Source organism: Anomaloglossus baeobatrachus, chromosome 9, assembly GCF_048569485.1.
Source record: "Anomaloglossus baeobatrachus isolate aAnoBae1 chromosome 9, aAnoBae1.hap1, whole genome shotgun sequence".
Classification (NCBI taxonomy): domain Eukaryota; kingdom Metazoa; phylum Chordata; class Amphibia; order Anura; family Aromobatidae; genus Anomaloglossus; species Anomaloglossus baeobatrachus.
The window spans coordinates 138,857,561-139,001,739 of NC_134361.1; the positions used below are offsets into that span (position 1 = coordinate 138,857,561).

Below are 144,179 nucleotides of genomic sequence, written 5' to 3' on the forward strand. Positions count from 1 at the left end.
ATGAGGGAGGCAGGTCTCTCAGATAAGACCCGTCAGTGACTGGAGGCCAGAGGCAGGCAGGGAAAGAGGCCGGCAGCAGGCAGGGAAAGAGGGAGAGGGGCCGGCAGCAGGCAGGGAAAGAGGGAGAGACGCCAGCAGCAGGCAGGGAAAGAGGCCGGCAGCAGGCAGAGAGAGAGGTCGGCAGTAAGCAGAGAGAGAGGCCGGTAGCAGGCAGGGAAAGAGGGAGAGAGGCCGGCAGCAGGCAGTGAAAGAGGGAGAGAGGCCGTCAGCAGGCAAGGAAAGAGGGAGAGACGCCGGCAGCAGGCAGGGAAAGAGGGAGAGAGGCCCAGCAGGAGGCAGGGAAAGAGGGAGAAAGGCCGGCAGCAGGCAGGAAAAGAGGGAGAGAGGCCAGCAGCAGGGAAAGAAGGAGAGAGGCCGGCAGCAGGCAGGGAGAGAGGGATAGAGGCCTGCAGCAGGCAGGGAAAGAGGGAGAGAGGCCAGCAGCAGGCAGGGAAAAAGGGAGAGAGGCCGGCAGTAAGCAGGGAAAGAGGGAAGCCGGCCAGCAGCAGACAGGGAAAGAGGGAAGCCTGCCAGCAGCAGGCAGGGAAAGAGGGAGAGAGGCCGGCAGCAGGCAGGGAGAGAGGGAGAGAGGGCGGCAGCAGGCAGGGAAAGAGGGAGAGAGGCCGGCAGCAGGCAGGGAAAGAGGGAGAGAGGCCGGCAGCAGGCAGGGAAAAAGAGAGAGAGGCCAGCAGCAGGCAGGTAAAGAGGGAGAGAGGCTGGCAGCAGGCAGGGAAAGAGGGAGAGAGGCCGGAGAGCTATAAGAACAGAATCATCAAATTAATTAAGAGGTGTGTGCATCCTAATAAACGGATGCATCGTTCAGTGGCTGTGTGCCATAACAATAAACATACATCAGTCATAATTTACATCACTTTTGTGGAGTAACCAGTGATGATCCCTGTTTTCGCACTATGCTACTCCCCCTCCCGGCCAAGCACAGGACACTGTCATACAGTTTGCAGGTATTGGCGCAAAATTCAGAAAATTCACAAGATTTTTGTGTAGCTACAAGTTGTGCAAAAAGAAGATTTCAAGCAGTTTTCATCAGAAGAAGGGTGTAATCAGCTCGAGGAGCCGGCCTGTGAGGACATAGGGATATATTCCGATCTATTAAGCCATATTCCTATAGCCGCCATCTTGTCAAGGTACGACCATATCTCGTTGTGTGTGACTGGGCCTTAAGGCCTAAGAAGGCTTCAATCAGTATGCTAATTAACTTGAGGAAATTGTCTGTTAGCAGTGGTGTGACCCAAGGCAAACTCCTATGATATGGAAATTAGATGAGCTGGTTAGTCCTTGAGAACAGTAAAAGGAAGGCAGACCCCCCTCTGTGACGCTGCAGAAGAAGTGACAAACTAATTAGAGGCATCCTGTACACCTGAGACAGACAGGCACCAGGAATAAATGTTTAATATCTCATGAGCCGTGCTTCATATAAACATGTCAAGCAGAAATATCGCATGCAGACATCCCGGCGATTCTAGCACATATTTTATATAGGTGTGGGACCTCAGTAGGTATCCCAAACTTGATATTGGCCAGTGGGGTACCAGCAGACTAATCATGTGTCCTATCTTTGTGAAGATAAAATCATAACTGTAAATATGAAAGCATTGTCGTCCGCCTACGACATTCCCAGGCCAAGTTATGGCCAATAATCACTTTGGGATATTGTTTCAGACCCAGGACAGGGGTGGGGCATTACTTCCCTGTGAGGTCACTAGGTAGGAGGGGGACATGGATTGTAGCCAGTTTGACAAAGGCAATGTGGCCATTTTTTGGCTTGTCTTTACTCAGGGGTCATGTGTCCGATACACAAGTGAGGAAGTCCATGAAATCCAGGTCGAACGGCGCCCCCCTGTAGCCAGATGCATAAGGTAACTGCCTGATCTGCATGCCTGCTTGTGATCCATAACTTACCTGTAAATGTACTCTGACCTATATATATATATATATATATATATATATACACTGTAAATTCCATATTTTATATATTGTAGTATCTAGTGCGCTCTTATGGCGATTAAAAATATATAATTTAATCTTGGGCTGTTCTGTTATCTCGATCCTGAATCCCACGTCTGAGGGCTCGGCTTAATAGTTATCGTAATCGATTGGTGGCAGCGAATTTATGCCAAGGATCATTGTGGGGCAACCAGTGAGATCTGGTAGGATTAGATATATTTCGCCCGCGGGAGTCGGGGGAATATATACTTTACTCTCACCGGGGACCCTTCAATCATCGGCATAGTAGAATAGCGGCCTCCTTGCTTATTGTCAGGCAATTCCATAATTGGCCTGACTATAAGAGGGGCACTAGAGAACGAGTCATGTGCTCGGTTTGTCAGGATGTGGAAAGGGTCGCTAATTCTTCCGCTTCCTACCCCCCTTTTCGTGACATATTGGTGGCAGCGGTGGGATCGAGATAATAGTGTGTGTGAGTGTGAGACCCATACTCCCAGACACTAAAGACTGCCAGTAGCAGCTGTGGCTGCTGGGGTCTTAAGACCAGCTCAACACTAGAGTGTCTGAGTGCAGAAACTGTAAGGTTTGTGGGTGCATTAGGTGGCAGTTGTGTGTCAGTGACCAAAGTCTGCAAGAATGGCTGAGAGCACCAGGAGCAAAGCTAAAGAACAGGCCAATGCTATGGCCGGACCCGAAGAGGTGGAGGACGGTGCTGTGGGCAGCGGTGATGAGGTTGTCCACAAGTCCTCCAGGAGCCCGATGCCTGATAACAGCGCTGCAGAGGACATCGCACAATCTGGCAATTATGGACAAGGCGAGGAGGTACCCACCCAAGGGTCCTCAAGGAGCCAGATTCCAGTCCTCCACCCTGCAGTGGACAGTGAATCACCAGACTCTGCAGCGGTTCGCTCATCCCCTGGCTCTGTAGCGTGCCGCAGATCACCACTTGCCAACCCACCGAGCCTGGCAGGCTCAGATGCCCTTCTACAAATGGCTATTGCCCTACTTCAGGCTGGAGACCGGGAGGGATACCAGGACTTCATGGCAAAGCGCAAGGCAGAGCGTGAGGCTGCGGAGCACAAGGCTGAATGTGAGGCTGCGGAGCGAGATCGACGGGCAGAGCGTGAGACTGCGGAGTGACAGGCAGAGCGTGACCACCAGCTGCAGCTAGCTCAGCTCCAGCCCTCATCATCCACCCGTGACCATCGAGACACCAAGCTTCCAAAGGTCCGTGTTGAGGACTTCCCAGTGCTGGAGAAGGCTGGAGACTTGGACTCTTTTCTGACGGCCTTGAACGGACTTGCCTGCAGCACCATCTGGACAAGGACCAGTGGGCCAAGAACCTGACCCCCCTTTAAGGGGTAAGGCCCTGGATATCCTTGGGGACTTGCCTGCTGAGGCAGATCAGGGCAATGACACCATCAAGTGGGCCCTGATCCAACAGTACAGTTCTGGAGCCTGAAGAAGGGACCAAAGGACACCTAGGCTGACCACCGGTGGGTCCTTTGCTAGAGCTGCCGACCACTGGACCCAAGGCCTGCAGCTTACCACCGGACCAGAGATCCTGGATTTGATCATAACAGAACAACTTTTGTGGAACTGCCCTGAGGATCTCCGCCAGTTCATCCGAGACCAGAAGCCAAAGGGGTCCACTGCTACGGCTGCCCTGGTAGATGACTACACCAACAATCGGGCCCCTGAGGCCAAGAGAGTGGCCGCCAGCAGCACCTGGAGAGGGGGTAAGATGAATCCTGCGACTGCTGCACCTGCCCCTAGACTGCAGGGGGTAACCCCCTCGACTCCCCTCTCCAGGCCAGTAGCAGAGCCAAGACGGTGCCACGAGTGCAACCAAACTGGACACTTCAAGGCCATGTGCCCTCAGCGCCCCAAGGCCCCGGCCCCGTCACAAAGGCCGCCCACGGTAATGTGTGTAATGGTAGGTCCCTGGACAACTTCCAACCCGTCACCGTCGGCCGGTCTATGACCATGGGACTGCGAGACACCGCCGCTGAGATGACTCTGGTACGGCCTGAGATGGTGTCCCCCCAAGACTTGGTACCCAGAAAAACTCTCGCTATCTCCGGGGTTGGAGGCATTGAACCAGCGCTGTCCGTCGCCAAGGTTTATTTGGATTGGGGCTCAGGACGAGGGGTGAAAGAAGTGGGAATAACTGATAGGATTTCCGCAAAAGTGCTACTTGGGACAGATTTGGGGGGGATAACCTTCCAGTTTCAGGCCCCCGAATCCCCAAGCGCTGATCTTTCAGCCAGTACTGACATACCCACTGGCGATGTTGATGTGTTATCTGTACATGATGTAAGGGAGGAGGGCGTGAGCTCTGCGTCTTCTGCTTACACTGACACCCCAGACACACACACAGCTGCAGCTGTGACAGGAGGGGAGGGGGTCGGAGAAAGGTGTGACAATGCCTTTACAAGTGATCAGCCAGTGAGCTGGGATCTGTTGCCCTCTGGAGGGATAAGCAGAGAGCAGGATACTGCAGGGAGAGAGCCAGTGCGTGAGGTGGGGGCTACCACAGCAAATTCGGGGTCCCCAGAGATTTCACAGTGGGGTTCTGTTGCTGCAGGGGGGAACAGGCAGGTGATATTGGGGCTGGCCCAGGAGCGGAAGTGCTCCCAGGTAAGATCTCGGTGCAGGGTTTCCCCCCAACCGGGGTGTCAGGAAGCCAGGTAGGTCTGCCTGAAGCGGCGACTTGGTCAGGAACGAATTAGAAGCAGGCACGACCCACTGTAACAGCGGCTGTGGCTACTGTCACCTGCAGTGGGAGTGCCAGAGCCCAAGGGGCCTCCCGGAGGTCCGATAGCTCTTCCCCTTCTGACCAAGTGGCAGCCGAGTCAGGCGGAGGCCAGGACACAGGTCCCGGGGTACTGACCGAAGATGTGACAGTCTCGTCGATTCTGGCCACATCTAGTCAGGGGTTTCAGGCAGCGTTAGAAGCTGACGACAGCCTGAAAGCTCTTAAGGTGCAGGCGGCACAGCCTCCCTTGGACTCGGACCCGGAGCGAGTGGTCTGGGACCAAGGACGGCTGTACCAAGTCACAGTCCAACAGGGTTCACCAGAGGCGTGGCCCAGGGACCGACAGTTGGTGGTACCCTATCCATTCCGGACGGAGTTGTTGCGGATTGCACATGAGATTCCGATAGCCGGACACCTAGGGATCGCTAAGACCAAGGCCAGGTTAACCCAGCATTTCCACTGGCCAAAGATTGGGACCGATGTGGTTGCCTACTGCTGTTCGTGTGACACCTGTCAGAGAGTGGGGAAGGTGGGGCCACGCCCCAAAGCCCCACTGGTATCTTTGTCCATCATTGATGAGCCTTTCAAGAGGGTGGCTGTGGATCTGGTAGGCCCGCTAGCCATCCCCAGCAGCTCCGGGAAACGCTTCATACTGACGGTAGTAGATTATGCCACCTGGTCCCCTGAAGCGGTAGCCTTGTCGTCCATTCGGGCCGACAAGGTGGCCACCGCATTGCTGGAGATTTTCTCCCGAGTTGGTTTTCCCCTGGAAATGCTCACTGACCGGGGGACCCAATTCATATCACAGCTGATGGAGTCCCTCTGTAAGCAAATCCAGGTGCAACATCTAGTGGCCAGTCCGTACCATCCACAGACTAATGGCCTGTGCGAGCAGTTCAATGGCACCTTAAAGTAGATGCTTAAGATGTTGGTCGACTCTCACAGGCGTGACTGGGAGCGGTATCTCCCACACCTGTTATTTGCTTATCGGGAGGTTCCACAGGCCTCAACGGGATTCTCACCTTTTGAGCTCCTGTATGAGCGACGTGTGCGGGGCCCCCTGGCTCTGGTGAAAGAGGTTTGGGAAGGGGATTTGGCCACCCCTGGAGTGTCGGTCATCGAGTATGTCGTGCACTTCTGGGACAAAATGCAGGCCTTGACGCAGCTGGTGCATGACAATATGGCTCAAACCCAGGCTGATCAGAAGCGTTGGTACTACCAGAATGCTTGTGAGAGGACCTATCAAGTGGGTCAAAAGGTGTGGGTACTGGTCACCGTACCACAGGATAGGCTTCAGGCAGCCTGGGAAGGCCCATACCTCGTGTACCAACAGCTCAACCCTGTAACGTACCTGGCCACCCTGCACCCTGCCCGTGGAAGGCAGAAGGCCTTCCATGTGAACATGATGAAGGCACATCATGAGCGGGAGGCATGTGCACTCCCCGTGTGCAAGCTGCCCGAAGAGGGAGAGGTGGAAACCCTCTTGGATATGCTCGCCCAGGTTAGGGCAGTTGGATCCATTGAGAATGTGGAGGTTGGCCACCAGCTTTTGGAGGACCGACGGTCCCAGCTGTGGGCCACCCTACACCCCTTCCAGGAGTTGTTTACCAACTGGCCCGGAAGGACTGAGTTGGCCGTCTATCACGTGAACACAGGGAATCATCCCCTGATCCGGCGTTCAGCATATCGGGTCTCCCTGGAGGTGCAGCAACACCTGCGCCAGGAGATTGACGAGATGCTGAAGCTGGGGGTGATCCACGCATCCAACAGCGCTTGGGCCTCGCCTGTAGTCCTCGTCCCAAAGAAGGACCGAACCACTCAGTTCTGCGTGGACTACAGGGGGCTCAATACTGTCATGGTCACCGATGCGTACCCAATGCCAAGCATCGATGACCTGCTCGATCAGTTGGCCGGGGCTTAGTACCTGACCATCATGGATCTGAGTCGGGGATATTGGCAGATCCCCCTGAGTTGCGAGGCTAGGGAACGCTCTGCCTTTATTACCCCATTTGGACTGTACGAGTCCACGGTGATGCCCTTCGGAATGAAGAATGCCCCTGCCACTTTCCAGTGGATGGTCAACACCCTGCTCAAGGGAGTTGAAGGGTACGCGGCCGCGTACCTGGATGACATCGCCATCTTCAGCACCACCTGGGAGGATCACCTAAAGCATCTAGTCCAGGTGCTCAGGCGGATCCACCAGCCAGGTTTGACCCTCAAGCCGGGGAAGTGTCAGCTGGCCATGAGTGAGGTCCTCTACCTGGGTCACCGGGTAGGCGGGGGAGCTCTGAAGCCAGAGCCTGGGAAAGTGGAGGCCATCACGTCCTGGCCCACCCCTAGGACCAAGAAGCAGGTGATGTCCTTCTTGGGGACCGCCGGGTACTATAGGAGGTTTGTTCCACACTATAGTAGCCTGGCGAAACCCCTGACGGACCTCACCAAGAAGAAGCTGCCCTCCGCAGTCAATTGGACAGTGGACTGCGAGACAGCCTTCCGGGCCCTCAAGACTGCCCTGTCCAGCTCACCAGTACTACAGGCAGCCGACTCCACGCAGTTGTTTGTAGTACAAACCGACGCCAGTGACTTCGGCCTCGGTGCGGTGCTCAGCCAGGTGGACTCTGCGAGCAAAGATCACCCAGTCTTGTACCTGAGCAGGAAGCTGTTGCCGAGGGAAGTGGCCTACTCCCCGATGGAAAAGGAATGCCTAGCCATAGTGTGGGCTCTGCAGCATCTGCAAACCTACCTATACGGGCGCCGCTTCATCGTGGAGACGGACCACAATACTCTCAGCTGGTTACACACAGTGTCCGGGATGAATGGGAGGTTGTTGCGATGGAGCCTTGCACTCCAGCAATACAACTTTACCATTCACCACAAAAAGGTCCGTGACCACGGTAATGCCGACGGGCTGTCCCGACAGGGAGAGGTCGCGGACGGGCGTGCAGGGGAACACAGGAATGTGCTGCCCCCTAGTGCCCTCCAAAGAAGGGAGGTGTGAGGACATAGGGTTATCAATATATTCCGATCTATTAAGCCATATTCCTATTGCCGCCATCTTGTCAAGGTACGACCATATCTCGTTGTGTGTGACTGGGCCTTAAGGCCTAAGAAGGCTTCAATCAGTATGCTAATTAACTTGAGGAAATTGTCTGTTAGCAGTGGTGTGACCCAAGGCAAACTCCTATGATATGGAAATTAGATGATCTGGTTAGTCCTTGAGAACAGTAAAGGGAAGGCAGACCCCCCTCTGTTACGCTGCAGAAGAAGTGACAAACTAATTAGAGGCATCCTGCACACCTGAGACAGACAGGCACCAGGAATAAATGTTTAATATCTCATGAGCTGTGCTTCCTATAAACATGTCAAGCAGAAATATCGCATCCAGACATCCCGGCGATTCTAGCACATATTTTATATAGGTGTGGGACCTCAGTAGGTATCCCAAACTTGATATTGGCCAGTGGGGTACCAGCAGACTAATCATGTGTCCTATCATTGTGAAGATAAAATCATAACTGTAAATATGAAAGCATTGTCATCCGCCTACGACATTCCCAGGCCAAGTTATGGCCAATAATCACTTTGGGATATTGTTTCAGACCCAGGACAGGGGTGGGGCAGTACTCCCCTGTGAGGTCACTAGGTAGGAGGGGACATGGATTGTAGCCAGTTTGATAAAGGCAATGTGGCCATTTTTTGGCTTGTCTTTACTCGGGAGTCATGTGTCCGATACAAATGTGAGGAAGTCCATGAAACCCTGGTCGAACGGCGCTTCCCTGAAGCCAGATGCATAAGGTAACTGACTGATCTGCATGCCTGCTTGTGATCCATAACTTACCTATAAATGTACTCTGACCTATATATATATATATATATATATATATTCGGTAAACTCCATATTGTATATATTGTAGTATCTAGTGCGCTCTTATTGCGATTAAAAATATATAATTTAATCTTGGGCTGTTCTGTTATCTCGATCCTGAATCCCACGTCTGTGGGCTCGGCTTGTTATTGTAATCGATTAGTGGCAGCGAGTTTATGCCAAGGATCATTGTGGTGCAACCAGTGAGATCTGGTAGGATTAGATATATTCCGCCCGCAGGAGTCGGGGGAATAAATACCTTACTCTCACCATGGACCCTTCAATCACCGGCATAGTAGAATAGCGGCCTCCTTGCTTATTGTTGGGCAATTCCATAATTGGCCTGACTATAAGAGGGGCGTTAGAGAGCGAGTCACGTGCTCAGTCTGTCAGGAGGTGGAAAGGCGGGCTGTTCCTTCCGCTTCCTACCCCCCCCCGTTTCGTGACACGGCCCTTAAGATTTTACACAAATGTAAAATACAAATAACAGAGAAAGGGGTAAATCCTCTAGACTGTGAGCCTTCGCGGGCAGGGTCCTCTCTCCTCCTATACCAGTCTGTTATGTACTTTTAATAATTGTTGTACGTATACCCTCTTTCACTTGTAAAACAAGAAAGCTTGCGGAGACACCATCACATGTTTCTCATTGCTGGCAGGAAACTAGCCAAGTCTTTCACTGGGAAGGAACAACAACGGGAAGGGCAGTCTCCAGTCAAGGAGACCATCTATGCCAAACATAGTATCCATCCACAGACAGCTGATTCGGGGTATTTACCCCTCATCAGTGTGGAGTAGGAAATTGGCTAGTGGGAGCAATGCCTAGTAGAAGGCTACATAAGCAAGGATGGTTGACCTTAGGGAGATCAACATCCAACACCGCGGAGACAGCATCACGTGTTTCTCAACACAGTGATTCTAGAGCAATGCCCCCTGGGAAATATTCAAAAAAAGAAAGCCTGCGGAGACACCATCACATGTTTCTCAACGCTGGCAGGAAACTAGCCAGGTCTTTCACCGGGAAGAAACAACCACAGGAGGTGCAGTCTCCAGTCAAGGAGAACACCTATGCCAAACATGGTATCCATCCACAGACAGCTGTTTCGGGGTATTTGCCCCTCATCAGTGTGGAGTAGGAGACTGGCTAGTGGGAGCAATGCCTAGTAGAAGACTACATAAGCAAGGATGGTTGACCTTAGGGAGATCAACATCCAACACCGCGGAGACACCATCACGTGTTTCTCAACGCAGTGATTCTAGAACAATGCCCCCTGGGAAATATTCAAAACAAGAAAGCCTGCGGAGACACCATCACATGTTTCTCAATGCTGGCAGGAAACTAGCCAAGTCTTTCACTGGGAAGGAACAACAACGGGAAGGGCAGTCTCCAGTCAAGGAGACCACCTATGCCAAACATGGTATTTATCCACAGACAACTGTTTCGGTGTATTTGCCCCTCATCAGTGTGGAGTAAGAAACTGGCTAGTGGGAGCAATGCCTAGTAGAAGACTACATAAGCAAGGATGGTTGACCTTAGGGAGATCAACATCCAACACCGCGGAGACACCATTACGTTTTTCTCAACGCAGTGATTCTAGAGCAAAGCCCCTTGGGAAATATTCAAAACAAGAAAACCTGCGGAGGCACCATCACATGTTTCTCAACGCTGGCAGGAAACTAGCCAGGTCTTTCACCGGGAAGGAGCAACGACGGGAAGGGCAGTTTCCAGTCAAGGAGACCACCTATGCCAAACATGATATCCATCCACAAACAGCTGTTTCGGGGTATTTGCCCCTCATCAGTGTGGAGTAGGAAACTAGCTAGTGGGAGCAATACCTAGTAGAAGACTACATAATCAAGGATGGTAGACCTTAGGGAGATCAACATCCAACACCGCGGAAACACCATTACGTGTTTCTCAACGCAGTGATTCTATAGCAATGCCCCCTGGGAAATATTCAAAACAAGAAAGCCTGCTGAGACACCATCACATGTTTCTTAACGCTGGCAGGAAACTAGCCAGGTCTTTCACCGGGAAGGAACAACCACGGGAAGGCAAATCTCCAGTCCAGGAGACCACCTATGCCAAACATGGTATCCATCCACAGACAGCTATTTCGGGGAATTTGCCCCTCATCAGTGTGGAGTTGGAAACCGGCTAGTGGGAGCAATGCCTAGTAGAAGACTACATAAGCAAGGATGGTTGACCTTAGGGAGATCAACATCCAACACCGCGGAGATACCATCAAGTGTTTCTCAACACAGTGATTCTAGAGCAATGCCCCCTGGGAAATATTCAAAACAAGAAAGCCTGCGGAGACACCATCACATGTTTCTCAACGCTGGCAGGAAAATAGCCAGGTCTTTCACCTGGAAGGAACAACCACAGGAAGGGCAGTCTCCAGTCAAGGAGACCACCTATGCCAAACATGGTATCCATACACAGTCAGCTGTTTCAGGGTATTTGCCCCTCATCAGTGTGGAGAAGGAAACTGGCTAGTTGCATTGCTCCCACTAGCCAGTTTCCTACTCCACACTGATGAGGGGCAAATTCCCCGAAACAGCTGTCTGTGGATGGATACCATGTTTGGCATAGGTGGTCTCCTCGACTGGAGACTGCCCTTCCCGTGGTGGTTTCTTCCCGGTGAAAGACCTGGCTAGTTTCCTGCCAGCGTTGAGAAACATGTGATGGTGTCTCCGCAGGCTTTCTTGTTTTGTATATTTCCGAGGGGGCATTGCTCTAGAATGACTGCGTTGAGAAACACGTGATGGTGTCTCCGCGGTGTTGGATGTTGATCTCCATAAGGTCAACTATACTTGCTTATGTAGTCTTCTACTAGGTATTGCTCCCACTAGCCAGTTTCCTACTCCACAATGATGAGGGGTAAATACCCTGAAACAGTTGTCTATGGATGGATACCATGTTTGGCATAGGTGGTCTCCTTGACTGGAGACTGCCCTTCCCGTGGTTGTTTCTTCCCGGTGAAAGACCTGGCTAGTTTCCTGCCAGCGTTGAGAAACATGTGATGGTGTCTCCGCAGGCTTTCTTGTTTTAAATATTTCCCAGGGGGCATTGTTCTAGAATCACTGCGTTGAGAAAGACGTGATGGTGTCTCCGTGGTGTTGGATGTTGATCTCCATAAGGTCAACCATCGTTGCTTATGTAGTCTTCTACTAGGCATTGTTCCCACTAGCCAGTTTCCTACTCCACACTGATGAGGGGTAAATACCCCGAAACAGTTGTCTGTGGATGGATACCATGTTTGGCATAGGTGTTATCCTTGACTGGAGACTGCCCTTCCCGTGGTTGTTTCTTCCTGGTGAAAGACCTGGCTAGGTTCCTGTCAGCGTTGAGAAACATGTGATGGTGTCTCCGCAGGCTTTCTTGTTTTGAATATTTCCCAGGGGGCATTGTTCTAGAATCACTGCGTTGAGAAACACGTGATGGTGTCTCCGCGGTGTTGGATGTTGATCTCCCTAAGGTCAACCATCCTTGCTTATGTAGTCTTCTACTAGGCATTTCTCCCACTAGCCAGTCTCCTACTCCACACTGATGAGGGGCAAATACCTCGAAACAGCTGTCTGTGGATGGATACCATGTTTGGCATAGGTGTTCTCCTTGACTGGAGACTGCACCTCCTGTGGTTGTTTCTTCCCGGTGAAAGACCTGGCTATTTTCCTGCCAGCGTTGAGAAACATGTGATGGTGTCTCCGCAGGCTTTCTTGTTTTGAATATTTCCCAGGGGGCATTGCTCTAGAATCACTGCGTTGAGAAACACGTGATTGAGTCTCCGCAGTGTTGGATGTTGATCTCCCTAAGGTCAACCATCCTTGCTTATGTACTCTTTCACGTGTAAAGCGCCATGGAATAAATGGCGCTATAATAAATAATAATCAGAACGCTGTAAGAGGAGACGCCTAAACTGAAATATATGGCCAAGCGCCTCACAGCGTCTACCCATGTTAGAACCTAGCAGTGTAGCATTGCCATATGCTTTACTGAAATTAAACAGACATTCAGTTTATTTTCACTTTCATGGTACTTAAAAGATTTGACCCGCTCTGGTCTCCCCTGTAATCAAGCCATGCCTCATCTCTTCCCTGCTAAATGGACCCAATCTGAAAACATACAATGGTTCTACTCAAAGCTGTGCTCGCTTTATAGCAGAGGTAACAGATTGCAGCACCATCACTGATAAACTTCTGAGGCTCAGAAACTGAATTTTATGGTGATGTTTTCATGCCTCAATATAGAAAAGCAGGGAAAGGCATGACTGGCTGTGAGCACATAGCAGTTTTATTGCTCTGAAAAGATTTCTAAGTGTTCCTAAATCAGGAAGAAACACATGTATGTTAGCAGAATAGTCAAACGTCACTAGCCCAGCTGTTCCTACATTTAACCCACAACTGAGACTACCATTAAGTCCGAGAGGGGAGAACAAAAGCCAGCAGAAGATTCTCCATAAGCCCAGCACCTAGCCAGTGTCGGGTGAATACGCTAAACGCCTGTAAACTAGATATTAAATAGTAACTGTACTTTTAGGTAACATTCAGAATAAGTTGCGTATATACATGAGGAAAGACCCTGTATCTGGCCATTGTTACCAATTTTCCTCTTTGCGGGATCTGTCTCTATTTGCAGTTGACTCTGAGCTCTTGGGAGGAGACAAGCTGCTATGGTGTCGTTCATACTCCGCACAGCACAGAGCAGGATTTCTGCTCTTCTATTCTTTAGATATAACACAATCAGAAAAGATAAAAAAAAAATGTTTAAAAGAACTGAAGTCCTCAGTGGTTGATCCCTTTTAATGGCTAACTGAAAAGATGGTAATAGCAAGTCCCAGAGAGACCGAATAGTCTGGGAGTACCAACTTATGATGACCTTTTACACATTCAGAGCAGGAATGAATGTGTCACATGGATTTATGTCTTTTTACATCAATTAGGAAATGTTCTCCTCAGACCATCTGGGGGCATCCTAGGCTCTGGACCAGACCCAAATCAGAGGACAATAAAACTTATTTACTGCCCCATTCTATGTCCTGTTGTGTATAAATATGTGACTCTTCAGATTTTGTGTTATACCATGCCTGATGAAGAGACTTGAGTAGTCTCGAAAGCTTGCAATTATTACCATCTTTTCAGTTAGCCATTAAAAGGTATCAACCACTGAGGACTCTCAGTTCTTTTAAATAATTTTTTTTAATCTCTACTGGCTAACACGGTACAAAGATATATTTTACCTGAATCAGAAAAGAAAAACCTATACAGCACAACTGAGCAGGATAGATGTGACTCCAAGCTCCACAGACAGACTTGTAAGAAAACTCTATGATCTGTCAGCCTCACTTCTTCACCTCTCTCCATATATAATATGAGATGTATCCTAAGGCTATGTGCCCAAGGGACTCTGTACCAGTGGATTCTGCAGCGGAAAAACTGCAGATTTATCTGGATTTTCTAGATAAATCTGCAGGTTTTCGCAAGTACGGACACTCCCCATGTTATCCTATGTGACATGGGGAGTGCTGTGTCCATGCTGCGGTATGTGTGGCTGCGGAATATGCTGCGCATGTCCCACAGCCGCATGTAACTGCATGTCAATTACTCCTGTTGAAATACTTGTGGAAATCCCGCCTCTCCACTATGGAGATAGAGGCCGGGAATTCTGCAGGTAAGTCGCACGAATGTCCGCAGGTTTACCGCAGATATTTCGCAGTAATGGATAGCTGCGGATTCCGGGGAGCAGCTGCAGGAAACCTGCGGACGTACCCACATTAATAGAACAGCTCTTCTTCTGAGCTGCTGTTGACAGGGCACGACTGCTGGCGTCAAGTATAAACGTGCCCCAGTCACAGAGTGCATCTCTTACACTGGTACACGGGAGTTGAAAGGGGTACGACCATTAATATATTCAGCACATCCCATGCCAGAATTTTTGCACACCAGTCTTCAGGAATGGGTTAGTATACAAATATATGCATATATACAGTGCTGGCCAAAAGTATTGGCACGCTTGCAGTTCTGTCAGATAATACGCAGTTTCTTCTTGAAAATGATTGCAATCACAAATTCTTTGGTATTATCTTCATTTAGTTTGTCTTCAATGAAGATAAAAAATAAAAACAAATTGTTATTAAGCCAAATTGGATATAATTCCACACCAAACAAAAAAGGGGGTGAACAAAAGTATTGGCACAGTTTGAAAAATCATGTGATGCTTCTTTAATTTGTGTAATTAATAGCACCTGTAACTTACCTGTGGCACCTAACAGGTGTTGGGAATAACTAAATCACACTTGCAGCCAGTTGACATGGATTAAAGTTGACTCAACCTCTGTCCTGTGTCCTTGTGTGCACCACATTGAGCATGGAGAAAAGAAAGAAGACCAAAGAACTGTCTCAGGACTTGAGAATCCAAATTGTGAGGAAGCATGAGCAATCTCAAGGTTACAAGTCCATCTCATCTCCAAAGACCTGAAAGTTCCTGTGTCTACGGTGCGCAGTGTCATCAAGAAGTTTAAAGCCCATGGCACTGTGGCTAACCTCCCTAGATGTGAAAGGAAAAGAAAAATTGACGAGAGATTTCAAAGCAAGATTGTGCGGATGGTGGATAAAGAACCTCGACTAACATCCAAACAAGTTCAAGCTGCCCTGCAGTGCGAGGGTACAACAGTGTCAACCCGTACTATCCGTCGGCGTCTGAATGAAAAGGGACTGTATGGTAAGAAACCCAGGAAGACTCCACTTCTTATCCCGAGACATAAAAAAGCCAGGCTGGAGTTTGCCAAAACTTACCTGAGAAAGCCTAAAATGTTTTGGAAGAATGTTCTCTGTTCCGATGAGAAAAGTAGAGCTTTTTGGGAAAAGCCATTAACAGAGTTTACAGGAAAAAAAAAAAAAAAAAAAAAAAAAAAAAGGAGGCATTCAAAGAAAAGAACACCGTCCCTACAGTCAAACATGGCGGAGGTTCCCTGATGTTTTGGGGTTGCTTTGCTGCCTCTGGCACTGGACTGCTTGACCGTGTGCATGGCATTATAAAGTCTGCAGACTACCAACAAATTTTGCAGCATAATGTAGGGCCCAGTGTGAGAAAGCTGGGTCTTATTCAGAAGTCATGGGTCTTCCAGCAGGACAATGACCCAAAACACACTTCAAAAAGCACTAGAAAATGGTTTTATAGAAAGCACTGGAGACTTCTAAAGTGGCCAGCAATGAGTCCAGACCTGAACCCATAGAACACCTGTGGAGAGATCTCAAAATGGCAGTTTGGAGAAGGCAGCCTTCAAATCTTAGAGACCTGGAGCAGTTTGCCAAAGAAGAATGGTCTAAAATTCCAGCAGAGCATTGTAAGAAACTCATTGATGGTTACCGGAAGCGGTTGTTCGCCGTTATTTTGGCTAAAAGTTGTGCAACCAAGTATTAGGCTGAGGGTGCCAATACTTTTGTCTGGCCCATTTTTGGAGTTGTGTGTGAAATGATCAATGATTTTTTTTTTGTTTCATTCTCTTTTGCGTTCATTGCAAGCAAAATAAATGAAGATAATACCAAAGAATTTGTGATTGCAATTATTTAAGAAACTGATTATCTGACAGAATTGCAGGGGTGCCAATACTTTTGGCCAGCACTGATATATATTACACAAAAGTAAAAGCCCTTAATCTGTGTGACCATAATGCTCTTATATAGGGGATATCCCAATATGTGATGGATGCAGGCATGCAGGTTTTATCTTTACTGGATACCTTTGTATAGATAAAGAACTCATACACTGCCCTGTATCAGTCTAAGGCTGTGCGCATGTGTGCGCTCTGCACCGCACCTAAAAGGTGCGCTTCAGAGCGCAGCTGAAAAGCTCCGTTCTGAAGCGCATGGTGCCAGCAGAGAATGTGCGCTCTGCATGCAGCTCCTGCCATAGACAGAGCAGGGGCTGCCGGCAAAGCGCACGGAAGAAGTGACATGTCACTTCTTAGAACGCGCGCTTCGGGCAGCAGCTGAAGCGCTGCGCTCTGAGACGTCTCGTGTGCACGGCCCCTGCACAATCTCCATAGATTATGCAGCGTAACTGCATGTAATTACGGAACGTGCGCACATAGCCTAAGGGAAGCCAATGACTGCCTTTGGATTCGGGGCCTTATAGTTGGGTTTTATATGCTCAAAGTAGCCTAATGTAGGTCTCACCCATTCAGCACCTTGTTAAAAAGGTAATGACTGATTTTTAGAAAATTGCAGAACATTATCCATGGTGTGTCTGTAACCTCTCATCTTGAAACAGATGAGCTGCATCTGCAATACCACACAGACATGAGGGGAGAAAAAAAAAACAAACAAAAAAAACCACCCACAAACTTCTTAACAAGTTTATTCCATTAATACAATTGACTGTCATGGAAGAGCTCGCCTACATTTCACATCACCATTATACCGCACTGCTAAAACAAGATTATGGCTCATTGCTGTCCGCAGAGTTACAATTTTTCTTTTTGCTCTTTAAAATGAACCAGTCGGGTCCCCAGTGCGCCTAGAGCCACGAGCAGTTCTGGGGGCACATCTAGAATCCCTCTCAAACACTCCCAGCATATAGTAGCATACAGCAACAGATCTGTAGAAAAGTATTTTAAAGGATCCTTTATGATATGCTAATGAGGCCAGGGACTAGGTGCATTAGTTCCCCGGCACGTTGACCCACCTAGCATGTTAGTGCGCCCCTGTGGGCATGATTACCTGCTTTAGAATGTCCAGTGTGATGGCAACACGATACAAATGCCACGATCCATGCTCGTGGCTTTGTACTCGTCAGCATTGAGCTCCTTTGACGTTGGGTGTTTGCGTCCTAGGTTCAAAGGCGCTCACAGCCCATGATTGGAAATGTGGACGACTTAGTCATGCGCACTACTCCTCTCTGAAGTCAGGACACATACACCCGGCTTCTGAGTAGTGCACATGACCGGAAATGAGGATGAATTCAGAGTGTCTTTGAAGCCATGACACTGGGCATTGTAAAGCAGGTCATCATGTCCACAGGGTCATGCCAACATGCTAAAGGGGCCTACTAGCAAGGGAAATGTCCCTGCGACTAGTCACAGCCCTCATTATCATCTCAGACCTTTTAGAAAGTATTTCTAAACATCATGTGTTTGTGTGCTGCTATATGTTGGGACGGTTAGGCAGGCATTCTAGATATGTCCCCAGAACTGCTCATGGTTCTGGGTGCACTGGGGACCTGACCAGTTCCCTTTAAGTAAAACCTCAGAATCTTCCAGAATTCCTTTCCATTGGTCTGCATGTGATCGTAATCTGCTGACTTGGCGGGAAGTTGCAAGGACCAGTTCAGGTTGGGCACTGGCGTCGTCACATCATGACTGCTTTTGTTTGGTGAAATTGACTTGTAGAAACATCCTATGTTATGGTACATTGCAAGGTGTGATCCTCAGGTCAGTGCAGTGATTAATGTCATGAAAACCTGAGGCCACGTCATTCAAAAGAGAAATAAGCAGCAGCACACGTCTATTTCCATAGGAAAAAAACTTTATTTAACAATATATCAGGATTCCAACATAGCTCCAGGGATCTGGAGTTCCAGGCATTAACCGTGGACATGGGGTGAAGTTTAAACAGCAGGGCAAATGTATTCAACAGGAAACAGAAAATTATTCAATCCCATGTGAAGCATGAAAATATAAAAATTGAGTGCCTGAGGAATGACAAGCAAAACAGAAGTGTTATCGGAGTACGTAGATTAGTGAGCGCTCTCCTAAGTGTGATGGATTGGGACCCTGCCTCCCACACCAGGCGATATGAGTCAAGCGTTCCTGACGGAGAGGCCTCGGACATGAAATGGCGTGCATAGCAAGGTGGAGCCACGAGCTCCGTCCGAGATCCAGGGTTTACAAGGCACAGTCCAAAAAGTAAAACAAAATAAAATATATATATTTATAAAAGTGTTTATCCTACCATTGTTTAGCTGTGTCCTATTCTGTGGTACTAGTGACGCTGCAAAGCTAAAGAGGGGTACAGAGGAGACAGATGGCAAGGATAATAAAAGATGCCGGGAAGCTGCCCGCCTTCCATTGCCTGAGACGCAGCGAACATACGGTGGATACATTACTAGAGTCTTGCCCTGGACCCTTATCTGAACACACGCACATACACACGGGAAAGGACCAGATTGGGGACAGGGAAGTGATTGTGCACAGTCCATGTTACTCCAGAGGAATAAGATTACATATTAATCCCTTGCAGACTTCAGAAAAGAGGCCGTGGCTTAACTGTATTACATGATTAAAACCTTTGGAAGTTTAGATTATGTATGGTTTCAGATTTATTGCCGAGGAATTTTTTTTATTAACCCCTCCCAATGATTTTAACATTACTGTAACCCTGTACAAACATAACCAATCATAATGACATTTCACATCTATTCAAAAGCCTACAGCACATTCAGAAGGCCTCTGCAGACCTGGCGTTAAGTCTGTTGGACTGAAGCCCTACACAACAATAAAGTGTAAAGGGGCGACGATGGCACAACGACTGCAGGATATCCGCCAGTGCGAGATCCGACGCAATGGCCGGTGCCAACAGTCAGCTGGCTCTACTGCAGGATATCCGCCAGTGCGAGATCCGAAGCAATGACCAGGGCCAACAGTCAGCTGGCTCTACTGCAGGATATCCGCCAGTGCGAGATCCGAAGCAATGACCAGGGCCAACTACAGTCAGCTGGCTCTACTGCAGGATATCCGCCAGTGCGAGATCCGAAGCAATGACCAGGGCCAACAACAGTCAGCTGGCTCTACTGCAGGATATCCACCAGTGCGAGATCTGAAGCAATGGCTGGGGCCAACTACAGTCAGCTGGCTCTACTGCAGGATATCCGCCAGTGCGAGATCCGAAGCAATGACCAGGGCCAACTACAGTCAGCTGGTTCTACTGCAGGATATCCAACAGTGCAAGATGTGAAACAATGGTCGGGGCCAAGAACAATCGGATGGCTCTACTGTCCAGCAAGAGTCCTGAAGTAGCATCACCCTTACCATGCAGAATAAAAAGGTACTAAAGAAAATTTGAACAGACATGGGAGTCATTTACCAAAAGATAAGACCTTACATTTTATTACAGTCAGCTATCAGATTAGCAACCAACCAGACATGCTAATGTAATAGCCAATACTATCACAAAAGGTGCAAAAAAGCGCAACAGTCAAATGAAAGCCTTCGGGCCTATTCACACAGCAGTATAGTGGCTGTATTTTCCAGGCTGAACGGACAGCATCATATATGTCTCAGATGTTAATGCATCCCAACAGATGACCTGCAGAACTTGTGGTAAACATGGACCAGGCAATATACAGTTAAGTTGTGTGAATTTGCCCTCAGGTTCTTCATTGTTGATCATTTGTCAATGATCCCCAATGTCCAGCAAATTTTGGATAAGTCATTCTCAAAATGTCAAGAATGTGATGGAGGCGCAAATCCAGGCCCAGGTTTTAGCCTTCAGTAGGGCGGTAAGCCAGCATTACACGCTGCCTCATGTAAGGGTTGAAGAAACCACGTTTTAGTGAATTTCCTCTATTACTACTACAAAGCCACTGCTTATCCTGTGAATACATTGCGGAGTGACTTACAGTTGCTTTGATGATCTGAATAGATATGCATTGGATTTATGCTTTTAAAAAAAAATTGTTTTACTAAGACAAGAATTGAAAATAAATTTGGAGTTTATATAAAAAACAGCTATACAGTATTCTTTCCAAAAACACATTATTTACAAAAAATAGCAAAGTTACTCTCTTAAGGTACAGAAGGAAAAATAAAATTGGAAAATTGAAAAAATTAAAAAAAAGGTGCTAATAAATTTGTCACCTTTTATCTTCACATATGTACATGGTGCGTAGGGCAGGAGGAACATGAACAGGCTCATGATGAGAAACGATATCAAAGAACACATTGCTGCAAGTATGAGAAGTTAAAAAAGCCAGCCACCAAACTAGAGGTTTGTAAAAAGGCGACTGGGGGACATTTATATATTAATTATATATAGCCAAAGAGTTATTTAGCATCTGCCCTGCTCCGAACCTAGGTAATGTACAGGAGCAGTCTGCAAAACCGTATAAAACAGGAATAATGACAAATGTCTGATTTAGATTGTAAGTGAATACGTATGTACAAAGACCGGAACAAAGTGGATGAATGCTGAACGCTATAGAAGTACTTATGTCATGTGCTTAAAAACATTTTGCACCCTTGGCCTGCCCAGCAAAACCCAGCAAGTTCCACGCAGGAAACAATGTAAATCTAAAAATCAGCATGGAACAGTGCGAGGTGCAAACATGAGGTGGCGGGCGAGTGTGCGGAGACTATTTTTAAGGCGTTTTCCTTGTCCCGAGAGACAGTGTCTCATAGCCCCTCTTCAGCAGACAGCTGCTGCATTACAGCACACAAGCCCTTAATCTGCCGCAATACAAAAAGGGCACCAGATCCAACTCTGCATAGACTAACACAGGGCACAGGAGCTGCCCGGGGAAGCATAGGGAGATGTGCTGGAGGCGCCACTGGAGAGGCAGCTAGTTATGGGGAGAAATACGCAGCAGACCCGCACAATCCCAGTATTCAGCTCTAGACCGTCCACATGGGAGTGAAGATCAGAATTAGAAGTAAAGATATGGCAGACGTGGATGTCCTGACGTTCCTGGAGTATATGGAATCACGTACAAGCTCCAGTGTGAGCCTACATGCCATAATATAGCCGGGTGAAGTTAGACATGCCGCACATGTCCGGACTCGGAGGCCGCGCTCAGCTAAGCATGTAGGAAACCACTTCCACAACAGGATTTACAACAGGGTGTGTTAGGTGCGGAGGAGTGAACAAGTATATGCATGTGTCAGCATACAAAGGGTGTATAATGTCTGCAAATAGTTAGAACCACTAATACATAAAAGGACTAAGGCAGTGGTTTCATATTAGCCAAATATACAAAATCGTAGTACATATCCAAAAAGTGTAGAGTCTACTAGGAAAGGAGCGTGGTGCAGGAACAAGGGTGGGGGGACGAACAAGAAAAAGGTGGGAATGGTGAGTGGCGATAGACTAATGGTAGATCCAGGAGCTGAAGAAATGCAGACAGGCATTAGGGAAACGATGAGGTGGGAAAGAGTAAGTCTAGTGTAGAGCGCACGGACCGGACGAACGTGAAGGGTGTGCGCCGTGTGAATGGGGTTTTGCATAACATTTCTAAATGGTGGTCCTTGTAATGTCTGTATTTTCCATACTGCAGGACCTTTCAACATGTGCTCCCTCCGAGGGGTCAATAAATAGAACAGGACGACCACCGGAAGATAGCAAGCCCCCTTACTTGCTTCTAGTTAGTGGTTCTAGTGGTGGAATAGTACTAAAAGGATGCACTGCAAAGTCCGACGTCTGATCCGAACTTCGACAGACACAAAATTGATCACTGAATGGTGGTGGCATTACCATCAGCACCATGGAGCACCTTAACCAGAAGATATAAGTAGGAGAAAGCTGGTGCGCTGCCCAACACAGGAAGGGAGTCACATACCAAGTAAAGAGAGATACCTTAATACGTCTTCAAAGCACAAACTAGTTTTCAGATCTGGACCATAGTCTTCGTCAGGTGAGATAATCCAGAGGAGAAAACAGGTTTGTGCTTTGAAGTACTAAGATACCCTTTACTTGGTATGCAACTTTCGGTCTCGCATCGCACCAGCTTTCTCCTATCCTGCTCAGCATCCTGATCCGATAACTGGTGCTGCCTCCCGCACTCCAGGCGAGTGCGTATACTAACTCACCACAGTTACGTCTACAAGGTAGAAAAAGAAACATGTATCCCAGACTCTGCAGCTCCAAATCTTTAAGGTTTATAGACTCTAATACCAACCGGGCTTTTCCCCCTATGGTAAAGGTGGTTTTGTTGATGCAAGTACTGTGTATGTGGACATCAGTACCAACCAGCAGTACTAATTTAGGTGAAAAACTGCAGAAATGCCATGTATGAGAGTACTGAAGAAACTCTGGGTCAACACAATTAGCATCAACATCCTCAAAGTAGCAGCAACATGCCAGCTCCTGAGTCAACGTAACGCCAGCGCTCTAAGAGTGTGGTAAGTATTCTTGCCGATAAAAAAAGGCAATCAGAATCAGGTAGCACAATTAGTGTTGAGCAAGAAGTTAACTACTCGTACTCCCTATGCTGTTAGCGAGTACTGTCCTCTTGCGCATATTTGTTACGAGTAGCAGGCACAATGTAAGTCAATGGGAATACTCGCTGAGTAGCGACTAACCCGAAAGCCGTACTATTCGCTACTCACACGAAAAAAACGGCTTTCGGGTTACTCGCTACTCAGTATTCTCAATGACTTGCATTGCGCCCCGCTACTCCTAACAAATATACGAGTAGCGGACAATACTCGCTAACAGCATAGCAAGTACGAATAGTTAACTACTCGCTCAACACTAAGTACAACGCCAACTGATGTCGGGGGTATTAATGTGGCAACTCGGAACAGAAGCCTCCCCAGCCACGACACTTTAGTACGGGTCATTATGTAGGTCATAAAACTTACTCATTCTACAGTCTCCAGAAAATATTTTGGACTACAGTCAGTCAATTAAAAAATTAAAAATAAAATTGAGATTACCTAGCCTAATCGGATGTCACAAGTCACTGCATTGGGTATAGTGCTCTAGGAGAGGTCGGTCACTATCCAGGATATTTTCTGTGCATCATTAGGCAATTGCAGCAAAACTGGATCCAGCACATACAAGCTGTGACATCCATGGCATCCCAATTTCATTATACATGATGCCCACATTTCACCATTTTCACTGTTTCAAACCAGTGGGCAGCACTGAAGCTGCGGCCTATGGAAAGGAGTGTGCAATTAAGTGCATATGTGTACACAGGTAGCTGGCGCAGTGTGGTCCTGCGCACAGGCAGCGTGTGCCCGCGTGGGTACAGCTCACCCAGGAAGTACTACAGCTGAGCAAGCCATGGTGTGTTCAGACTGGACAAGAGCAAGACACACAATTATACCACTCAGAAACCAGACAGACCCCAAGATCCATGCATGTGGCAGCCCTGGTCGGGCGTCACACCACTGTGCTCTATACCACCAGAACATACATGCCAGATTTGTCATTCATAGCCGGGCACAGTACATGTAGCATCAGCACAATGTAGGATACGTCATCCCCTCTACCACCAGGAAATAAGACATTGCTTTTGTGAATACTGAAATCACAGCCATCAAAACTACCTGCTTCATTGTACCTCCACAACAAGAACCGTGGAAAACAGTTCAGACTGCCCTTGCATGTCAAGTAAAGGCTGACCACTGCAGATGTGCAAAGTGCAGACAGGAGCATATCCAAACCACCCTCCCCTGGACAGGAAAGGGAGCAGAACAATGGGGCAAACTATATAAAAATACCTAACGTAGGGAAAGTTAGTCTTATTGCTCCGTCTCCCAGAGTCCTGTAATGCAGAGTGACCTTTGGCCTGTGCTGCTGGCGCTTTATCGGCCATCCCACTAATGGGGAGCAGGAGGAGTTGTCCCAGTTCATCTCAGACCTTGTAGTAAATGTTTGCAGGGCTTTGAGGCGGCATCTCTTGTACAATGTACACGGGGTGTCCATAATCCCCGCTCACCTTCTCATAGTGAGGGCAGTAATTGTTCTCTGTAGTCCGCAGCGGGATGATGATGTCACTTGGCTCAGTGCCAGCATTTCCGCTGCATTTAGGGCTAGCCAATGTGCTAAGGGATAGGGCAGCTGCCCGCTGCTGTGTATGTTTGCGATGCCGTTTTCGAATCTTGATAAGTAAAACTACTAGGAAGATGATGATTAGGATAAAGATGACACATCCGGCACCGATGGCGGCAAACACAGCCACTTTTGAGCTGAAGAAGTTGTCAACGGAGCCTCCGGAGGGAGGTTTATTGTCCTGGTTCACAGTATCTGCAATATAAACCAAAGGTCGGGGTGAGTAGGGCAGAAAGGAACCAAATATTACTTTGTGTTAACCTTCACAAGACATCTAATACAGACTAGCAAAAGAAAGATGGCCCAATTACACCCAAGGACAATGTTGGGCTCCTGCATAGGATTAGTTACATTCTTAACTCTTTAGAGGCCCAAGATACTGGCAGTAAATCCTGAATCCAGTTATGCATTTCTACAATTTGCTTATTACAAGTAATATAAAGTGATCTGACTGAGGCCAGCTGGGATGGTAGGGAAGGAAGGCCAGCCATCCCATGGCCACCTGTTCATCAAAGCTTCAAAGTCAGGATGCTGGGGTCAGGCATGAAACCATCAACAGGCGGCCACTTCCACCTTACAGATTTATGGCAGGGATGGGGAACAGTACTTTCACTATGCACTTGCCAATTTAAAGAGCACCTTTCACTTGTGTTTTAATCTAAACTGATTACCTTCTCCATTTGCAATTATTTCACCAACATTTTTTTTCTATGCCCCTCCATTGCAAAGTTATGTCTTCTGGTAATAAATATGAAAATGTTCCCTTCAACCAAGCAGGCATATACTACAAGAGAAAGCAAAAGCCTGCAAGACTTCTGTGCTATATGCCCAGGTCAGAGAAGGACAAAATTTAAAAAAAAGAGAAACAACACCAATTGGAGTAGAGAAATCAAGTCCAAATAAAGAATTAGAAAGTGAAACGTCCTCATAGAAGGCAGTCTCTCTCACCTGGCTTTCCATGGTCTTCTCCTTCAAACCCTTTATTATTTGGCCCAGGTGTTGCAATCTTTCCAGTATTATCCGCTTCTTTGCCGGGCCGGCTAGTGGTCACCTGTTCTGGTAATACTGCATTGGGGTCTGTAAAGATTGTGGAAAATCAAAACTTTTTGCCAATAACACTCAAAGTAGAAATTTACATCCACAAGCTGTCATTAGTGCTAAAGAACAATAAATTATCTTTTATTTCTAGAGCGCCAAGATATTCTGCAGATTTATTTTTGTAGATGTCCTCTCTGAATTAGAGAGACTTTACAGAGTAAGGCCTCATTCACATCAGTACATTGCATCAGTGTTTAGAGGACAAAGCCAGGAGTGGAACTAGAATGGAAAGACTGACACCTGCTTGGTGTTGTGGATAAAAAAAAATTGTTTTAGGCCCTGTGCGCACTGGAAAATGGAATTTTCTCAAGAAAATTCTGCAGGTATTCAAAGATTACCGCACCCGCAGTAAAAAACCGTGGCAAACCGCACCCGAAAACCGCATGCGGTTTGCAGCAGTTTTACCGCGGTATTGTTCGCAGTATTGCCGCGGTTTTGCCGCGTGCAGGTTGGTATGTGCTTTATTGCATTCAATGCAATAAAGCACATTGAAAAAAAAAAAAAAAGTCATTTCATTCTGAGATAGAGAAATAGAAGAATAGATAGACAGACAGAGGGATAGATAGAAGGATAGATAGATAGAGTCCCTGTGAGCGCACACTGCATTTCTCACGGTCGGCAGTGAGTTCACATTACCGGCCGTGGGAAATGCCCTGTGGTTACCTCTGCTGTCTCGCTGCGAGGCATTCAGCGCTGTGACAGTGTCAGTCGCGGCTGGATGTAAGCAGCGCAGGACCTGTGGATTACGCCGGAGCGGTGTTTCGGGAGGGGTTAATAAAAGGGTGAACGAGGCTTATTTGTGTTTTATTTAAAATAAAGGATTTTTCGGTGTCTGTTTTTTCACTTTACTTACGGGTTGATCATGTCAGCTGTCACAGACGATGCCATGATCAAGCCTGGAGTTAATGGCGGTGATCCGCCACCATGTGGGTCTGTGTGTGTCTGTGATGTGTGTGTTTACTCTCTGCTCTGCTTCCTCTTCCTGTAATGACATCACTTCCCTGCAAAACCGCAGGCAGTGATGTACATTACCGGAGGTAAACCGCAAAATACCGGAGGGAATAACGCAGGAAAATAGTGTTCAGTTGGCAGATGGGGGAGGGGGACACCGGATGGCCGATTGAACACAGCAGGTGTATGGGGTATACAGCTGATGGCCAACTGAACACTTACTGCAGGTGTATGGGGGGGGGAGGGGGGAAGGAGGGGGAAGGGGAGTTGAACAGCGAGGGGATGGCTGACTGTATGGGAAAACAGTGGTCTGCTGACTGAGCACTAATTGAAGGTGGGCACCTTAAGCAGTGTTTAGTACTAGCAGGGGTGACAACCACAATATTGTTATATTGTAAATCCACTACTAAAAGTTGTAAATCGTTCTTTCATAAGAATATTGATAATTTGCTTTGTATACCTTGTCCGACCTTCATGATGATCTTCATAGACCGCGATTGGCATACCCCTCCTTCCCGATTCTCGAGACCCTGTAGAGTGCCATTGGATGTAGCTGCAGTGTAAAGAGATTATGTTAAAACAATGATCGTGACTTGCTGAAAGTAAATGATAATGACCAACACCTCTGTTTCTAATCAGTTTTAAAGCTGGGTTCACACAGACAACGACGTCGCTGTTACGTCACCATTTTCTGTGACGCAACAGCGACCTTGTAAGTCGCTGTTATGATTGCTGCTTAGCTGTCAAACACAGCAGAAGCAGCAGCGATCATAACGACACGCGTCGCTGTGCTACATGTGCAAGAGAGCAGGGAGCCGCGCTTAGCGCTGGCTCCCAGCACTCCTAGGTACCGTACACATAGGGTTAATTACCCGATGTGTACTGCAGCTACATGTGCAGAGAGCAGGGAGCCGGCGCTGGCAGCGAGAGCGGCGGATGCTGGTAACGACGGTAAATATCGGGTAACCAGGGAAAGGTCTTCCCTTGGTTACCCGATGTTTACGCTGGTTACAGCTTACCGCAGCTGCCAGTGCCGGCTCCTGCTCCCTGCTAGCTTCATTTCGTCGCTCTCTCGCTGTCACACACCGCGATCTGTGCGTCACAGCGGGAGAGCAACGACCAAAAAATTAAGCTGGACATTCAGAAACGACCGGCGACCTCACAGCAGGGGCCAGCTCATTGCTGGATGTCACACACAGCGACGTCGCTGCAACGTCACAGAAAATGGTGACGTAGCAGCGACGCCGTTGTGTGTGACACCACCCTTAGTCTGTCAGACATGGGATGAAGGGGAGGGGGGTACAAGACAACTTTAAACTTTTGGTTCTACAGCAGTATTGCAGGCCCCAAGTTAAAGTTTTTACAAGAAGCAAAGTAGACAAAATAGAGTGTCGTGCTTTATGTACCCCCTACTAATCATCTATATCCACCCCGACTGACTATTACTAACAGATCAGACTGCTCTGCAATATAAGAGTGCATTACCAGAAACAGCCAACAGTGAAATGGCTTCATTACCACATTAACAATTACTAAGATTTATGAACTCATATCTCTCGGTGTTGGAGCTTGTTAGTGGATTAGAAAGCAAAGTCATCTCAGCAGAATTGGACCCTCCCTCTAAGTGCCTGCAGGCCTTGGAAGAGCAGACGTATCCAATACTGGAAAGAGTCTGCTCATTCACATCAAAAGGGATATTAAAGCAAGCGTCTGAACGGCTTGTACAATAAAGCCAACCATTTATCCGCCAGAAGATTTCATTGTGGCATTTTATTCATAAAATGCTCAAGCAATGTAATGCTTAACTAGTTGCCCCTTTAGGCCCTGTGAGCACTGGAAAACGGAATTTTAAGAAAATTCCGCAGGGTCTGAAAGATTACCGCACCCGCTGTAAAAAAACGCGGCAAACCGCACCCGAAAACCGCATGTGGTTTGCCGCGGTTTTACCGCCGTATTGTTCACGGTATTGCCGCAGTTTTGCCGCGTGCGGGTTGGTACATGTGTTTTAATGCATTCAATGCAATAAAGCACATTGAAGAAAAGAAAAAAAAAATCATTTCCTTCTGAGATAAATAGACAGATAGAAGGATAGATAGCTAGACAGAGTCCCTGTGAGCACACGCTGCATTTCTCCCGAGCGGTAATGTGTTCACATTACCGGCCGTGGGAAATTCCCTGTGGTTACCTCTCTGCAGTCTGTCTCGTTGCGAGGCTGAATTCATTCAGCACTGTCAGATGCGGCTGGATGCAAGCATCGCAGGACGTGGATTACGCCGCAGCTGTGTGTTTCAGGGGGGGGGTTAATAAAGTGGTGACAGAGGGGCTTTTTTGTGTTTTATTTAAAATAAAGGATTTTTCGGTGTGCGTTTGTTTTCACTTTACTTACGGGTTGATCATGTCAGCTGTCTCAGACGCTGCCATGATCATGCCTGGACTTAGTGGCGGCGATCCGCCGCCATTAACTCCTTATATTACCCTGATTGCTACCGCATCACTGCAACAGGAAGAGCCGGGGACACTCCGGTACTGCCACATAAGGGATACGACAGTCACGGGGCAGCTGCGGATGATATTCCCGGCTGTGGGGGGGGTACATTAACCCTAGCCCTCCCCAGCCTGAGAACACCCGGCGCCGGTGTGTGCTTACCGCGGCTGGAAAGTAAAAATACGGCAGAGCCCACGTGTATGACATCACTTCCCTGCAAAACAGCGATGAACATTATGTCCCGAAAACCTGAAATACCGCAGGGATTAACGCAGGTAAACGCAATGAACTGCACAGAATTTGCTGCCTGCGTTATTCCCTGCGGGATTTCACAATTACATTACTGTCAATGGAGTGAAATCCCGCAGCGACGTGCGGAAAAGAAGTGACATGCAATTGTTTTTGCTGCGGGAATCCCGCAGCAAAACATGCAGCTGTCAAAATCCGCCTAGTGCGCACAGCATTTTTTTTCCCCATAAGTTTTGCTGGTGAATCACTGCAGAGATGTTATGAACATAACATGCAATGAAACATGCAGCAAAAACCGGCAAGTGCACCTTAGAAGTCTTCTAGGGCCAGGAATGCTATAAAAGCAGTTATATGGCCACACCTGCAAGCAATGGCAGATCTGTACAAACACGAATTGCTCCTTTGCTACGAACACTTCATGTCAAGGGTCCCAAAATGCACATTTTTATAAGAACAGCTCAATGGAGAATATATATATATATATATATATATATACACATACATACATACATACATACATACACACATATATACACACACATTATATATATAAAAATCACATAATATTATATAAATATATAATTTATATAATATCTTATAATGTGTGTTATATATATAAAAATGTGTAATATATTACACACTTTTTTATATATATATATATATATATATATATATATATATATATATATATATATATATATATATATATATATATATATATATATATATATATATATATATAAAACACATTATAATATATTATATAAATTATATATTTATATAATATTATATATAACATTATATTATATAAATATATAATTTATATAATATATTATAATGTGTGTTATATAAAAAATGTGTGTGTAATATATATTACACACTTTTTTTATATATATAACACACATTATAATATATTATATAAATTATATATTTATATAATATTATAATGTTATATATAATATTATATAAATATATAATTTATATAATATATTATAATGTGTTTATATATATATATATATATATATAAAAAAGTGTGTAATATATTACACACACATTTTTATATATAACACACATAAGATATTATATATATTTATATAATATTCTAATGTGATACACAATTTTTATATATATATATATATATATATATATATATATATATATATATATATATATATATATATATATATATATATATATATATATATATATATATATATATATATATATATATATATATATATATATATATATATATATATATATATATATATATATATATATATATATATATATATATATATATATATATATATATATATATATATATATATATATATATATATATATATATATATATATATATACACACACACACACACACACACACACACACACACCGTATTTTTCGGACTATAAGACGCACCGGACTATAAGACGCACCCTGGTTTTAGAGGAGGAAAATGGGAAAATAAGACTTTAAGCAAAAAATGTGGTCATGACACACTTATGGGGCGAGGATCTGCTGCTGACACTGTTATGGGGGTAATGTCCCCAAATTCTCTACTAAGGTACCCCATCCTGGTAATGATCCTCCTGCCTTGTAAATGATCCAGCTATAAACCCCCATCCTGCCTGTTCACACCCTCCCCCCCCCCCCCCATCCAGCCTGTTCACATACACCCCCCCCCCCCCCATCCAGCCTGTTCACATACCCCCCCATCCAGCCTGCTCATATACTCCCCATCCTGCTATATGCCCCCATCGTGCTCATATACCATCCTGGTATATGGCCTGTATCCTATAGCACAGATAAAAAAAAAATAAACGACGTTTATACTCACCTTTTCCTCACTCCCTGCAGCCGATCATCTTCCTCTGTGCGCCACTGACGTGTGTGTATATGTGTGTGTATATAGCCGTTCCCCTGCTGCATCGCGATGTCTTCCTGTCTGTGCCGATCAGCTGACCAGCTCAGCACAGATCAGCTGACCGGCACAGACAGGAAGACATCGCGTGCAGCAGGGGGACGGCTCCACACACGGGGACGGGTGAGTGTACTGATTCACTGCACCCCGCGCGGGGGGCAGTGAATACAGCCGCACATGATCACTCCAGGCTGTAATTGCCAGGGGTGATCATGCGGCCGGCTCTTTGCTATGTGCGCGTCCCCGCTCATCCTTCCGCCCACCTGTCAGTGCCGGCTTCAGCGCTGAGAGATGGGCGGGAGGATGGGCGTGCATATGTAATGAGCGGGCCCACGTGGTCACAGCAGGCGCTGCTGCTGCCTGCTCGTGCCCCCGATGACCTGCAGCACCCTCATTCCCAGCCGCAGCCCTATAGTCAGACCATAAGACGCACCCCCAACTTTCCCCCAACATTTGGGGGGAAAAAAGTGCGTCTTATGGTCCGAAAAATACGGTACATATACATATATACATATATATTCACATTATAATATATATTATATAACATTATATACATATAACAAATATATATATATATAAACACACATACACACACATACATACATATGTTAGTGTGAACAGGGACGTGCGTCCATCTGAAGAACAGCGATGAAAGGCAATTTCCAGGAGTTCAGGATAAATATCAATGCCAAATCACCTTTACTGATCAGATGATTGAAAGGGCTGAGAACAGAAGTGGCCCCGCTCTGTACATGGGGTAGTGGCCGCCTGCTACCATTCCCGGTCACTATACAGCACGTGGAGAGGGGCCAGATTAGGAACATTGCAGCACCCACAATTATTTGTTTGGTGGGGATCTGGGTAAAGGAACTCTACCGATATTGAGGACCTTCCCTAAGGATAGTTAATATTCTAGTCTGGGATAGCACCATTAAAAGTGAACCTGTCAGGTCCCTTCCATCCCAGCAGCAGTCACATCTGTATGACTGAATTCTGTGTAACCAGCCCTGTATGATGCTAGTCACTTAACTCAATGTTATAAAAACAAAAATAAAAAAACTATACAAAGAAAAAAGGATTAACTGCGCTGTTCCTATCCTAACTAGGGCCTTGACCAGTTGATGGGGCGCATGCGCGTGGCTCATTTCGGCAGCAGTGTGCTTCAGAGAGGCTTTTCTGGACTCCATACTTCCTGACAAGCTTCGTTATCCACTGCAGCAGGATTACGAATACCAGTACACAGCTGATCATATCAGATCCACCAATCACAGCAGATGTCACAGCTCCCCTGCGCCCCCTCCCTTCACAATCTTTGTATTTAAGCATCTGAGTGTGTGCAAAATATAGGGTTTGGGCTCTGACCACTGTGGCCTCATACATTTGTCTCCTGAAACAAAAAGGAAGTCAGTAAAAAAAGCCCCAGTTGCCACTATGAAAATGATTTCCATTTTTAATTTTTTATAGAGCTGATATGCAAGAAGAAAAAAAAATGTCAAAAAATATAGGTGATTTTCTGACGATTGGTTCCCTTTAAGCTTGTTCAGATGACGTGTCCAGTAACCATGTGTTAGTCACATATAACTCCTGTGATGGCGGTAGCTGCTCTCTGGATGGAGGAACCAGGAGACAACCATGGATTATATCTGCACTACTGTAGATAAAGGAAGGTCCACATCGCTGGTGCATCTCCTGATGAAGACGTGAGGTTATCACTTCAAAATGCGTTGAATAAAGCCCCCTCACCTACAATCCGGACATGTATACCTTTTATCTACAGCAGCGCGGCAGATAACCGTAGATCCAGTTTTCTCCTGGTTCTCCCTACATACTGTTTCACCCTCTGGGCTCGTGGATCTTGCAGCAGCTGTTTTGTTACCTTTACTACTGGTTGCGGGTGCCACAACCTCACAAGGTGAGCAAATTACCAACACGGTATTTCCCTTTATACGGAGACCCTTGCACTTGTTTGTCCATAGCATTCCAGTTGCTCTTTCTGGATGGCACATACGATGAATGACATGTGTGAACATCAAATCCATACAGCCCAGAGGAGCACAGCGCTACCGCAATACACACTAATAAGGGTATGTGCCCACGATCAAGGTTCACTGTTTTGGACGCAGCATGTTTTCACCACAGTGAAGCGGCCAATACGCTTGTGTTGTACAGTAGAAGCACAGCAAATGGGATTTCATGAAATCTCACACCCACTGAGCTTGTTTTTCCCGCAGAGAAAAATGACCTGAGATGTGGCTTCCCGAGACGCGGCATGTCCATTCTTTGCTGCGGAGATGCAAGCGTTCTCTGCAGGGAGAGCACAAGAGACCGCAATCGCCTGAGCCCAGATTGTGGCTACGAGCAGCTGTGGCCTCCTGTGGAGGATACCCGTGGCACCGTCCAGGACGCAGCAGGTCCTGATGGTGGGCAAGTGCGCTAACAGTACTGAGAAATCAGATTAACGGGTAAAAAACAAAATGCTCCATAACCCACAGAAAAACAACTGGCCTTGTGCTTATAGCAACCACAGAGAATTCTTCCACCGCAGCTCAAAAAACGAAAGCTGAGCCCGTGACTAGTTACAAGGGGCCAAAGGCTTTTCCTTAGGCCCCATTCACACTTTGTGCAGCCCGTCAAGGTCAGTCTGAACGCCTTGAGGTGCTGCAGAAACAGTGTGAACAGCGTCTTATGTGTGATTATGTAGCCAGAAAAAGTTAGCTTTTAATAATCTTAAAAGACTGCCTTGAGCTTTACAGCAGGAATAACGCAGTGAATAGTCCTCCTATACCAGCTGTCATGCCCCAGAGGGACTACTGAGGACTACTCGCCAGGACCACAATTTACCAATTACTTCTTTCCATGCAGAAGCCCATGCGTCACTTTATAATGAGCCAGACTAGAGACATGCAAGCCTGCAGAGGGTTAACGGGAGCGTCTCCTCCCAATCTCTGCTGGATTCCCCCACACAGGAAATTAAACCTCTGTCCCAGTCTGGGAAGCGGGATCATGGGGTCTGGAGAAAGAAAGAAATAAAGCATTGGAAGGCTCCAGGCAAAACCAGCCAGGCCATGGAAGGGGGATTATTAGCAGCGGGAGCAGAGTAAGCAGCGGACCTCCCTAAACTCCAACGCTTCTGTTTTTGTTCTTCCGAGAGCAAATGGAAGTCAGTCTCATATGTGAGAAGTCACAAAAAAACGGAGGGATGAAAAACAATTCCAAGAACGTTCATCCGGTTCTTTCAGCAGGTACACCACGGCACTCGCTCTGCCGGGGCGCGGAGGCCAACGCTGCATTTACACGCACTGCAGATACTCAAGTGGACTCCCATTTTAATACAAATATTGTGGCTGTAGCCGCTGTAATGTCCTTAAAAGTCATAGTTTTGTAGTGTAGGAATTCCAAAGCCTGTGATCCATATCTGATGCGTAATCAAGCCTTAAGGCCCTGTGCGCACTAGGCGTTTTTACCCGCGGTTTTGCTGCGGAAATTTCTTGAGAAAGGTTTGTAATCTTTCTACAGACATTTCCCAGCAAAACCTATGGGGGAAAAAAAATAGCTGTGCGCACACTGCGTTTTTTTCCCCTCAAGAAAATTCTTTCTGAAGATTGAGAAAATTTCTTGAGAAAATGTGCATGTCACTTCTTTTCTGCAGGTAGCTGCGGTATACCCCCGGTATTTCACTCCATTCACTGTAATGTGATCGCGAAATACCGGGGGTATACCGCAGGTAGCAGATGATGTGCGGTATACCCCCGGTACAGCCGCGATTTACCTGCGGTAATGTACATCGCTGCCTGCGGTTTTGCAGGGAGCGATGTCATTATGACAGAAGAGGAAGCGGAGCAGAGTAAACACACACGTCACACTCCCTGGACGCCGCACAGAAGCGCTTCAGTGTGACCTCCAGGTGCCCGTGCAGTCTGTGTCCCGCTCCAGCCCTGCCGCTGCCAGCACAGCTGTGTGTCAGTGTCTGCCCGCAGTGTCAGCAGCTTGTCACGCGGCAGAGCAGGCAGACACTGACACAGCACCGCGTGCAGCCGAGCGCTGCTGTCAGGAGGTGAGATGAGATCATTACCTGCTGTGACGATCTTCTGACGTCACCGCGGTCACTGCTGTCTATGCCAGTCTCGCGAGCGGCCCAAGACTGTCACTAGCGGTGACGTCACGGGCTCTCGCCATACTGCTGAGAACGCGGCGGGCATAGAAGGCAGTGACAGCGCTGACGTCAGCAGTACAGGAGATTATCACAGCAGGTAATGATCTCATCTATCCTCCTGACAGCAGCGCTAGTCATCCCCTGCAGTGACATGGGCTATTGATGTTAGCTCAGATCACTGCATTGCTCTCCCAGCCAATGGGGAACATTCTGTTCTTCATTGACTGGGACAGTGACTATGGTATGGATCGCCGTGGGACCATACACCCCCCCATCCTTTATTGGATTACACCGGACGTGGAATTTATTGTTCTTTTCAATAAATTGGTGAAAGAGGGAATGTTTTGGGGAGAGTTTTTTTTCAAATAAAACGGTCTATTTTTTATTTCTTACTGACTGGGTTGGTGATGTCGGGTATCAGACGCGTGACATCACGAACCCCAGGGCTTGATGCCAGGTGACATTACACATCTGGCATCAAGCCCATATATTACCTCGTTTGCCACTGCACCAGGGCAACGGGATGAGTTGAGGCGAAGCGCCAGGATAGGCACGTCTAATGGATGCACCACTTCTGGGGCGGCTGCAGCCTGCTATTTTTAGGCTGGGGAGTGTCCAATAACAGTGGACCTCCCTAGTCTGAGAATATCAGACCCCAGCTGTCCGCTTTACCTTGGCTGGTGAGCCAATTTGGGGGGGGGGACCCCACGTTTTTTTGTTTTAAATTATTTAATGTAAAATAACAGCGTGGGGTGCCCTATGTTTTGGATTACCAGCCAAGGTAAAGCTGCCAGCTGTGGTTTTCAGGCTGCAGCCATCTGCTTTACCCTAGCTGGCTACAAAAGATGGGGGGACCCCACGTCTTTTTTTTAAAATTATTTATTTTATGACTAAATACAAGGCTAGGCACCCTTTAGTGCCACATGAAAGTCACTAAAGGGTGCCAGCTTAGAAAATGCAGAGGGGTGGGACATTATATATGTCTTTCTCATCTATCTCTCTCTCTATCTTTATCTCTTCATCTATCCATCTTTCCCTCTATCCATTATCTGTGTATTGATTACCTATTATCTATATTTATTGCAGTTACAGCATAAAAAAACTGCAGAGACCAACCTGCGGAAAAACCGCGGCAAAACCGCGGGAGAAACGCATGCGTTTTCCCCGCGGTTTTGTTGCGGTTTTTTACCGCAGGTGCGGTAATCTTCAACACCCAGAAGTTTCTCAAGAAATTTTCTTGAGAAAAATCACTTTTCTAGTGTGCACAGCCTAAAAGGGAATCAGCACCAGGTTTTGCTCTCCCAAAGAGCAGCATAATGTGGAGGCAGAGATCCTGATTCTAGTGATGTGTCACTTTGAGCTGTTTGCTGCCATTTTAATAAAATCAGTGTTTTCTCTGCCGCAGATCTAGCAGTTATACAGAGCTCATGAATGTGCTGGACTACCTGGCAGCACACCAAGTAGCCCTGTAATGATAATCTACTGCTGATTAAACAGTGATTTTATGAAAGCTACACTAAGCAGCCCAGTAAGTGACATTTCTGGAATTGGGGTCTTTTTTCCTTCATCATTCTGCTCTCAGATTAGGTGGGAAAACCTGGTGCCAGAATCCCTTTAAAGGGTTTGTCAGCTCTCCAGACACATTTAACTAAATGATTCTATTTCCCATACAATATATCTGGGGCATGCTGTATGTTCTGTAGATCCTCAATATCCTTCTAGAAATTTCTAAAAAAAAAATAAATAAATTGATAGATGTCAAGGGAATTAATAATTTACACTAAATATATCCAACAGCTTCTCTTTATGAGGACCGGTCAGCATTTTTTGTGATAAAGTGAGTACCTGATAAAAAGGGCTGAAGAGCTACACAAATTGTAGCTTTCAGACTTACAATTGCAGAATTGATGGTTGGGGTCCACTGCACTCTCAGACATGTGCCACCTCCCACGTGAACCTGACCATATTCTTGGTGAAGCCCTGGTCTGGACATTTATGTGGAGGTTACTTTGCCACAAGCCATCTACTTAACCTGTTTCACACCAAGCCCAGCCCTCCATGACGCCTATATGCCATAGCTACGGTACATTGACCGCTTTCTGTTGGAAAAGTCCTGCAAACTGAAAGTACTGTGCAGGAATAAATGGCGACTGTCCAAACTAATCAAGCCTCTGCAAAAGGTGCTGGAAAAACAAGTCCTATCCATTGCACCCCCAAATTGCAACATGAAGCATCAGCTAATGTTAAGAATACTAGACTTCATCAGGGTTCTTGCAGAATGAAGACCACGCCTTGATGGATCCAAGCCATTTTCTCAATCTGAATAGTACCTACACAATAATAGATGGGTGGCTTTAATGTTATGGCTGATCGATGTAATAATTACTGTGAATTGCTGCAACTGGACAGACAGGAACTAAAGAAATAACCTATTAAAATTGAATTGCCAGAAGTAGTCATGAGAGACTCATGTTTGTGGAAATGTTGCTCAGGTCTCTTACAAGAGTTCTCAACTTCCCAAAGACAATATTCTGCAGCACATAACTCCACACTAAACGGTCCCCAAGAGTCGAGGTTGTTGGCATTTCGAGGGCAGTGTTAAGATTCATCACCTAACAAGCACCACCGCACCTCAGCAACTGGCTGCCAAGATCTCACTGAGCCATGGGATGCTCTGCTGCCGGCATGAAGCATGGGCAGGTTGTACAGACCTTCGGTACTATATAGTTACCAAATAAGCTATATTATGGCATCTTACAGTTTCCTTCCTTTAAAAAGGGGGCATTCTCAAGTTGTCTCCTGAGCAGTGCAGAGCAACACAGTCTCCTTACTTCCTGATTTCTATGCGGGTGGGGTCACCACCTTAAATGACAGCTCTGGCGACGAGAATTGTAGAATAAGGCTGGAGTCACTTGCGTATAACTCGCGCAAAGTTCGCATTGCCCGGACCAGCCGCCACTGACAGGAGCGTGTGAGCTTCATGCATTTCTATACAGCTGACACACGCTTGTCAGCAGAGCCGCCAGCCGGTCCATGGATTACCATGCGATCCTCACACGAGTCACACACACTGCGTAACTCCAGTCTTAGTAGAACTATAAAGCTCAGCACTGGTTCTGCTATAACATATAGCTATCAATGGTTTATTCTTGAGTCTACACAGATATCACTATTTACAAAGATTGTGGGGCATTTACACAAGCACATAGCTCCAGACAGTGAGCAGAGATGTGGTAAGAGACCTACTGTGAAAGCTGCAGTGCTGGCGATTTATAAGTGCAACTCTTCAGAAGATCCGAGTAGGGAGAGGGAGGAAGGTGACCAGATAACTGCTGCATATAGATCAATGGACTGGAGAGCGCTGATTAGGGTGTCAAGAGTTAACCGCTCTCCTGGCCTATAGCTACTGAGCACTCTCGCAGGCACTGGAAAGGAGCTGTACACTATGAAAGCAGATAGAAATGACAGCAAATACAAAAAGCAAGTCAACTGCAAACTTCCTTATATTCATGCTGCCTAATTAAAGCAATGTAGGAACTTGAGACTAGCGTATTTTTTGCTTTATAAGACGGACTTTTCCTCCCAAAAATTTGGGAGGAAAATGGGGGGTGCGTCTTATAATCCGAATATAGCGGTACCTGGGGGTCCTGTGTGCGGCGATCGGGCGGCCGGGTACCCGTGGCTGCGTGCGGGTGGCAGTCGGGTGCGGCCGGCGGTCGTGTGCTGTCTGCGGCCAGCGGTCGGCAGAAGGCTGCCACCCGAACGCAAGCACAGGTACCCGGCAGCTTGCATGCAGGGTGGGCGGGCAGCCTGCTGGCTGCCACTCTGTGCGTGCAGGGCAGGCGGCTGTGCAGGAAGTTAACCCAGTTTGTCCGCGGTCCCAGTCTCAAATGATGGCGCCGGGAGCGGGCGCGTGCGCAGATGGAGCTCTTGGATGAGAGCTCCATCTTCTCATGCGCCGCTCCAGGCGCCATCATTTGAACCGGGACTGCGGAAACTCACTGCACCGGCCTGCTGCATGACTCACCCGCCGCCGCTACTGCTGCCGCCACCAGAGGCCCCGCGGCTCCTGCCACCCCGGACGCCACGGCACCAGCCACCACGGACCCCGCTGCCACTGACCCGCCGTGCCTGCCAGCACAACCTCTGCCTCTTGTGACCCTGCTTCACCCCCACTGCTGCCCCCCTCCGGTAAGAGAACACCGGAGTATAAGAGTGACCCCATTTTTATTTTTTTTACCTTTCTCTGTCTAAGTTTGGGGTGCGTCTTATAATCCGGTGAGTCTTAAAAAGCGAAAAATACGGTACTGCTTTAATCCTTAGGCCTTTGAGAAAAACACATTCACATATGAAGGTTTATAAACATCCAAGTCATTGCAAACACTTTTCACTTGCATAAAACACTTCTACTGTACAGATGGCATACAGTCCCCACCAGTCTGACCAGTATTGCCCTCAGAGGTCTACAGCCACACATTGCAGTTCTCACCGTATCGTTTCAACCCAAGCCCCAAATAAGGAAAAGCAAACCCCGATGGAATGAAAGTTATTTTTCACCCTCCTTTCCACAGAAACACAATGTGAGGTCTGCGGAGGGAGAGGGGGTCATACAACACAAGAATGACTGGAGGCACTATGAATAGAAGCAATTCTGCACTCAGCTACTGGAAAGTGGAAAAGACGACGATGCCTGGACCACTGGAAGTCAGGGAGACAGAAAATGCATTTAAAGGGCTCCAATCTGCAAATGTGCTAAATTATGCCTAAACTGACCTTTGTCCATCTGTACGTCTGGATTACAGTGGTGGGATCAGGGTGCTGCTGACCATGCAGAGTCCTGACCACTTCCTCAGGCACATAAATGCCATTTTGCAGGTCAAGGCTTCATTTCACAGAACCCTACAACGCTCGCCTATGAGTTGCTGAACACTGCATTGTGTTCTCATAGAAAGGCTGGAGAGATAAGTGTATGGAATCCAGAAAGGCGATATGCTGGAGAAAGGCAGCCATTCCAGAGGAACAAAAAGCACTCAAGATAATGCAGATCCTCCGAGGAAATCAGACAGAAAAAGGAGAACAGTTTAAAGTACTTTGATAAACCTGATGCTGCTGATAAACCATCACAGATACAACTGAGCTGTACATATCACTCATCCAAGATCAACGATCTACAGGGCAGCATAGCCTTATCTAGAATATTTCATTCATAATTGCTGCCAACGACCTGAGCCAACCATACCCAGTGGAAAGAATTGTACTCCTATGCTGTACTCCTCATGTCCTCCAGACAACAGAGGCCGTACATAAGGCAGATCACATCCAATATGGGGACGTATGCTGGAGCGGGATCGAGCAGGACACCACATGGACATAGCACGGGAGCTCAGAAGAGATATTCTGCTCTCGCAGTATTTCCAGTATCTACAGGGCAGAACACTTTTACATGAGGACCCGTGAAAGATCTCTCCCATACACTTCACAAGGGGCTACAGCTGGAGAATGGAAAACCACAAGGGAATATAAGAAAAAAAAAAAAAGATGGATTAGTGGGGTCTGGAAATATAGTAATCTTCTAGAGAAATGCTAGAAGTGACTGAAATCTGAAAGACCGCTGCTGACAAATAGCCATTGGCCTTCAGTCTCCACCCATGGAGTGGAAATGCTCAGACCTGCTCCCCATGGCCCTGCCGGGGCAAGCACCATATACACATGTCTGCATAGCCATGCTCGGCCATTTCATGCTCCGTGAGCTCTGAATCCCAGCGGTAAGACTGGCATGACTGGGTCACTGAACATGCTTCCTTCAGAAGCAGAGCTGCGTTATTCGCTCCATCTGACCCAAATCAAGTATTGACTATTTCAAGAAATAGGACACATTGTGTCACATGCATGGAATGAGTCCTTAAGGGTCTTTCCATTCCTCAGTCAAGCAGTAAAAGAAATAAATACACAGTGAATGTTCATGCGTACAACGCAGTGCTTGCCTGGCAACATGAGGATCACTCTGCACATAGAATTAAAAGCAATAGCTGCCTATTAATAGCCACACAAGGGCAGCGTGCCTTCAGTCTATGCTTCGGGACCTCTCCCATGGAAAAACGTTATGTGGAAAGAAGAAGATTTGGGTAAGCGTTTTAAAAAGGGGTTGTCCACCCCTAAATACATGTTTGAAGATCAGTACATCTTGCTAAATCCTACCAATGAGTAACACACACACAGAGTTAGGATTCCGCTCCACTTGATGGTTCCAGTGGTACTCATCACATGACCACAAGTGTATGATTTGCTTACCTATGGGTAGGTACCAACAGGTAAGCAAATCATACTTTGTCATGTGACAACTACCACTGGAACCAGCAAGTGGAGCCGAATCCTAATAGTGTATACATTATACACAAGATTTCATAAAATGCAAGATTAACCCCGTTAAAACGAACAGATAAAAACAGACATGAAAACTGATTGTTTGGTTTTAACAATCCTGATCAATTTGAAAGTTACGGAAACTTGTATAACCTGACAACGCCATCAAGAGAAGTTTCACCATGGTGTGAAAAATCACGTTCTTAATGGCTGGCTGGCTGGCTCACACACACACACACACACACACACACACACACACACACGAGTGGGGGATTTTGTTAGATTTGGGTGTATAATCCACTGCATATTACAATGCTGCCAATTACATCTCCATGCTGCAAAGAAAAAATTAAATCAGCAGCAGAAAGCCATCTGCATTGTAAACTTGAACACTGCAATGTGTCAATTTACTCAGATTTTAACCATGTCTTTCATCCCCTGGAAAGAAAGTTTTTACAAACCTGCAACATTTTTGTAAAAAAGTATGCAACTACTGATGCTGAATTTACCACAGCATGACGTTCATATGTGGACACAACTTTTATATCAAGACACCATATAAAAGACTAAGCACCACTTAAAAAAGGGGCAATTATTTATTGGCAGGTAGTTGTGAACTACCTACCTGTGCTGCCATGTACCAATCTCTCCCGATTCAGAGCGGTCACAGACTTCCTGAGAAGTCACGTGGCGTCACTGCCGACGTCATGTTGGACAGTTATCTCCCCATCGTATTAGGCCAAGGCCAGCTGTCAATCAACAATGTCAGCAGTGATGCGCCATAAGCAGTAAAGCAGAAAAGAACCGCTCCGCTGGCATGATGGCACAGGAACCAGGAGCGGACCACCACCGATAGAGCCAGGAGCGACCGATGCAGGGCAGTACCGGTAGGTAGCTGACAAGTAGCCGTTGATAAGTGCTCAGCACAGTAGGGTGAAAAAAAAAAAAAGTTAAATAAAAGTCTCACAAACCTTTTAAGAAAAAAAGAATATAGATAATGTGGGTGTAGGCCGAGGCTATAACAGCTGCAAACTTCAACCCCAGTGATAATTGTGTATGTAAAAAAAAAAACAATCAGAATACAAGAGATTTAACACAATTCCCCATGAATTACACAAGAAAAAAAAAAAAACCCACTCAAAACCGCTTGAGATAGTAAAAAGTAGTTACACTAAAAGAAAAAATAATAAAATTTTGCCTTTCATTCAGTTCCCACAGTGTAAGGAATACAATTACTACTGCACGGGCGGGGGAAGAGTGTACAATTATTGGAGTGCCCTGGGCTGCAATAAACCTTACTATGACCCTAAACTCCAGAAAGCCTTCTACTTAACAGGCCACAAGCCCCACTATCGGGAATGCCTGCGATGCGCTCGTACTGCTGTGCACGCACATTTTACACAAAATGCGCTTTAATGGTCTGGAAACTAAAGAGTGCAAGCCTCAAACTTTTCTTGGCTGTTTTGTAGCTGACATTGTCACCTATGGACCTGCTATGGCCACTGCGCTCCTAACATCTTGAGTGCGTCACATACACATGTTCAGATTTACAAACCATTTCACAATAAATGCTGATAAAACACGATGGCTGGTACAGGGCTGGCGGCATCCTGCTGGGGACACGGACTTACATGTAATATAATAGTCCTGGTATTTCTTGAACTCTAGGCCCATATAGTTTGGACTAAATTCCTGGAACTTGATGGTGAAACGAAATTCCTTCTCAGGTACGTTGCAGGTGACTAAGACGTTGGGGTCCATAACTGTGCTACACAAGTCCGCCTGGTCTCTGCGCACCATGTACAACTTGTAATACTCATAAGGCTGCGATGGCTCCCCCTTGGGGCAAATAATGTCCAAACGGTCTCCAATCTCTGGATATATAACCAAGCCTTTTCCAGGTAGAAATCTGCAAAAAAACAAGATCTATTAGAATTGAACATTTATGGCGGTTTCTTTAGCAGCCACCCTAGAAGCAACATCTGCTACAATACAACCACACCTTCAGACATTTCCCCCATTCATCACACCTTTCATTGCTCATTTCCATTAAATATCTCACCACCCAAACTGCAGCATCCTCAATCTTGTCTCTTTATGACAACACAAATGTAGAGAAGGTGCAAAATGAAGAAACATCCAAGATGAGATCAAATATGTAATCATAACATCAAGAGCCTGCAGCAAGGAAGCAGCAGCCGGGAGCCCAGAAGCCAAGCCACTGCTGGAGGTTAAAACAGGGCTTGGCATTTGGACATCACCCAACATTAACAAAACATGTGAGGAGCCTGGGAGTGTGCGTGCTGCCGGCTTACAGGCAGCTGGCATCACACACAGTATATTAGTGAGACACCTCGCTGCTGCTCCAAGTAGGTCAGGTGGGATTGGAAATGTGACACTGGCGTACAAGACCAGGTAGCAGCCTCCCCTTTCTGCACAGACTTTATAAAGCCCAAGGAGAAAGTCACCATCCGATCTGAGACATGGCAGATGGGGCCTTTTAGGAAGGGATGAGGAAAGGGTGTCTGCTCTCCAGTGGCCAAGCCTGTAGGTGTAGATGTGTACGTGTGTGACTCATCCGAGTGTCTGAACCCCCAGGCGGCTTCTCACAGGAGATAACAGCCCAATCCAGCAATTTGTACACCTGTAAGGAACTTCCAAGAATTTACTTATCTACCTAGGGAGGAAACAATCCAAAAAACCTCAGAAAAGCACATGCATTATAAAACCGATGGCTGAGTAATCCTCCAGGGGCAGTGCCAACGTGTCAGTGATCCATGGGACATTTACAGAAGAGAAAACCTGCTTTCTACTAGTCAATAAGGGATTACAGCACTAATAGAAACCTATGGCAAGCTCCACCAGGCAGGGAGGGACCGAAAGATATATCATTACACTGTCTGGAGAGCGTCGTTACCCGGTCACCAGCGCGTTTGTTGGCCTAATGGCTGCAATCTTATTTATAGTACAGTAAAGACAGGTTTACCATGAAAACGAGTCTCGTTAAATATTTAACCATACGCTTGCCACAGTCAGCCATATCCGATTACTCGTCTCAGTAGCAGCCTCGGAATGAAGGTTTCCAGTCTGACCTGTGGAAGGAGGGAGCAGCGACACGCACTTCACACTCGGATGCACATTTCAGACACGGAAATTCCCTTGTTCACTTTAATAACCTAACAACTTTCATTGCAAACACAATCGCTTGGAAGAGAATGTTAAAGGATATTCACATGGAAGTCTTCACTCAATAAAATACCATGTGCCTCAACCAAAGAAGAGGTCGGGGCACCAGAGCATGGGGCAGACCACTAACACCCAACATCAGAGAGGATTAAGCATGACGTGTCTGTAGAAGAGCGGTAGCACCCAGAATCAGGGACCCCCAACCTTCAACTGTGTGGGTAAAAAAACATTAATGCCAATAGTCTGGACTGTCAATAGGCCTGAAAAATCAGAGCCAATCTCCAGTGGCCATCATTCTCCTTACAAAACTGAAGTGTCACCTAACTAGTGGTCACGACTTGGAAACACCAGGTGCACACTCCATAGTGCGCAATGGTTTTATGCCCATTACACAAGAGTCAAAAAAATAAGTAAAATGAGGCTGAACATCCGAATGAACGACAATGCTGCACTGTACAGCAGTCATCAAAAGCCACCGCCGTAAAGGGTATGAAGTGGTTAATGCTTGAGTCACTTGGTATACAGGGGAGGTTTCAGCCCTTCTGGGTTTATAGAAAAGATATATTTCTACACACAAACATATATATTGCAGTCTCCAGGGAAAGACAAAGCCTCGGCAGGGCGTCCCCCAGCAGATTCAGACACCGAACACAAAGGCCGTCTCACAGGAGCCAGTTAGCTCTGCACATTCCTCTCTCCCCGGTTCCTTGGGAGAGCTATCAGGTGGCAGGCCCCAATTTTCTTATTGTTCAGGGAGGTGTTTTCTGATGGGAAAGGTGAAGAGGGGATTTGTGAGGTCTGAAAAATGATCCCTTCGAGTTGGGTAAACAAGAAATGCTTTGTTGCTAGGCCGGATTCACAAGCTGTGTGATAAATGCGTGTGTTTAATGTGTGTATGTTGACATGCGTGGACCTGCGTGCACAACGCAGGCAGAGAAATCATTCCGGCAAAGCCTGCCGACAGCATCCCTAAGGAAGGTGAAGGCCCAAGGGTGGCGCTGCCATGAAAGCTCCACGTTCTGGAGCACAGCGATCTGTACACCGCAGACGTTCACAAGCTGGGAAGTTTCACCGCGGATCAGGCTGCCATTCAATCCTTCCTTTAGTACCACTGGGAAAGGAGTTAAAAAAAAAAAGTTAGAAGTAAGTTGCCAGGCTGGAACCTCTGCCTGACAAGTTCATGAATATTAAAATGGAAAATCTGCATATCCTTAGGGCTTTTGGCTCCACTGGGGGTGGGAAAGAAATCTGTTGTGTGTGTGCCGGGAGGGGGAGAACAAGGACCCCCCCAGTCTTTGCCTGACAAATCCCTTTCACGTCCCGGCTTGGCTTTTGTTTTAGGATTTCCACGATTGTGCTGGGGTCTCTAAAGCCGTGTTATCTCATTACGTTCCACAGCTCTCAATACTGGTCATTTGCATATGAGAGAGTCTAAACAAGCCCCCCTCTCAAGCCCCCACAACTCCCCTTACCCTCATGAAGTGGGGAAGTTAACGATCAAAGCGGTGTAATGCGGCTTACATTCCTCCTCCATTCAGCCGCATAAAGACTGGCACAGAGGGGGTGGGACTGCCAAGCCAGTTGGCAACAGGGCAAAAAAAGTAGAACAAAACCCACTAAATCTCCAAGAATTCATAGCGAGTGATCATTCACCAACTCCATCTGCTTCACCTGACCGATTCATCAGGTATCAAAGAACAGGCATGAACAGTAACAAACAGGCCTTGCCTAAGAGGTTATGGATAATATCCCCGATCTAGAAGGGCCTAAAATCTGCTTTCTGGTTCTTCTAATTACTCGGCTAAAATCTGGAGATCTCCGAAGGAGGAAGTCTGACCTGTGCTGGGAAAATGGTCAGACCCCACCTCAAGCCAGCACAGGCTGAATCCTCCTATATTCTGCAGGTAGCTGCAACTAAATACGCAATTATGGCCACTGATTCTGTTTTGCTGGATGTCCCCTTTATTTGAAGCATTATTTTTAATGTATTTTTTAAAATTACACAAAAGCTTTGATTCTGCACTTAAAAAGTAAAAGGTTTTTTTTCTTTCAAAACTTTTTTTTTTTACACCACATAGAAGCATAAAGATAAAATAATGCAACAAACCCACTCAGTACAGCCGCATCCTTAAGTGCACATTGGGGAGGAGTTTTTATGAAATCAAACCACTCTGTATAGTTACTCTATACGCAAACTTTCTAAAACACCCCCCCCCCCAAAAAAAAAAAAAAGGGAGGGGAATGCATTCTGGCTGCTTTAATCAGCATTTGAAGTTTGCCTCTGCGCTGTCCTTTTACCACGACTTGCGCTTATGCAGATTAATCTTCCAGCGGCCCTCGGTAATATGGCGTCGATTCATATGTGCCGCCTGTGGAGAGGACGGTGTGGTCATCTTCACCAGACTCCAGAGGCAGCAGCGGATTGTATGGGGTAGGAGCTGAAGACTCTACACACAGTTCCTCCCCAGTGCACCGAAAGCTTATTACACTCAAACTTCAAATGCAGATTAAAGGGAACCTGTCACCGGATGTTCATAATACTTACTCAGTCTGTGCGATGCAGACTGGTCGGATGGTTGTCTCCGTTCTCCGGGTCCCGCGCCTCCTCTCAGCCATCTTTGCCTCCTTCTGAAGCTAGTGTGGATGACGCATTCTAAGTCATTTACACTAGCCGACAGTGAGGTCCTGCAGAGGCGCACTTTGATCAGCCCTGTTGTGCACCTGCGTGGGACCTCACTGTCGGCTAGTGTAAATGACTTAGAATGCGCCATCCACACTAGCTTCAGAAGGAGGCAAAGATGGCTGAGAGGAGGCGCGGGACCCGGAGAACGGAGACAACCATCCGACCAATCTGCATCGCACCGACTGTTGAGTAAGTATGAACATCCCGTGACCGGTTCTCTTTAAGGAACAACTAGAATACAGCTTTCTTCCCTGAAGCTATGTAATCTGTATACCAGCACCATTACAGCCATGTCTTTACCATGCCCTATTGTGACGCCAGCCTCCAATGTCTATGAAAGTCTTATTGCCGGTGACTAGAATGGTCTGTACAGGCTACAGCGATCCACCTTCCAGGAATATTAAAGGGAAGGATTCATAAAAAAAAAAAAATCTTTAATTACTGAAAAAATATAAAGTATTAATGTTTTAATGTTATGTTTAAATAGTTTTTTTATTGACAAAAATATCAAAAAAGTTAAAGATATTTTCCCACTCTTAAACACTAGGGAGAGCAGCTGCTGAAATCTGACTGTAGAAGTACTGTAGAACTAGCTCACATTACAGCTGCAGTAAAAGTGGGCAGAATCTGCCCTCCTGTGTGATGTCACCTCCCCCTCATGTTCTGGGTGTTTCCAATAGGATAAGGGAAGAAAGTTTAGGATCACAGTGTGGAGCCATTTTGTTGTTGGCCGCAAAAGTGATTCTAATGTCTAAAGTGTTTTCGAAGGCCAGCTGCATAGTGCTCCACTGTATCCCAATGCCCCACCGTTCGCTGTTTCCCTACGCCTCTGTATCCCGCGCCCCCATATACTGTGCTGAAGGCCGGGATTGGAGGTCCGAGGTGACATGTGGCGAGGAGGGGTGATCTGTAGTGCAGTGCCGCTCAGGCTGCAGATCACCGCTCCCAGTCGCATGCACGCACCTCAGACCTGCGGCCGCAGCAGCCTATCCTGTTAGCAATCACAGTCCATAGAAGCGAGCAGCGGAGGCCCGAGGTGAGTACATGTGGGAAAGGGGGTGAGCGGCAGAGTGGGAAGCAGCACACCAGGATCAGTTACGGTGCAATCACCATTGCCCGGCGCTGGTACTCACCCCATCCATCCCGACGGGTCACAGGGTGAAAGTGCAGCACACACTGAGCGCCACAAAGATGACGCTGATCTCCTCCCTCTGCTGTGATCTGGACAGCCCAGGGGGCGTGACCATTTCACAGCAGATGCCTTCTCTATGTTAACGTATAGGGTCGGAGTCCGACAACGGTCTTCTATGCCCAGGGCGCTGCCATAAAGGAGGTAACTCATTACAAACACCAAATCCATGATGGCAGCGCCCATAGCTTCAGTAAAACTAGAATTCCATAAAAACTAAACAGTGAGTTTAATTTTGTATTAAAAATACTTAATTTCATAATCACTATTAATACAAAAATAAAAACACGAGACCTTACCTTTAAATAGTTAACCCATTAATATATTACCTGACTATGCATAGCTTCGTTTGCCCTTACGACCCGTAGCATGCAGGTCAGTGGAGGATGGCATATTTTTGTATTGTTGATTACTCTCCAGAGGAAAGTCACTAAGCAGAACATTACGACAAGGGAAATGACAATATTTGGTAACACAACTTAGTTTTCATTCCCTCGCAGCCACATGGCATGGTTGAGAGTTCAGCTAAATTTGATGTAAAAATGTCACTTGATGGCGTTGAGCCATGCCTCCGCTCAACGGACCCCCTCACCACAAAATACAGCAGATTACTATGGAAAATGCAGGATTCTGAGACCACTAATTTAGGTAAATTCTCTTCAGTACACAAATAGCATTATGGCGCCTGGTGACTTCATTAGTCACCTCTAGTAACTTGACCCCCAAATATTAATGTAGTGCCGATCTGACCCGTCAATGTACTGTGCGATCCGCAGATTCCCCACCTGAGGGCTTCACATCTCTACTGCCAGCTTCCTACACCTTTTTGCGTTATTTTCCATTGATTTTCATCTGCGTGCAATGCCAAGTTTACAATCATAGAATTGGTTAAAAACCTGGAAATGTCTTTTTCTCAATTATAAGACTGAATCTGGAAACTAGCCAAGGTTACAGGCAGCTTAATATCTTGCTGATTCACATAAAATAGGAAAAAAAAAGATCCACTATTAAATCTACTGTTCAAGGGGGGAGAGCAAAAAAGCATCATTAAATAGTTTAATGAGCTTTGTGAAGACAGGACGCAGCCTGCGCAAGGTGTGCCAAGCATGCATTACTTCCATCATCTAAAAAGGTATTGAAGAAGGAAAACACTAAGCATAATGGCGTATAGAGGATGCCCTTTACTGTAGGCAGACGCCCAGACAGAAAATGAGGGTCTAATGCTATGACAATTGTCTGCAAACTGCAGGGCAGCTCCTGACACATTTTACATTGTTATGTTGCAGGGGAATTAAGTGTTCACCATCAGCATTCCCCGATGTCAGAAATGCCGCTTATTGGCACAATCATTCAGATGCCGCGCTTCACACGTCAGTACAAACCTTTAAAGTTGCTATATAAAGTAACTTTCTTTGCAAATTCCCCACTCAGAAGCACTTGCCCACTATAAACGCAGGACCCTGCCCACAAGGTGCGGCATATCCTTCAGCTATTGTCATGCATTTTCCTCTTAAGGCTCACGCTAAACAATATATGGATGACTGGGAGGTAGAGCTGCTGAGAGAATCAGTCTAGGAGAGGTTTGGACTATTATATTCCACAGCGCTTTAAAGACATCACCACTGTAACCATCGGAGCTCACAATCCAATCTACATTCACCATCAGTGATGTCTTTGGAGAGTGGAAAGATAGTGGACCGAGATGAAACCTGTACAAACTCCTTACTTTCAGATATCGTGTTTTGTGGGATCTGAACTTCTGAACCCAGCAGTGCGACAATGCTAACCACTGAGCCACACAGGACTCCAGCACTGCAAAAATGCCACCCACTGAGCCACTAGGACTCCAGTGCTGTCACAATGCTAACCACTGAGCTACCCAGGACTCTAGCGCTGTAACAATGCCAACCACTGAGCCACCCTGCTGCCCAATACACAAGATATCAGAAATAACATTGTCCCACTGCATTTCACACTTTGCCCTTGTATTCCCTTATGTGATCAGATGGCGCTGCTGTACACCAGCACCTCTAAAGAAGAGTATTAGTCTTGGAAGGCTCTGGGCCATGCAGCCATCATGCCACGCAACAGTCAATTCAACTAAACTACACTATGGACTTCATCAAAATGTCCGCTGGAATGAGTTGCTTTAAGTGTCTCAAACATTTTACAACACATGTCCCTGTAAAGGATGGGTATATTGCTTACTTTATTGCTGGGTTTCGTACATGACAATACACGCTATGTGCCCCCATACTGCTAAAAAAGAACAAAAAGAATGTAACACGCTCAGGTGAACCCCGGCGTGCACCTCCTCCAGTCCGGTTTTGGTTAATTACACGGGAACAGATCTTGCCCAGCGAGTCCATGGATGAATAGTGAAGCTCCATATCATTACGTAATACTGATCATGCTCAAGGGGCGAACTGCTAATACACAGAGCTCCACTATAGAAAGAGCGGCATAAAGGATGAGAGCAGACGTACACGGCCGGGGCGGAGAGCATCTCTACTGTGAGAACCAAACACCCAGCCCTGCTAATTAAAAAAAAAAAAAAACTCCCCCCAGAGGCCAGTAGGGGGAATGAACGAGCCTATATACTTGAGACAAGTATAGCTCTATTGTCTGAGGTTAAAGGGTGACTCTTAATGGACTGTCCAAGACAAGGGCCCGGCAGAGCTCTTTGTGCCTCCATTCCTTCCCCCTCACAGACACACTTAAGCCCTCTTCTGTCTCACACCGGCCGCTATTGATGTGCTCCCTCCACACCCACTTTCTGGTCTCTAAATGGATTTACAAGATTCACCAGTGAGGCAGAAACCGGTTTCTATAGCAACCTTTGCTCTTGTTCACCCTGGACTCTACCCTGGTCCCCCTCCCCTTCCCCAATATCTCCATGTCTTCCTGATCACTGGCTTCTCACCTCAGAGTCGAGAAGGAATGAAAACTTGAATAAAACCTCCACAGCAATGCCTTTCTAACAATGGGGTAGAGCAGAGTCACTCAAAACCTATAGCCAGGGCACCGAGGGGCATGAAACTTCCCCAATATTGTTCTGCTAGAGCCATCCGATTTTGGCTATGACTACATGGCAACTATAGCCAAAAAACACATGAAGATCTCTTAAGAATTGGCAATGTGCTTGTATTGCGGCATATGACCAATAGCTGCCAGAAACACAACCCTGCAGGACTTTTGGTCACAGCTACCTTGCTCATGGCTACCATGATAGGGGCGTTTCACATTATGTGGCTGGGACTTTGTGGGATTCACTCACAATCCATATGTAAAAAGCGGCCATAACAGTCTCCATAACTATTCAAGGTGCGACTCAGTTTGCGGGCTTACAAACCGGCCACAGATTAGAAAAACAGTCATGAAATAAGCCCTAACACCTGAGCACTACTCTTCATGGAAAACAGCATACATAAAAAAAAAGGCTAGGAACGGGGTCCAAAGAATACAGGAATAGGGGCAGCCCACCAGCCCAGTGTTATCCTGAAATATCCAATATCCCATGCTATAGCAATGTGGAAACAAGTATACTTATAAGACTACCTACACTAAAGGGAAAAGACCATATTCTCCATACAGTTGAAAGGGTTAAGGCCCAATAGGCCCCATTCTCCATCAGGATCTCCTGCCTGCACCAGACAACAGAACTTGAGGCTCATTGTCTCCGTTTTAGCGCCAATTAAAAGCCGGGCCTGTCAGTCACAACGTTCAGGGGTTTTTGTTCTTTTACTGTCATTTCCTGTCAAGTAAACTTCTTTCTGCCCATGTCTCCCTCCTTCTATGCAATGAAAAGACCCTAGCAGCGGCCCACCCTCTTACCTCATCGCCTGCATGGGACAGGAGTTCCCGCAGTGAAGGAGGGCTAGGCTCCTGGGCATAAAGGCAATTCTATTGAAAACATTCAGAAACCAGAGAGCCGTAGGAGCTACAGGTAGACATCAAGCCAAATTTCTGCCATCTTATGGCATATTCACAGAGGAAACATGAAGCCCATTACTGGCCAGTGCTCCATATGGGCAACGGCAGCTATGAGGAACATGAAGCCAGCTACTGGCCAATCCTCCATAAGGGCAACTGCAGCTATGAGGAACATGAAGCCAGCTACTGGCCAGTCCTCCATAAAAGGGCAACGGCAGCTATGAGGAACATTAAGCCAGCTACTGGCCAGTCCTCCATAAAAGGGCAACGGCAGCTATGAGGAACATGAAGCCAGCTACTGGCCAGTGCTCCATAAAAGGGCAACGGCAGCTATGAGGAACATGAAGCCAGCTACTGGCCAGTCCTCCATAAAAGGGCAACGGCAGCTATGAGGAACATGAAGCCAGCTACTGGCCAGTCCTCCATAAAAGGGCAACGGCAGCCATGAGGAACATGAAGCCAGCTACTGGCCAGTGCTCCATAAAAGGGCAACGGCAGCTATGAGGAACATGAAGCCAGCTACTGGCCAGTCCTCCATAAAAGGGCAACGGCAGCTATGAGGAACATGAAGCCAGCTACTGGCCAGTCCTCCATAAGGGCAACGGCAGCTATGAGGAACATGAAGCCAGCTACTGGCCAGTCCTCCATAAAAGGGCAACGGCAGCTATGAGGAACATTAAGCATAGTCAAGTGTTCTACAAGAACTCATTTTAACATTGTGTACAGGTCGCATGTGACCAATCTACAGCTTTTGGTTACAGATTTCTCCCTTTAGGAAAAAGTAAATGATAGGGATTGTCCTATCATTGGCAGTCTCCTGCAGCTCAGTGGCCATGCCTGCCTGCTCCCCTGCTGGTCACCACACCTAGGCCTACAGCCATGACCGCTCATCAGGGGACAGCTGTGTTATATAAGCTTTATTACATTTTAAAGCTAAATATCTAGAACTGGATTTTCCTGCAGTTACACAGGTAATACCGTGCACTAACATGACTGTATTCGTCCTTCACTGTAGATTTCGTGTAGATTTTCTGCATTTAATTCAACTACATAATTGAATATGTAGATATAATAATGTGTGATATTTGCAGTTCTTCTGTTCCCACAATTTGGATGACATTCAGTTGTAGAAACCGTGTCTTCCCTCCAGCGGCGATGTGTCTGCGGGAGAATGCCACGCCTGTGTCCACCATCAGGGTTCTGGGCACTGTGGACGTTCGCAGTGTTCTCTCGCCAGAATTAAGTGACATTCCGTGGCTCAGAAAGCCGCAGGTCAGATTACACTGCTGGAAAAAGAAGAGGGCAGGACATTTCTATAAATCCCATACACTGTGCTTCTACAGTGCAACACAGTGTTTTGGATTCAGCGAAAACAAGGTGCATCCAAAACGCTGCAAACACCAATTGTGGGAACGTAGCCTTAAAGCCCCCTATATATTGGAGTAAATTCAGCTTTAAAAGCAGATATCGTTGGGTCTAATGTGTATTGGGGCCTTTCTCTTCCTAGATCCTTTCATTACTCCGCAGATAAGCCACCACTCTACAGCTGTCTGGCAAAGACTTTCCCAGATCTCACGTTTAAAAGGGAAGCTGTCACCAGGTTTTTCCACCTAATCAGAGCAGCATAATGTAGGGGCAGAGACCCTGATTCCAGTGATGTATAACTTACTGGGCTGTTTAGTGTAGTTTTGATAATATCACTGATTAATCAGCAGTAGATTACCATTACAGGACTGATTGATGTGCTGCCAGGTAGCCCAGCACATTCATGAGCTCTGTATAACTGCTAGATCTGCAGAGAAAAAAAATTGACTATCAAAATGGCAGCAAACAGCTCAGTAAAGCCCGCTTCACACACTACAATATATCTTATGATGTGTCGGCGAGGTCATGTCGTAAGTGACACACATCCAGCATCGTAAGGTACGTTATAGCATGTAACATCTACTGTACGTGCGATTGAACGTTAAAACGTTCATCGCATACGGTCGTTGAATCCTGAAGAATTGCACGTCGGGTTGTTCAATGTTCCCGGGGTAGCGCACATCGCAGTGTGTGACACCCCGGGAACATTGAACAGATCTTACCTGCCTCCCGCGGCTCCAGCCGGCAATGCAGAAGGAAGGAGGTGTGCAGGATGTTTACGTTCCGCTCAGATCCGCCACTCCGCTTCTATTGGCCGGCTGCCACGTGACGTCGATGTTACGACGAGCGTCCCTCCCACTCCAGGAAGTGGACGTTCGCCGCCCACATCGAGGTCGTATGGACGGGTAAGTATGTGTGACGGGGGTTAATCGTTTGTGCGGCACGTTCAACAAATTGAACATGCCGCATATACGATGGGGGTGTTGCAAATCGCATACGATATCGTATGCGAAATTGCAACATGTAAAGCAGGCTTAAGGGACATCGCTGGAATCAGGGTCCCTGTATCATGCTGCTCTCAGATTAAGGGAACAAATAGCTGCTAACAGATTCCCTTTACTAATACACATTTTCATGTGGACATGTTGTTTACAAGCTGAACGTGCGCTACAAGTAATGGTTGCCACTATTCCTGGACCATCTGCAACTATCATAGATAAACCAGTTTGGGACCAGTCAGACAATGCCTTGGCTTTCTCAGCAATGTTAACCTTTTCTTCTACCTGAATGGTTGACCAGCGATCCCTACAAGGACATTTGCCGCACACTGGTAGCTCCTAGTCACTTGGTCACTAGGATTAGTATACGATGAGCAGAACGGGCTCCATTTGGTAAGCTATTTGTGCAGTTAGGTACAGAACAACAAGGTACTTCCATCCTTAAATCACATTTTTGGAATAATTTGCTGAATAGGTGAATAAGTTCAAGCAAGTTGAGTAACAAAGATGAGTGAAACCACCAGCATGAAGATAATGAAGATGGTCTTTTCCATAGGTCAGGAAACAAAACAGTCTATACTGTGGGGACAAGGCACTCGAACACTTAAAACTGGAGGCATCACAAAACCATACAGATACCACGGACCGAATGCAAATCCAGCTTCAATTAGGCTTTTGAAGATCACACTGACTGATGTAGACAAAAGGCCCTGTCACACTAAGCAACATTGCTAGCAACATAATAATAATAATAATAATAATTTTATTCATTTATATAGCGCTATTAATTCCATAGCACTTTACATACATTGTCAACACTGTCCCCATTGGGGCTCACAATCTATAGTCCCTATCTGTATGTCTTTGGAGTGTGGGAGGAAACCGGAGACCCCGGAGGAAACCCACGCAAACACGGGGAGAACATACAAACTCCTTGCAGATGGTGTCCTTGGTGGGATTAGAACCCAGGACTTCAGTGCTGCAAGACTGCAGTGCTAACCACTGAGCCACCGTGCCGCCCATCATCGCTGCTAACGAACAACTTTTGTGACGTTGCTAGCGATGTTGCGGTGTGTGACATCCAGCAACAACCTGGCCCCTGCTGTGAGGTCGTTGGTTGTTGCTGAATGTCCTGGGCCATTTTTTAGTTGTTGCTGTCCCGCTGTGAAGCACAGATCGCTGTGTGTGACAGCGAGACAGCAACAACTAAATGTGCAGGAAGCAGGAGCCAGCTTCTGTAGAGGCTGGTAACCAATGTAAACATCGGGTAACCAAGAAGCCCTGTCCTTGGTTACCCGATATTTACCTTTGATACCAGCCTCCTCCGCTCTCACTGTCAGTGCCGGCTCCTGCTCTGTGCACATGTAGCTGCAGGACACATCGGGTTAATTAACCCCATGTGTGCTGTAACTAGGAGAGCAAGGAGCCAGCACTAAGCATTGTGCGCTGCTCCCTGCTCTGTGCACATTTAGCTGCAGCACACATCGGGTTAATTAACCCGATGTGTGCTGTAACTAGGAGAGCAAGGAGCCAGTGCTAAGCATTGTGCGCTGCTCCCTGCTCTGTGCACATTTAGCTGCAGCACACATCGGGTTAATTAACCCGATGTGTGCTGTAACTAGGAGAGCAAGGAGCCAGCGCTCAGTGTGCGCTGCTCCCTGCTCTCTGCAAGTGTAGCTCCGTGCAGTGGTAACCAAGGTAAATTTCGGGTTGGTTACCCGATATTTACCTTAGTTACCAAGCGCAGCATCTTCCACGCGGCGCTGGGGGCTGGTCACTGGTTGATGGTGAGCTCACCAGCAACTCGTGTAGCCACGCTCCACCAATCCCTGCCAGGTCAGGTTGCTGGTGGGATCGCTGGAGCGTCGCTTAGTGTGACATCTCACCAGCAACCTCCTAGCAACTTACCAGCGATCCCTATCGTTGGTGGGATCGCTGGTAAGTTGCTTAGTGTGACGGTACCTTAAGGCTCCATGGATTTTCATCTTTTTGGTAGATGTTTGACTTTATTATCAATCTCAATCTTTGTTGTTGCAGCACTCATTTCTTCAGCATTTCCCTCGCTGCATTTTCTCTTCTCTACTGGACAAATAAACGACATGCCCAAGGTAAATCAAGGTGCGAGTGCTGAACCCAGTATCGTACATGAGATATTGAACTTTTTCTATCATAACAGACTTTGCAATACACTGCAACACGGTTGAACCAAAGTCAGATTGCTCATCTCCCCAGACTCTCCTGCCAAGCTAAGGATAAGAATTCTGAAGATGAAAAGCACCATCAGACAAACTTTCCAATGAGTGTGGAATGCTCTTGGACTTCAAGCAATATTTTAAGCAGATCCCATCCTGCCATAGTTCACTCCTAAATCTGCAGCTAGCACTACTCACTGAACACAATCTAACCCTCCATGTCCATCCCATGGCAGCTCCTACTGTGTTTTTTCCAAAAGTAAGCCCTCCCCCAAAAATAAGCCCCAGCAGGGATTTTCATAATTTTCGGAGCAAGGCTTAAAATATAATGCCTGCGATCGGGCTGTGTGTGTGTGTGCCTGCGATCGGGCTGTGTGTGTGTGTGCCTGCGATCGGGCTGTGTGTGTGTGTGTGTGCCTGCGTGTGCCTGCGATCGGGCTGTGTGTGTGTGTGCCTGCGTGTGCCTGCGATCGGGCTGTGTGTGTGTGTGTGTGTGTGTGCCTGCGATCGGGCTGTGTGTGTGCCTGCGATCGGGCTGTGTGTGTGTGTGTGTGTGTGTGCCTGCGATCGGGCTGTGTGTGTGCCTGCGATCGGGCTGTGTGTGTGCCTGCGATCGGGCTGTGTGTGTGCCTGCGATCGGGCTGTGTGTGTGCCTGCGATCGGGCTGTGTGTGTGCCTGCGATCGGGCTGTGTGTGTGCCTGCGATCGGGCTGTGTGTGTGCCTGCGATCGGGCTGTGTGTGTGCCTGCGATCGGGCTGTGTGTGTGCCTGCGATCGGGCTGTGTGTGTGCCTGCGATCGGGCTGTGTGTGTGCCTGCGATCGGGCTGTGTGTGTGCCTGCGATCGGGCTGTGTGTGTCAGCCAGCAGCAGGGGAGAACGGCATGCAGCACCGACCAGAGATCACAGGGAGGACCTGTGAGCCACGCAGACGTCCGGGTCTGGTGAGTATGAGTCTCCTGGAAAGTGGGGGGGCGCTTTTTTGGGGAGTAAACTTACCCCCAACTGTGTTTCTTCCAGAATAAGACCTCCTCCAAAAAAAAGCCCTAGTGCTTTTCACATTCTGCAGCATTGCCAGACTGCTTCACAGACTGTAGCAAATTTTCATGTGTATGGAGGATTCAGAGGAGATTGCTGATGGACGAGCACTCATTCGGCCATCACATGTGTATGGAGCCTTACCCTCCATGGTTACAATGGTGTCAGGGCTTCGATTTCTAAAGTAAACTGACGTATCATAATGACTGCAAGTAATCAATTACTCAAATCTGCAATAGTAGAGAGGACAACGCTCATGGACTTCGCACAGGACAATGAACAAACATGGCCCATCAGAAAGGAGGGAGACTTTATTGTTTGAGCACAGTGAAATTAGTTTACTTTTCCCAGGGACCCTGAAGGGCAAAATTCACTCTTCACGGGAGCTCCAGCCTTCCATTACAGCGAGGAACAGCCTCTTCATACTGACCACTGAACTCTGACAGAAAGTGTTACTTATTGACTTCATAGTCAGATCAGCGCAAAAACAAATAGTCACACTCTGAACAGCCCTGAAACATGGCGACTGAAGGGAAACGAGAGCTGCAGATTTGGGGAGCAATAAGGCTATGTGCACACGTTGCGTTTTTTTGACGCTGCGTTTGTGGCCTTTTTTGGCCGCTAAAAATGCACAAAAACGCACCTGCGGCAAAAAAACGCATGTGTTTTTACCGCAATTTGGTGCGTTTTTGGCTGTGTTTTTGATCTCTGCGTTTTTCCAATGCATTGCAGGGGGGGGGGGGGGGAACGCAGAAAAACGTAGGAAAGAATTGAGATGTCCATTTTTTTTAAGCTCAAAAACGCAGCTTAAAGAAAAAAAAAAAAGTGTGCGGACAGCAAAAATGAAAACTCAAGACTTTGCTTAGGAAGCAAAATCATGCAGTTTTGAGGCCAAAACACACCCGAAAAACACGCAAAAATGCCGCGAAAAACTCAGTGTGAACTTGCGCTAAGGCTATGTGCCCACGATGAGCTTTTATCACTGCGCAGTTTCACTGAGGTGAAGAGTGTTTTAAACAATACAAGCAATGTAGATGGGATTACTAGCGCTCTCCGGCCCACCGAGCTGCCTCTTCATGCCCCGTAACCTGACCTGCAGGGTGAAGCATCACAATTTCTCTTGCGGGTACACCGTTTTCTGTACGGAATTTCCCTACCGACATGGATTAGATCCGGAAAATTTGCAGGTAAACAAAAAACAAAACAAAAATAAAAAAAAAAGTGGGAATGCACCCCAACAGTGAGGTCCATTAACCCCATTCATTAGATGTCACAGGCCACAATAAACTCATGATGACCACAGTAAACAGACACTTCATTCTTTACTCCATTAATACAGCCTTGAAAAGAGACAACAGATCTTAAAGCTGCTTTACATACAATATCGCTAGCGATGTGACACGCCAGATCGCAGATATGATTTGCCGAGATCGCACATAGGTCGTTTTTGTAGCACCGGTCACATGTGCGATCTCGGCAAATCGCATCTGCAATCTGGCATGTCACATCGCTAATGAGATCGCTAGCGATATCGTTGTGTGTAAAGCAGCCTAAAAGGTGTTCTGCAATCTGCAAGCTTTACCTTGGAGAACAGAGGTATAAAACCACAGACCCTGAGCTTCCCCCGGCCAAGAAGGTCACAATACATTACGGTGTGTATATACACACATACAACCTGAAAGGCCTCATGCATCTGCGAAAGCTTTAGGCCTTGTGCGCATGCTGCGTTTTTTGCCACATCTTAGGTGGTTTTGCTCCTGCATGCTCTTCCTTCCCCAGCAAAGTATGAAATTTCCGTTTTGCTGTGCGCATGCTGCAGCTTGTTTTTTGGCTACATCTTTGTGGTGACAGAATTCAGGATGTCAATGCTTTCTGCGTTTTTACCAGCGTTTGAGCCCTTCCAGTCAATAGATTTGACTTAAACGCACTGGGCAAAAATTTGGTAAAAAAAAAAAACCACAGTAAAATGCGGCATGTAATGCATGCCTACGGAGTTTTTTTTTTTAAAAAAAAAAACAAAAACATGCATCTTTATGGTCACCACAAAGATGCAATGTGCACATAGCCTAAAGGGAGTGTGATGTACCCAGAAACCTAAGGTCCCAAAAGAGGTAGCATTTACCAGCTGTGTGCCAATCAGATGACTGGGCATTTAACCCTTTGCACAAATCAGTATCCAGCGCCCACAAAATACTCCTTTCCTTGCAAACAATAAGGGGATTAAAATCCAAATGAATTCTTGTCCCACTCTTCACCAAGTTCTTCCTAATTCTTGCCATCTTAATTATACCCTCGCCTCCTGTCCCCCATAGGAATTCCAGGCAGCCTCGGGCCCCCTCCGTATAATTTGCATCCAATTACTGCAGATTTCTATTCACAGACTCATTGAGAGTGAGAGGACTCTGAACAAGAGTGACAGGGGGTGGGAGCAAAGCATCCCCCCCCCCCCTCCGGTACCCTTCCAATTGCTTTATTTCAAGAAGATGGATAAAGTGAAGGGACCATGACAAATTTCACAAAGCCCCCACCTTCTTCAGTGAGCCTCTCAAGAGAACAAGATGGGGGCTGATGAAAAGGATCAGGGAAGGGAGGTGCGGGGTGCAGGGCTGCCTCCAAGTGTATGGGAGAGTTCATTTACAGCTGGGAACATAGGAAATCCTCAATCTCAAATTAATGGAGCCAGAAGTTAATCACAATTCACATAACCACGAATGATTTAGGTAAGGGAGCTTCTTTTAGAAGTACACTCAGTTTGCAGAGATGTTGAAGAAAACCATAATTGAGGAGACACCTTGCAAGAAAATGATATGCCGGAAAGATCTCGGCTGCAACAGTTACCAACTAAGAAACTGCTGAGGTCACCAGCAAATCTGGATGTGCCATTACGAAAAAGCTCCATCCCTCGAACTTAATCTACTAGAAAACCAAGGACCAGAAAAGGACAAGATGATTTAATGTGAGACAATAGGTCGTCTGAGCGCTGAGGAACAATATATCTTTCCTTGACCTGAATGAAGGAGGCAGCAATAAAGCTGTGACCTGTAATGAAACATTGAGAAAGAAGCAATCCCCTATAGAAGGGCGTCCACTCCCACCTAATTCTCATTATGCCCCTTCAGTATGTTCAAGACGGCAGCTTAAGTGTAAAGTAATGAACTCGCCGGCACATCTGAAGCTTCCATCATAGGAATATCATTTCAGAGGAATTAGAGGGGAAATCTCATGGCTTCACATTTGTTAATAATCAGATAGCACAGCAATAGCCAGTGTTACTCGGGCCGATCCTCCACTACACGGTATGGTGTCCACTAGAAAACCGATCACCACATCAAATTGTTGAGATTGCGCTGCAGGTTCCTCCTACACGAGAGAAGGCTAGACCGCAAGAACTGGAGCCAACTAAGGTTACACGCCTGTGGAAACCTCATTAATGATGGACGCCCACTATATAATGGACTTGGAATGCATGGGGCATCAGACGACCATGGAATGTGGAGATAGATGGAAACATATTACTGAAACAAAGAGGTGGTAAATGCCCAAAACCATTTGTACCAAGCCAGAAGCAAGCAGGGGCTGCCAAGATGGCACCAGGCATGCAGCAAGGCTGTCAGGCTACTGGCTATGGTGGCATGACTGCCACACAGCATTGTGGGGCACGGAGATGGGCGAGCATGCCACTACTCGTTACTTCATCCAGCATCAGGGTTTAAAAATGGGACAACCATCATTGTTAAAGGGGTGTTGCGCATTATTCATTTTAGAGTCTCCAGGTAATATCTGCTTTAGTCTTTGGGGGAACTCAAGAGCAATTACATGGAAAAATTAAACCATGTGCAGTAAAATCACAGCTTTCTGTATACAGGAATGGAGACCGCTATAGATGGGGGACAAAAAAAAAACAAACCAAAAACACTTCTGTACTATCTGGCAGATGGGGGTCATGAATGTCAGATTCCAAACCTTGATTAACCATTAAATGCATGTTTAACCCATCCCAGTGGGTATGCAAGAAATGTCTGATCACTGGGAGTCCCACCCATCACTACCATGGTGGTCTTGATCGCCCATGTTTGCCCTCTTAGCGGAGCACTGTCCTAGGCCATCCTCTACTAATCCACACCACCAGTGCACCAATATGGTTTCTGCAACTCTACAATGCCTCTTTGGGGGTCCTCTGCTTTAGTGATCGTGGGGTCTCAGCTGTCGGAATACTGTGGATAGCTGATAAATAACTTTGGTGGTAAACCACTAATGCAGAATTCACAAAACATTTTTTTTCTAAGCCAGTCAATCCCTTTAAAATGTGAATTCATGAATGGCACAACGCTTGATACAGAGATACCGATATAGGATGGAAATATGTGGTCCTAAGTGATAAAAACTGTAGCATTCCTTGGTTAAAAGAATAAAAACCCCAAACAGTTAAAGGGAAAATATATCACAAGTTTTTTTTTTACCTAATCTGAGTGTAGCATAATATATGGACGTATATGTGTGCAGCACCATCTTTTCTTGCCTAAAAGTTACACAAGAATATAAAAAGCCCAAGTATGGAGCCTCTGCTGGGGGAGAAGGGCATCCACAACAGAGCTGCTCACATAAGGCACGTACGTGACCATACCCCAATTAATTTTCCCAAGGGCCGCATGAGAAATTGGGATGGTTTTAGAGGGCCGGACTAATATAATTAACTCGGTTCTACATACTAATATATACACACACACACATACACACATACACAAACACGCATATATACTGTGCGTGTATAATGTATATACACATACACACAATGTATAGATACACACAATGTATAGATACACACACAATCCCCATATACTACATCACTACACCCACCACATACTACACCTGTAATATACATCACTATACACTACACCTGTAATAAACTACACCTCTATATACTATACCACTATATACTACATCACTACACCCCTATATACACCTGTAATATGCTACATCACTATATACTACACCTGTAATTAACTGCAGCACATCACTATATACTACACGTGTGATAACCTACATCACTACACCCCTATATACTACACTTGTATTATACTACACCCCTAGTTACTACACCTGTATTATACTACACCCCTATATACTACACCTGTATTATACTACACTCCTATATACTACACCTGTATTATACTACACCCCTATAAACACCTGTATTATACTACACCACTACACCCCATATACACCTGTAATATACTACACCACTACACCCCTATATACACCTGTAATATACTACACCCCTATATACACCTGTATTATACTACACCCCTATATACACCTGTATAATACAGGTGTATATAGGGGTATATAGGGGTGTAGTGGTGTAGTATAATACAGGTGTATATAGGGGTGTAGTGGTGTAGTATAATACAGGTGTATATAGGGGTGTAGTATTATACTACACTCCTATATACACCTGTATTATACTACACCACTACACACCTATAAAACTACACCACTCCACCCCCCCATATACCACACCTGTAAAACTACATTCCCATATACTAAACCACTACACCCCAAATATTTGTCAAAAGTTACCCCTCTCCCCCAGCCCCCCGCCCGCCCGCATTGTCCCCGCAGGTTACTAGTAACCACTCACCTCTCTTATCGTTCCCGTCCTCAGACACATCCGTACGAGCCAGGGCTGTGGAGTCGGAGTCGTGGAGTCGGAGTCGGAGCTCATTTTGGTGGAGTCGGAGTCGGTATAAAATGCACCGACTCCGACTCCTAAAATATATAATAAATTGGGGACAGGAGTGCAATGCAGAATGTGCTGAATATTTTACTAAATAACAACATTTAGTATAATGCTTATATTTAAGTGAAAAATTTATTGTAGTACAATGTGAACATCAGACATTTAATTGTTGTTATGATACAATAATCAAGATATTTGGATAGAACATAAAATATTTATTGGAATACAACTTTAGAACACAAAAAAACTAATAAATTGTAAATATGTAATATATATATATATATATATATATATATATATATATATATATATATATATATATATATATATATACAGTGTATATACACACACAAAGATATATATGTAATCTACTGTATATTACATAGTGTATTACATATTTACAATTTATTACAGTTTTTTGTGTTCTAAAGTTGTATTCCAATAAATATATTTTATGTTCTATCCAAATATCTTGATTATTGTATCATAAAAATTATTAAATGTCTGATGTTCACATACACATATTCATGTACTACAATAAATTTTTCACCTAACTATAAGCAATATATGTAGGAGTCGGAGTCGGAGCCGGAGTCGGAGTCGGTGCAAGAGAATTTGAGGAGTCGGAGTCGAAGGTTTGGCTTACCGACTCCACAGCCCTGGTACGAGCCCCCCGCTAAGCTGCTTCTCCTTCACATGGCCAGGCTGCGCCGACGCTGTATTCCTAGGAGCCCCCGCCGCTGCCTCTCTCCATACGGCCCCGGCTGCTGCAGCTTCTCCTGCCGGGCGGGAACTTTTCAAATGATACGCGCGCCGTACTGACGATATCAGGGCGCGCGTGTGTCACAGAGAAAAAGTGTCGGGCAAGGAACAGAGGAGAGATTCCTGCGTTCCGCTGCCTACACTGTGCGGAGCTTCAGGATCTGTCCTCTGTTTCCTGCCCGACACGCAGCGTCTGATGAGGGTCAGGGCCGGCTCCAGGTTTTTGTGGGCCCCGGGCGGAAGAGTCCCAGTGGGCCCCATCCACACGCAGACACACACATACGTACACATACATATACATATTTAAAGACAAACTCACAAAAATACATATAGAACTGACACATCTATACAGCCATATACACTGACATACATAGATACACATTATACATGCATACAGACACAGCTCTGCTGCATACATACAGACACACATAGCTCTGCTACATATATACATAGACATAGGTCTGCTACATACACACATAGCTCTGCTACATACATACACACAGCTCTGCTACATATATACATACAGACAGACACGCGGCTCTGGGGCTCAGCACATACGGCACGGGGGGGAGGGGGGCAAGGCATACACCTGGGGGGGAAGGGGGAGAAGCCCATACAGCTCACCAGGGCCCATAAATCGGGGGGTGGGGAGGGCACATACCGCTCAGGTCACAGTGGAGAGGGGGTCCACACAGAGCCGGAAAGAAGCACTGTGCTGGGGGTCGCTGGCTGCCACTGCAACTCTCATCTGTGGGATGAGCAGGGCGCCGGTCGGTAGCTCCGCCCACAGATGAAGTTCAACCAGGAAGTCTGTGCTCCTTAAAAGGGACGGCGCCGCAGATTCCTGCCGAGGACTGCAGTCCCCGGAACTCGGCCCGTGGGCAGCAGAACTAAGGCGAGTGGGCCCCGGCCAAGGGGCACCAGAACTGACGAGGCCGAGCGGGCCCCCCCGGTCTCCAGGGCCCCGGCATTTGCCCGGGCACTGATGAGGGCAATCTGACCACGCGCCTCCCGGAGCCTGGAGCTCCGGACAACAGGTCAGATTGCCCTCATCAGTGACCGGCCAGCAAGGACTCCCTGAGCCAGGCGGGCCGGTCACAGAGTAGGCGGGCCGGATGTGGCCCGCGGGCCGCCCCTTGCCCGGGTCTGTCCTAGGGGCTCCTGACGAGACTGTGTAGAGGGGGAAACATGTAAACTGTAAGACCAGAATGGAAGGACCAATGGGTGGGGAGGGTTCAGGGTGAGACAGGTGTCCGGACTCCAATGGGAGCACAGGGGCCTGCCGCGCTGGACACCCAACTTCTGCAGGGAAAGCTTAGTGACTGACAGCTCATGAAATCTGGAGTTTTGTTGTTCAACACGGCCATAATTACACCAGAAAGGACATTTCTGGGCCCCAAGAAAAGCCAAGTGTGTGTAAATAGGGAGGGACACCTGTTCATTAACCCTTTGTGTGAAGCATGCACCTGTCACAATGGGTGGGGAGCATGGTGGAGGGTGAGCGACAGCTGTGCTTGTTTTAATTTGCAGAAATATAATTGGTCATTTCCTCCGCCATGCACATAGTATTCCCACAGCTTGAGGGGGCCACAAAATACGGACAGTTGTTTGGGGTGCGAGAATTCAACTGGCAAGTGAGGGGGAAAAAAAAAAAAAAAAAAAGCGCTGTAGGGTATAAGTCAAATCTGTAGTGTTCTGTACTAGCAGTGTGGATTGTCAATTCACTGTGCACAGATCTGCAATGTCAACACGACTAGCGCAGATATCCAGCTGTAGAAAACGCAGAAAGCTGGAGATCCATCTACCGTATCTATAGCTATATATCTATCTACCGTATCTATAGCTATATATCTATCTAGTGCCGCTCACTTCCAAAATGGAGAGGAGTGTTGCCTATGAGGCCATGAGTCCACATACAACCACAACATCAGCTATTGGATTCTGGTCATACATGATCCCTGCCGAATGTGCATGTACGGCCAATGGCCCTGGAGTAATGACAGCGAGCGGCACCACGTGGTGATCACAGGAGTACAGTAAGCCTCTTCCCCAACCAAAAATGACTGACTCCATCAGAATCAAGACCATGAATAGTTAAGACGGGAGGCAGAATTTTCAGTTTAGAAAATATATCGATTATGGCAAATATTGGATTTTGCCTTTAAGATGCCCCCAAGCTGACAGGAATATTACACAAGTGTGTGTAAAAGCAGCTACTGTACTAGACAGGAGTCCTGAAGGAAGCAGCCGTGCCCGTACGTACTGCGAGTGTTGACTGGTGGCAGACAGGCATGACCACCCGACCGAGGCCCAGGTGAGCAAACAAAGCTGTATTCATCATGTGCTTAGGACCGGCTGGACGGAGTGGGACGCCATGCTGATGATTGGACATCGGACTGTTGCCCAATTTATGCTTTATGTGCAATTGCTCTAGGAGACTTGTAACCTTCACTGCACCTTGAACAAAAGTCAGAGATTCTGAACATATAGATGTTATAGAGGCAGGCACACAATGGATCCAGGGTGTCTGACACCATGAAATATATGGGTGACACCTCAGCCAGGGGCTGGCAGCTCCAGCCCTTCCTCTACGGCATAGAGGGGCAGATGACATCTCTACAACAGTTATGGAAGACGTTCAGCCTCTCCCATCACCGGCGAGAAGAGAAAACTATTCTGCTTTACCGGCCGTCCTATTGAGATCATTAACAGTGTGTGCAGTCCTGAGGGTCAGCACTCCCTGCGCTACCCCAACAAACACATTCCACGCCTTTGATCCTCCAGAAGGCTAGTGTTTCTAGGGAGACCGTGTCTTTCAACGATCCCCACCTGTGTCGACACTGGAGCGAGGCCCATTCCAAGGTCGGAGTTTAAAGGTTGATTTGGTAAAGATCTCATGAGGAATGGCTCACATTACAAGCCTTCATACAAAAGAGTAAAGAGGACTTATGGTAAAGAGTAAAGTAAAGTAAAGACGACTATGATCGCGAAAAAAAAACAAAAAAACAAAAACCCGAAAACTCTTCATCCTAATTACCAAAAACGTTTTCCTAGATTGTAACTAAAGTGCAATCCTGGTGTATTAGTTCCCATCTTCACTTGGGGTAGCCTGTCTGCACATTTTACATATTGAATTAGTGGTTTGGCTGTGTAGAGGTAGACACTTGTCCCCCAATAAGATTGTTTTTTATTTATTTATTTTTTTTTAAGAGCTTTTGTGCCCAATCCATCAAAACAATTAAAGCATAAAAACTGTATGGTGTGTGCACACGGTGGCAATTCCGGCAGCAAATACTAAAGTGTTGGCAGGACACACGCAGCATAACATGTGCGGGGTTTTTTGCATACGATTTTTATGCCTTTATCCTCCAATGTAAGAGGTGAAGGCGGCTGAAAAAAATGCTGAAAGAATAAACCTGCTGCAGATACAAGTTGCTTGGAATTTGAAAGAAAAATAAGCAGTGTGTGCACAAGGCTTCAGGGAGCCCATTCACTTTGTTGGTTCTAGGAAATACTCATCTTATGCGACAAAATTTACAAATACTTAATTGAAGGCAGACAACAGAGGCTGCACTAAAATTGTGGGATTTTGGTGTTCTCATGCAGTTCTTGCCCAGCTCCATCAAAGTGGACTGGGAATGGGGCACGGAGACTGGAGCTCATTAGACTGATAACGAGGCATGGTATTCACTACACCACAAATATTACTTCTGCAAGGACTGGAGCAAGATGTCGTGCAGCACACAGGAAATGGCAAATCATACCTCACTATTAGGGGGCACCTGTTAGGAAATTAGTAGCCTCGCAGTCCAACTCACCCAGTCACCAAGACTGGCATGAAGATGGCTGGTTTGGATGAATAGAGGTCCTGGTGTGCTTGAGAAGTCTAGAGTAAGAGCATTATGCCAAGCAGGCAGTCGCTGCTCTGGGGTCATTGTACTTGGAAACAGTTGTCCTGGTTTGCATACAACGTCTACACTAGATTTCTCCAAGTCTGGTTCATCAGTTGTCTACAACTAATCAGCCATACCACAGCTTCCTATGTAAAGGCGGTCAGCAATGACGTATATGTGGCACCTCTGAGGCTTCAGTCGCCACAAGGTACTGCACCTCACTTATGGTGCGGTAGTCATCCTGGATTCAGAGGAGGTTGGTACCGGTTTCACAACACAACTCAAAACACACCAATTGATTGCCCTGCCCAATGGGGACCGGCTAGGGTTGGGTCTTAAGTTAGTCACCAAACATGGGGGGCTGCCACCCACTAGTGAGAGGGAATCGGGGGAGGAGCAGCCATCAGGGGGAGTTAGGAGCCAACGCAACAATTAGAGAGTTCTCCAGCAAGAGAGTAAGAGAGCAGACTGGTTTACCAGTGGGACACAGGAGTTTATACTGTTGCCGAGGGGAGAGCTTAATTGCTCCCTCGGGACCGACGCAGTGCAGGGTACAGAATCCTAGGGTGGAACATACTTCAAGTTGGATCACCAAAATCTGCAGGCCAGGGGGATTGTATGTCCCTCCAGCCACCACAGTTCCCGAAGCACAGTGCTACATAGGGTCCGGGTTCGTGATCAAAGTCAGGCCCCACCACGGACCTGCGGCACCTGCATACAGGATGGGAGTTCACTTTTCAAGAACCGGGGTCCCCAAGTAGCTTCAGGCTATGGAGATCCACCTCTAGAGGCGTAAGGAGGAAGGGCCCATCGACCATCATACCGGTTCTGACCTCCAACGGATCTGGGTTCGACTGGGGCCCATCACGGCGGTGACCGGCATCACCCGGGTAAACCAGGACTGGGTAAAGAAACCTCAAACCCATAGAGACTGTGTCCGCCTGTCCGTGCCGGCGCCTCGCGCTTCGGTGCCAGCCATGACTATTCCCCTCATCATCCTCCCCGGGGCCCGCTCCACCTGTGGGGAGCAGAAACCTCTTAGCTGCTATAAACATCTGCCCCAGAGGACAGCGACAGCAGCGGCGGCTATTCCCTGGTTGCATACCGCAGGTGGCATCGAGACAAATCCCCACCATATTCACCCTTCCCTCCTTTTTACTGTACACCTCGGGGCCACGTAATCGGGCAAGGGCGACCCGTGACATCCCCCTGATCAGACATCGCTAGTCTCGGCAACGAGTAAAGTTAACCCCTTGCCCCGTGGGTGCTACATATACAGCCTTTGCTTGGTTACCCGGTGTACCTTGGTTACCAGCATCCACAGAAGCCGGCTCCCTGCACATTTAGATCGTTGCTCTCTCGCTGCCAAACACAGCGATGTGTGCTTCACAGCGGGAGAGCATCGACCAAAAAATGGTCCAAGACATTCAGCAACGACCGGCGACCTCACAGCAGGGGCCAGGTTGTTCCTGGATGTCCCACACAGACATAGCTAGCAAAATCGCTGTTGCGTCACAAAAAACATGACTCAGCAGCGATGTCGCTTAGTGAGACGTGGCCTTAACCATCCCTGTATGCACTAGCATAGATGGAGATCTTTAGAAAAAGTATTTCTAAAGATCTTTTACTTTATGCTAATGAGTGTGAGGACTAGTCCCAAGGGAGTTATATATCCCCTGACTAGTCTGCCCTCTTAGCATGTTAGTATGCCCACAGGGGTGTACTAACATGCTATTCAATGCAGCGTCACCAGTGGCGATACATGTACCTGTGTTCGCTGTGACAACGCTTTGGAATCCTCAGCACTTCTGGTCATGCGCAGTAGACTTTTCTGAGGCCGGGACACGTACACCCGACTTCATACTGCGCATGACCAGAAGTGCGGGGCATTCAGAAGTGTGGTCACAGCGAACACAGGTACATGTATCACCGCTGGTGATGCTGCATTGACTAGCATGTTAGTATGTCCCTGTGGGCGTGCTAACATGCTAAGAGGGCAGACTAGTCGGGTGATAACGTCCTTGGGACTAGTCCCTGCACTCATTAGCAAATTATAAAAGATTTGTAGAAATACTTTTTCTAAAGATCCCTTTATCTATGCTATTAGATAGAGGGACGGTTAGGCAGAGCTTAGCAATATGCACCCAGAACGGCTTGTGGGTCTGGGTGCATATTGCACCTGACAGGTTCCATTTAATAGCAAAAAGATTGACTATAGGCAAGTCCACACAATGTGTATGCAGATAATCCATTATGGAGCCTGCCAACATAAGGCCACCATGGAGACAGTCCTTTACTCTGACAGCACACATGGGGGAGTGTGGAGATCAAGATGGCTTTTAGGACCTGCATATAAAATCGGTGCCCCCGATATAACCATACACGCACATCCTCTGCACAGAGACAAATGTTGGTGTATTGGATGGAATAGGTGCTCTCTAATAAGACTACATATGCTGAATAAGACTCCCAGAAGGTGTTTTCTGTAGCGTCTAACCACAAGTGCCGCATGAGAGCAACAGCACAAGGAGGATATAACTCATGACAGCGGTACAGGACGGTAATTACCTACATGACTGACTCCACTGAGCAATTAATGCCTCATCTTAACCTTTAATCTAAATGGGAGGTGAACGTTAAAAATACAAGATGGAAGATGATTGAGAAAGCACATTGGACCTTCCCCGGGGTGATCCACACAGCAAGTTAGAGAGGTCACTTTGGGCGCTCCACTACACGACTCCCCCTCTTTGTAGCAAAACCCCTCAGCTGTTGAGTCAGGCAGCGGCAAGCAGAGGAACAAAGAGCTGAGGCAAAAGTGAGAAAGGCGAGGAGGCTCAGCAGGCTGGATTCCACACAGCAGCCCAGCTGGGATAGATTACCAGACACATAAAAGAAGGCCAAGAATGAATCCTGGGAAGACCAAGACACTCCCATGCCCAGAGGGAGACTTCCTTCAGAACTGGACCACAGCTAGGCCAAATCTGTACCGAGGAAGCAGAGCCGTCTATTAGTCAGTGCAGAAAATGAAAGCCTTCAAGCTAACGAAACATACGCTAAAAAAAAAAAAAAACAGGCACGGACAACACAAGGGTGTACAGCAAAGGGACAGAGGGAACGCGCACTCATTCAGATGACTTACAGACGAAAAGGGATACTTGTACATTCACTTCACCCCTAAAAGCTGTGCAGCATTGCGGCTAACGGCCATATGAAAATAAAGCAGTTACAGACCACACTAGACCTCCCCCAGAAGACATCTCCCCGCTCGGCCAAGCACGCAGAAAAGAACAATTCCTGGCGCTGATTAGCTGCGTAATATTTCCAACTTCTAACTCAGAATTATTGTTACAAGACAAATAAGGCGAAAGGGGGTCATAAAAAGCAAGAAAAGAGGGAGTGAAGAAGTCAAGAAAGTAAATGAGAGAAATGGGAAGGAGGGTGGGGGTCGTGGTAATGAGTTTAACAGACAGCAGGCCCATTAGGGAACATGAAAGGAGTCTGTCTGTAACACCATCATAACATGCTGTCACTTCCCTGGATCCTCTCCCAGGGCTGGATGCTGTGTTACAACAAGACAAATGATCAGAGGCGTTTATAAGGATGTGAGCAGCGAGGAGCCAGGTGAACGGAGACCTCAGCGCACAACAAACCCTGGCGCCCTCTAGTGGACAAAGCGCTCATTACACCACAGTCCGCTCTTCCAGAGGTGCAGACATTTCTCACTGCACCCCTGGGAGAATTCTTATCTAACTGATCTCATGTGCTCCCCTCCTCCATGTGTCAAGCACTGTCCTGCCTGAGGTAATATAATCATGGCCTAGACAGGTCACTGCCTCCCACAAGGTCAGCACCGCCATCTCCACCGCTGCGAACATTCCACTCATCTGTAGTGTATCCTACATCAAAGCAGGGCACATATGGACAAAAGACGAAAAGTAAGCCGTGCCGACCCCAGCAAAAGAAGGAAAGCCATTCGATATATGTCCACATACACAGATTTCTGGCCATAACTTAGGCAGGTGTGGGGAAAAATGCATTGAAATATAGGACTGTTAATAGTTTATATTTATCACTTGAAAAAGTGCAGAGTGAACAAGAGAAATAAGACACATCAATATTTGGGGTGATCGCCCTTTGTCTTCAAAATAAATCTATGCAATTAAGTTTCACAATGCAATTTTTCAAGACAATAAAATTAAATAAGAAACCCTGATCTGAGCGGTGTGCCGCGGCTCCCTGGCCATTGTGGAGCTTGTGTAGAAGTGTCTGGACAGCCCTCTGCTGGAGAAACCACTGAAAAACATGGCATTCCCTGCACAAGGCCATAACCACCGAGCAGCAAGACCAAGCGCTCCCCTGAGCAGAGGCCACGTACACAACGGATCGTGTTCTGTCCTGATCTACAGCTTTTATATATGCGTCATCGCCAGCCCACAGATTGTGCTCTCAGCATAAATGGAAGTAATGAGCATGTATGACAAGCACAGATTGGAAGGAGTTCACAAGTGCCGAGTGCGGCCGTTCAGTCCAGCGCGTCACAGATTATTTTGTCAAACTGCAATTAAAAAAAGATGACAAGAGAGAACACAGAGGTTAAAGCTACAGGAACAGGGTGCAGAGGATAAAGGGCAGAGCAAACCTCACAGAAAACAATTAGGCTATGTGCTAACATTGCGTAGTTGCATGCAGTTACGCTGTGATCTTGCACCGCAGCGTAACGGCATGCGTCCTGTGTCCCCTGCACAATCTATGGAGATTGTGCAGGAGCCGTGCGCACGTGGCGTATTAGAGCGCAGCGATTCGGCTGCTGCCCGAAGCGCACGTTCTAAGAAGTGACATGTCGCTTCTTTCCTGCGCTTTGCCTGCATCCCACGCCCTGTCTATGGGAGGAGCTGCAGTCAGAGCGCATGGAATCTGCTTTTTTTTTTTCATTAGAGTTTTTCTGCAGCAATTTGAAGCGCACGTGTGCTGTTCAAATCGCTGCAGAAATTTCTGCAGGGACAGTACGCAACGTGCGCACATAGCCTTAGAGATCTACAGATCAGAAGAACTGGGGCCTAAAATAGCCCTGGCAGTGAACAGATGAAGAGCCCCCCCGACATCAGACAGTGTCTGGACCAACAGGTTGTTGTGACAATGTGTGGATAGTTATCGGGAGCACGCGGTGGCCCAGATATGGTGGAGCCTGTGTCAGATGGTACGTGTCACCTCCAGCCTTCACCGACAGGCTCGCATCAATTTCTGACTATAGGTTAGATTGGATTTCCAATGTTCTTAACATTATGCATGTGGCCTACTATGAACATCCAAAAGCTGAGTGTGCACAAGGTTGGCAGTCATTCCTGTGCACACTATACATGGAGGACCTGATACTAAACCACCAGTCATGGACAATCCCTATAGAACCATTACCTTGCTTTAAATACAGTCCACATCCTGGGATATGCCTGAGTTTAGGACACCAGAGCCTGGAAGAATCGAGATGCTTGCTACTGAGCTCACAGTACATTTATGCTTCTATTGGCCGCCATACAGTGGCCCCGGGCACCGGTCTCCTGGGCACTGTATGGTGGAGTAGCATGGTTACCTTTCTGGGCAGATGTATGGCAGGAAGCCTGCATCAGGGGTTCAGGACTACGGTACTAACCCTACGTCTTCACAGTCTATGGAGCTTGTGGAAAGATCTTGGAAAGAAAAGATTTAAATATTTAGCCAAGAAACTAAAATGTTACAAAAGGATTTCCCACATCCAGACTGTGTCCACTGTTCTGCCTGCAGACCAGCATCGAAAGAGTCAGAAGATGGAAGTGGGAAGCGCTGCAAAGCAGCCTATTATTGTATGGGGAGAGTCTTCCCGTGCGTTTCCTCCCATCCTGTCTTACTACTTGAAACAAAAGGGTGTCTTCATGTCACTTTTCCGGTCATGTGTTGGCCTGAGCCTCGAGTGCTTGGGCACTTGTTTCACAGATGATGGTGGAAAATAAGGCTGCACAACGGTCGTTTTCAGGAATAGCAGGCCACTTGTGTGACAGGGAACTGCAGCTCTGAAGGCCAACAGGCAGAATGATGCTCCAAAGAAAGTTTAAAGGTTCGGGCAGCATTAATGAAATCGGACACTGGCCGTGTGAATACACCATGACATTTTTGAGAAAACCTACTTCACAAGCCAGCTGGAAAGTGTCTGGGCCTATCAGATCGAGGCCAGTCTCCCCACCCAAATCTCTGACTGACGGGGCTACCTATGTACACAGATCGGGAGACACCGGTCAGTCTACTGGAGTGGGGAAGGGAAAAACTGCCTTGGACAAGTCAGCTGAGATAAAAGTCCCATGCCAGAGTGTGCAAGGTTTCCTCTGAACGCCGTAGTGTTTTGGCTGCAATCGCACAGCCATGTCCGATGTCATGCTGACCCTGGCTTGTGCCGCATGAATCTGATGACTGGTTCCCTTTAACCAAGTGCCTCAAAATGACATTAGAAAAAATCAAATCCTCAGACGCCAGGCTAGAAGCCATCCTACAGCTGTGACAGCATGGCTCACAGGTATGGACGGCCCTGAACAATGAGCAATAAGCACAAACAATGGGGACACTAAGCCTGTACAGAGCAGTCAGGCCTCTGAGGTAACCGGGCGTGCACACTCCACGTGTGATATATGAACATGGCTGCTGCCGCCTCACCACAGATCACATCCTACCTATGCAATGAATCAGGGCAATTAGAGAAAAACCATGAGCCAATAAATCCATTACACCACACAATATGGGGCCGCTTAGTGATGGAAATAATGGAAACAAGGTGAACACCTGTCATGGCTCATGGATAGAGGCAAATAGCTGGAGACAAAGAGGCCGGCACACTCGATCTAGAAGTGGAAGATATGCAAGACTTAAAGACGTGCAGTCTGATTAATGCCCCGAAAGAAGAGTGTCAAGGCAGGGTTCAGGAGCAGAGACATTTGTTAGGGCTTAAATACCTGTTAATGGTTCTGTAACACTCCTTTACAGATGAAATTGTGCATACAGAGAACACAATCCGCACTGAGACGGACGCCTGAAGGGTTTAAGGATGATACAAACTAGTCCTGTGATATACACATTAATATTAAAGGCTTTATCATGCAGCTGATCATCCGTAACACTGAGGAGCCAAACTGACTAAAAGAATAAGGACTATTAGGATCTAAGTGGTAAACTAGACCTAATATTCATGCAGCAGCCATGATGCAACTCTTCAGCAGTACCAGTCATTGTTTTCCCCTCAAACTGCATGTTTCTATGGCACAACTGATTTCCCATTGACCTCTATGAAGCAGCAGTATGGAATCACTCGCGCTGCTGATCGCTGCAGTTTATGTGCTGCGGAGGGACCATAGCAATGTTTCTAAGAAACAACCTCTCCTGCAGATTACCAATGTATTCTACTGCTGGTCTTCCAACCGAGGTGCACTGCTGACAATCCCTCGCCTTACTAACTTTATACAACTTCTACATGATTGTTGTGAAGACCTAGCAATTACAATAACCCCTTCACGACTGAGAAACTACATTTTTGGACTCTACTCCTTGTCCCAAGACCCGCATTTTTTTGTCCATCAATATAAGGCATTATGACGGCTTATTTTTGTAGGTTTGAATGACGCTATTCACTTTCATGTAATGTACTGAAATATTTATATAAAAAACCCTATTCCACCATTATTTCTTTTACTGCATTTGGCATGTGGCAAGAATTATTCTTCAGGCAAGGATGATAACAGTAAGGCTATGTGCGCACGTTGCGTACAGTCACTGCAGAAATTTCTGCAGCGATCTGAAGAGCACATGTGCGCTTTAAATCGCTGCAGAAATGTCCGTAGTGAAAGCCGATTCCATGCGCTCTGCCTGCAGCTCCTCCCATAGACAGAGCAGGAGCTGCCGGCAAAGCGCAGGAAAGAAGTGACATGTCACTTAGAACGCAGCGCTTCGGCAGTAGCCGAAGCGCTGCGCTCTAAAACGCCACGTGCGCACGGCCTTTGCACAATCTCCATAGACTGTGCAGGGGACGCAGGACGCATGCAGTTACGCTGCGCTACAAAGCGCAGCGTAACTGCATGTATTTATGCAACGTGCGCACATAGCCTAATACCAAACTAAAAGGGTTTGTTTTTGTTGAAAGATTGCTGTAAAGAAAAAAAAAAAAAAAAAAAAAAAAAAAAAAACACGACAACACTGAATAAAAAAAAATAAATAAATAAATCAATAAAAAAAATGTGTCCCCGTTTTCTGAGAGCTGTAAACTTATTTTTCAATCAATGGAGCCGTGCTTGTTTGTCATGCACTGAGCTTACATTTTTATTGCCATCATCTTGGCATAAATTGTAATAAAAAAAGTTTGTGGAAAAAGAGTACGGTACATAGAACCCCCCACCTCCCCCCAAAAAGCTGTTGTGCTTTGACCTTTTTTTCGGTGTTTTACATAAGATTTAAATTTATTTTACCATAACAGACTTTTATGGACATGACAAAGGCAATTTTTTTTTCGCTCTAGTGCTTAAATGGTTAAAGGAGGGGGTGAATGGTGTAAATTTTCATTTTGTTTCTCAGAAACGTAATACAGAGGGCCGATAGGAGCGGTCTTTTGAATGCAAATAGTGATTGACAATATTTAAATGAATAAACAGCAATGGCAGCAATATGTGGGGCAGACGCCGGCTGTGTGGTACAGGAGAAAGGTGTGGGGCAGACGCCGGCTGTGTGGTACAGGAGAAAGGTGTGGGGCAGACGCCGGCTGTGTGGTACAGGAGAGAGGTGTGGGGCAGACGCCGGCTGTGTGGTACAGGAGAGAGGTGTGGGGCAGACGCCGGCTGTGTGGTACAGGATAGAGGTGTGGGGCAGACGCCGGCTGTGTGGTACAGGAGAGAGGTGTGGGGCAGACGCCGGCTGTGTGGTACAGGAGAGAGGTGTGGGGCAGACGCCGGCTGTGTGGTACAGGAGAGAGGTGTGGGGCAGACGCCGGCTGTGTGGTACAGGAGAAAGGTGTGGGGCAGACGCCGGCTGTGTGGTACAGGAGAAAGGTGTGGGGCAGACGCCGGCTGTGTGGTACAGGAGAAAGGTGTGGGGCAGACGCCGGCTGTGTGGTACAGGAGAGAGGTGTGGGGCAGACGCCGGCTGTGTGGTACAGGAGAGAGGTGTGGGGCAGACGCCGGCTGTGTGGTACAGGAGAGAGGTGTGGGGCAGACGCCGGCTGTGTGGTACAGGAGAAAGGTGTTGGGCAGACGCCGGCTGTGTGGTACAGGAGAGAGGTGTGGGGCAGACGCCGGCTGTGTGGTACAGGAGAGAGGTGTGGGGCAGACGCCGGCTGTGTGGTACAGGAGAGAGGTGTGGGGCAGACGCCGGCTGTGTGGTACAGGAGAGAGGTGTGGGGCAGACGCCGGCTGTGTGGTACAGGAGAGAGGTGTGGGGCAGACGCCGGCTGTGTGGTACAGGAGAGAGGTGTGGGGCAGACGCCGGCTGTGTGGTACAGGAGAGAGGTGTGGGGCAGACGCCGGCTGTGTGGTACAGGAGAGAGGTGTGGGGCAGACGCCGGCTGTGTGGTACAGGAGAGAGGTGTTGGGGCAGATGCCACCTTCCATAACCATATGATGTACATTTACGTTATGTGGTCAAGAAAGGGTTAAGTTTCCATGCATCTGAATGTTAACAGAAGTGCAGAACCCCCTTATGTACCCCTCTAACACCATAGTCTCATGTTTGCACACAAAACAAGCACAACAATTCCGTTTTCAATGTAAATAATTCCAAGACGCGAGGGGAAGATTAAGAGGTCATCATCAGCGCCGATCATCAGATCAATTTCCACTTTCAAGCAGGGGATTTTCTCTGACATCTGCAGAGTCTTGGGAAGGATTAAACCCAGGAGCTGAAGAGTAGGAGGAATATCCCATGACTGCTTGTAGCATTACAACAGACCCCAATTTAACAAACATTAGAAGTATCCAGCGTAGATGTGGCAGCCAGCTGGTGATGGACTACGACCAGCAGTGTGCAGAGGAGGAGAGGAGTTATCTGTCATGTTGGTGTCCATCACTTCCACAACCCAAGTCAAATCTTAAATATTTCTGGAGTCACCCAAAATGAAATATTCAGAAGTAGAAATAATCAATGGATTGTAGCATGTGTGGGTCAGGGGTTGCCCACCTTGAAGGCACTCAATAGCCGGCTGGTGCCCCCGATCACAGACTGGACCTCATGTGGGTGACAAGTGACCCGACAGCTGTACAAATAGTGAAATGTATCAGTTTTCTGCTCAGCTTTTGTGCAGACTTCATGTCACATGTCCACAGAGACGAGAAAACCAGTCTGTAGGGTGCAAGAGACTGGGTATTCACCTGCACTTCTTGGTAAAGCTCCCCCAAAAATAAGGCAAGCTCCATAGTGCTAATTATTATAGAAGCCAATGACCCCGTTTGTATTTGTACATCATACGCACCAGCCTTAAAAGTTATAACAGACGTCGGCTGGGGTGCGTCATATGGAGTCACAACCTCTGATCAGTAATGGATCCCAGCGAGACCCAGAACCTTGACGTCCATGTGGCCAACGTCACAGAACCAGAGGTTCTGCAATTATTTTCATATGGCTATAGAGGACAGGCTGTGACTGAGCAGCTCAGGACACGTTCCAGTGCGTTAATTACATGGCTTTTATTGACAAACGTATAAAGCTCCTGTGCCTGGCTGTACACTGAGCTACAGCAAAAAGCAGAGAAATAATACAAGCAGCCATTTGGCTCCTTCTTCAGCAAAGGGATTAAGTGTACAATCCCTAACCAGGGATAGATGATGAGGTTTTAACAGGATTACCAAAGACAGCACATCATCTACAACCAAATTACCATGAACAATCAGGGGCATCTTAGGGGAACAGATCAGCGTCCTGCTCTGGAATCATTACTGCGGACACGCCATCATTTAATGCGCCCAACACATGGGCAGACTACTATAGACCCGCTTTCACTGCTTGCACCCGATGGGAGTAGTAGTAGTAAATAAAAAGCCCTAAAGAAGTGAATGGGACCCGCTCCACCCAGTACGAGAAAGTCTTCATAGTCAACCGGTGGAAATGCTACAAGCGGCTTATTAAACATGCCTCGGCAGATAATCCCTATTTTCGGGTTTAGCTTTATAAGGATGGATTTGGAACTTTATAAATGTAGATTAGGAAACTGCACAAAGCTTCAGCGTCATTAACCCGTCTGTGGTGCAGGTCCATGAACTGTTCAGGGGGGTGAAATTCTAAATAAAAAGCTTTTTGGACTCCCAGCGGCTTACAATTCTCTTACATGGCTACTGACTCTTGATTTATATTCTCAATTTGTCTTCACTTTATAGTAAAATATTTGTAGAAAATAAATTCAGTCTTGAAGATCTGTAGAACTTTACTTCCGACGTTCTACATAAACCAAATGCCGTACATAGGAGACCATGTGAAAACAAGGCGTCTGCACCGAGGCACCACCCAAGAGCCGCTGCCCCTCATAACCGGCTTTATTAGATCCTACACTGTACAGACCGCACAGCACAAAAACAATATGAAGGGTATCTGAGGGCAAAGCCGATTCCATTCATGTGTTTAATATTTTGCTGTGACAAATTCTGTATTGCAAGACAGCTCCGCTCCCTCAGGCACCACGGATGAACAAATGCACTTAGTGTTGGGCTCTCGAACAAAAGACGCATGTTAACCGTTTCAGCGCCAGTGTCCCCATCTCCTAGACACTCTTCAGGAAAGTTCATTATCTGCCATGGTGCAGCTTGCCGAGTCCCAAGACTAATTAACACGTTTACAAGTCGCTGCTTTGTTTTATTGTTTTGTTTCTTGGCAGAAGCTCGGTCTTCCTAATGGATTCTCCAAATGGCACAGAGGGCTTCTAGGCAGAGTTACGGCAAGTCAGGTGAGGGAGCTCCAGAGGGGACATTATAGTGGCAAGCTGCTATAGGAAAGGGGCTCATCACTAGGATCCTTATTACAATTCTCTGTCAACAATTATTTTATTCTCAACATAGCAGATAATTAGGGCTGGAGAAATTTCTACAAGTACTTTCCTTCCTTCAATTTCCTACACCTAAGAAATGGAGATCTGAGGAGTTGTTTGGTGGGCACTTCTGTGCCTAGATCGTAGGAGCACCCCGTATCTCATGTTCCCTGAAAACCAAGAATAATGTCAAGACGTGACCCCCGAATCTTGCAGAGGTCCGGTTAAATACATAAATGTACTGAAGGGGGGTTGCTTTAGACTAGACCTTCAGATACATTGATTTGTAAATGATTCCAGATCTAGAGGAGGGCATGAAGGGAAGCCGGGAACCCAGCAAATGTTTGGACATGCTCTCCATGCTGATAAGGGCTGTAGGTTCTCCAAAGATAAATGACTGTTTAAATGCTAGGATGACATCAGGTTAACAAGGGTGAAACCTTCTTAAACAAGAATCTCCCAGAGGAGAGGAAATCATTTAACTCTTAAAATATGGTGTTCAGTGCGGAGTAGTAAAAAGGCCAACAAAGCCAGAAAATAGAGAACCTCTACTTATAAAACATCAGAAAAACTCAAACAAACAAGACTAGAAAATCCAACCTGGGGTACTACACACCAATTAATGGGATGTGAGGTGCCACATTACCAGAGCGCTGCAAGGGTTAACAGGAGAACCTGGAACCAGAGTCCTTTGCTTGTACGTAATGTCTGGTCCGGACACTAACATTCCTAGGAGCAGTGCCCACATAAGAGCCCGTTACTTACGCTCCACTGGAAGCTCACATACAAAGCAGCCTGAAAAATGGCTTCCATGGCACGGCAAAGAGGCTTTTAGGGGACTTTCATGCAGTTTAGTGAACAAGATTAAGTTGTGAAGCAATGTGGGACCCTGTAAAAACAGTATTTAATGCATAATAGTACCATACGGTGCATTGCGGGCACGTAGACAAACTTCTCAGAGGGGATTACATTGCTCAGCAATACATAATCAGGAGCAATTTATACCGACAGGAGCAGCTCTCTGGTTTACGTCTGCTGGGCCACATTTCTCTGAATAGAAGGTGCTTCACAAATTTAGACTTCCAGTGATCCGCTCCCCCTGGCCTGAAGGAGATAATACCCAATGGAAATAAGGAAAGACGAGCACCGAATAGTGTACACTGCCAGAGGTATAATTACTTACTCAGCAGAGCAGAAAGTAAAACAGATAGAATGAATGCCAAAGGGAGAAAACACCTAAAATAATACAAGAAAAGCTAAATAAGGAGTCCGATGCCTGCCTGGAGACGGCAGCAGACGATCACAACAGTCTGCAAACTGAAGGGGTGCTACAACAATTCAGAAACTATGGAATATTCCCATCATAGCATTCATTTTCCCGAAACCCCACCAAAATAAAACAAAAAAAAAACCCAAACAGCAGCTCCCATGGGAAGCCATTGAACAGTGCCCACATGGAGCATTTGCTTGCCAGAACCTGTCACATCTCCTTAGTGAAGGAGCTCTACAGGAGGTGGGCACGTTATGCCCCGAGGAGCTGTATTACATTTAGTCTAGAGATGAGTGGGAAATTGTACCTGCAAGAGGCACGTGAATAGGAATCTGTCGGTCCTGAAGGCCATTATATTTTGCTGCTATGCAAAACAGAGAAACAGACACTGCTATATAAATCTGTAGGTCAGGGAAGTATGGGAGAACGTGCAGAAAGTCAGGGCTCGGGACAAGAACCTTCCACTCTTCTCGCAATTCTTTTGCAAGCGCAGCAGCGTAATTACCAGACAACTATTGTCTGATTTACCACAAGTAAAGCAAAAGCATTGAAGCAGCAGAAATGTCACCGCTTCTTTAAAACCACATGCCGCATATCAACCCCTGTTTACAGCTGTCAACCAATTACTGAAGACAGTAACTCTCGATGGCCGTGGGAAGGAGAGAGTTAATCTGCCACGCCTAAAGATTTGGATAAAACCCACAGGATACAGAAGAACTGAAAATAAAAGTATTTGTTCTCTGTGCTCTGAAACCACATAGTAAAGCTACCAGACAAAGTGGAGCAATGTCCAATCTAGACCAGCACCAACACGAGCATTACCAGCCCAGAAAAGCCAGGAGGCGGCTTACTGGCCAAAAGATATGAAAAAGGCAATGCAAGCAACACCCGAGACAGAAAAACATCGTTCTAAGAAACTGTAGTTTATACATTAAGCTATGATTACATGTCTAACAAGGACAAAATTAGCCAAACTATTTGGAACAAGTTCAAGAAACTTCATAAAGTAACAAAATAAAAAAAAAAAAAGTGAATTGCACAAAAACGTTTCTGTATACAAAATATAAAACAAATATATTCAGATCTGTGTTTGTGTGTATATATATATATATATATATATATATATATATATATATATATATATATATATATATATATTTTACATACATGCACACATACTATACACACGTATAACAGAGCACAGCAGATCGTTTTCAGACTCTTCCGAACTCATGTGAAGCGAGTGACTTTCCATTCACTTTAGTCTTGGGAAGAGGCTCCCCAGTCCTGTAAGGATCAGTGAAGTCATTATGGCAGATCCTCCTGCTGTCAGAGCCCTTCACCTTAATTAGGTATAATGAAGCTTCATTAATGAATATAAATACCAATTTAGACGGACTCATGATATTACTGCGCTATTGTTCTAAGACAGGGAACTTCAGAAAATCTGAACAACAATTTTATTACGCGTATTTAAAATAAAATAAAAAAAAGAGATATAGCACAAATATATATATATATATATATATATATATATATATATATATATATATATATATATATATATATATATATATATATATATATATATATATATATATATATATATATATATATATATATATATATATATATATATATATATATATATATAATGATATAATGACATTAAGCGCCGCACAGTCCGGCCTGGACACCATAGCTGTGCCCTGGATGAACACTACATGTTTTCTGAACGTTCTCCATGTATGGGATATACACCTAGTACAATAATAATCTCACAAAATAATAAACAGGCTACGTTCCATGGCCTATTAGATCCTCCCGTCCTATGAGATAATGGAACAGACAAGTCCCAGCCTGACCAATTACCATTGTCACGTAGAGTCAGAATTCTAGGCACGTGAGATGCATTATGTTACTGAAATGGCAGGAATAATGCAAGTGCAGGAAAAAAAAAAAATGAATAATAAAACCTTGATTCTAACATCTGACGAGCGCCTCTAGACGTCCATACATCCTGGGTAAAGCCCAAGAAACGTATAATTTGTAATCCACAAGTCACAAATTAGAATGTAGAATTTCTCCATCTTCCCACTCACATAATGTGTCCTCTGGACACCGGGGGAGACCGGTCTCTGTACAGACAAGGTGTTATATTTTTTTTAACTCTACAAGTAATGGTGTTTTGGTTTTATTCTGTATTATCAAATCTGGAGATTATTTTTGCAGAGTCATATACCATCATGTATGACGGGTGTTGGATTCTGACTGCTCAGCCATCAGCGTGCATGGTGTGAAAGGATAAACCCCCAGTATATGTTCCCATCTACAGAACGTCTATAGCCCTAGTCAAGAACGACAGACCCAGGAGACACCCAGCCTGCCGAGCTCACAGCGCGCACCACAGAGCGGCACCTTGCCGGCTGGATATGGCTCCCTCTGGCAGAACACAAGTTTATTTTCCAGCAGGCTATTTACAAAGACCCTTTTCAAGAAGACCCTCCCGGCGCACCCTGCACATTACACAGAGCAGCCTCTGCACAAGGCTGTAACATCAGACACATATGGTATACAATATAATGTATGTCTCTATGGGATTAGCGGGGGGCACTGTGCTCACAAGCCTTGTACCTAAATCGGAAAAGAACATTATCGGCGACCAAAAAGTCAACTAAGACCTGGGAACTAAAAAAAGAGGCAATGAAACCACCAATACAGTCAATGTCACGCATAGGAGCCTGGTGCCTTCTCTTCCACCCAGGCAGGCCACTGGCACATGAAGGTCAGCCTGACAGAGCAGCACACATCAGTTCCCTCGCAGGTTGCAGCCTTTCTAGGCTATTTCAGGCTCCGAATGCCATCTAATGGGTAGGACAATAGAAAACTACAGGAGGCTGAAGTTCTGCTGACTCTCCACAAGAGAAGAAGTCTTGAGCAGCCAAGTTTTGTCAGAGAAAACCTCATTCTTTTATTATGAAAAAAATTGATCGGGCTTAAAAAAAAAAAAAGTAATAAACCAAAAGTCTGGACCCAAAATAGGATAATGGAGAAGTAATCTAGAGATCTCCAGCGGAGGTCAGTCCTGGAGTGTGGATAGGAATGAAGTGTGACTAAAGTACATGACGAACAGGCCTCTTCACATGAAGGAAGGAGGACGAGGTTATCTGCTGGTCTTTACTAGCCCACCATAGCCTCCATGATGTGACAAAGACCACCCTCACTAGGTGACAGCACCGGCCGGTAAAGACAATAGTGACCTTTCAGCACATCCTTCTACATGTTCTCCTTGTGAAGAGCGCAGTTCACATTGTACCATGAAATATTTATCCTGCTGCTGGACCCCGACACAGAGCCCCGTGCATAGGTTCAGTGCCACCGTCCCCCAGATTCTGTGCTGACTGCCACAGGAAAGCCGAGGAAGTTCCCAAAAAGTTACCTTCATCTAGGAGTCAAGAGTCTGAGGCCTGGAAGAAGAGGCGCAGCAGAGTACCCCATAGACTGCCAGTACAAACAGTGCCCAAAGCCCCGAAAGACGGTCCAGTAAACTGCCCACGCACATTAACACTACTACACAAAACACCACCGTGCACAGTCAGTGCTAATGCACAGTACCAACTACATAACCCAGTCACTGACCAACAGCACCAGGTAACCACCCTGGACATACACAGCACCCACAAAACACCACGTACACAGCAGGACTAGCCAAGTGCCAGGCACAGTACCAGCATGCACTGATAAACAGCAGCACCTATCCACACACACTACCCACACAGGTATTCTGATAATCCAGCCGTTGCCAACCCCAGTATAGGCAGAGTTCTACACAGAATGATATGCACATCACCCCCACCATACACATGACGTGTCGGGCACAGACCCATGGGCATCATCAACAAGAAAAGGCACAGAGGGCAGCAGTAGGGGTGATGTGCCCGGAGCTGGGGGCAGGCACAGAGGGCAGCAGTAGGGGTGATGTGCCCGGAGCTGGGGGCAGGCACAGAGGGCAGCAGTAGGGGTGATGTGCCCGGAGCTGGGGGCAGGCACAGAGGGCAGCAGTAGGGGTGATGTGCCCGGAGCTGGGGGCAGGCACAGAGGGCAGCAGTAGGGGTGATGTGCCCGGAGCTGGGGGCAGGCACAGAGGGCAGCAGTAGGGGTGATGTGCCCGGAGCTGGGGGCAGGCACAGAGGGCAGCAGTAGGGGTGATGTGCCCGGAGCTGGGGGCAGGCACAGAGGGCAGCAGTAGGGGTGATGTGCCCGGCGCTGGGGCAGGCACAGAGGGCAGCAGTAGGGGTGATGTGCCCGGCGCTGGGGCAGGCACAGAGGGCAGCAGTAGGGGTGCTGTGCCCGGCGCTGAGGCAGGCACAGAGGGCAGCAGTAGGGGTGCTGTGCCCGGCGCTGGGGCAGGCACAGAGGGCAGCAGTAGGGGTGATGTGCCCGGCGCTGGGGCAGGCACAGAGGGCAGCAGTAGGGGTGATGTGCCCGGAGCTGGGGGCAGGCACAGAGGGCAGCAGTAGGGGTGATGTGCCCGGAGCTGGGGGCAGGCACAGAGGGCAGCAGTAGGGGTGATGTGCCCGGAGCTGGGGGCAGGCACAGAGGGCAGCAGTAGGGGTGATGTGCCCGGAGCTGGGGGCAGGCACAGAGGGCAGCAGTAGGGGTGATGTGCCCGGAGCTGGGGGCAGGCACAGAGGGCAGCAGTAGGGGTGATGTGCCCGGAGCTGGGGGCAGGCACAGAGGGCAGCAGTAGGGGTGATGTGCCCGGAGCTGGGGGCAGGCACAGAGGGCAGCAGTAGGGGTGATGTGCCCGGAGCTGGGGGCAGGCACAGAGGGCAGCAGTAGGGGTGATGTGCCCGGAGCTGGGGGCAGGCACAGAGGGCAGCAGTAGGGGTGATGTGCCCGGAGCTGGGGGCAGGCACAGAGGGCAGCAGTAGGGGTGATGTGCCCGGCGCTGGGGCAGGCACAGAGGGCAGCAGTAGGGGTGCTGTGCCCGGCGCTGGGGCAGGCACAGAGGGCAGCAGTAGGGGTGATGTGCCCGGCGCTGGGGCAGGCACAGAGGGCAGCAGTAGGGGTGCTGTGCCCGGCGCTGGGGCAGGCACAGAGGGCAGCAGTAGGGGTGATGTGCCCGGCGCTGGGGCAGGCACAGAGGGCAGCAGTAGGGGTGATGTGCCCGGAGCTGGGGGCAGGCACAGAGGGCAGCAGTAGGGGTGATGTGCCCGGAGCTGGGGGCAGGCACAGAGGGCAGCAGTAGGGGTGATGTGCCCGGAGCTGGGGGCAGGCACAGAGGGCAGCAGTAGGGGTGATGTGCCCGGCGCTGGGGGCAGGCACAGAGGGCAGCAGTAGGGGTGATGTGCCCGGCGCTGGGGCAGGCACAGAGGGCAGCAGTAGGGGTGCTGTGCCCGGCGCTGAGGCAGGCACAGAGGGCAGCAGTAGGGGTGCTGTGCCCGGCGCTGGGGCAGGCACAGAGGGCAGCAGTAGGGGTGCTGTGCCCGGCGCTGAGGCAGGCACAGAGGGCAGCAGTAGGGGTGCTGTGCCCGGCGCTGGGGCAGGCACAGAGGGCAGCAGTAGGGGTGCTGTGCCCGGCGCTGGGGCAGGCACAGAGGGCAGCAGTAGGGGTGATGTGCCCGGCGCTGGGGCAGGCACAGAGGGCAGCAGTAGGGGTGATGTGCCCGGCGCTGGGGCAGGCACAGAGGGCAGCAGTAGGGGTGATGTGCCCGGCGCTGGGGCAGGTGACTCTCCGGAGCTGCCTCCTTACCGCGGGTTTTGGGAGTTCCAGGTCACCGACTCCAGGGTTTTGCTGAGCACCGCAGACACCCGGCACAGAGCGAGCAGGAGCCCGAGCAGCTGCCGGAGCCCCTTCATCCCAACTCCCGGCTGGGGTCACCGTGCAGTCCCGGACTATCCGAACTTTCCCCGTCCAATCAGTAAACCCGCCCAAAGCACCGTCAGGTATCCAGGCTGCCCATCCCCTGGTGCCGGAGCGCTGAGTTGTAATCCCCTAGTCCCGGGGCTGTCACGGCTCCATGCCACCGTCCACACACAGTAACCTCCAGCGGTACAGTCCTCCGTGTCCTGCCCAGTGCGCACTCCGGGGCAGCGTCTCCGCGATGACAGACGAGCAGCCACGATGTTATCTCCTGCAGCCGCCCGGCTCAAACTGAGGCACAGGCTGCCCGCCGCTCGCATCACCCCCGCCCCTGGGGGCGTGGCCTGCACGAGCCAGCGTCAACCAATGACAATAATCTAATGAGGATACTGTGCCAGGCCACGCCTCGTCCATGGTGAGAGGCGTGACTGACACAAAGACACGCCCCTTAAAGGAAAGGAGCTGCGCTCACCGTGCATTAGAGTCCGAGGAGCGGAGGGAGAGCGTCCGGGAGCGTCCGCACAGTATCCGCCACCCGCTACTTCGCCCTTCATTGCATAGATTACAGTGGGTTCAGTGGTCGGGAACTCTCCGTGTATCAGTTAGGCTGTGTCCGCACGTTGCTTTTTACCTGCTTTTTCAACTGCAGCGTTTAATGCCAAAATGGATGTGTTCTGCTTTTGAAGCAAAGTCTATGGGAATTTGGGTTTCTTGTTCACACTATGCTGTTCAAAATGCTGCCTTTTTGTGGCAGAAATTTGAGCAAAAACTCAGCTTTGCAGTTCAAAACCCAAATGGCAAAAACCATTGACATGTTGCTTCTTTGAAAAGCTGAGTTTTTGCCCAAATTTGTGCCACAAAAAGGCAGCATTTTGAACTGCATAGTGCAGACAAGAAACCCAAATTCCCATAGACTTTGCTTCAAAAGCAGAACACATCCATTTTGGCATTAAACGCTGCAGTTGAAAAAGCCACAAAAAAGCAGGTGAAAAGCAAAGTGTGGACACAGCCTAACACCCCACGCTCTGCAGCGCCGCGGACTGACGGGTTTGGTGCTGTTTTGTGCCCGTCTCACAAGCATCGGGGACACGGGGGACGCCGCTTCTTGCTGGAGCCACGTACAGCTTTGGCTCAAAAACTGCAACAAAATCTGTGCACAAGATGCGGCTGAGTCCACACGCGTGTAATCATCCGTGAGATCGGATCCAGCAGAGATTTGTTGGGAAAAAAGTTTTATAAACATATTTTTTGTCCCTTATTAAATAACATCGGTCGGATGCATTTTTTAACATTTGAGTCTATGGAGAATGGATCCATTAATGCAGGGTTCCCCAACTCCAGTCCTCAAGGCCCACCAACAGTGCATGTTTTCAGGATTTCCTTAGCATTGCACTGCTGTTGGAACCAGCACCTGGGCAGGTAATTACATTAACACCTGTGCAATACTAAGGAAATCCCAAAAACCTGCACTGTTGGTGGGCCTTGAGGACTGGAGTTGGGGACCTCTGCATTAATGGAGTGCTCTTTAGCCATCCGTTTTTTCTTAGGCTCCTTTCACATTGCGTTTTTCTCTACGTCCACAGGTCCCGTCGGAGGATCCATCCGAACCACCCCTCCCCCACTCTGCAAAGCGTGTTCCAGACGCATGCGCCCGACAGGGCCATTCACTGCTATGGAGCGCACTGCGTTAGCGTGTGCTCTGTTTTGTGCCATTTTTTGCACATATAGGTGGACTACGTTCGGGTGTCCATCTGCAGAAACGTATATGTGCAAAAAATGGCACAAAACAGAGCACACGCTAACGCAGTGCGCTCCGTAGCAGTGAATGGCCCTGTCGGGCGCATGCGTCTGGAACATGCTTTGCAGAGTGGGGGAGGGGTGGTTCGGATGGATCCTCCGACGGGACCTGTGAACGTAGAGAAAACTGCAATGTGAAAGGGGCCTTACATGATCCGTTTCAAATGGAAGATAAATAGCAATCCGTTAACGGATCCGTTTTCCATAGACTCCCATGTTAAAAAAAAACAAACAGATGTATTCTCCATAGACTCCCATGTTGAAAAAAAAAAAGATGTGGGGGTGGAAAAATCAGCCGGGAAATTCTGTGCACGAGATCTGCACAGCAGGAAGCGGACAGTGGAGACATCTCTGCTGGGGGTGGATTGGGCGCAGTTCACACAAGTGAATAAAAAGTCTGATTTTCATCCAGAAATAACGGCTGATTATTCTGCAATAAATATAATTTCTCAGACCACATTCTGGTTCCTATAGTAATGGTCACAATGTATAACAGCTGCTTATAGCTGGTCCATATCGAACACAAGGTGTGCACATCAGACACACGGAGGAGACCACACCACGCTGGCATTATATTCAGGCTGGCGTTATTGTCAGGCTGGCGTTATATTCAGGCTGGCATTATATTCAGGCTGGCATTATATTCAGGCTGGCGTTATTACCAGGCTGGCATTATTTTCAGGCTGGCATTATTGTCAGGCTGGCGTTATAATCAGGCTGGCGTTATTTTCAGGCTGGCATTATATTTAGGCTGGCGTTATTTTCAGGCTGGCGTTATTACCAGACTGGCATTATATTCAGGCTGGCATTATATTCAGGCTGGCGTTATAATCAGGCTGGCGTTATAATCAGGCTGGCATTATATTTAGGCTGGCGTTATTTTCAGGCTGGCGTTATTACCAGGCTGGCATTATATTCAGGCTGGCATTATATTCAGGCTGGCGTTATTACCAGGCTGGCATTATATTCAGGCTGGCATTATTGTCAGGCTGGCGTTATATTCAGGCTGGCATTATTGTCAGGCTGGCATTATATTCAGGCTGGCATTATTTTCAGGCTGGCATTATTGTCAGGCTGGCGTTATAATCAGGCTGGCGTTATTTTCAGGCTGGCATTATATTTAGGCTGGCGTTATAATCAGGCTGGCGTTATTTTCAGGCTGGCGTTATATTTAGGCTGGCGTTATTTTCAGGCTGGCGTTATTACCAGGCTGGCATTATATTCAGGCTGGCATTATATTCAGGCTGGCGTTATTACCAGGCTGGCATTATATTCAGGCTGGCATTATTGTCAGGCTGGCGTTATATTCAGGCTGGCATTATATTCAGGCTGGCATTATTGTCAGGCTGGCATTATATTCAGGCTGGCGTTATTACCAGGCTGGCATTATATTCAGGCTGGCATTATTGTCAGGCTGGCGTTATATTCAGGCTGGCATTATTGTCAGGCTGGCATTATTGTCAGGCTGGCGTTATATTCAGGCTGGCATTATTGTCAGGCTGGCATTATATTCAGGCTGGCATTATTGTCAGGCTGGCATTATATTCAGGCTGGCATTATTTTCAGGCTGGCATTATTGTCAGGCTGGCGTTATAATCAGGCTGGCGTTATTTTCAGGCTGGCATTATATTTAGGCTGGCGTTATTTTCAGGCTGGCATCATATTTAGGCTGGCGTTATTTTCAGGCTGGCATATTCAGGCTGACATTATATTCAGCCTTGCATTATTTTCAGGCTGGCGTTCAGTCTGTATGAGAACAGCCCAGCTGAATAACATTTGTGTTTTTGGTGGCTCCCTTGCTTTTTTTCTCGGGCCATACTGTCTTGTGACGATAACCTCACTGGATTCTCCATCAGGATATTGGCACAGAAAGTCCACAGTATATGCTGTGCAGCCTAAGGCCACGTGCACACATTCAGTATTTGGGGAGTTTTTTTACCTCAGTATTTGTAGCTAAACCCACCGTGCTGCCATTACACTTTACCTCTGATTGTACCATTCCTGGTTTTGGCAACAAATACTGAGGTAAAAAACACCAAATACCTTGTCCTGAAAGCGCCAGTTTTGTCTTTGTACAGCACATTAATACATGATCTTATGCATCGGGCTATGGTGGGAGAAGGGCAGAGGCCCCGCGTAGCTGAAGGGACCATGCGGGTGATAATCTGATTTATGGCCCAGTGCCTTCCCTTGGGGTGGGCCACTCTCTGTTTATGAAGTAGTCTCTTTTCACTGACACTACATTATTTCAGCCATTTCCCCCCTCACAGAGGTCCCAGTGTGAAGAGACAATGGCCAGGTCATCTCCTGACTTGTGCACATTGTCCCCTCCCCTCAGTCTTGCTCCTTTCTGCTCCTTGCACAATGAGAAAGCTCTTTTCAGCTCTGTGTAAACTTGTTAGTTTAGCTTCTTGTTATTCTACACCCTAAATAGGCAACCGGTGATCTCTCTCATGTGTCCTCTCACCTTTCAGTTCCCAGGAAACCAGAATTCTCACATTTTCTTCCAATCACCCAGTGACTGTCTCTCTGCTACCACACTTAGTGTGTGCGCTCAGAAGCCACTTTTCTGACATTGTTCACACTTTGCCACATTATGGGGTCACCTCGATATTGCTATGTTTAGGGTATTATCTCCAAACACTGAGCAATAATCATTAGTTAGTTCTTCAATCCACAATGTTCTACCTTGGAGTAACTACGCTATATATATATAGTTTATATATTTATTCATTTATATAACGCTATTACAGTAATTCCATAGCACTTTACATACATTGGCAACACTGTACCTATTGGGGCTCACAATCTAAGGTCCCTATCTGTATGTTTTTGGAGTGTGGGAGGAAACTGGAGTACCGGAGGAATCCCACGCAAACACGGGGAGAACATACAAACTCCTTGCAGATGGTGTCCTTGGTGGGAATTGAACCCGGGACCCCAGCGCTGCAAGACTGCAGTGCTAACCACTGAGCCCATATACAGCTCTGGCAAAAATTAATTGACCACTGCAAAATTTTCAGTTTTTCTGATTTTTCTCTTTATAGGTATATTTTTGAGAGAAAATGTATATTGTTTTATATTCTATAAACTACTGACTACCCGTCTCCGAATTTCCAAGTAATACATTTTCTAAAATGGTACAAAAATACATTGCTTTCAGACTTCAAATAATGCAAAGAAAACAAGTTCATAATCATTTAGAAACAACAATATTGATGCTTTAACTTAGGAAGAGTTCAGAAATCAATATTTTGTGGAGTAACCATGATTTTTATTCATCGATTTCATGCGTGTTGCCATGCTTTCCACCAGTCTTTCACACTGCTTTTGTGTGACCTTATGCCACTCCTGGTGCAAAAATGCAGTTCTTCTTTGTTTGATGATCTTCCTATTGATTACATTCCAGAGGTTTTCAATGGGGTTCAGGTCTGGAGATTGGGCTGGCCATGACAGGGTTTTGATGTGGTGGTCCTTCATCCACACATTGATTGACTTAGCTGTGTGGTATGGCGCATTGTCCTGCTGGAAAAAACAGTCCTCAGAGTTGGGGAACATTGCCTGAGCAAAAGGAAGCAACTGATTTTCCAGGATAAATTTGTATGCGGCTTGATTCATACGTCCTTCGCAAAGTTTAATCTGCCCAATTCCAGCCTTGCTGAAGCATCCCCAGATCATCACCAATCCTCCACCAAATTTCACAGTGGGTGCAAGACACCGTGGCTTGTACGCCTCTCCAGGTCTCCGTCTAACCATTAGACGACCAGGTGTTGGACAAAGCTGAAAAGGACAATACGCCATGCCACACAGCTAGGTCAATGAATGTGTGGGTGAAGGACCACCACATCAAAACCCTGTCATCAAAACGCGTCAGTGTTTAGAATAGCTATATTAATCTCAGATAAGGCCGGTTTCACATTTGCCTTGTTTTGATGCAAACGTAATCCGTTACTAATGTACCACAGTTCATTTATTTACAGTGGTAGCGCAACAGGATGCCTCATGCACTACCCGCATGTGTCCACATGGTGTCGCGCTTACGCTGTAAATAAATGAACATTACTACATTAGTAACGGATTCCGTTTGCGTCAAAACAACGCAAATGTGAAACCGGCCTAAGAAAGAAGCAAGTGTCCATGGTACTGTGCATCCACTGTAATGTGAAAAAACTCTATAACTGAAAAATACGTCTGACACTGCCCAACTGTGTGAAGGAGATGACTCATGAGGAAGCTGCGAGGGCAGTGAGAGCGTTCATGCACCTATGGGTACTCATATAGGGCATAGAAATCGCTTCTGAACAGTATACAGGTAATTACAGTCATGGCCAAAAGTTTTGAGAATGCTACAAATATTAATTTTTACAAAGTCTACTGCTTAGGTTTTTCTAATGGCAATTTGCATATACTCCAGAATGTCATAAAGAATGATCAGCTTAACAGCAATTACTTGCAAAGTCAATATTGGCTAAGAAAATGAACTTTAACCCCCAAAACACATTTCAAAATCATTGCATTTCTGCCTTAAAAGGAGCAGCTAACATTCTTTTAGTGATTGTTCCATTAACACAGGTGTGGGTGTTGATGAGGGCAGGGCTGGCGATCAATCAGTCATGATTAAGTAAGAATGACATCATTGGACACTTTAAAAGGAGGCTGGTGCTTGGTATCATTGTTTCTCTTCAGTTAACCATGGTTATCTCTAAAGAAACACGTTCAGCCATCATTGCTCTGCACAAAAATGGCCTAACAGGGAAGAGTATCGCAGCTGCAAAGATTGCACTTCAGTCAACAATCTATCGCATCATCAAGAACTTCAAGGAGAGAGCTTCCATTGTTGCCAAAAAGGTTCCAGGGCTCCCAAGAAGGACCAGCAAACGCCAGAACCGTATCTTAAAACTGTTTCAGCTGCAGAATCGGACTGTCAGCAGTGCCGAGCTAGCTCAGCAATGGCAGCAGGCTGGTGTGAGTGCTTCTGCACGCACTGTGAGGCGGAGACTGCTTGAGCAAGGCCTGGTTTCAAGGAGGGCAGCAAAGAAGCCACTTCTCTCCAGAAAAAACATCAGGGATCGACTGATATTCTGCAAAAGGTACAGAGAGTGGACTGCTGAGGACTGGGGTAAAGTAATTTTCTCAGATGAATCCCCTTTTCGATTGTTTGGGACATCTGGAAAACAGCTTATTAGGAGAAGAAGAGGTGAGCGCTACCACCAGTCTTGTCTCACGCCAACTGTTAAGCATCCTGAAACGATTCATGTGTGGGGTTGTTTCTCAGCCAAGGGAATCGGCTCACTCACAGTCTTGCCTAAAAACACAGCCATGAGTAAAGAATGGTACCAGAATGTCCTCCAAGAGCAACTTCTCCCAACTGTCCAAAAGTAGTTTGGCGCCCAACAATGCCTTTTCCAGCATGATGGAGCACCTTGCCATAAAGCAAAGGTGATCACTAAATGGGTCATGGAACAAAACATAGAGATTTTGGGTCCATGGCCTGGAAACTCCCCAGATCTTAATCCCATTGAGAACTTGTGGGCAATCATCAAGAGACGGGTGGACAAACAAAAACCAACAAATTCTGGCAAAATGCAAGCATTGCTTATGCAAGAATGGACAGCTATCAGTCAGGATTTGATCCAGAAGTTGATTGAGAGCATGCCAGGGAGAATTGCAGAGGTCCTGAAGAAGAAGGGTCAACACTGCAAATATTGACTTGCTGCATTAACTCATTCTGTCAATATAACCTTTTGGTACTGATAATATGATTGCAATTATATTTCTGTATGTGATGTAAACATCAGACAAACACAATTAAAAACCAGAGGGCAACAGATCATGTGAAAATATCATTTTCGTGTCATTCTCAAAACTTTTGGCCATGACTGTATATTCATCTCAGGCAGTAATTCCTTAGGACACAGTGTCACCTCTTTTTCCAAAAACGTACTTAGTTATTTCTTAGACTTTTACTAACATGAATCTAATATGTCATTATTTAGTCCGAAGAATACCTGTGTAATATGGTATCTATTAGGGCCTGTCCCAGACCATTTCCATCTGAAACACAGAAAACACCCTCTGTATGCTTCCATAGGAAATCAGGGGCATATGGGGTATAGTGGGGTCTCATGGATCTGTATGGGAGCTGCCTTGTGGAGAGGGGACATATAGTGCTGGACTATCCCATAATCCTGTTTAAGGGACTGTGCACACAATAAGTATTTACAGCTGATATATCCGCTGCAAATACTGATGTGTTGGCAGGAAAATCACTGCATAATATTCATGCATTTTTGATGCGTTTTTAATGGGCTTTCCCATTTGTATGGGTTAAATTAACAGCAAAATTCTGAAAGTATTGATATTCTGCATATTTAAGTCTGCTGCAAAACTCCAAGAAAAAATATAGAAAAAGTGTGCATGAGACTTCAGGGATCTTCTCATTCACTTTTCTGGGACTAGGAAATCCTTCAGGTTTTCTGACAAATCTGCAAAGAAAAAAAATGTGACGAAAAAAGCAATGTGTGCACAGGCGCTTACTCCCAACGTGTTCACAGGCGCTTATGCCTAACATTTAGTTACAGCACTTCGGAGACATGGCTGATTCTTGATTTTTCCTCCAGCTTTTGACGCGAGATTGTAGATTTCTGCTTGAACGTACAGTAACACGTCTGCCGCAAGGTGAGGTCTGAGTCTCACTGGTTAATAATGACAAGTTTATGGGCATATTAAAGGCTTCCTTTATTTTTAGGTCATATTAGAGGGATTAAAAGATGCCCGCCTGACTGTTTTATGTCTCTGATTTATAAGCTGAGATCCAGGTGCCTGAAGTTTCTTCAGATTTTGTTTGTGTGGTTTTGTTTGAGTGAAAGTATTTTTATTACAAACAGACGTAACGTCTTTACGCCGTCCTACCCTGGCCAGAAAATGTAAGACTATTGCACCTGAACATTTCATGGCTGGCAAGAAACTATTTTCTTATAGAAGAATTTACAAAGTAAAGAAAGGCGATTATTATAGCTCCAGAGATGTCCCCCAGCTTTCCGAGTCCTGGAAAGGAAAAGCTTCAGAAATATCTGTATAATGAGGCAAGACTTGCCATTCGGGGTCTGGGAAAGCTGGCTCCACACCTCCTCTGGAATCTAGTGCTGCTGTTTTAACCATCTTTTCTAAAAGGAATATTTAAAGAGTCAGGATAAGAGATTGTAATAGAAGCGTCTTGTATAGCCCAGCGTGCAGGGAAATGGTTAGTAAAAGCCATGAGAGCAGCTCTGTTAATCACTCCCTGTACTCTGCATTGTCTCCGTCCCTGTGAAAAGTCGATTACCGCCCTTTATAGAATTAATAAGAGTAGCAGCTTTCTATCTGGCCATAGTCTCATAGACCCTGTAATCAAGGTCATTTGGAAAGGCGTACAAACCGCTTATTTTATTGCTCTGAGTAATAGAAAACTATTTGCAGCCTAAAAGAGGTGACAGCTACACACCAATCTGCCAAATATTTAGCTACTTTTATGCCCAAAAATGACAAAAGTATTCTAGTGATCATACCTTTATTGGCTAACCAGAAAAAAATATATTTGCAGTTTTTGGTACACAGAGGCTTCGTCAGCTAAGTTTACAAATTAATTACTTAGACAAACGCACAACGTCATTTGTGGGCATAAAAGTATTTACAACGATTTTTCTAGTTAACACGGTACCACAATATAATTTTGTATTGTACATCATAAATATTTAGGTAGAAATTACAGTAAATATGTGAGAGCAATAGTGATGGTGTCATTGAGTTGTCAGGGGACTGGAGGATATGTGGAAGGTGTACCCAGACAAGACATGGAGGATACATGGAAGGTGTGCCCACACAGGACATGGAGGATACGCGAAATGTGTGCCCACACAAGACATAGAGGATACATGGAAAGTGTGCCCATACAGGACATGGAGGGTACGTGGAAGGTGTGCCCACACAGGACATGGAGGGTACGTGGAAGGTGTGCCCACACAGCACATGAATGATACATGGAAGGTGTGCCCACACAGGACATGGAGGATATGTAGAAGGTGTGCCCACACAGGACATGGAGGATATGTAGAAGGTGTGCCCAAACAGGACATGGAGGATATGTGGAAGATGTGCCCACACAGGACATGGAGGATACGTGGAAGATGTGCCCACACAGGACATGAATGATACATGGAAAGTGTGCCCACACAGGACATGGTGGATATGTGTAAGGTGTGCTCACACAGGACATGAATGATACATGGAAGGTGTGCCCACACAGGACATGGTGGATATGTGTAAGGTGTGCTCACACAGGACATGAATGATACATGGAAGGTGTGCCCACACAGGACATGGTGGATATGTGGAAGGTGTGCCCACACAGGACATGAATGATACATGGAAGGTGTGCCCACACAGTACATGGTGGATATGTGGAAGGTGTGCCCACACAGGACATGGAGGATAAAGTGGAAGGTGTGCCCACACAGGACATTGAGGATACGTGGAAGGTGTGCCCACACAGGACATGGAGGATACGTGGAAGATGTGCCCACACAGTACATGGTGGATATGTGGAAGATGTGCCACACAGTACATGGTGGATATGTGGAAGGTGTGCCCACACAGGACATGGAGGGTACGTGGAAGGTGTGCCCACACAGGACATAGAGGATACATGGAAGTGTGCCCACACAGGTTACTAATGCCCTTAGGTCTCCTTTGGAGGAGTGCTAAAAAGTCTGAACTAACAGATTAGCAAGCTGTTGTCATTTGTGCAGTCTCCTCAGGCAATGACCATAGGCACTGACCATGGCAGGGAGTGTAGGTGCTGACTGAAGGCATGTTATCTGATGCACAAGCTATCTATACTTTACTGCCTCCAGATAAGGATCTGGACAGTCATTGCCAGGTGTTAAAGGGAACCTGTCATCAGAAATTTCGCCCAAAAGCTAAAAGCTTCCCCCTCTGCAGCTCCTGGGCTGCATTCTAGGAAGGTCCCTGTTATTATTGTGCCCCATGTGAGACCAAAATAAAGCCTTTATAAAGTTCTACCTTTTTGTATGCAGCTTCTGTAAATCCGTCACGGGGGCGGGCTCTCTGCCGTCCGTTATTCTGCCTCCTGGTCCTGTATGCCGCCCCCATCGCTCCTTTCCATATCTGATGCACCGCCCACTGCTCCAGCCATCCCCGCGCATGCCCAGTGCCAGTCTCACAGGACTGAGCAGTGTGACCGCTGGTGACGTGTGCGCAGGCAAGTGATTATGGACGGGACTGTGACTGTTATCAGCAAGTACCCGGCCATAATCTCTTGAGCGCGCAAACCTCACCAGCGGTCACACTGTGCTCAGTGTAGATGCTAGACTGTATGGGCTGCTTCCAGGGATGACGTCCCTTTGTCATGTGATAGGGGCGTGTTCGAAATACTATCACATGACAAAGGGACGTCATCCCTGGAAGCAGCCCATACAGTCTAGCATCTACACTGAGCTCAGTGTGAATGCTGGTGAGGTTTGCGCGCTCAAGAGATTATGGCCGGGTACTTGCTGATAACAGTCACAGTCCCGTCCATAATCACTTGCCTGCGCACACGTCACCAGCGGTCACACTGCTCAGTCCTGTGAGACTGGCACTGGGCATGCACGGGGATGGCTGGAGCAGTGGGCGGTGCATCAGATATGGAAAGGAGCGATGGGGGCGGCATACAGGACCAGGAGGCAGAATAACGGACGGCAGAGAGCCCGCCCCCGTGACGGATTTACAGAAGCTGCATACAAAAAGGTAGAACTTTATAAAGGCTTTATTTTGGTCTCACATGGGGCACAATAATAACAGGGACCTTCCTAGAATGCAGCCCAGGAGCTGCAGAGGGGGAATCTTTTAGCTTTTGGGCGAAATTTCTGATGACAGGTTCCCTTTAAGAAGACAGCTCAATAAAAGGACAGTTTTTGTAGGTAATATACGGATTAAGTCCTCTGATTGTTGGCCACATGGAGTTGGATTACAGCTCAATGATGAAGCCACACAATGGGAAAAACTTATACAACCCTGAACTTATTTCTGCTGAGAACTCTCCTATGTGCTATGCTTTCTCCAAGTCCATCAGTTATGTGTCCTGACCTCTTTTCTCTTGTAGACAGTACATAGCCCCTGTGTATAGAGCTGAGTTCACATGTCCAGTAGTCATCTGTAAAGGTACCGTCACACTAAAGGCCACGTCTCACTAAGCAACATCGCTAGCAACATCGCTGCTGAGGCACGACTTTTGTGATGTTGCTAGCGATGTTGCTGTGTGTGACATCCAGCAACAACCTGGCCCCTGCTGTGAGGTCGTTGGTTGTTGCTGAATGTCTTGGACCATTTTTTAGTTGTTGCTCTCCCGCTGTGAAGCACACATCGCTGTGTGTGACAGCGAGAGAGCAACAACTGAATGTGCAGTGAGCAGGGAGCCGGCTTCTGCGGACGCTGGTAACAAAGGTAAATATCGGGTAGCCAAGAAGCCCTTTCCTTGGTTACCCGATATTTACCTTCGTTACCAGCATCCGCCGCTCTCACGCTGTCAGTGCCGGCTCCCTGCTTCCTGCACACATAGCCAGACTACACATCGGGTAATTAACCCGATGTGTACTCTGCCTAGGAGTGCAGGGAGCCAGCGCTAAGCGGTGTGCGCTGGCAACCAAGGTAAATATCGGGTTGGTTACCCGATATTTACCTTAGTTACCAAGCGCAGCATCGCTTCCATGCGTCGCTGCTGGCTGGGGGCTGGTCACTGGTTGCTGGTGAGATCTGCCTGTTTGACAGCTCACCAGCAACCCGTGTAGCGACGCTACAGCGATCCCTGCCAGGTCAGGTTGCTGGTGGGATCGCTGGAGCATCGCTTAGTGTGACGGTACCTTAAGCAATGATCCAGCGATCTCACCAGCAACCTGACCTGGCAGGGATCGCTGGAGCGTCGCTACATGGGTTGCTGGTGAGCTGTCAAACAGGCAGATCTCACCAGCAACCAGTGACCAGCCCCCAGCCAGCAGCGACGCATGGAAGCGATGCTGCGCTTGGTAACTAAGGTAAATATCGGGTAACCAACCCGATATTTACCTTGGTTACCAGCGCACACTGCTTAGCGCTGGCTCCCTGCACTCCTAGCCAGAGTACACATCGGGTTAATTACCCGATGTGTACTCCAGCTACGTGTGCAGGGAGCAGGGAGCCGGCACTGACAGCGTTAGAGCGGCAGATGCTGGTAACGAAGGTAAATATCGGGTAACCAAGGATAGGGCTTCTTGGTTACCCAATATTTACATTGCTTACCAGCGTCCGCAGAAGCCGGCTCCCTGCTCACTGCACATTCAGTTGTTGCTCTGTCGCTGTCACACACAGCGATGTGTACTTCACAGCGGGAGAGCAACAACTAAAAAATGCTCCAGGACATTCAGCAACAACCAGCGTCCTCACAGCAGGGGCCAGGTTGTTGCTGGATGTCACACACAGCGACATCGCTAGCAACATCACAAAAGTCGTGCCTCAGCAGCGATGTTACTAGCGATGTTGCTTAGTGAGACGTGGCCTTAAGGGTGCGACCGCACTTTGTGTTCACCTACTTGCAGTTCTAAATGCACTTTTTGGGCTTAATTGCCTTTTTCAGAAATTTAGCGCTGAAAACGCATGCGTATTTACCGTGTTTTAGATGCGTTTTCAGCGCTTTTTACATGATTTTTCACCTGCGTTTTGACAGATGCGTTTTGAACATCAAGACACTGCTAAATAAAGTTTAAACAGTCAAACACAATGAAAAAAGAGAAAAAAAAGGAACATATAGAATTTTAGAAATAATTTAGAAAATATAAATAATGATTAAACTTATAGCGGTAATATACTATTTTTTGTAAAAATAGCAATAATTTATTATTTTTCTTTAATTTAATTATCGGACTATGTGTGTGTGTAAAGGGACATATGAAATCATTATTTTAATGTCCAAAAAGCATGTTTTCTGCACATAAAAAGCAGGTAAAAAGCAGGAATTTGTAGGAATCTTGGTTTTTGACATTTCTCATTGACTTCAATGTTAGCAAAACGCACCTAAAATGGCAAAAACAACTGACATGCTGCTTCTTTGAACCCATGTTTTTTGCCACAAAATATGCAAATTAAACGCAGCGTTTAGAAGCGCAAAGTGCGGTCTGAAAATCACCATTTTCCATAGACTTTGCTGGAAAATCAAAACGCATGCCTTTTGGCATGAAAAAGGTGCTTCTCAAACCGGACCTAAAAAGCACCTGAAACGCAGGTGGAAACGGAAAGTGCGGTCGCAGCCTTAGAGTGGATCTAGCAGCAATCTGTTGGCAACATAGTTGTGCAAACACAACTCTTTTGTCGGTTTTGAAAAAATTGATTTATGCAGGATGTTTTTTTAACATTGGAGTCTATGTGAAACGGATCCTTTAACAGATTGCTATTTATTTTCCATTTAAAACTGATCCAGTAAGCAAAAAACGGATCCTTTACAAATTAAAGAAAAATGAATGGCCAAATAGCAATCAGGTAACGGATCTGTTTTCCATAGACTCCAATGTTAAAAGAACAGATCCTGCAAAAATATTTTTTTTCAAAACGGACAAAAAGTTGTGTTTTCAGAACTTTATTTCCAATGGATTGCTCCTGGATCCGTTCTAACAGATGATTACTGGACATGTGTACTTCACCTTACCACGGACGGCTCAGCTACTGGGGGATATACTACACCTGAATACTGACAATGCAAGTTCCTAAAATAATACGACCTACAATCACATCCACAATGAATGAATAACCTCTGGTAATAAGTCCAGACCCTGATGGAGAGATATCTTACTACAAGTGTCATTTATATGATTAGTTATTGTTATAGAAGACCAAACATATCAATTTTGGAACAAATCAAGCCAGACATGTTAGTCGAAGCAAGGATCACCAAGCTACAACTTGCCTACTTTGGACACATCATATGAAGAGAACAATCACTGAAGAAGGGCATCATGGTGGGAAGAATAAAAGGAACAAAGTGAAGAGGAAGACCAGCAATCCAATGGCTTGATACTATCAAGATAATGGCGGAGAAGACCCTGGTGGACCTATCTAGGCTTACACAATATTGAACTTCCTACAGATCATTCAGCCATCAAGTCGCCATGGCTCGAGATTGAGCTGGAGTCTGTTAATAATAATAGTACTCATTCTATATCAATACAATACAATATAGAGCTTTAAAACCTGTATATCAATGTATGCAAGAAATGTGGAAGCTGATATTATGTGGGTGTAATGTTAAACATGCCCATGCTGGGAAAGGTGAGGGAGCTGTAGACACTGTGGGTGTAGTTTCGAGGTCTGTTTATATGAAGAAATTATTACTCAAGTACAAACAATTACAAATAATCATAACAATCACATCCTTATATAAAACATCAACAACGAGCGATAAGGGTAATTCACACATATATATATATATATATATATATATATATATACACACACATATACATATATGTGGACAATGCCCTGTGAATGGACAGTATAGTCAGAAGTAACGAACGCCCCCATTTTCTCCAGTGTGTCCTATTTGCCATTGTGTTGAATCTGTATTTTTCTCATCTGTATTTATAACCTGAAGCAGGGTAGACTGTCTGCACCTCAGCTTATGCATTAACTCTCAACAATGGATCAGTGAAAAACAGATGGAACCCTAATGGAGCGCTGAATTATAATGTATGTCTTCCACTGCTAATTCGTGTTTAATGGATCCCAATAGACTTTAGCGGCCAGGTCTGATTCACAAAGCGGGTGAGAATCGGATACGCTGAGCCACGCAGATCAGACACGCCAATCTGTTTTCAAAACTGATATGTATATGGATCAGTGAAACTATGGGTTAGTGTGCTGTGAAAAAATGGACAGCGCCTGAAGGTGTACAACAGACGTGTGCAGGAGGCCTTACAGACCATGAAGGTGTACAACAGACGTGTGCAGGAGGCCTTACAGACCATGAAGGTGTACAACAGACGTGTGCAGGAGGCCTTACAGACCATGAAGGTGTACAACAGACATGTGCAGGAGGCCTTACAGACCATGAAGGTGTACAACAGACGTGTGCAGGAGGCCTTACAGACCATGAAGGTGTACAACAGACGTGTGCAGGAGGCCTTACAGACCATGAAGGTGTACAACAGACGTGTGCAGGAGGCCTTACAGACCATGAAGGTGTACAACAGACGTGTGCAGGAGGCCTTACAGACCATGAAGGTGTACAATGGACGTGTGCAGGAGGCCTTACAGACCATGAAGGTGTACAACGGACGTGTGCAAGAGGCCTAAGGCTGTGTCCGCACTTTGCGTTTTTACCTGCGTTTCAGCTGCGTTTTGAACTGCAGCGTTTTCTTGCCAAAATGCATGCGTTTTGATTTTCCAGCAAAGTCTATGGGAAAAATGGATTTCTTGTGCCCACCATGCAGTTCAAAACGCTGTGTTTAATTTGCATAATTTTGGGCAACAACTCAGCGTTCAAAGAAGCAGCATGTCAATTGTTTTTGCCATTTGTGCTGTGTTTTGCTAACATTGAAGTCAATGAGAAGTTGTGAAAAGCAAGAAACATCAAAATTCCAGCGTTTTACATGCTTTTTAGCTGCAGAAAACATGCGTTTCTGACATCAAAATAATGAAATGATATGTCCCTTTACACACACACATAGTCCGACAATTAAATTAATGAAAAATATTAATTAATTGTTATTTTAGCGATAAATAGTATAAAACCGCTATAATTACATTAAATATAACTATTTTCGTTATGATTTAATTAATTATATTTGTTTTTTTTTTCCCTTTTTTCATAGTGTTTGACTGTTAAACTTTATTAACAGTGTCTTTATGTTCAAAACGCATCTGTCTTTAAGCAATGGAAAAGCATGTAAAAAGCACTAAAAACGCGGCTAAAACGCGGTAAAAACGCATGCGTATTTATCGCATTTCTGTGATCAAAACCAACTTTGGCAAAAGCAATTTGTGCCAGAGGATGCGTTTAGAACTGCAACTACGACGACGCAAAGTGCGGACATTGCCTTAGGTGCATTTTATTATTATTATTATTTATTATTATAGCGCCATTTATTCCATGGCGCTTTACAAGTGAAAGAGGGTATACGTACAACAATCATTAACAGTACAAGCAGACTGGTATAGGAGGAGAGAGGACCCTGCCCGCGAGGGCTCACAGTCTACAGGGAATGGGTGACGGTACAATAGGTGAGGACAGAGCTGGTTGCGCAGTGGTCTACTGGACTGAGGGCTATTGTAGGTTGTAGGCTTGTTGGAAGAGGTGGGTCTTGAGATTCCTCTTGAAGCTTTCCACGGTAGTGGAGAGTCTGATGTGCTGAGGTAGAGCGTTCCAGAGTATGGGGGATGCATGGGAGAAATCTTGTACACGATTGTGGGAAGAGGAGATAAGAGAGGAGCAGAGAAGGAGATCTTGTGAGGATCTAAGGTTGCGTGCAGGTAGCTACTGGGAGACTAGGTCACAGATGTAGGGAGGAGACAGGTTGTGCATGGCTTTGTATGTCATGGTTAATGTTTTGAACTGGAGTCGTTGGGCGATGGGAAGCCAGTGAAGGGATTGGCAGAGTGGCAAGGCTGGGGAGTAGCGAGGGGAGAGGTGGATTAAGCGGGCTGCAGAGTTTAGGATAGATTGGAGGGGTGCAAGAGTGTTGGAAGGTAGGCCAGAGAGCAGGAGGTTGCAGTAGTCGAGGCGGGAGATGATGAGGGCATGCACTAATGTTTTTGCAGATTCAGGTTATTTTCTGGGTTGCATGGTATATGTTTTGAGTGACAGCAGCTCCTGCGTTCTGGGCGACTCCTTGAGCCACCTAAAGGCTTCTGATGAAACCTGCCTCCACAAACACTTTGTTTGGTGCTTGTAAAAAAAAGGACTGAATTTCAAGTGGTTTTCTTTGGAATTTTTATCCTCCTATATAGAAGTCTATAGAAAAACAACTAAAACAAAATGCTATTTTTAGAATTTGCTGCTGTTGGGAAAAAATACTGTAATGAAAAAAAATTCCCTAGTATATTACAGTGCTTCACCTAACCCTGCAGGATCAGGGGTTCTGAAGGATCAGGATCAGAGATTCTGCAGGATCAGGATCAGGGGGCTGCAGGATCAGGGGTCCAGTAGGATCAGGATCAAGGGTCCATCAGGATCAGAGGGCTGCAGGATCAGTGGTTCTGCAAGATCAGGATCAGGAGTCCAGCAGGATCAGGATTAGGGTTTCTGCAGCATCAGTGGTTCTGCAGGATCAGGATCAGGGGTCCAGCAGGATCAGGTTTGGGGTCTGCAGGATCAAGGGTCCAGCAGGACCAGGATTTGGGGTTCTGCAGCATCAATGGTTCTGCAGGATCAGAATTAGGGGTTCTGCAGCATCAGTGGTTCTGCAGGATCAGGATCAGGGGTCCAGCAGGATCAGGTTTGGGGTCTGCAGGATCAGGCGTCCAGCAGGACCAGGATTAGGGGTTCTGCAGCATCAGTGGTTCTGCAGGATCAGGATCAGGGGTTCTGCAGCATCAGTGGTTCTGCAGGATCAGAATTAGGGGTTCTGCAGCATCAGTGGTTCTGCAGGATCAGGATCAGGGGTCCAGCAGGATCAGGTTTGGGGTCTGCAGGATCAGGCGTCCAGCAGGACCAGGATTAGGGGTTCTGCAGCATCAGTGGTTCTGCAGGATCAGGATCAGGGGTTCTGCAGCATCAGTGGTTCTGCAGGATCAGAATTAGGGGTTCTGCAGCATCAGTGGTTCTGCAGGATCAGGATCAGGGGTCCAGCAGGATCAGGTTTGGGGTCTGCAGGATCAGGCATCCAGCAGGACCAGGATTAGGGGTTCTGCAGCATCAGTGGTTCTGCAGGATCAGGATTAGGGGGTTCTGCTGGAAATGTTTGTCAGGATTCAGTTGAATTATTAGGGTGACTAGGAGCCATACGTTCAGGTTTCTTGATACCATGTAAAATCTGAAGCTGGTCTTCCTAGTGACATTTATATTGGTGTCCTCCTAAAGGTTGGGAAAGGCCTATTATGGAGTAATGCAATGTGATCCTGTTGGATCCTGATCCTGAAGTCCTGATGGTCCCGTCGCCCGCTCTACAGCACCGCAGCTGCACACGGTCCCGAGCGGACACACAGCGCTGGCAGCACAATGCACGGCGGCTCGGCTCTGCTATTAGTGGAGCAACAGTGCCACCTACTGGTAACCGCAGGAACAGCCGCGAGAAAACAGCCTATGCATACAAACGGACGCGCCCAGCACGGCTATGGGGCGGCTATGAATATGGGGCTGTGTGACCGATGTGTGTGGAGCTGCAAAATATACCTATTGGGGTATAATCATGTGGAGTAGATGAAAAAATCCACAACAATCCCACATGTATATGCTATGGAATTCTCAGAGGTTTTAGCAGTTGGAATGGTGCTATTCCACCAGGGACGGCTTATCAAATATCACAGAGAGACAATATTTTTATAGACACACTAGAAGGTGGTCCGATTCTAACGCATCGGGTATTCCAGAATTTATTGTGTAGTTACTGTATGATTTTTGAGATATATATATATATAGATGTTGTTGTGTGTAGTTGCCAAGTGTTTGTGTAGGGGCTGTAAATGTTCTGGGTGTTGTCTGTGTGGGGGGGTGAGAGCGGTGTTGTTTGTGTGTTGCATTGTTTGCAGAGCGCTGTGTGTCTGCAGCATTGTGCGTGTGTGTGGTGCTGTATGTGTTGCACGGTTTGTGTGGGTGTGTGTGTGTTTTGGGGGTAGGAGTGTTTTGTGCAGTGTGTGTGTGTTGGAGGAGTATTCCTGGAGGGAGAGGAGTATAATAGTAGGAATAGTCCTGGGGGGAGAGCAGGATAATAGGAGGAGTAGTCCTGGGGGGGAGGAGTCTAATAGGAGGAGTATTCCTGGGGGGAGAGGAGGATAATAGGAGGAGTATTCCTGGGGGGAGAGAAGAATAATAGGAGGAGTAGTCCTGGGGGGAGAGGAGTATAATAGTAGGAATAGTCCTGGGGGGAGAGCAGGATAATAGGAGGAGTAGTCCTGGGGGGGAGGAGTCTAATAGGAGGAGTATTCCTGGGGGGAGAGGAGGATAATAGGAGGAGTATTCCTGGGGGGAGAGAAGAATAATAGGAGGAGTAGTCCTGGGGGGAGAGGAGTATAATAGTAGGAATAGTCCTGGGGGGAGAGCAGGATAATAGGAGGAGTAGTCCTGGGGGAGAGGAGTCTAATAGGAGGAGTATTCCTGGGGGGAGAGGAGGATAATAGGAGGAGTATTCCAGGGGGGAGAGAAGAATAATAGGAGGAGTAGTCCTGGGGGAAGAGGAGGATAATAGGAGGAGGAGTCCTGGGGGGAGAGGAGTCTAATAGGAGGAGTATTCCTGGGGGGAGAGGAGTCTAATAGGAGGAGTATTCCTGGGGGGAGAGAAGAATAATAGGAGGAGTAGTCCTGGGGGAAGAGGAGGATAATAGGAGGAGTAGTCCTGGGGGGAGAGAAGAATAATAGGAGGAGTAGTCCTGAGGGGAGAGCAGGATAATAGGAGGAGTAGTCCTGGGGAGAAAGGAGGATAATAGGAGGAGTAGTCCTGGGGTGAGAGGAGTATAATAGAAGTAGTCCTGGGGGGAGAGGAGTATAATAGTAAAAATAGTCCTGAGGGGAGAGGAGGATAATAGGAGGAGTAGTCCTGGGGGAAGTGGAGGATAATAAGTGGAGTAGTCCTGGGGGGAGAGAAGAATAATAGGAGGAGTAGTCCTGGGGGGAGAGGAGGATAATAGGAGGAGTAGTCCTGTGGGGAGAGCAGGATAATAGGAGGAGTAGTCCTGGGGAGAAAGGAGGATAATAGGAGGAGTAGTCCAGGGGTGAGAGGAGTATAATAGAAGTAGTCCTGGGGGGAGAGGAGTATAATAGGAGGAGTAGTCCTGGGGGGAGAGGAGTATAATAGGAGGAGTAGTCCTGGGGGGAGAGGAGGATAATAGGAGGAGTAGTCCTGTGGGGAGAGCAGGATAATAGGAGGAGTAGTCCTGGGGAGAAAGGAGGATAATAGGAGGAGTAGTCCAGGGGTGAGAGGAGTATAATAGAAGTAGTCCTGGGGGGAGAGGAGTATAATAGGAGGAGTAGTCCTGGGGGGAGAGGAGTATAATAGGAGTAGTAGTCCTGGGGGGGCGGAAGGATAATAGGTGGAGTAGTCCTGGGGGGAGAGGAGGATAATAAAGAGGAGGAGTCCTGGGGGAGAGGAGGATAATATGAGGAGTAGTCCTGGGGGAGAGGAGTATTATAGGAGGAGTAGTCCTGGAGGTGAGGAGTATAATAGGAGGAGTAGTCCTGGGGGGAGAGCAGGATAATAGGAGGAGTAGTCCTGGGGGGGGAGGAGTCTAATAGGAGGAGTATTCCTGGGGGGAGAGGAGGATAATAGGAGGAGTATTCCTGGGGGGAGAGAAGAATAATAGGAGGAGTAGTCCTGGGGGGAGAGGAGTATAATAGTAGGAATAGTCCTGGGGGGAGAGCAGGATAATAGGAGGAGTAGTCCTGGGGGGAGAGGAGTCTAATAGGAGGAGTATTCCTGGGGGGAGAGGAGGATAATAGGAGGAGTATTCCTGGGGGGAGAGAAGAATAATAGGAGGAGTAGTCCTGGGGGAAGAGGAGGATAATAGGAGGAGGAGTCCTGGGGGGAGAGGAGTCTAATAGGAGGAGTATTCCTGGGGGGAGAGGAGTCTAATAGGAGGAGTATTCCTGGGGGGAGAGAAGAATAATAGGAGGAGTAGTCCTGGGGGAAGAGGAGGATAATAGGAGGAGTAGTCCTGGGGGGAGAGAAGAATAATAGGAGGAGTAGTCCTGAGGGGAGAGCAGGATAATAGGAGGAGTAGTCCTGGGGAGAAAGGAGGATAATAGGAGGAGTAGTCCTGGGGTGAGAGGAGTATAATAGAAGTAGTCCTGGGGGGAGAGGAGTATAATAGTAAAAATAGTCCTGAGGGGAGAGGAGGATAATAGGAGGAGTAGTCCTGGGGGAAGTGGAGGATAATAAGTGGAGTAGTCCTGGGGGGAGAGAAGAATAATAGGAGGAGTAGTCCTGGGGGGAGAGGAGGATAATAGGAGGAGTAGTCCTGTGGGGAGAGCAGGATAATAGGAGGAGTAGTCCTGGGGAGAAAGGAGGATAATAGGAGGAGTAGTCCAGGGGTGAGAGGAGTATAATAGAAGTAGTCCTGGGGGGAGAGGAGTATAATAGGAGGAGTAGTCCTGGGGGGAGAGGAGTATAATAGGAGGAGTAGTCCTGGGGGGAGAGGAGGATAATAGGAGGAGTAGTCCTGTGGGGAGAGCAGGATAATAGGAGGAGTAGTCCTGGGGAGAAAGGAGGATAATAGGAGGAGTAGTCCAGGGGTGAGAGGAGTATAATAGAAGTAGTCCTGGGGGGAGAGGAGTATAATAGGAGGAGTAGTCCTGGGGGGAGAGGAGTATAATAGGAGTAGTAGTCCTGGGGGGGCGGAAGGATAATAGGTGGAGTAGTCCTGGGGGGAGAGGAGGATAATAAAGAGGAGGAGTCCTGGGGGAGAGGAGGATAATAGGAGGAGTAGTCCTGGGGGAGAGGAGTATTATAGGAGGAGTAGTCCTGGAGGTGAGGAGTATAATAGGAGGAGTAGTCCTGGAGGTGAGGAGTATAATAGGAGGAGTAGTCCTGGAGGTGGGGAGTATAATAGGAGGAGTAGTCCTGGAGGTGAGGAGTATAATAGGAGGAGTAGTCCTGGAGGTGGGGAGTATAATAGGAGGAGTAGTCCTGGAGGTGAGGAGTATAATTGGAGGAGTAGTCCTGGAGAGAGAGGAGGATAATAGGAGATGTATTCCTGGGGAAGGGGAGTATAATAGGAGGAGTAGTCCTGGAGGAGAGGTGTCTGATAGGTGAAGTAGTCCTGGGGGGAGGTGTATAGGTGCCCAATGTGTGTGTGGGGCGTGGCCAAGCGGGACAGACGTGGCCGAGTGGGGAGGCGTGGCCGAGCGTGTGGGGGCATGGCCGAGGGGCAGAATGTGGGGGGGCGTGGCCGAGGGGCAGAATGTGGGGGGGGGCGTGGGGGCAGAGTGTGGGGGGCGTGGCCAAGGGGGGCAGAGTGTGGGGGGCGTGGCCGAGGGGGACCAGCGTGGGGGGCGTGGCCGAGCGTGGGGGGCGTGGCCGAGCGGGGCAGAGTGGTGGAGCGTGGCCGAGGGGGTCAGAGTGTGGGGGGCGTGGCCGAGCGGGGCAGAGGCCGAGCGGGGGCGTGGCCGAGCGGGGGCGTGGCTGAGCATGGGGGCGTGGCCGAGGGGGCAACTATGCGAAGCGGTTTCCATAGTTACCTGATGTGTATCATTGTTATCAGTGTACGTATGCCGGGAGTCAGGGTATGCTAGTAAGCATGGTAGACATCAGGTAAGTATTCAAAGAGACAGTACTGGGTCACTTGTTGGTCTCCTGCTGTGCAGCACGCATCAGCATGTGACAGCGGGAGACCAACGATCTGATTGGGCAGGGAGCCGGCATACGCTGGTAACCATGCTACACAATATTACCCGATGTGTACCATGGTTACCAGCGTACCCCGCCCCCCGCACGCACGGGAGCCCACACCAGTGTACGCCGGCAACCCCAGCAATGCGAGGGTATGTGTCGGCTGGGTTGCCGGCGTATGCTGGTGTGGGCTCCCGGGGGTACAGCACTCACCTCGGAGTCGGGGCTCCGTGTCGGTTCGGGGAATGCGTGCGGGGCCAGAGCAAGCGTAAAATGCGTGAGGGGCGGGGCGTGGCCGAGTTGCCAATGCGTGCAGGGGGCCGGGGCAAGAGGCCAATCCGTGTGGGGGGCGGAGCCTGGGCAAGCGGCCAATCCGTGCGGGGGAAGGCGGAGCCGAGGCGAGGCGAGCAGCCAATGAGACGCTTGTCACGGTAACGACAGAATTTTGGAGCAAGACAGACAGACAGAATAAGGCAATTATATATATAGATTGGAAAACCACACTAAATCATTATGACTATAAGTGACACGCCTACAGCCCATAATTCTGATATGTAGACACCGGCTGTACGCATTGTAAATTGTATAATGATGATGATTACAGGCACAATTATCTGTATAAGTTTCTACAACTTAAAAAAAATCACATACAAGGGGAAAAAGTGCCCTATGTTGCTGCCTGTCCTGTAATCTCTGGGCGGTAATCCAGTAATCCACCGTCCTCTACCCACAGAATCACATACAAGGGAAAAAGTGCCATATGTTACCGCCTGTCCTGTAATCTCTGGGCGGTAATCCAGTAATCTACCACCCTCTACCCACAGAATCACATACAAGGGAAAAAGTGCCCTATGTTACGGCCTGTCCTGTAATCTCTGGGCGGTAATCCAGTAATCCACCACCCTCTACCCACAGAATCACATACAAGGGAAAAAAGTGCCCTATGTTACTGCCTGTCCTGTAATCTCTGGGCAGTAATCCAGTAATCCACCGCCCTCTACCCACACAATCACATACAAGGGAAAAAGTGGCCTATGTTACTGCCTTTCCTGTAATCTCTGGGCGGTAATCCAGTAATCCACCACCCTCTACCCACAGAATCACATACAAGGGAAAAAGTGCCCTATGTTACTGCCTGTCCTGTAATCTCTGGGCGGTTATCCAGTAATCCACCGCCCTCTATCCACAGAATCACATACAAGGGAAAAAGTGCCCTATGTTACTGCCTGTCCTGTAATCTCTGGGCGGTAATCCAGTAATCCACCGCCCTCTACCCACAGAATCACATACAAGTGAAAAAGTGCCCTATGTTACTGCCTGTCCTGTAATCTCTGGGCGGTAATCCAGTAATCCACCGCGCTCTCCCCACAGAATCACATACAAGAGCAAAAAGTGCCCTATGTTACGGCCTGTCCTGTAATCTCTGGGCGGTAATGCAGTAATCCACCACCTTCTCCCCACAGAATCACATACAAGGGAAAAAAGTGCCTTATGTTACGGCCTGTCCTGTAATCTCTGGGCGGTTATCCAGTAATCCACCGCCCTCTACCCACAGAATCACATACAAGGGAAAAAGTGCCCTATGTTACTGCCTGTCCTGTAATCTCTGGGCGGTAATCCAGTAATCCACCACCCTCTACCCACAGAATCACATACAAGGGAAAAAGTGCCCTATGTTACTGCCTGTCCTGTAATCTCTGGGCGGTTATCCAGTAATCCACCGCCCTCTACCCACAGAATCACATACAAGGGAAAAAGTGCCCTATGTTACTGCCTGTCCTGTAATCTCTGGGCGGTAATCCAGTAATCCACCACCCTCTACCCACAGAATCACATACAAGGGCAAAAGTGCCCTATGTTACTGCCTGTCCTGTAATCTCTGGGCAGTAATCCAGTAATCCACCGCCCTCTACCCACAGAATCACATACAAGGGAAAAAGTGCCCTATGTTACTGCCTGTCCTGTAATCTCTGGGCGGTAATCCAGTAATCCACCGCCCTCTACCAACAGAATCACATACAAGTGAAAAAGTGCCCTATGTTACTGCCTGTCCTGTAATCTCTGGGCGGTAATCCAGTAATCCACCGACCCCTACCCACACAATCACATTCAAGGGAAAAAGTGCCCTATGTTACAGACTGACCTGTAGTTTCTGGGCGATAATCCAGTATTCCACCAGCCTCTACCCACAGAATCACATACAAGGGAAAAAAGTGCCCTATGTTATTGCCTGTCCTGTAATCTCTGTGCGGTAATCCAGTAATCCACTGCCCTCTACCCACAGAATCACATACAAAGGAAAAAAGTGCCCTATGTTACGGCCTGTCCTGTAATCTCTGGGCGGTTATCCAGTAATCCACTGCCCTCTACCCACAGAATCACATACAAGGGAAAAAGTGCCCTATGTTACGGCCTGTCCTGTAATCTCTGGGCAGTAATCCAGTAATCCACCACCCTCTACCCACACAATCACATACAAGGGAAAAAGTGCCCAATGTTACTGCCTTTCCTGTAATCTCTGGGCGGTAATCCAGTAATCCACCACCCTCTACCCATAGAATCACATACAAGGGAAAAAGTGCCCTATGTTACGGCCTGTCCTGTAATCTCTGGGCGGTTATCCAGTAATCCACCGCCCTCTACCCACAGAATCACATACAAGGGAAAAAGTGCCCTATGTTACTGCCTGTCCTGTAATCTCTGGGCGGTAATCCAGTAATCCACCACCCTCTACCCACAGAATCACATACAAGGGAAAAAGTGCCCTTTGTTACTGCCTGTCCGGTAATCTCTGGGCGGTAATCCAGTAATCCACCACCCTCTACCCACAGAATCACATACAAGGGAAAAAGTGCCCTATGTTGCTGCCTGTCCTGTAATCTCTGGGCGGTTATCCAGTAATCCACCGCTCTCTACCCACAGAATCACATACAAGGGAAAAAGTGCCCTATGTTACTGCCTGTCCTGTAATCTCTGGGCTGTAATCCAGTAATCCACCGCCCTCTATCCACAGAATCACATACAAGGGAAAAAGTGCCCTATGTTACTGCCTGTCTTGTAATCTCTGGGCGGTAATCCAGTAATCCACCGCCCTCTACCCACAGAATCACATACAAGTGAAAAAGTGCCCTATGTTACTGCCTGTCCTGTAATCTCTGGGCGGTAATACAGTAATCCACCGCCATCTCCCCACAGAATCACATACAAGAGCAAAAAGTGCCCTATGTTACGGCCTGTCCTGTAATCTCTGGGCGGAAATCCAGTAATCCACCACCCTCTCCCCACAGAATCACATACAAGAGCAAAAAGTGCCCTATGTTACTGCCTGTCCTGTAATCTCTGGGCGGTAATCCAGTAATCCACCACCCTCTACCCACAGAATCACATACAAGGGAAAAAGTGCCCTTTGTTACTGCCTGTCCGGTAATCTCTGGGCGGTAATCCAGTAATCCACCACCCTCTACCCACAGAATCACATACAAGGGAAAAAGTGCCCTATGTTGCTGCCTGTCCTGTAATCTCTGGGCGGTTATCCAGTAATCCACCGCCCTCTACCCACAGAATCACATACAAGGGAAAAAGTGCCCTATGTTACTGCCTGTCCTGTAATCTCTGGGCGGTAATCCAGTAATCCACCACCCTCTACCCACAGAATCACATACAAGGGAAAAAGTGCCCTATGTTACTGCCTGTCCTGTAATCTCTGGGCAGTAATCCAGTAATCCGCCGCCCTCTACCCACAGAATCACATACAAGGGAAAAAGTGCCCTATGTTACTACCTGTCCTGTAATCTCTGGGCGGTAATCCAGTAATCCACCGCCCTCTACCAACAGAATCACATACAAGTGAAAAAGTGCCCTATGTTACTGCCTGTCCTGTAATCTCTGGGCGGTAATCCAGTAATCCACCGGCCTCTACCCACACAATCACATTCAAGGGAAAAAGTGCCCTATGTTACTGCCTGTCCTGTAATCTCTGGGCGGTAATCCAGTAATCCACCGCCCTCTCCCCACAGAATCACATACAAGGGAAAAAAGTGCCCTATGTTACGGCCTGTCCTGTAATCTCTGGGCGGTAATCCAGTAATCCACCACCCTCTACCCACAGAATAACATACAAGGGAAAAAGTGCCCTATGTTTCTGCCTGTCCTGTAATCTCTGTGCGGTAATCCAGTAATCCACTGCCCTCTACCCACAGAATCACATACAAGAGAAAAAAGTGCCCTATGTTACTGCCTGTCCTGTAATCTCTGGGCGGTAATCCAGTAATCCACCGCCCTCTCCCCACAGAATCACATACAAGGGAAAAAGTGCCCTATGTTAAAGGAAGAGCCCGGACTGCTGACCCGAAGGGGCTTAAGGGAGGGCTACATGACTAGGAGGGATGCCAGGCCATAGGGTTAATAAGGGGTTAATGGAGAAAGTCAGTTTGGGCGCGAAATTTGGGGGTGGTGCTAAGGGGCAGTTAGGATCAGGGGTCAGTGTGATTGGTCAGGGGGTGGTGGCTATAGGGGGTCGTATATAGGGCAGGTCAGAGGGGGGTGGGCCATTCCTACCTGGACGTGACTGGAATCGTTGTGGCTGGATCCCGAAGATGGAGGACTTCATGGCACAGATGAAGAGGATGGCGGAGCAGCGTGGACAGCGTTGGATGGACGAGCAGCTCCTGCGATGGTCCGGCGTCGGCGAGGAAGAGGGGACCCCCCTGCCTCCGAAGCGGCAGCGAAGAACTCGGCCCCCGGAGCGCCTCAGCCCGGAGATGACGCCGAGGAGCCGGCAGCGGAGACGGAGCCCGAGTGGATGTGCGGCGGTGGATCCGGGAGCCGGGACGTCGCGAGGCCCCGGCCGGAAGTCGGGCCGCGGGCGCCAAGGCAACGGGGCGGTGAGCGACACGGCCGGCCTCCCCTCCTCTTCCGGGTCGCGGCGCACGGCAGTGACGCGCGCGTCGCGGCCGCGTGACCCGGCGTGGTCACCTGACCCGGCGCGGTCACCTGACCCGGCGCGGTCACGGGGCCCGCTGCGCTCGCGTGACCCGGCGTCCCCCTGTGCTCCGGCGGCCTCACCTGGCCGAGCGCGCTCACCTGACCCGCCGCGGTCACGTGGGGCGGCGCGGTCACGTGGGGCGGCGCGGTCACGTGGGGCGGCGCGATCACGTGGGGCAGCGCGGTCACGTGGGGCGGCGATGTCACCTGACCGGGCGCTGTCACCTGACCGTGCGCGGTCATGTGACCCCGCGTACTCACCCGTCCCGCCGCGTCCTCGCGATCCGGCAGGCTCGCCTGACCCGGTGCGGTCACCTGACCCGCCGCGGTCACGTGGGCCGGCGCGGTCGCGTGGGTCGGCGGGGTCGCGTGGGTCGGCGGGGTCGTATGAGCCAGCGGGGTCATGGGGGCCAGCTGGGTTGCGTGGGCCAGCGGGATCGCGGGGCGCAGATGAGGCCACAGTGGCGGCGGCGGCAAGGTCTAGGAGCAGAGCGGGGCCCATGCAGGAGCATGGGGTCCCAGTGGCGGCGGGGGAGTCCGTACGGAGACGGCCCGGATCAGCGGGGCCCGGCCTGGGATCGCAGCGGAGGGACAACGATGGGACGGCGTCGGGATCAGCTGGAGCACGCGGGGATGCCGGACGGCATGCCCCAGGCGGCGTTTATGTGGCGGAGCCAGCGTCTGGATCGTCGCAGAGGATGGATGGTGCTGCGGGCGGACGGGGCCTAAGGTCGAGTCTGCCGGACGGCGGGCTCCCTGGGCCTGGGTCCAGTGAGGACGAGGAGGCAACCCTGGAGGAGGACGTCGCGGAGGACGGCAACGGGGACCAGATCGTGGAGGTCGGCGAGGCGGCTGGAGTGCGACGCGGAGAACATGTGACGGCTGTTTCGGGATCTTCTCGGAGTCAGCCTGGTAAGACCACGGTTTCTTCTATTTCTCGTGCACCTGGTTTGGCTATGGATGGTGTGTCTGGTGATACGGATGGCGTGCAGGGCGTGAATGTGGTTGGTGGTACGGGTGGTTTACTTGGTGGCCCGAGTGGCGGGCGGGTCGTGAATGTGGTGACGGGTGACGGCAGTGTGGCATCCGAGTTGTTGAGGTTGGTTAGGGGTTTGTTTGCCCCTGTGGGGGGCCCTAGCTTGGTGTGGCAGGGAGCGACGGGGCAGGAGGTTGCGACTCCTGCGGTTGGAGGGGTTGCTAGTGGCAATGCGGTGGGTGAGCCGGTGGTGGCGGCTCCCGCGGCCCCAGCTGCGGCTCCCGCTGCCGCAGCTGCGGCTGCAGTGGACATTGTTCGATTGGATGACAAGGCGAGAGGGGAAGTGTATGTTTGCTTTGATGGCCCGTTGGGGGCGCATCTGAAGCAGGAGACCAGGGAAAAAATATGGAAGGATGAATATGTTGAAATATTCTCATTGCTTCCGTTGGAAAAGTTTAATCTGGATCGGGTTAAACCGGATGAGAGCAAAAAGGACGAGGAAGAACGGCGGCGTTATCGCCTTATTCCCCGCACTTTTCAGAACTGGTTGCAGGCCTTTGTGATACTGGCCGGTGTGGTGGGGGAAAAGGCTCCGGATAACTGTACAGCGCTTTTCTGTTATCTGGATTCTATCTGTGAGGCGTATAGGACCTATGGGGGGACTGCTTGGCTAAGATATGACGAGCAGTTTCGCCAGAGGAAGGCGGTCAGACCCAGTTTACGGTGGGACCACAAAGAAATTAGTCTATGGATGCGGCTGATGGCTGCGCCGAAGTCGGCATCACAGTCCTTTCCAGGGGGCACCGGCGGGGGATCATTTGGCACCTCGTCGGGGCCCAAAAAGGGCGTTTGCTGGCAGTTTAATGAGAAGGAATGCCGGTTTGGGTCTTCCTGCCGATTCAAGCACGAGTGTTCGGGCTGTGGTGGCGCCCACAGTCACCTTAAGTGCTTCCGGAAGGGAAAAGGAAAGGCCGTGGAGTCTTCGTCAAAAAGGGAGGACCCCGGTGAGGGTAGATCGGATGGCGCCGTTTCTAAGTAGATACCCGGACCGGGGATCGGCGGAATTGTTGAGTGACGGTTTTAGTTTTGGTTTCAAGATACCGTCAGTGGTTAAGACGGGAGAGATTCGTTTAAAAAATTTGCAGTCGACGCGCCTACATGGTGAGGTTGTTGCGGATAAGTTACGGAAGGAGGTGGAGCTAGGACGGATGGCGGGGCCTTTTGATGCCCCTCCATTGCCGGACTTGGTTGTGTCCCCGTTGGGGTTGGTCCCAAAAAAGGAACCTAACAAGTTCCGGCTCATCCACCATTTGTCCTATCCTACTGGCCGGTCGGTGAACGATGGTATTGATCCTGAGCTGGTTTCGGTTTCGTATGTCCGTTTTGATAAGGCTGTGGAGTGGTTAAGGAAGTTGGGCTGTGGTTCGCTGTTGGCGAAAACGGATATAGAAGCGGCCTTCCGCCTGTTGCCGGTGCACCCGGACAGTTTTCACCTGTTGGGGTGTTGGTGGGAGGACAAGTTTTATGTAGATTGTTGTTTGCCTATGGGCTGTTCAATTTCCTGTTCTTATTTTGAGAAGTTTAGTTGTTTCTTGGAATGGTTAATTAAGGAGGAGGCGGGTCTAGATTCAGTGTTGCATTACTTGGACGACTTCTTGTGCATGGGGCCTGCGGGATCCTCGCAGTGTTCCCTTTTGCTTCGGACAGTGGAGCAGGTTGCTCGCCGGTTTGGCGTTCCGTTGGCGCCGGAGAAGACGGAGGGTCCGGTTACGGTTTTGAAATTCCTGGGTATCGAGCTGGATACGGTTGCCATGGAGTGCCGCTTGCCGGAGGACAAGCTGGTGGATTTGAGGCGTTGTGTTCAAGGGGCCATTGAGGCCAAGAAGATTCGTTTACGGGACTTGCAGTCCCTGTTGGGGAAGTTGAATTTTGCGTGTAGAATATTGCCGATGGGGAGAGTTTTTTCCCGTCGCTTGGCTCAAGCCACCACCGGTGTGTTGCACCCTTTGCATTTTGTGCGTTTGAAGGTGGAGCATAAGGCGGACCTGAGAGTGTGGTCCCGTTTTTTGCAGCTGTACAATGGACGGTCATTGTGGCTTCGTGAGGTGGTGTCAAATGAGTAGTTGGTGCTGTATACGGACGCGGCGGGATCCAGTGGATTTGGCGCATATTTTGGGGGGAGATGGTGTGTCGGCAGGTGGCCTGATTCGTGGCGGGTTTGCGGTCTGACTAGGAATTTGGCCCTGTTGGAACTTTTCCCTATTGTCGTGGCCTTAGAGGTTTGGGGACAGGATTTGAAAGACAGGAAGGTGCGTTTCATGTGTGACAACCTGGGGGTGGTTCAGTGTGTTAACAAGTTGACAGCTGATTCCCCCCCGGTAGTGGACCTCTTGCGTCACTTGGTGCTGAAATGTCTGGAGTTGAACTTGTGGGTCTGCGCTGTACATGTGCCGGGGGTGCTGAATTCTGTGGCTGATGCTTTATCTCGCTTCCAGTGGGACCGCTTTCGAATGCTGGCGCCGGACGCGGAGCAGCAGGAGACCGTATGGCCCGTCTGGTTGTGGGACCTGGTTTGCAGCCGGCCTGGGAATTGATCCGACATTCGGTGGCACCCAGTACGTGGCGCAGCTATAATTCAGCGTGGGACCGTTGGCTCGAGTTGGTTGATGAGGTGGGAGGTCATGTATCTGAAGGTGACAGAGTTTATTTAGTTTTGTTTATGTTGGGCAGGGCTAAGGAAGAAGGCCTTTCGTGGTCGGCCGTGGCGGGCAGGTTAGCGGGCATTTCCTTCTTTTTCAAGTTATTGGGCTGGAAGGACGTTACGAAGGATTTCTGGGTGCGCCAGGTGATGAAGGGTTACCGGAGGGCGGGGGCGCGCCGAGACCTTCGGCGCCCGGTATCTTTTGAGCTGCTGGGCAAGCTGTTGTCGGTGTTGCCTCGGGTGTGCTGTTCGGAGTATGAATGCCAGTTGTTCGGGACCGCTTTTGTTTTGGCCTTCTTTGGGGCGTTTAGAATTAGTGAACTGGTGAGCAGAAACACGAGGAGTCACGGAGGTTTGTTGCTGGAGGACGTGGAATGCGGTATGGATGTGGTGCGGTGTTGCTTGAGACGGTCAAAGACGGACCAGCTGGGTAGAGGTCGGATGGTGGAACTATGGGGTGTACCTGGTTTAGCGGAGTGCCCTGTCAGATGGCTGTCGGCGTTTTTAGAGGTGAGGGGAGCTCGCCCGGGGTCCCTTTTGTCCCACCAGGACGGGTCAGCCTTGTCGAGTTACCAATTTGTCTGCATCTTTCGGAGGTGCCTGCAGTGTTGCGGTCTCAACGAGGCTGAGTTCGCGTCGCACTCCTTTCGGATTGGGGCTGCGACTCAGGCGGCTCGTTGGGGTCTGGGCGCGCAGGCTCTCCGTAAGATTGGACGATGGGACTCGGCCAGGTTTCGATCTTACGTCCGGCCGAACTTGTTGTGAGCTACGGGTGGGGAGGGGGGGGGGGTCGGGGGCTGTATTGGTTTGGTAATCATTACCCATTTTCTTCCTTGTGCCCCCCCCCCCCCCTCCCCCTCTCCCCTGTTGTGTTGTCACCTTTTGTTTTGTAGGTTTCCCATTGTTGGTGTGGGTGCTCGGCCACTCATACGTGTATTGGGGGGCGTTCCGTGCGGGAATACGACCGGACGGCCGCCAGTTGGGGGTTCCCAGAGAAAAGGCTACTGTGCGATGGATCGGGGTCAGGGGCATGCTGTGGAGTGAGGTGTTGCCTACCTGGCGCCACCATTCGCAGCTGGACAGAGCACCGGACGTGGTAGTGCTACACGCGGGTGGGAATGACCTGGGTCTCCGGGCTTCCAGGGACCTGATACAAGACATAAAATGTGACTGCCTGCGGCTCCTGTCTTCCCACCCGGGTCTAGTAATTGTCTGGTCGGATATGGTTGCGCGGCTGACATGGCGGCACGCCAGGTCGGTGGAGGCAGTAAACAGGGCGCGAAGTAAAGTGAATCGGGAGATTGGGCGGTTCATTTCCCGGGTTGGGGGTGTCTCTGTTCGGCACCCGGAGTTGGAAGCGGCGTCCGCCGACTTGTTGCGCCGGGACGGGGTCCATTTAAATTCGGTGGGAAATGATATTTGGGCCTTAGGGCTGATGGAGGGGCTTGAGAAGGCTTTGTTGGTGTGGGAGGACTCGCGCGCACAAGGGGTCATGCGAGCTCGCGGTGGCGGAAAGGAGGGGGGTGTCTGAAGGTGGGGGTTTGCACAGAGGAGAGGACGGAACCCAGTGCCGGAGCGGGTTACCTCTAGCGGTGCAATTGTTTGGTAAACGGGTCCTTGCTGGGTTGAGTCTCAGCGGGACGTAGTGGGGGCAACATCTGGCTTGGGCTCTCGAGTCGGTGTGTTGCGGCTGAGGGTCAGGAGACAGGCTGATGTTGCAAAGAACATTTTGGTTAACCTTCAGGTACCCCCCCTTCCTTTTCGGGTTCTTCAATGAAGAGTTGTATTGTTACATGGCTGATGTTTATGTTATGAATAAATGGGGCTGCTGTGGCCTTTATATTCCAACGTCACACAGTGTTTGTGTTTATTTTAGATAAGAACCCTAGGGGGTAGGGTGTTGTTGGGGAAGGTCACAGGCCTTCAGTCAGACATTCCGGAGTCAAGGAAGAGCCCGGACTGCTGACCCGAAGGGGCTTAAGGGAGGGCTACATGACTAGGAGGGATGCCAGGCCATAGGGTTAATAAGGGGTTAATGGAGAAAGTCAGTTTGGGCGCGAAATTTGGGGGTGGTGCTAAGGGGCAGTTAGGATCAGGGGTCAGTGTGATTGGTCAGGGGGTGGTGGCTATAGGGGGTCGTATATAGGGCAGGTCAGAGGGGGGTGGGCCATTCCTACCTGGACGTGACTGGAATCGTTCCCGCCCGCCCGCCCTAATTGTGGATTCGACATCGATGAAGAAAAGAAGGAAGATCGTATTTGTCGCAGCGGCGGAAAGGAGGGGGGTGTCTGAAGGTGGGGGTTTGCACAGAGGAGAGGACGGAACCCAGTGCCGGAGCGGGTTACCTCTAGCGGTGCAATTGTTTGGTAAACGGGTCCTTGCTGGGTTGAGTCTCAGCGGGACGTAGTGGGGGCAACATCTGGCTTGGGCTCTCGAGTCGGTGTGTTGCGGCTGAGGGTCAGGAGACAGGCTGATGTTGCAAAGAACATTTTGGTTAACCTTCAGGTACCCCCCCCTTCCTTTTCGGGTTCTTCAATGAAGAGTTGTATTGTTACATGGCTGATGTTTATGTTATGAATAAATGGGGCTGCTGTGGCCTTTATATTCCAACGTCACACAGTGTTTGTGTTTATTTTAGATAAGAACCCTAGGGGGTAGGGTGTTGTTGGGGAAGGTCACAGGCCTTCAGTCAGACATTCCGGAGTCATGCCTGTCCTGTAATCTCTGGGCGGTAATCCAGTAATCCATCGGCCTCTACCCACACAATCACATTCAAGGGAAAAAGTGCCCTATGTTTCAGACTGACCTGTAATTTCTGGGCGATAATCCAGTATTCCACCAGCCCTCTACCCACAGAATCACATACAAGGGAAAAAGTGCCCTATGTTGCGGCCCGTCCTGTAATCTATGGGCGGTAATCCAGTAATCCACGGCCCTCTACCCACAGAATCACATAATAAAGCAGTGTTGGAAATACCTAAGAAAAAACAGCAGCTATATGAATGTGCCACCATTTACCCATAAAAATTGACTTGTTTTGTATTTTTTTTCGGTGTGGTAAAAGTGTGTTTTCTGCAACAAACTCAGTTACTATATACCTATAGAGGAATACCACTCATCCCTGTGTACCTATAGAAACACACCCCTCATACAGTGGCGTAGCTACTGCTTTTGCCACCCGGGGCGGTTGTCAAATTTGCCGCCCCCCTCCATTGGCCGTCGATAATTCACAAACTTTCAATAATCCGGAAAACCATCAAAATATTTATTTTTCATGGAGCTACAATCAAAGATCTAATTGTAGACTGCTGCTATTAGTCCCAGACTTTCACCTTTTTACACACATGTAGGCCTATTATACAGACACACACAGCTCTGCTGCATACAGACACACACAGCTCTGCTGCATACATACAGACACACACACAACTCTGCAGCATACATACAGACACACACACACATAAGTCTGCTGCATACAGACACACACAACTGCATACATACAGACAGACACACAAGTCTGCAGCATACATACAGACACACAACTCTGCAGCTGCTGCATACATACATATATATATACATACAGGCACACACAACTCTGCAGCTGCTACATATATACAGACACACACAACTCTGTAGCTGCTGCATACATGCATACATTCAGACACACACAACTCTGCAGCTGCTGCATACATACAGACACACACAACTCTGTAGCTGCTGCATACATGCATACATAGAAAAAAAAACAAAGAGAAAAATTGTAGGAAAATACCCTAACTGTAAATAAATAAATTGCAAGTGCTTGATAACAGGGTACTTAGTATATACATTTTTGCAAAAAGGTAAATAGCTGTCTCACCTCGTCACGGTGTACCCATCTGAGACAGTCCCTAACCTACTGAGGTTAAAAACATTATCAATACCTGACTTGTGTCATGTCAAAAACTCCAATATGAATGGTGGCAAATCGTCAGCTGGGTCCCAGATTAAATACACAGTGAAGTGAGACGCAATTAGCTGTTCAGTCTCAGTATTAGGAGGGCTGCGCCCCCAACTTGCAATAAAGCAAGATAACATACAAAAAACACCAAAAACCTGAGCTGAAACAATGTTCAGTAAACATGCAACATTAAGCATGTGAATTGCAGCCTTAAGACTAGAAAAAAACTGCTGCTGCATACATACAGAAAGACACACACAACTCTGCTACATACATACAGACACACACAACTCTGCAGCTGCTACATACATACAGACACACACAACTCTGCTACAGACAGACACACACAGCTCTACTGCATACATACATACATACACAACTCTGCTGCACATAGACACACACGCGGCTTTTGGGGGCCCGCACACGCGGCTCCTGGGGGTTGAGGAAAGCCCATGCAGCTCACTAGCTCCGCCCACAGATGAAGCTCAAACCAGGAGGACACTGTGGTCTTAAAGCAGGGGTGGGGAACCTTTTTACTGCTGGGGGCCATTTGGAAAATTCTACCAACCTTCAGGGGCTGCACCAAATTATTAACTTGAAAATGACCCGGCTATAATTGGTGAAACAATTAACTCTCCCCTATACCCCTACTGTGGCGGCCGGAGCTGATTCTCTTTGGTGCGACTGTGATGTTTGCTTCTCACAACTGGTTTTCCAGCTTTGTCTTTGTTTGGAGCGCAGATTGGTAAATCATATATATCACACAGGAGACACTGTACATACACACACCGCTCTGACACACTGGCCGTATACTACAAACAGCCTTGACACAGTTGTCATATTTTACACCGGCCATATATATTAGTACACATGCACAGGAGATACACACACAAGCCATACACAGCACTCAACATGCCGTATACACAGTACATAAGGAGAAGAAAAAAAGCTCTGCATGTAAACATGTGCACACCAGGAATTAGATGTACCAATAAACCTCACAATATGAAACTTTATTAAGTGCCAAACACAGCACACATACACACCATATACACAGCACACACTCACACACGCCGTATACACAGCACACACGCGCCGTATACACAGCACACACATGCGCCGTATACACAGCACACGCACGCGCCGTATACACAGCACACGCACGCGCCGTATACACAGCACACGCACGCGCCGTATACACAGCACACGCACGCGCCGTATACACAGCACACGCACGCGCCGTATACACAGCACACGCACGCGCCGAATACACAGCACACGCACGCGCCGTATACACAGCACACGCACGCGCCGTATACACAGCACACGCATGCCGTATACACAGCACACGCACGCATGCTGTATACACAGCACACGCACGCATCCCGTATACACAGCACACGCACGCACGCCATATACACAGCACACACATGCCGCATACACAGCACACACACACCGTATACACAGCACACACACCGTATACACAGCACACACACGCACGCCGTATACACAGCGCACACGCCGTATACACAGCAAACACACCATATACACAGCAAACACAGCACACACTCTGTATACACAGCGCACACGCTGTATACACAGCGCACACGCTGTATACACAGCGCACACTGTATACACAGCGCACACGCCATATACACAGCGCACACACGCCATATACACAGCACACACACGCCATATACACAGCACACACACGCACGCCGTATACACAGCACACACACTGTATACACAGCACACACACGCGCCGTATACACAGCACACACACGCGCCGTATACACAGCACACACACGCCGTATACACAGCACACACACGCTGTATACACAGCACACACACAGCACACACGCCGTATACACAGCACACACGCTGTATACACAGCACACACGCCATATACACAGCAAACACGCCGTATACACAGCAAACACAGCACACACGCTGTATACACAGCGCACACGCTGTATACACAGCGCACACTGTATACACAGCGCACACACTGTATACACAGCGCACACATGCCATATACACAGCACACACACTGTATACACAGCACACACACGCACGCCGTATACATAGCACACACACTGTATACACAGCACACACACGCCATATACACAGCACACACACGCCATATACACAGCACACACACACGCCGTATACACAGCACACACACGCGCCGTATACACAGCACACACACGCCGTATACACAGCACACACACGCTGTATACACAGCACACACACAGCACACACGCCGTATACACAGCACACACGCTGTATACACAGCACACACGCCATATACACAGCACACACATTGTATACACAGCGCACACACGCCATATACACAGCACACACACAGCACACACACTGTACACACAGCGCACACACGCCATATACACAGAACACACACACTGTATACACAGCACACATACGCCATATACACAGCACACACACGCACGCCGTATACACAGCACACACACGCGCCGTATACACAGCACACACACGCCGTATACACAGCACACACACGCTGTATACACAGCACACACACAGCACACACGCCGTACACACAGCACACACGCCGTACACACAGCACACACGCCGTACACACAGCACACACGCCGTACACACAGCACACACGCAGATATAAGTACCTGCTGCTTAGTTGCCCTGTAAGATTAGGTGCAGCACAAGTGATGGATGCAGCAACTCAGCTCAAGGGCTGGCTTCATTCTCCTCTTTTCTCTCCAAGAAAAGACCTGAGCAGCCGAGCACAGAACGGGAGGGTGAGAGGCAGAACGCACGGCACTATACAGGCCCCTGCCCCATCACTCTGCTTCTAGCTGCAATTTCACAGGGGAGCATGTAGGAGCCAGAGGGAGGAAGTCCCACCCCCAGTGCTGTCTGCCGGCAATAGACAAGATGAGCGGCTGCCCGAGCACCGCAAACACCGGGAACCTGCCCCAGTGCCCCGGGGGCCGCAGAAAAGGTCATCGCGGGCCGGATGTTCCCCACCCCTGCCTTAAGGGGACGGCAGCCACAGTTTCCTGCAGAGGACTGCGGTCCCCGGAACTCAGCCCGGGGACAGCAGAACTGAAGGCGAGTGGCCAAAATGCCGCCCCCCTGACATGTGCTGCCCGGGGCGGACCGCCCCCTCCGCCCCCCCTTTGCTACGCCACTGCCCTCATATCCCACATGTACCTATAGCAACATACCACTCATGTCCCTCATGTAACTATAGAAACATACCCCCCATGTCTTACACATATCTATAGAAATATACCCCTCACGTCTATCATGTACCTATTGTGAGGTAGTGACAGGGGTAATATTTGAAGACTGCTATGTGTCCCCCAGAATGTGTCTGGAAGCCCTCTGAGTTTGCTATAGCTATTGTGAAGCCCCTCAGGTGTTGTGTCGGTGTCGGTGCGTTACCTTCAGGGACTCCACGTTGCTGGATCTCCGTCACTGGTAGGAAATCTTCGGTTTTGATCGTGACGCCACTCTCAGTATTGCGGCCAGTAGGGACCGCCACTGCAGGTTGAGGGTCGCCTGGGGCTGATGGTGTGTGCAGTTAGATGTAGTAGCCTCCTGAGAGTGAGGCAAGCCCCAGGGCCCTGTGTAGGTTTGTAGTACCACACGTCGCAGAATGACCACACAGGCAGGATGTCTTTCAGGGTTTTTTACTCACATTTGATGGCAGGGTGAGTAACCCGGGCGTAGCTGGGATGAACCAGATGGGAACCAGGTATCCTTCAGGCTGACTTTATGAGGGTGACTACTGACTCGCCTTCCTTAGCCCTTGGTGGTTTGGGGTGACCCCGACTTTGAGTCCCTATGGGGGTCACCCAGGGAAGATGCTGCAGCCTCTCTCCCCTTCGTTCGCCGTATGCTTGTTCCCCGGACCAGGCCACTCCAGCTTCTTGCCTCCTATGACCTATGGGCCCTCACTGCGGTTACGTGGCTGCGGCTTTTGTGGTGATGTGGTGTGGGCTTTGAGAGCCCCACACCGGCAGGTTTAGCAGAAGAAAGCTGGATCTATCTTCGCTTCGGGATCTGCCGCCCGGTTGGGCCTGGTGCTCTCTAGCAGTCTCCTTACTTCCCACTCCGTGCACTCCCTAGCTGAAGCTGGCTTTCAGGTAGCACTCCTAGTTGACCGTTCTCCCCCGTCTGTAGCCACTGCGCGGGCGCTGTTAGACAGCAACAGCCCCACAGGTCTGCTCCTCACTGAGCCCTATGGAGTTCTCCTCTAACTGACTCACTGCTCCTCCTCTCCTGTTCTTGCCTACGCCACCTAGCAACCAGACTCTCCACCACACCCCTTGAGAGGAGATGGAGGCTCTACCCCCTCCACTATTCCAGTGAAGGTGAAGGCTTGCCCCCTCCTGGGATCCCCAGGGGTCCTCTCATGGGTACATGTGTGAGACCTGATCACTATGCGCCTGTGTTCCACACCCCTGTCAGCCTTCTGGATTACCTGTATTGTACTGTCCCCAGCATGGGTGCAGTACTCAGTGGTGCCTGACCAGGTCAGGGGCGCCACATTCCCCCTTAGTTATCACCAGCACGTCCTCGGGCTGCAAGACAACATTTTAAAATGCATAAAACATTAAAACATGTAAAACATTTTTAAAACCACCAGGTATCAGACATCACCACCCTCCACCCACAAGTCCGTTAACCCACCCAAAACCCTCTCAGGAGGCAGGTCACCGGTCCTGTTGGTAACCAGGTCTGGGCCATCTACTTCCCCAGACCTTTCCTCCAATCTTCCTCTCCCGTTGGCCGCGGCTTCAGCCACTTCTGGCAGGATGTAGAGGCGGCTTTCATGGGCTGGTGGTTTCAGGGTATACCTGGCCTGGTGGATCCGCGCCGTCAGCCTCTTCTGGCAGGATGCAGAGGCGGCCTCCACAGTTGGTGCTGACCAGGTACCCTCTTTGTGGTGGTGAGCCAAGGCCCCATAAACAGGCGTGCTCTCTGGTCGCAGGTGAGCCAAGGCCCTTTTCTACGGACGGGCCCCCCTGGTTGCAGACGAGCCAAGCCCCTAAACAGGCTGGCCCTGGTGGTGGTGCCACTGGTGTAACTATTTACACTGCGAGAGTTTGTGGCTATAGCAAGTTCATAGCCTTAAAGTTTATTTCTCACAATAGTTTTTGTGGGCGCATTTCTTAAACGTTGCAAACAAAACTTGTCAAAACTTCAACTGGTAACTTGCTGTATTTCTTTACTTCTCTCTACTCTACTCCTCCGTTTCACCAGGGCGTGGGCATGTAGGGCACCGGCACCTGTGACTTTCTTGCTCTCCGTCGTCGTCCGTGGTTGTTTCATCTGTAGGATCCTTGTCTGTGGTTGTTTCATCTGTAGGTTCTTTATCTTTCCTTTCTTGGTCTTCGTCTGTTTCCTTTTCTGCATCTGTTTCTGTATCTCTGTCTTGTCTTTCTTGTCTTTCTTGTCTTTCTTGTCTTTCTTGTCTTTCTTGTCTTTCTTGTCTTTCTTGTCTTTCTTGTCTTTCTTGTCTGGGACATGGTGCTACGTCTAAGGCATAGTAGCCCCTTTCTCCTTGATGCAAGGTGAACTGTACTAAGTCCCCAATTTTCAAATTTCTGCCTGAATGTCCTCTGGGCAGGTGGGCTTGAACATCTCTCCGATTTACAAATATGCCCTCTTTTATTCCTTTTACTACAATAAAGCCGTATCCGCTTTTCAAGTTGAAGTCCTCTACTATTCCTCTGTAAAGGGGTCCTCTAGCCTGGGCTTTGGACCTTCTTAGGCACCTTTTCTCCTCCAGGTCTCTGGCTGTGACCTCTCTCTGCTCTGGAGACTGTGGTGTTGGAGGATACTTTGTTCTGCTACGCCTTGTCTTGCGGGCTGGGTTCATGCCTGCAGGCTCCCAGGTGAGGTCTTTGGGCTGATCTTCGTCTGCAGACGGGGTCAGGTCTTCCTCCTCCCAGCGGGAATAGGGCAGCATCTCCGGCTCTGGGTAGGGGTCTGCTGCGGTTGGCGTCGGAGTCAGCCCTTCTGCTTCCTGGCCTCCTCTCCCCCTTAGTTCTTCGCTGCACTCTGGTTGTGGCAGTGCTGGGGATGGGCTTTCTTCAGCTGGTCTGGGCGGTGGACTCTCTGGCGCAGCTGCAGGGGTTACCTGAATCTCCTTGGGGGTATGCGGAGGGAGCAGATACCGATCCACCATCTCCTGTGGGAACTGGGCCTCTAGGTCAGCCTTCAGCTTCCAGTATTCAGGGTCCTCTCCTATCAGGGTCTTCCTAGCAGGGACCTCTCTGGACTGGGGAGCGGTGTCTGCTCTGGCCTTGCAGGCCGGGGAAAATAGTGATGCAATCTCTTGGCGGGCCGCGCCCCGTATGGCGGCGGCCTGGTCTTGGCGGGCCGCGCCTGGCATGGCGGCGGCCTGGTCTTGGCGGGCCGCGCCCTGTATGGCGGCGGCCTGAATTGGCGTTTCTGTCGCGGCCGGTTCCTGGCGGGCCGGACTGGACACTGCAGCCGCGGTCTCACTTGGCGTCGCAGCCTCGATGGGGTCCGTGCAGGCTGAGTCGGGCGTCGCGGCAGTGATCGGAGCTTGGCGGGACAGGCGAGGCATCGCTGCAGCGGCCTGGGCTTGGCGGGCCGCACCTAGCGTGGCTGCGGCCTGGTTCGGTGGCGCCGCGCCGGGCGCCTCTTCCGGGACCGCGGGCGTGGCAGCAGGGGTCGGGGCACTTGTGCTGGCCGGGGCATCACTCGACTCACCCATCTGTGGCAGCATCGGGGTCTGCGTCGTCGCCGCTCGGTCTGGCATGCGTCGCGCGGCTCCCTCCTCGTAGGTCCGCACCGCCGCAGCCATCTCCAGGAGCTCCGTGCGTTCTTCCCTAAGCTGTCGCACAATCCCGGCCTCCAGCCGGTCGCAGAAGATGGCAAGCTCCCGGCACCACCAGGCAGCAGTGCCTGGTTCTGGGTATCCGCGTCTGGACTCCATTTTCTCTAACAAGCTGCTGGCTTCTCTTCTGCTCCGCCGTCTCTGGACGCTTCCGCTTTCTTCATCAGCAAGGTCAGAACTCTGCAGGGGATCTCTGGGTAGCCACACCTCTTCGTGGGCGGTAACTTCTTCCAGCGCGGGCTGCTGTTGTTTTTCAGCGCGCTTTTCATGGTGGCAATATGGCGGCGCTTCCAATTTTTCAAGCGGACCGCCTAGGCACATGGTCACCTGTCTGAACAGGTCTAGTCCTTATCCTGTTCACAGCGCCAGATGTGAAGCCCCTCAGGTGTTGTGTCGGTGTCGGTGCGTTACCTTCAGGGACTCCACGTTGCTGGATCTCCGTCACTGGTAGGAAATCTTCGGTTTTGATCGTGACGCCACTCTCAGTATTGCGGCCAGTAGGGACCGCCACTGCAGGTTGAGGGTCGCCTGGGGCTGATGGTGTGTGCAGTTAGATGTAGTAGCCTCCTGAGAGTGAGGCAAGCCCCAGGGCCCTGTGTAGGTTTGTAGTACCACACGTCGCAGAATGACCACACAGGCAGGATGTCTTTCAGGGTTTTTTACTCACATTTGATGGCAGGGTGAGTAACCCGGGCGTAGCTGGGATGAACCAGATGGGAACCAGGTATCCTTCAGGCTGACTTTATGAGGGTGACTACTGACTCGCCTTCCTTAGCCCTTGGTGGTTTGGGGTGACCCCGACTTTGAGTCCCTATGGGGGTCACCCAGGGAAGATGCTGCAGCCTCTCTCCCCTTCGTTCGCCGTATGCTTGTTCCCCGGACCAGGCCACTCCAGCTTCTTGCCTCCTATGACCTATGGGCCCTCACTGCGGTTACGTGGCTGCGGCTTTTGTGGTGATGTGGTGTGGGCTTTGAGAGCCCCACACCGGCAGGTTTAGCAGAAGAAAGCTGGATCTATCTTCGCTTCGGGATCTGCCGCCCGGTTGGGCCTGGTGCTCTCTAGCAGTCTCCTTACTTCCCACTCCGTGCACTCCCTAGCTGAAGCTGGCTTTCAGGTAGCACTCCTAGTTGACCGTTCTCCCCCGTCTGTAGCCACTGCGCGGGCGCTGTTAGACAGCAACAGCCCCACAGGTCTGCTCCTCACTGAGCCCTATGGAGTTCTCCTCTAACTGACTCACTGCTCCTCCTCTCCTGTTCTTGCCTACGCCACCTAGCAACCAGACTCTCCACCACACCCCTTGAGAGGAGATGGAGGCTCTACCCCCTCCACTATTCCAGTGAAGGTGAAGGCTTGCCCCCTCCTGGGATCCCCAGGGGTCCTCTCATGGGTACATGTGTGAGACCTGATCACTATGCGCCTGTGTTCCACACCCCTGTCAGCCTTCTGGATTACCTGTATTGTACTGTCCCCAGCATGGGTGCAGTACTCAGTGGTGCCTGACCAGGTCAGGGGCGCCACACTATTACTGGGAGTATAGCACAAAGGGTAACAGGGAGACAGATCCCTCCTCCCAGTCCAGGTTTTGTAGCAATCCTCATGTCCATGATTTTAGTTTCATACCTGTTAGTCATTTTTTGTGACCTTTTTCCATGATTAGTCTGATGTTTGGAACCTCTGTCCTGTCTTACGGATTTATGCTGACTCAGCTATACATATTTACGTATCCTGCCAGGACAGAGATGCCATATTTATCAGCCAGCCACTTATGACTACTTATGACCCTTTGCCCCTGCTAGTAATTTTCGCCTACTTGGGGTGTTTATCACTTTTGCTCTCCCACTTATGTGTGGTAATTCACCTTGTTCTCCATTAGCACCGTATATGTACATTTTCTATAATGATTGAAACCATTTTTTATATAAAAAGAAATTTGTATAATAAAGTTTTTTGATATTTTATATGAACAGCCTTGTAAGCTCCATTTCTTTCTTCTATGCTTATGTGCCATATGGAGTGGCGTTGATTTTGATGCGAGATGTGCCCTGGTTCAATGTTTTTGTGTCTTATGGTCTTTTTTGTGTTATTCACAGCACAGTCTCGGACAATGATGAACTTCAAAGCCCGCGAGGAGGCGTGGCTTAATAAAATTAACGAGGTGCTAAAAGGTGAACCCACAGGGGTTTTGGAAAGTAATGGTGCATGTACTAGGGATTTGTGCAATAAGATGACGGAGCTACTCAAGAAGCGGACTAGGATTTGGCTTAATTGTACCTTTTTGGAGAGATATGTGGAACTCGGTTTAATTCCGAGGGGACTACGAGTTCAAGTCTTTCCCTCGTTCCCCATTCAGAATGATGAGTTTAGAAGTAAATGGGAGACTGCCGCCTCTGACTGCTCCAAGCAATTTCTTCAACTCTTAATTGGGTTGAATAAGGAGACCCTCGCTACCTTGGAAGGTGATATCAATTCCTTGCAGACCGATATAGAAAAAAACATGACAACAGTAGCAATTAATAAGTTTAATGAAGGTCTTGACTTGGAAATTGAGAAATTGAGTAAAGAGGTTCAAGATACTAAGATCCGTAAATTACAGAGAGATTTGGATGACAGACGTCAGAATAAGATGTACAAATGGAGGGGTGGTGATAGATTTAAACCATATCAACGCCCACGTTTTGGGGGATCAAGATCGGGCTCCATCTCCTCCTGTACGTCAGGCGAAGAAAGCGGCCTATCCGGCAGTACTACTATATCTGGAAGGGGTAATCAGAGCCAAATGTTTTGGGACAATAGACTACGTCAACCCAAGAAGAGGGGTGCCGGCAGACCTAAAGATATTGGTTCGGGCGAAGGCCCCCAGGTAATAAACCTGTCGAAATATACTCTGTCAACGGCACAACTACAGGTGTTGAGCAAAGGTTTAACATTTTCCCCCACTAACACCTTTGATTTGTTTACAGCCTTGAAGGATCTTCACCTTTTCTCCCGGAAGCTGATCCTTCATAAGTTACACTTCAAATCATCGACAGGAGACACCGATCTTGCTATGGGGCAGAGTGCGACACAAATTTTGGAGGACCTCTCAGAAGAACTACCATCTCAGCTGCCAGGTGAGTTTCCCACCTCCTTGGGGCCTAGATCCACGACTTTCCCCCCCTTGTCTCTGTGCCCGGCGGTGGAGATTTTTACCCGCCTTGTTAGCGAAAATCTGCGTGATATCTCCACTCGCCGATCACGGGACAATTTAACTGCAGTCCAAAGGAAAGCCTTGAGAGAACTGGGCAATATGAATGATGTCATATTCAAGGCCGCAGACAAGGGGGGTAATGTCGTGGTTTGGCCGGTGGATCTTTATGAAAGGGAGGCCCACAGGCAGCTGAGAGATAGAGAGACATATAGTAGACTGGACTCCTCACCTTTGATTTCATTCTCTGCCCAATTATACCTCATCCTCAATGATGCCCTAGACCAAGGAATTATTACCAAGAGGGTCTTTGATGGGTTATTTGTAAAATATCCCAAAATTCCAACTTTTTACCTATTGCCCAAGGTCCACAAGGACCCCATCAATCCACCCGGTCGGCCCATCGTTTCAGGGATGGAGGGGTTATGTAGTCCCATCTGTCAGTTTATTGACTATTACCTAAAACCCTTGGTAGAGACCCTTCCATCCTACGTTAGGGACACGACCGAGGTTCTTAATAGACTTGATGGGGTTCATGTGGACCCAGGGACCCTCTTGGTGGTGGCTGATATAGAGTCTTTATACACGTGTATCAGCCACGACGATGGCCTGAGAGCAGCTCGTTTCTTTTTGAGCATGAGCAATTGGGATGGACGAATTTGTGAGCTGGTCCTTGAACTTCTTGACTATGTACTCACCCACAATTTCTTCGTCTTTAAAGATAGATTCTATCTGCAGAGGCGGGGGACCGCTATGGGCGCGGCCTGTGCACCTTCGTACGCAAACCTCTTTCTCGGTTTCTGGGAGAGGGGTTTGTTTGTTGACGGAGGTGCATGGGCCGCCCCCATGGTGTCAATGTGGGTGAGATACATTGATGATCTACTGATCATCTGGCAGGGTACCATCTCTCAACTCAGGCTTTTCATGGACCAGCTCAACACAAATAATTATAACATCAAATTGACATATAGTTTCAGCGACAGTGGAGTTGAGTTTTTGGATATTAAAATTACTGCAGATGAGTTTGGGGCTTTGCAGACGGATGTGTACAGAAAACCGACGTCTGTAAACTCCCTACTCCATGCCACCTCTGCCCACACCAACTCCACTGTACGCGCCATCCCAATTGGTCAATATCTCAGGGTGAGACGACTCTGCTCTCAGGACAACGTTTTTAAACAACAGGCAGATGATTTGAGGATGAGGTTTAAAAACAGAGGTTATGGGAATCGCACTTTGAAACAAGCTTATCAGAGAGCAAGATCGGTGTCTAGGGACGATCTACTTCACGGGAGGAGAGGTGAAATCCGGCCTGTGGAAAATATAAGGTTCATCTCAACATTTAATGCCAAATGGCAGGAGATGAGAGAAATCCTAACCAAATTTTGGCCGATCCTTCAATCGGATCCCACCTTGAAGTCACGTCTACCCCCTGTACCTTTGATGACTGCTAGACGATGTAAAAATCTTAAGGACTACCTGGTCAAAAGCCACTACATACCACCAGTGACCAGTAGTCCATTTGGCTCGTCTGGACCCATTAAAGGTTGCTTCCCTTGTGGTCGCTGTGTTTCCTGCCCGAATGTCTCCAGCTGCTCCTCTTTCCATACTAGTGATGGGAGGAAAAATTTCCCTATAAGAGAACATATCTCTTGTACTACCATCAACGTCATCTATTATGCAACATGTGATTGTAATAAGATCTATATAGGTATGACGTCAAGGGAACTAAGAGTAAGAGTAAGAGAGCATGTGAGGGACATTCGGGCGGCAACCACAGCGACCAATGTGGCAGAATTAAAAACTATACCGCGCCACTTTAAATTGGTTCATGGATGCAACCCTAGATCTTTTATGGTCAGGGGTATAGACGTGATTCACTGTGGGATTAGGGGGGGAAATGTCAAAAAGCTTTTGGCCCAACGTGAACTGAAATGGATCACCATTTTGGACACAGTAACACCAAAGGGCCTTAATGAGGCTCTAAACTTCGCCCCGTTTCTATGAGTAGCTTTTGTCATGTACTGCACCATTCCTTTCCTTTTTAATTTAGGGTATTTTTTAATCAACATTTTTTATCTGGTTTCTTTTTGGCCCCATTATTAATTTTCAGTGTTCCTAATTTAATTCTCTTGCCTTCATAGGACCTTGTCACAGTTATAATCCATTGTGGTTTACATGTCGGACTTGGACCTGACATCGATTTTGGAAAATTGTTCGCACATGATTCCCTTATGACATGGACGTACTGTCACTTTAAGAAGATCTCTTCATAATAATTTCCCTGTTCCTTGTTTTTATGTAATATGACTGATGCCATTGTTATCTCATTACTGTAGTCTTATCTATGGGATGGCATGGATACTTATTTATTGTTCACATTTTCCATTTCCAGCTATTAGCCTGTCCCGCCCTCTGGTTGCTGTGCGCGCTCCCATCGCGCGGTGATTTGTCCCCACTGCCTGCCCGGCGTCCCTTTGGGTGGGGGTGGATGCTGCGGACCCCTGGGCCCGGGGGCCCGCCGCGTCCCCCCTCGCTGGACTGCCGGGGACTTGGTGTGGACTCTCGCCGCGCTTTGGCGTGCGCGCCGCCATGGCAACCCGATGGCTGATTGACGGGCTCTAGCTGGGAGCTGTGTCCCGCCCTCTGATCTCCGTGCCCCGTGCGCGCCGCTCGCCTTCCTTGCCCGCCCCTTGGCCGTCCTTGCTGGGTGGGGGTGGCCTTGGAGCACGTAGTTGTTGTGCTCCGGGCTCCCTCTCCCATTGGACGGCTGTGGGGCGTGTGATGTTGGGCGCGTGGTGCACGTGTGCGTCAGCGGGGATCCGATTGGCTGGGACACATCTTCTAGGTCCTGGTCTGCCCAATGAAGTCATGTGACTTCCTATTTAAGGTCCTTGAACGGCAATTGCCGTATACCTTCCCTGATGAAGCCAGCAGACGTAATCCGTGCGAAACGCGCGTAGGAAGGCTCCTTGCACTGTCGTGGGACGCCCTGGTGATCACCCCCCCTTTTAACTATGTGTAAGTTACGGGTTCTTAGGGTCTTTTTCATGTGACTGGTTTGCTATTGGGTGACCTCTGCCCTGTCTAAATGGACCTATGCCGATTTGGCTATACATTTTCATGTGTCCTGTCAGGGCAGAGGCGCCATACCTGTTAGTCATTTTTTGTGACCTTTTTCCATGATTAGTCTGATGTTTGGAACCTCTGTCCTGTCTTAAGGATTTATGCTGACTCAGCTATACATATTTACGTATCCTGCCAGGACAGAGATGCCATATTTATCAGCCAGCCACTTATGACTACTTATGACCCTTTGCCCCTGCTAGTAATTTTCGCCTACTTTGGGTGTTTATCACTTTTGCTCTCCCACTTATGTGTGGTAATTCACCTTGTTCTCCATTAGCACCGTATATGTACATTTTCTATAATGATTGAAACCATTTTTTATATAAAAAGAAATTTGTATAATAAAGTTTTTTGATATTTTATATGAACAGCCTTGTAAGCTCCATTTCTTTCTTCTATGCTTAGTTTAAATGTTGCAGAGCACATCAGGGTGTGTCTCAGTCAAGAGCCAGGCTTGATGAAGCTACCACATGCTGTGTGAGCTGAGCTGGCTCTGTGTGGAGTGAACACAGGCCAAGAGTGTGAGCCTAGGAGAACCTTAACAAGACCCCTGCGGTTAACGGGGTCCTAAGGTAACAAGACTTTTTATACCAAGGATTTGTCTATATGCACCGGCTGTGATCCGGAAGAGACTTTGATTGTGGGAAATTGGATCTATTTATGCTGCAACAATAAATAGACTGTTGGTGTGAACACGCTGCTGCCTCACGTTTTTGCTCAAGCAACGCTGCTACCTCACATTATGGTGGAGAATGCGGGCATGGCAGCCTGGTTACTACGGGCAATGGCCTAAGATGTACTTCCCTGGAAAAGAAAAAAAAAATATTTTTTTTTTACTGACTGTTTGCTGGATTGCTGACTGACTTTTTTTTGCTGACAGTTTGCTGTTTGACTGGATCGGCGGGTCCACAAAGCTTGCAGGCGTTGCAGCCTGGTTGCTAGGGGCAACAACCCAGTTTCCACATGTTTATGATCAAGCCTGCAAAGTTACAGTTTAACTCAGCAGTCACCATGAAGGATCTTGTAAAGCAGCTGGCCCAGTCTAGTGCTTAACGACAGCAGGCTTTTGCACAAACCAGTGCACAACAGCAACAGGCTAATGCTCAGCAGCAACAAACAAATGCCCAGCTGCAGCGGGCGTTGGTTCAGCAACAGGAGACAAACAGCTTGTTGACTCAGCAGCTTGCGGCTCTGCGAGATGCACTCCCAGCGGTAACTCCAGGTCATCCAGTCCTTCCTGCGGCCCAGGACAGAGTAAGGGCGGCACTTACGAAGATGAGTGCAGAGGACGACCCAGAAGCCTTTCTCTCCGTGTTTGAGAGGACCGCTGAGCGAGAGAAATTGTCTATCGACCATTGGACTGTTATCTTGGCCCCGTTCATGGTAGGTGAACCCCAAAAAGCCTACCTGGATCTCAGCACGGAGGATGCCAAGGACTATGGCACACTGAAAGGTGAGATCCTTGCACGAATGGGGGTTAACACTTATCTCCGGGCCCAGCGAGTGAATCAGTGGTCCTTTGTGGAGGGAAAACCTGCATGTTCACAGGCCCATGTTTTACTGGACCTTGTGAAAAAATGGCTCCAGCCGGAGACCTTGAACCCCGGACAGATGATCGAGCGGGTGGTGATTGAACGGTTTGTGCGGACTCTGCCAGCCCCCATTCAACGGTGGGTGGGACAGGGGGATCCCGGTACCCTAGACCAGCTAGTGAATTTGGTGGAACGCTACACAGCTACCCAGGAGTTGGTCCGGGACTCTGCTTCACAGCGGGCACTCCGTAGGGATATGCCCCCTTCACAATTGGTGAAAGACTCCCATCCCTCCTCGGGTGCTGCCCCGTCTTTAGCCCTGGCAGAGAGTAAACCCCAGACTAAGGTCAGCCGGAGTCCCGGTTCCCTAAAGTCGGACACCCGAAACAGGGACACCTCTGCTGTTATGTGCTGGCGGTGCCATCAGCTCGGTCATGTGATGGCACAGTGCCCACTCACATCTGAACCCATGGACTGCCGGTACGCTCGCCAGGAAACAATGTATGACCGTACTGATGGTGCCGTAAGCACTGTTACTATGGGGGAGGAGCCCCACCTCTGCAAAGTACGTGTTAATGGCTATACAGCAGAGGCTTTGTTGGACTCAGGAAGTGTTGTGACTCTTGTACATGCCTCCTTGGTCTCTGGGGAAAACCCCACGGGACATAAAGTAGGGGTACTTTGTATTCATGGAGACCTACGTGAATACCCTATGGAAAGGGTCACCATTGCTACCTCATGTGGAGAGGTTCAACATGACGTGGGGGTGATGAAAAGACTTCCATATGATGTTATTTTGGGAAGAGACTTGCCCCTGTTCTAGACATTATGTGGGAGGCGACCTAGCCCTCCGAGGTGTATGATTGAACCAGGCCCTGAGCCGGACGATCCCGACTCAGGGATACCTGCTGTAGGGGTCACCAGTATAGGGACAGAGTGTAACCCTGCCAGGTTCCCCCTAGAGGTAATGGCAGGAGAGGTTGAGCCACCCAAGGCAATCCGGAGTTGAACATGTCTCCAGATAATTTTGGAACAGCTCAGCTCCGGGACCCCACATTGGCTCCTGGACGTGGAATTGATGGGGTACCCCAGTGGCCTGGTGCCAAGCTGGAAACTCCCTACATGGCTCTAAAGCAAGAGTTGCTCTATTGGGTTGATAAAATCCGGGGGGAAATAGTGGAACGCCGTCAGGCCTTGGAATTGTCCCATAACCATCTAATGAGTGGGAACCTAGGTGAAGAGAAAACGCGGGAACGCATGTTTCAGCGGTTTTATTGGCCAGGGGTCGGCGCAGAAATTAGGAGGTTCTGTGAGTCCTGCCCCGTTTGTCAGTTGACCGCACCCACGCACCGTTTCCGTAGTCCTCTGATACCTTTACCCATTATAGAGGTGCCTTTTGAGCAAATTGCTATGGATCTGATCGGACCCATTGTAAAATCAGCCCGTGGTCACCAGCACATCCAGGTAGTGATGGATTACGTGACGTGTTATCCGGAGGCCGTTCCACTGCGTCACACCTCGGCGAAGCTTATTGCTCGGGAGTTGTTTGCTATGTTCTGTCGCGTGGGGTTACCCAAAGGAATCCTGACCGATCAGGGCACTCCTTTTATGTCTAAAATTACGAAGGAACTGTGCAAACTCCTCCAGATCAAGCAGCTGCGCAGGTCAGTGTACCATCCCCAGACCGATGGTCTAGTGGAACGTTTTAATAAAACTCTGAAGGCTATGTTGAAAAAGGTGGTCTCCAAAGAGGGGAAAGATTGGGACATGTTATTGCCCTATTTAATGTTCGCTATCCGCGAGGTCCCACAATCTTCCACCGGGTTCTCGCCATTTGAGTTACTGTATGGCAGACATCTGCGGGGACTGATGGATATTGTTACGGAAACTTGGGAACAGGAGCCCACCCCTCACAAAAGCACGGTGGAATACGTTATGGGTATGCAGGTTCGTATCACGGCAGTAATGTCCATTGTTAAAGAGCATTTGCTGGATGCTCAGGCGGCCCAAAGTACTCAATATAATAGAAAGGCCTCCGTCAGGTCTTTTAAACCGGGGGATCATGTCTAATGCCTGCTTTACACGCTTCAATAAATATTTCAATCCGTCGTCGGGGTCAAATTGTAAGTGACGCACATCCTGCATCGTTCGTGACGTATTTGCGTGTGACACCTACGTGCAATCAAGATTGAACGAAAATACGGTGATCGCATACACGTCGTTTATTCCTCATACATTGGACGTTTTGTTGTATGAACCTAGTCAATTGAAACGTGTGACATCCCTCATACGATTTTGATGTCTGAGGCTATGTGCGCAGGTGTGCGCTCTGCACCGCAGCTTAAAAAAGGTCTGCTTCAGAGAGCAGCTGAAAAGCTGCGTTCTGAAGCGCCTCACAATGTCTGTCATTCACTAATCTCTGTCAGTCCGTCACTATCTCTGTCCCTCTCTCTGTCCATGTCAGTCTATCCCTCTTACCCCCTCTCTCATACTCACCGATCTCCGATGCCCGGCTCTGCACGGCATTCACACTGCTCCGGCGGCTTTTACTGTTTTGAAAAAGCCGGCCGCCCATTAAACAATCTCGTATTCCCTGGTTTCTCCGCCCACCGGTGCCTATGATTGGTTACAGTGAGACACGCCCCCACGCTGAGTGACAGGTGTTACACTGCACCCAATCACAGCAGCCGGTGGGCGTGTCTATACTGTGCAGTGAAATAAATAATTAAATAATTAAAAAAAACGGCGTGCGGTCCCCCCCAATTTTAAAACCAGCCAGATAAAGCCATATGGCTGAAGGCTGGTATTCTCAGGATGGGGAGCTCCACGTTATGGGGAGCCCCCCAGCCTAACAATATCAGCCAACAGCCGCCCAGAATTGCCGCATACATTAGATGCGACAGTTCTGGGACTGTACCCGGCTCTTCCCGATTTGCCCTGGTGCGTTGGCAAATCGGGGTAATAAGGAGTTATTGGCAGCCCATAGCTGCCAATAAGTCCTAGATTAATCATGTCAGGCATCTATGAGACACCTTCCATGATTAATCTGTAAATTACAGTAAATAAACACACACACCAGAAAAAATCCTTTATTAGAAATAAAAAACACAAACACATTCCCTGGTTCACCACTTTAATCAGCCCCAAAAAGCCCTCCATGTCCGGCGTACTCCAGGATGGTCCAGCGTCGCATCCAGCGCTGCTGCATGGAGGTGACCGCAGCTGCAGAATACACCGCCGCTCCGGTCACCTCAACACAGCCGCGCGATCAGCTGAGCTGTCACTGAGGTTACCCGCTGTCACTGGATCCAGCGGTGGATGCAGCGGTGGCCGCGGGTAACCTCAGTGACAGCTCAGCTGATCGCGCTACTCACCGCTGCTCCTCTCACCTCCACGCAGCAACTGAGCAACGGCCACCGCTGCATCCACCGCTGGATCCAGTGACAGCGGGTAACCTCAGTGACAGCTCAGCTGATCGCGCTACTCACCTCAGTTGCTGCGTGGAGGTGAGAGGAGCAGCGGTGAGTAGCGCGATCAGCTGAGCTGTCACTGAGGTTACCCGCGGCCACCGCTGCATCCACCGCTGGATCCAGTGACAGCGGGTAACCTCAGTGACAGCTCAGCTGATCGCGTGGCTGTCTTCATTAGCTGTGTGGAGGTGACCGGAGCAGCGGCGGTGTCTTCTGCAGCTCCGGTCACCTCCATGCAGCAGCGCTGGAAGCGATGCTGCATCATCCTGGAGTACGCCGGACAAGGAGGGCTTTTTGGGGCTGATTAAAGTGGTTAACCAGGGTATATGTTTGTGTTTTTTATTTATAATAAAGGATTTTTTCGGGGGTGTGTGTTTATTTACTATAATTTACAGATTAATCATGGAAGGTGTCTCATAGACGCCTGACATGATTAATCTAGGACTTATTGGCAGCTATGGGCTGCCAATAACTCCTTATTACCCCGATTTGCCAACGCACCAGGGCAAATCGGGAAGAGCCGGGTACAGTCCCAGAACTGTCGCATCTAATGTATGCGGCAATTCTGGGCGGCTGCTGGCTGATATTGTTAGGCTGGGGGGCTCCCCATAACGTGGAGCTCCCCATCCTGAGAATACCAGCCTTCAGCCGTATGGCTTTATCTGGCTGGTTTTAAAATTGGGGGGGACCGCACGCCGTTTGTTTTAATTATTTCACTGCACAGTATAGACACGCCCACCGGCTGCTGTGATTGGGTGCAGTGTGACACCTGTCACTCAGCGTGGGGGCGTGTCTCACTGTAACCAATCATAGGCGCCAGTGGGCGGGGAAAGCAGGGAATACGAGATTGTTTAATGGGCGGCCGGCTTTTTCAAAACAGTAAAAGCCGCCGGAGCAGTGTGAATGCCGTGCAGAGCCGGTGATCGGGGATCGGTGAGTATATGAGAGAGGGCTGCTCAATTCACTTACTCAGCAGTTTAGCGGTCACCGGTGAGTCCTTCACAGGTGACCGCTAATCAGGACGCGACACAGACAGAGCCGCAGCATGACAATGAAGTCGGGTGAGGTTCACCCGAGTTCATTCTGACAGTGCGGCTCTGTCTGTGTCTGCTGTCATCTGCCATTCAGCTCTGCTACATGGCTGTCTGTGGCTGCTGTCAGCGGCCATGTAGCAGAGCTGAATGGCAGATGACATAGTAAAAACGCATCCCTACACATTACACACGCTTGGCAAGTCAATAAATAAAAAAAAAAAGGGTGCCCAATGCATACGTCACGGAACACATGATCTAAAGGATCGCACACAAAATTGATCAATTTAACATAGACTACTAACGCACGTGTGACAGCAAATGAACGACCTACGTGCAATCGCATATGCGACCTGGACGTGTCACATCGCATACAAGATCGCACACCTAATTGTAAGGTGTAAAGCTGGCTTTAGTCCTAATACCTACCGCAGAAAGTAAATTCTTAGCCAAATGGCAAGGTCCCTATGAGATCCAGGAGAAAGTAGGGGAAGTAAACTATAAAGTGTATCAGCCAGGTAGAAGAAAACCAGAGCAAATATACCATGTAAACCTGCTGAAGGCGTGGAAAGACAGAGAATGTATGGTGACTGATGTAATAATGGACCTAACCTTTTCAGATGCCTTGACAACAACAAAGGATGAGTCCCCTGAAGATGAATTGTGAGTAAGGATAGGGGATTCTCTCTCAAAACAGCAGAGACGGGAGTCTCGGAGGTTAGTACAGCGGAATACGGATGTGTTCTGAAGCCTACCCGGCCGAACAACCGTAATCCACCATGATATTGTCACCGAGCCTCAAGTAAGGGTACGACTGAGGCCATACCGGGTACCAGAGGCTCGTAGGCAAGCCATTGCGGAGGAGGTAAAAAAGATGCTCCAACTAGGGGTTATTGAAAAATCCACGAGCGAATGGGCCAGTACCATTGTGCTGATCCCGAAACCAGATGGTTCTTTAAGATTCTGTAATGACTTCCGAAAGTTAAATGAGGTTTCGAAATTTGATATGTATCCCATGCCCAGGGTCGATGAGCTGATAGAGAGACTGGGACAGGCCCAGTACTTCACGACTCTCGATCTCACTAAAGGTTACTGGCAGGTGCCACTGACAGAGGCGGCAAAAGAAAAGACCGCTTTTGTCACGCCAGGGGGGCTCTATCACTATGTCGTCTTGCCATTTGGTTTACATGGGGCTCTGGCCACGTTTCAGAGATTAATGGACATAGTGTTAGAACCCCATCAACCATATGCCTCCGCATATTTGGATGACATCA

At 48.2% G+C, this 144,179-nt stretch overlaps 1 protein-coding gene and 1 pseudogene across 1 annotated transcript; both read right to left on the reverse strand.

Moving 5' to 3' along the window:
* Positions 1-17,015: 17,015 nt before the first annotated feature.
* EFNB1 (ephrin B1) lies at positions 17,016-88,028 on the reverse strand. The gene is made up of 5 exons (XM_075323997.1): positions 87,641-88,028; positions 43,254-43,531; positions 26,908-27,000; positions 25,347-25,475; positions 17,016-24,593 (listed from the first exon to the last, which is right to left on the reverse strand). Exons 1-5 carry the CDS (start codon positions 87,745-87,747, stop codon positions 24,202-24,204), a joined length of 999 nt encoding a protein of 332 aa, XP_075180112.1. The 5' UTR covers positions 87,748-88,028; the 3' UTR covers positions 17,016-24,201.
* On the reverse strand, positions 55,046-57,331 carry LOC142250884 (gap junction alpha-2 protein-like; annotated as a pseudogene).
* Positions 88,029-144,179: the final 56,151 nt, after the last annotated feature.

Bases quoted from the DNA above. Each gene is read 5' to 3' on its own strand.
- EFNB1 (XM_075323997.1), bottom strand. From the start codon at position 87,747: ATGAAGGGGCTCCGGCAGCTGCTCGGGCTCCTGCTCGCTCTGTGCCGG. The intron at 27,001-43,253 runs GTAAGTCCGTGT...TTTACACTGCAG, and splicing joins CCAGGACTATTATATTACAT to CTACATCCAATGGCACTCTA. The intron at 24,594-25,346 runs GTGAGAGAGACT...TTTATATTGCAG, and splicing joins AGAAGACCATGGAAAGCCAG to ATACTGTGAACCAGGACAAT.